The sequence below is a fragment of the Gossypium raimondii genome, chromosome 12 (assembly GCF_025698545.1).
Source record: "Gossypium raimondii isolate GPD5lz chromosome 12, ASM2569854v1, whole genome shotgun sequence".
Lineage (NCBI taxonomy): Eukaryota > Viridiplantae > Streptophyta > Magnoliopsida > Malvales > Malvaceae > Gossypium > Gossypium raimondii.
In genome coordinates, this window is record NC_068576.1 from 51,995,168 (window position 1) to 52,134,726 (window position 139,559).

At 32.4% G+C, this 139,559-nt stretch overlaps 17 protein-coding genes, 5 long non-coding RNA genes, 4 other non-coding genes and 2 pseudogenes across 35 annotated transcripts in view; 13 read left to right on the plus strand and 15 right to left on the minus strand.

Moving 5' to 3' along the window:
• Window positions 1–3,341: 3,341 nt before the first annotated feature.
• On the minus strand, window positions 3,342–6,591 carry LOC105765023 (uncharacterized). Its single transcript, XM_052624758.1, has 7 exons — window positions 6,278–6,591; window positions 5,349–5,481; window positions 4,986–5,056; window positions 4,808–4,886; window positions 4,613–4,722; window positions 4,007–4,071; window positions 3,342–3,618 (listed from the first exon to the last, which is right to left on the minus strand). The coding sequence occupies exons 1-7, from the start codon at window positions 6,395–6,397 to the stop codon at window positions 3,525–3,527; spliced, it is 672 nt and encodes a 223-aa protein (XP_052480718.1). The 5' UTR covers window positions 6,398–6,591; the 3' UTR covers window positions 3,342–3,524.
• Window positions 6,592–25,590: 18,999 nt separating this feature from the next.
• Window positions 25,591–30,125, plus strand: LOC105765025 (ribose-phosphate pyrophosphokinase 1). The gene is made up of 8 exons (XM_012583908.2): window positions 25,591–25,944; window positions 26,401–26,574; window positions 27,158–27,406; window positions 27,717–27,860; window positions 27,949–28,116; window positions 28,705–28,774; window positions 29,060–29,141; window positions 29,236–30,125. Exons 1-8 carry the CDS (start codon window positions 25,795–25,797, stop codon window positions 29,414–29,416), a joined length of 1,218 nt encoding a protein of 405 aa, XP_012439362.1. The 5' UTR covers window positions 25,591–25,794; the 3' UTR covers window positions 29,417–30,125.
• Window positions 30,126–32,709: 2,584 nt separating this feature from the next.
• LOC105765030 (uncharacterized) lies at window positions 32,710–34,249 on the plus strand. Its single transcript, XR_008191941.1, has 2 exons — window positions 32,710–33,350; window positions 33,973–34,249. It is a non-coding gene; the product is annotated as an uncharacterized LOC105765030 (long non-coding RNA).
• Window positions 32,803–32,882, plus strand: LOC128035788 (small nucleolar RNA U61). The gene has a single exon (XR_008192337.1). It is a non-coding gene; the product is annotated as a small nucleolar RNA U61 (small nucleolar RNA).
• LOC128035790 (small nucleolar RNA snoR14) lies at window positions 32,971–33,055 on the plus strand. The gene has a single exon (XR_008192339.1). It is a non-coding gene; the product is annotated as a small nucleolar RNA snoR14 (small nucleolar RNA).
• Window positions 33,132–33,225, plus strand: LOC128035785 (small nucleolar RNA Z101). Its single transcript, XR_008192334.1, has one exon. It is a non-coding gene; the product is annotated as a small nucleolar RNA Z101 (small nucleolar RNA).
• LOC128035787 (small nucleolar RNA Z101) lies at window positions 33,466–33,556 on the plus strand. Its single transcript, XR_008192336.1, has one exon. It is a non-coding gene; the product is annotated as a small nucleolar RNA Z101 (small nucleolar RNA).
• Window positions 34,236–36,102, minus strand: LOC105765026 (S-norcoclaurine synthase 1). The gene is made up of 4 exons (XM_012583909.2): window positions 35,640–36,102; window positions 35,315–35,562; window positions 34,714–35,038; window positions 34,236–34,622 (listed from the first exon to the last, which is right to left on the minus strand). Exons 1-4 carry the CDS (start codon window positions 35,877–35,879, stop codon window positions 34,383–34,385), a joined length of 1,053 nt encoding a protein of 350 aa, XP_012439363.1. The 5' UTR covers window positions 35,880–36,102; the 3' UTR covers window positions 34,236–34,382.
• On the plus strand, window positions 35,791–37,378 carry LOC105765029 (uncharacterized). Its single transcript, XR_001124776.2, has 2 exons — window positions 35,791–35,937; window positions 36,970–37,378. It is a non-coding gene; the product is annotated as an uncharacterized LOC105765029 (long non-coding RNA).
• A 383-nt stretch (window positions 37,379–37,761) lies between these two features.
• Window positions 37,762–39,367, plus strand: LOC128035542 (uncharacterized). Its single transcript, XR_008191942.1, has 3 exons — window positions 37,762–37,924; window positions 38,392–38,478; window positions 39,219–39,367. It is a non-coding gene; the product is annotated as an uncharacterized LOC128035542 (long non-coding RNA).
• A 2,929-nt stretch (window positions 39,368–42,296) lies between these two features.
• LOC128035527 (codeine O-demethylase-like) lies at window positions 42,297–42,875 on the minus strand (annotated as a pseudogene).
• A 99-nt stretch (window positions 42,876–42,974) lies between these two features.
• On the minus strand, window positions 42,975–43,558 carry LOC128035528 (S-norcoclaurine synthase 1-like). Its single transcript, XM_052625313.1, has 2 exons — window positions 43,410–43,558; window positions 42,975–43,254 (listed from the first exon to the last, which is right to left on the minus strand). Exons 1-2 carry the CDS (start codon window positions 43,556–43,558, stop codon window positions 42,975–42,977), a joined length of 429 nt encoding a protein of 142 aa, XP_052481273.1.
• Window positions 43,559–44,623: 1,065 nt separating this feature from the next.
• LOC105765028 (S-norcoclaurine synthase 1) lies at window positions 44,624–46,215 on the minus strand. The gene is made up of 4 exons (XM_012583910.2): window positions 45,843–46,215; window positions 45,506–45,753; window positions 45,111–45,435; window positions 44,624–45,016 (listed from the first exon to the last, which is right to left on the minus strand). Exons 1-4 carry the CDS (start codon window positions 46,077–46,079, stop codon window positions 44,777–44,779), a joined length of 1,050 nt encoding a protein of 349 aa, XP_012439364.1. The 5' UTR covers window positions 46,080–46,215; the 3' UTR covers window positions 44,624–44,776.
• Window positions 46,216–46,823: 608 nt separating this feature from the next.
• On the minus strand, window positions 46,824–52,496 carry LOC105762263 (S-norcoclaurine synthase 1-like; annotated as a pseudogene).
• Window positions 52,497–52,814: 318 nt separating this feature from the next.
• LOC105765032 (peroxidase 20) lies at window positions 52,815–54,453 on the minus strand. Its single transcript, XM_012583914.2, has 4 exons — window positions 53,963–54,453; window positions 53,687–53,878; window positions 53,401–53,566; window positions 52,815–53,337 (listed from the first exon to the last, which is right to left on the minus strand). The coding sequence occupies exons 1-4, from the start codon at window positions 54,182–54,184 to the stop codon at window positions 52,916–52,918; spliced, it is 1,002 nt and encodes a 333-aa protein (XP_012439368.1). The 5' UTR covers window positions 54,185–54,453; the 3' UTR covers window positions 52,815–52,915.
• Window positions 54,454–54,697: 244 nt separating this feature from the next.
• Window positions 54,698–59,509, minus strand: LOC105765031 (type I inositol polyphosphate 5-phosphatase 2). 2 transcript variants are annotated; one of them, XM_052625471.1, is made up of 11 exons: window positions 58,607–59,496; window positions 58,397–58,502; window positions 58,221–58,313; window positions 57,775–57,862; window positions 57,581–57,685; window positions 56,553–57,366; window positions 56,158–56,342; window positions 55,850–55,958; window positions 55,623–55,771; window positions 55,242–55,467; window positions 54,698–55,055 (listed from the first exon to the last, which is right to left on the minus strand). In XM_052625471.1, exons 1-10 carry the CDS (start codon window positions 58,634–58,636, stop codon window positions 55,254–55,256), a joined length of 1,893 nt encoding a protein of 630 aa, XP_052481431.1. In that variant the 5' UTR covers window positions 58,637–59,496; the 3' UTR covers window positions 54,698–55,055; window positions 55,242–55,253. The 2 variants fall into 2 exon arrangements, with proteins under 2 accessions (XP_052481431.1, XP_012439367.1); XM_012583913.2 differs by lacking the exons at window positions 54,698–55,055; window positions 55,623–55,771 and having other exon boundaries at window positions 55,261–55,467; window positions 58,607–59,509.
• Window positions 59,510–67,306: 7,797 nt separating this feature from the next.
• On the minus strand, window positions 67,307–71,724 carry LOC105765033 (tobamovirus multiplication protein 2A). 2 transcript variants are annotated; one of them, XM_012583916.2, is made up of 7 exons: window positions 71,639–71,724; window positions 70,461–70,773; window positions 69,708–69,807; window positions 69,449–69,529; window positions 69,251–69,355; window positions 68,190–68,399; window positions 67,307–67,701 (listed from the first exon to the last, which is right to left on the minus strand). In XM_012583916.2, the coding sequence occupies exons 2-7, from the start codon at window positions 70,697–70,699 to the stop codon at window positions 67,594–67,596; spliced, it is 843 nt and encodes a 280-aa protein (XP_012439370.1). In that variant the 5' UTR covers window positions 70,700–70,773; window positions 71,639–71,724; the 3' UTR covers window positions 67,307–67,593. The 2 variants fall into 2 exon arrangements, with proteins under 2 accessions (XP_012439370.1, XP_012439369.1); XM_012583915.2 differs by lacking the exon at window positions 71,639–71,724 and adding an exon at window positions 71,295–71,465.
• A 12,257-nt stretch (window positions 71,725–83,981) lies between these two features.
• On the minus strand, window positions 83,982–89,669 carry LOC105765034 (two-component response regulator-like APRR2). Of its 6 annotated transcripts, none has more exons than XM_052624692.1 (12): window positions 89,473–89,669; window positions 88,562–88,763; window positions 87,889–87,968; window positions 87,440–87,506; window positions 87,220–87,266; window positions 86,837–86,914; window positions 86,185–86,739; window positions 85,399–85,539; window positions 84,859–85,125; window positions 84,655–84,723; window positions 84,471–84,548; window positions 83,982–84,376 (listed from the first exon to the last, which is right to left on the minus strand). In XM_052624692.1, exons 2-12 carry the CDS (start codon window positions 88,689–88,691, stop codon window positions 84,197–84,199), a joined length of 1,692 nt encoding a protein of 563 aa, XP_052480652.1. In that variant the 5' UTR covers window positions 88,692–88,763; window positions 89,473–89,669; the 3' UTR covers window positions 83,982–84,196. The 6 variants fall into 6 exon arrangements, with proteins under 6 accessions (XP_052480652.1, XP_012439374.1, XP_052480651.1 ...); XM_012583920.2 differs by having other exon boundaries at window positions 84,859–85,122; window positions 89,473–89,666; XM_052624691.1 differs by having other exon boundaries at window positions 84,640–84,723; window positions 89,473–89,666.
• A 3,526-nt stretch (window positions 89,670–93,195) lies between these two features.
• LOC105765036 (probable methyltransferase PMT14) lies at window positions 93,196–98,344 on the minus strand. The gene is made up of 7 exons (XM_012583922.2): window positions 98,172–98,344; window positions 96,633–97,299; window positions 95,797–96,007; window positions 95,344–95,626; window positions 94,684–95,070; window positions 94,032–94,109; window positions 93,196–93,751 (listed from the first exon to the last, which is right to left on the minus strand). Exons 2-7 carry the CDS (start codon window positions 97,272–97,274, stop codon window positions 93,511–93,513), a joined length of 1,842 nt encoding a protein of 613 aa, XP_012439376.1. The 5' UTR covers window positions 97,275–97,299; window positions 98,172–98,344; the 3' UTR covers window positions 93,196–93,510.
• Window positions 98,345–99,487: 1,143 nt separating this feature from the next.
• On the minus strand, window positions 99,488–99,962 carry LOC105765037 (uncharacterized). Its single transcript, XM_012583925.2, has one exon. The coding sequence runs from the start codon at window positions 99,864–99,866 to the stop codon at window positions 99,588–99,590; it is 279 nt and encodes a 92-aa protein (XP_012439379.1). The 5' UTR covers window positions 99,867–99,962; the 3' UTR covers window positions 99,488–99,587.
• A 1,536-nt stretch (window positions 99,963–101,498) lies between these two features.
• LOC105762531 (uncharacterized) lies at window positions 101,499–102,064 on the plus strand. The gene is made up of 2 exons (XR_001123952.2): window positions 101,499–101,708; window positions 101,801–102,064. It is a non-coding gene; the product is annotated as an uncharacterized LOC105762531 (long non-coding RNA).
• A 369-nt stretch (window positions 102,065–102,433) lies between these two features.
• LOC105765042 (non-specific lipid-transfer protein 8) lies at window positions 102,434–103,140 on the minus strand. Its single transcript, XM_012583932.2, has 2 exons — window positions 102,729–103,140; window positions 102,434–102,643 (listed from the first exon to the last, which is right to left on the minus strand). The coding sequence occupies exons 1-2, from the start codon at window positions 103,073–103,075 to the stop codon at window positions 102,634–102,636; spliced, it is 357 nt and encodes a 118-aa protein (XP_012439386.1). The 5' UTR covers window positions 103,076–103,140; the 3' UTR covers window positions 102,434–102,633.
• A 2,301-nt stretch (window positions 103,141–105,441) lies between these two features.
• On the plus strand, window positions 105,442–109,705 carry LOC105765038 (pentatricopeptide repeat-containing protein At1g32415, mitochondrial). Its single transcript, XM_012583926.2, has 3 exons — window positions 105,442–107,828; window positions 108,172–108,331; window positions 109,155–109,705. Exon 1 carries the CDS (start codon window positions 105,453–105,455, stop codon window positions 107,730–107,732), a length of 2,280 nt encoding a protein of 759 aa, XP_012439380.1. The 5' UTR covers window positions 105,442–105,452; the 3' UTR covers window positions 107,733–107,828; window positions 108,172–108,331; window positions 109,155–109,705.
• LOC105765041 (expansin-like B1) lies at window positions 107,869–109,276 on the minus strand. The gene is made up of 5 exons (XM_012583931.2): window positions 109,134–109,276; window positions 108,939–109,045; window positions 108,653–108,834; window positions 108,389–108,521; window positions 107,869–108,304 (listed from the first exon to the last, which is right to left on the minus strand). The coding sequence occupies exons 1-5, from the start codon at window positions 109,255–109,257 to the stop codon at window positions 108,101–108,103; spliced, it is 750 nt and encodes a 249-aa protein (XP_012439385.1). The 5' UTR covers window positions 109,258–109,276; the 3' UTR covers window positions 107,869–108,100.
• Window positions 109,706–112,710: 3,005 nt separating the features above from the next.
• On the plus strand, window positions 112,711–114,509 carry LOC105765040 (haloacid dehalogenase-like hydrolase domain-containing protein Sgpp). Its single transcript, XM_012583928.2, has 5 exons — window positions 112,711–113,003; window positions 113,350–113,464; window positions 113,593–113,744; window positions 113,838–114,099; window positions 114,198–114,509. The coding sequence occupies exons 1-5, from the start codon at window positions 112,975–112,977 to the stop codon at window positions 114,387–114,389; spliced, it is 750 nt and encodes a 249-aa protein (XP_012439382.1). The 5' UTR covers window positions 112,711–112,974; the 3' UTR covers window positions 114,390–114,509.
• A 53-nt stretch (window positions 114,510–114,562) lies between these two features.
• Window positions 114,563–119,246, minus strand: LOC105765039 (phragmoplastin DRP1E). Of its 2 annotated transcripts, XM_012583927.2 has the most exons (15): window positions 118,881–119,246; window positions 118,726–118,789; window positions 118,205–118,312; window positions 117,803–117,904; window positions 117,619–117,669; window positions 117,464–117,525; window positions 117,134–117,224; window positions 116,981–117,045; window positions 116,580–116,774; window positions 116,384–116,503; window positions 116,219–116,289; window positions 115,873–116,098; window positions 115,577–115,627; window positions 115,114–115,482; window positions 114,563–114,970 (listed from the first exon to the last, which is right to left on the minus strand). In XM_012583927.2, exons 1-15 carry the CDS (start codon window positions 119,016–119,018, stop codon window positions 114,842–114,844), a joined length of 1,842 nt encoding a protein of 613 aa, XP_012439381.1. In that variant the 5' UTR covers window positions 119,019–119,246; the 3' UTR covers window positions 114,563–114,841. The 2 variants fall into 2 exon arrangements, 1 of the variants encoding a protein (XP_012439381.1); XR_008191949.1 differs by lacking the exon at window positions 114,563–114,970 and having other exon boundaries at window positions 115,386–115,482; window positions 115,753–116,098; window positions 118,881–119,152.
• Window positions 119,247–122,414: 3,168 nt separating this feature from the next.
• Window positions 122,415–126,309, plus strand: LOC105765044 (uncharacterized). Its single transcript, XR_008192089.1, has 5 exons — window positions 122,415–122,935; window positions 124,016–124,066; window positions 124,273–124,344; window positions 124,435–125,590; window positions 125,702–126,309. It is a non-coding gene; the product is annotated as an uncharacterized LOC105765044 (long non-coding RNA).
• A 10,031-nt stretch (window positions 126,310–136,340) lies between these two features.
• Window positions 136,341–139,559, plus strand: part of LOC105765045 (uncharacterized) — a 13,277-nt gene continuing 10,058 nt past the window's right edge. The window contains exons 1-3 of one of the 2 annotated variants that reach the window (XM_012583937.2): window positions 136,341–136,563; window positions 137,448–138,488; window positions 139,432–139,547. In XM_012583937.2, coding sequence (XP_012439391.1) covers window positions 137,614–138,488; window positions 139,432–139,547 — 991 coding nt within the window. In that variant the 5' untranslated portion in view covers window positions 136,341–136,563; window positions 137,448–137,613. The remainder of the gene's footprint in view (window positions 136,564–137,447; window positions 138,489–139,431; window positions 139,548–139,559) is intronic. The other variant, XM_012583935.2, reaches the window with a different exon arrangement.

Below are 139,559 nucleotides of genomic sequence, written 5' to 3' on the forward strand. Positions count from 1 at the left end.
AGTAGAATTAATATCGTCGCTGCTGCTGTTATTTTCATTTAAATAAAATAAAATAAAATAATTTGTGTGGAAAAAAGTGAAGCGTTGGCTGGCTCTCTTTGGTGTAGTCTCTTTCTGGCATTTGAATATTTTGACGCAGCCATAACACCAGCTCTACTGTTCTGTTTCATGTGGAAAATTCAATTTATTGATTCACAAATACACTTAGTAATTAAAGAAACAAATCTATTATTTACATCAAATTAGACTTGATAATGGAAAAAAAGTCTTCTCCTGTAATAAATTATACCCCGTCAACTTCAAATTTAAATATCAAACGGTCAGACTTCATCTTAATCTTAAAAAGAATTGTCAAATACTTGGAAATATATATAAATATAAGAAACCAAAGTTTTCAAATGGGTTGATTTTGAAACAAAATTTTTTTATTTTAAACTTTAATATCAAGTAATTGACTCAAGTCCAAAATTAATTTTTTATTTAAAAAATAAATGTATAACTTTCAAAATTACAAAGCTAATTGGCTGTTTATATTTGGTTTGTCTTTGATTTGAAGTGTAGCAAAAGGAAATATTGTTATTCTATTTCTACATTAGTTTAATTAATTCAACAAATGCTTGTTTTTGTGCGACCATTTAAAATCTTATATTATATGATTATTAAATGATTAAAACTATTGAAAGTTTCAAGGGTTGTTGTTTAGTTCACATTCAAAATATAAAACAAAGACGTGCTAATATTATTAGATTTGATTAACATGAGTATTATTGTTAATATAGGAAGGCGTGAGTTCGAATGCGTTGAAGACCTATTTATAGGTTGGAGAGAGAGTATGAGTAGTTATAAATATTGTGTCAAGAGAGTAAATATTATTAAAATTTATAATAAAAGACCCGCCTAAGCCTTGCTTTACCAAACACCTCTGTCATTGGTAAGCTCTTAGATGGCTTCAGAATCATAATTCATCCTTATATTTCAAAATGGAGCAAATATTTAGAGGGAGGTACAAGTTTCCCTTATTCTTTTATAAATTGATTTTTTTAAATATATATATAGGCAAACACATACACATTGAAACCTTCTTACTTATAATATTCACCAACTTTTTTTCCTTTTTAAATTCAATTATAAACCTAGAACTTTTTCCCTAAATATATATTTCAAACATTGATGATTGATTTGTTCTTTTACTTGATTAAGTTGTTGGGAGGTTTTTTTCTTAACTATAATTATACATCTAAATAACTGTTAATGGGATTCAACTTTTTTTTAGAAGAAGTTTTTAAAGTATTGCCTTTCGAGTAATTGGTTGGACCCCAACAACAATGGAAGTAATTGTACTTGGACGGGATTTTGTTACTCAAATTTGTAGAGAGTCCAAATGCTTTTAAGAGGCTTGTCATGGGTGTGAATTTACAGAGCAGAGAGCACTTTGGTTAGTAAAAATATGACTTACAAGATTTATGAGAGAGATTGATATACAATGTGATATTTAAAAATAACCCGATGTGCACAAAAATAAAAAAAATTAATTCAAAATAAATTGGGAAAATCACAATAAAACATGAAAAGAATGAAATTATAGAGTGATAGTAAAGAATAGTTTTAAAGTAAGATTTGTAAAAAAAAATAGAAATAGGAAGGGGGATGGGAAGAAGAAGAAGAAAAAAGAAAGAGCCATTGACTTTGTCTCTGTTATCGGTTTGGGAGTGCAATTACCACAAATACAATGTGAATTAATTTTAGTTCCTTGCCTTACTTTTATTCTTTTATGCATTGCAAAATCAGTGTCATTTCAATTTGAAAAAGAGAGAGGAAATGAGGAATTTGAGAAGGATACTGAAACTGAAAATTCCACCTAAAAAATGCAAGATTTGCTTAATTGTCAAATTGCCTACCATGTGTTTGGTTTGACCTAGTGGTTTTCTTAAAAAGAAGAAAAGCATTAAGTTGGGTTTCAAAGTATAAGGTGAAAACCATTTCATAATAGAGAAACCAATGATAATACATTTTGGGTTATTTCTAATTCAAACCTTTGGAAGTGAGATTTAGTGTAAAAAACGAGAGGGTAGCCACCTAACCAACACCCCCCCTCTCAATAGTCAATTTCTGTGTTTGTTGGTTGAATTAGGAAAGACCTTCCCAACCTCATGGTTTAGACTTTTTTCAGACTTTGCTTGCTGTAGGCCTTTTATATATATATATAATAAAAACCTTCTTGATATGATCTTTTGACCTAAATTAATTACTTATATTTTATAAACTTTTAGGTCTAATTATAAATTTCATCCATTTATTTTATGATAATTAAGAAATTAGTCTCTCTATTTTAATTTCTCATGTTTTGATCATTGGGCTTTATAGAAACAAAGAAAAATCATTTGCTCAGCAGTTCAAAAATTTATAGGTAACAAATTAGCAACAGATTATGATAAATCAAAGTAGGACTAATTTTTTAGTTTTCGCAAAGTAAAAGGGATGAAAGTAAAAATTAAACAACTTTTTTTTTCATCCGCAAATTAGATAAAGAAAATTGAGAGACAAGGACCTCCAAAGCAAGGAGTCCATGGACCATTTTCAAACTTTAATTTAAGGCCCCTACAAAAGCAGAATCCAACATGTTTTTCACACTAATGAAGAAAATTTTGACTGGACGGTAACTGCTCTATGCTAGAAACCCAAAGCTTTACGAATAAGTACAAAAATTTGTCAATAAAATCAAACACATCGGCTCTTTATTCCAGAATCCAGAAGAAACAAAAGTCAAAGATCGTGCACCAATGGATAGATAATGTGATCGCCGAATCCACATGCCTTTGACAAAGTGAAATCTAGTATTAGTATTGGCATCTTAAGCAAAAATATCCGCCTTTGCATCTTCTAATTTTCCCATCCTTTTTTCACCATATCAGCAGTGAGTCCCAGGGTATCTTAGTTTTGCATATTTTTTTGGAACCATTTGTTAGGGTATCTTATTCATGTGAGCATTTAGGTAGTATGTCAAGTTGAGTAACTAATGGCATCACATCATTTGAGCATATCTTATACACCCCAAACTCTAGTAGACTAGATTATTCCTGGAAACTACACAAACCATTTACATTTGAAGAGAATCTTGTTTTTGAAACTTGTCTTTTTGAAAGTAGCATGTAGTTTTCAAGGGTGCATCATCCATGTTTGAGCACCCTCTGAAGGAACAAATATGCAATCAATACGGCCACACATGTGCATCACAACTGGAGAACTCATTGGCAACTATTGAGTATAATTTACATTTGAGCTGTATTCAGATTCCATCAGTATTGCTGTGAGATAGATTATTGTTCTTACCGATGCCTCGATTTATGAAGATGAACATAGAAAGTACTAATTTTCTATTAAGGAGACAAGCAATGCTTGAAAGAAGTCTTTACAATTTTGTTTCAATCATTTTGATAATCCCACATGGTGGGATAGTGGCTCAAAACTGACCTTTACAATTTTGTTTCAATCATTTTGATAATCCCACATGGTGGGATAGTGGCTCAAAACTGACCTGTCCTTATATCTCTATCAATGGCATCTGCATTCAGGGTCCCAGGAAGCTCTCTAAAATCTTCATTGAAGATGGAATATGCACTGTAAATATTGGAATGGAAAAGATAAGTCAGTCGTGGAAAGAAATGAGCAGTTCATGTTAAAAAAACTCACGTTATATAGGGTTTAGAAACTAAACAAAGACCCGAAAACAACCCCTATGTCCTATGATAATCTACAAGAGGTTCCTGCGCATGAACTTCGTTAGTATTTGGTCATTGGTTCATATGCTTAAGAAATTCTCCACAACTACCTTTGAGAAAAAGTCAGAAGAAAACATAATTCAAACAAAATTTTCATTTTGTTTGGAAGTATCAGGGGAATCAGCAACATGTATCAGAGTCATGTAACAGTTTATTTGTTATTATCTTATACATATATCATGAACTTTGGCTACCTTAGGAATTGGAGTTTAGAAGCAAGAGGATACCTGACATCACCAGGTTGCCGCCGTCCAAGGTTCAGGAAAATTGTACAAAAACCAGTTCCAAGTATCTGAGCAAATGGGGGGCAAAGAAAATATGAACATATTTCATAATGGAAATGCTCTGGATAATCTAAATAAATATTTCGTGCAAAAGTGTGATAGATTGTCCATGTCTTTAAATAATCTTTCTCCTCATCTCTGATTTTGCATTGTTATATGTTTTATATAAAGTACATAAGATACAAAACACAACGGTATGGATGATATAACATCAGAAATTATGTCTTGAATCCTTCCAAAAAATCTTGAAGGTAACACCACAATTTTTTTTACATGTAGGCACACACTCTAATACACTGAAAATTATCTAATCTATTATAATAAGACAACCAAAGATACCGACTCTCTAAAAGAAAGTGACATCAATAACCATCTGTTTTTCTATGTCATCAAGGAAGACACTACAAGTTCCAGTATTCCTCAATGTTGTGGAGATACAAAGAAATTGGTTAAGTGAACTCATCCATATAGCCCTACTTCCCAACAAGTGAAAAGAGGATACATCCAACACACATAAACAGCAGTACAGAGGAGACAAATCCAACTTACATATAATGGTCCAAGATCCCATTTATGGGCAACATGTGCCAGTATAAACCATAAGATAACAAGAATCCATGCCTTAAGACTTAGAGAAAAAATTGCCATCAAAAGGATATCTACAAAAAGACATACAAGGAAAGGTCAACAAGTGAACTCTTAATAGGAAAAATAACAACAGCTCAATTCAAAGTTGATTCTCACCAGGAAGCTTCAATCTATTTAGTAAAAACGAGTAAAGCTTCTTTTTCCACCAACTTGTTGACTGTGGAAGCTGAAATTTCTGTTGGAAGAAATGAGGGGAAAAAAATTAACAACGAAAATTCTTGGTTTACCAAAGTGGCATCCAAGCTCAGTTTAGTGACTGTTAATTCAGTCATACCAAATCTTCCTCATCATCGTCAATATCGAGTCCACTTGGTGCCTTTGGTTTGACAGCAACAATAAGTGAATCTAGAAAATTGGAACACAGTCAGTGCCTGCATCTTAATAGCTAAACATTAACCGGGACCACAAAAATGAAATTTACAGAGCCCCTGGATGTTAAGAGCAAAACCAAAGGGTAGCAATAGTCAAGACATGAGGAAGTTATTTTAAACCTAAACAACAGAAAATAATAAAACTTTAAAGATTATAAAAGTGAGGGAACTGGGAAAGGAGCTAGTTCCTTCCCCCACAAACTTCATGATAATTGCATGCAGTGAAAGCAAACTAATTATAAAAGAATAAAAGCCAAGATATATACCACCATCATTGAGTTGTATGTAAATGTCATCTTCATCTTCACGGTCATGCAATACCTTCCCTTGTGAGATTAGTTTCAAATTCTCTACTGGTAAACGATTCTTTCCAGCTATCAATTTTCTCAAATCATGAACCTAGTTTTGATAAAAATACAAGCACCTAATAAATATGTGTAATGGTACTAAAAGTTTTCTACCAAGTTTGTTCTCATCATTAGGATACATGATTTTTTTCGATACCAAGAAACAAGGAAAGTTCCTATGCTAAAGAAAAAAAAAAAGAGAAGAAGAGATAACAACCGAAATTTTAAGTGCTTAAGAAAACTGCATTAGCCACTGTACATGATATACTACGAGAAGGCAAATGTGACATAAAATTCACATAATGTTTTTTCTTTTCAATGCATAGGAAATGGCAATTTTTCATTGTAAAATGAATCAGAGAAATATCTTTAGACTCAATACTGGAAAGTAAAAAAATGATCAAATATTATTAGGCTCTATGGACCTTAATGTTCAAGGTCGACCAACAACAACCCAGAAACAATAAAAAGATAATTGAAAATTTGACGTCCATTCTACAAGTATATGCATCTTAGTGTGCATGTCAATCTTTCAGCTAGCAAGCATTCTAAGATTCTCTCCTTTCCATTATGAGAACTGCAGTGTAAGGTAATGCTTAATTTGACCCAGCACCTACATGGCTATATAATTGAATCAACCAATTCTGTTTAAGATACACTGGAAATCAAATATCAAAGGCTTCAATGCTTCTACGATAGAAATTAGACATAAAAGTCAGATTTGCAAACAAATTCAATGCCCTCAATCTTATCTCAGCCATTGTGCTCTACATTGACTCATAATTGTTGTTAACAAAAAGACAATTGATAACATAAAAATACATAGAAATCAACAGATTGGAACATACTCTGAGGGAACAAGGGACGTGAAGGCGAGAAGGGCGAGCAGGGCCAATGATTTTGAGAGTAATTTCCACCATCTTTTCGTGTTTTCCATTGGTTTCCTCTACAATCTCTTCCATTCTCATATCATTATCTGATCTGTGATGGGTGTCGAAGAATTTACTCTCTTTTGTCTTGAATTTTTTTTTTCAAAGACCCAAATCTTGTCTCAAGGCTCTAAGCTTTAAATTTTGCCGTTTAATGGCTTCCTCAAAGTCCTCATCTTGGGAGACTTCTCGGCTGAAAGCTGAAACTTCCCAAAATAACAAAACTGCCCCAAGAGATTAGACTCATCCGACCCTCTTCAAATAGACCGGGTTTTACCCTAAAAGTACAGACCGGGTTTGCGAACCTAACTCGCAAAAAACACTTTTTTTATCAACTACAAAGTTGGTAATTATATTTGGGAGTTTACATTATCAATTTATTACATTATGATTATTTAATTATTATTTCTTATTAAAATTGTAATCACAAGCTAATGTGGCACGTTAATTCAATCGTTTTTATATACATGAATTTTATATAGATTAAACTTACATTTTTTTTAGTTCATTCTCAACAACCACCTCAAAAATTCTTTATTTTCTCTCAATCTAACCTAAAACCCTAACCTCTTAATCTCTACCAACAGTCACCTCCTTCTCTTGTGGATTCTTACAGCACGTTTGGTTCGCTGTATTGAAATAGAGGCGTAATGGAATAGAGGTGTAATGGAATAGAGGCGTAATAGTAAATCAATTGTTTGGTTGAATGTAATGGAATAGAGACGTAATAGTAATCTTGTGTTTGGTTGAATGGAATATAGGAGTAATAGCATAATAGAAAAAACTAAAATAACTAGAATACCCTTAGCATAAATTTGTTTGGGTAAATGATTATTGTTATTGTGATTTAATTTTTAATAAGATTATTAATATCAATAATAAATAATTTAATCATATTTAAACATAATTATTATTAAATATAATATAATTGAAATATATAATTTAATAAAATTCTTAATAATTAATATTCTTATATGAATTTACTCAAATCATAATATATGATACTATAAAATATAAATTAACATAATTATTATTAAATATATTATAATTAAAATATATAATTTAATAAAATTATCAATAATTAATATTCTTATATGAATTTACTCAAATCATAATATATGATACTATAAAAGATAAATTAACATAATTATTATTAAATATATTTTAATTAAAATATATAATTTAACAAAATTCTTAATAATTAATATTCTTATATGAATTTACTCAAATCATAATATATGATACTATAAAAGATAATTTGAAATAATTAATATTAAATATATTTTAATTAAAATATATGATTTAATAAAATTCTTAATAATTAATATTCTTATATGAATTTACTCAAATCATAATATATGATACTATAAAAGATAATTTGAAATAATTAATATTAAATATATTTTAATTAAAATATATGATTTAATAAAATTTAAAATAATTATAACTAATAAATTTTCTTATATGAATTTGTATAATTTAAAATAATTATTATTACATATAATTTAATAATAATATATAATTTCATAAAATTCTTGATAATAAATTTTCTTATATGAATTTATACAATTTAAAATAATTAATATTAAATATAATTTAATAATGATATATAATTTCATAAAATTCTTAATAATAAAATGTTCTTATATGAATTTACTAAAATCAAAATATAACTTGAGAATTATATTCTGCACAAACATAATTAACTTATATTAAGAAAATGTTAGATGAAAATGAAATTCTACATCATAATTCATATGTTATATAGTTTTACAACATCAAAAAGTTTGAACATTGATTTTTAATGGTGAGAAAGAAATCTTCTGACCCATTCCAATCGCGCAACAGAATGTAAACTAAAGAAAACGATCATTTGAGTTGGATGATCTGGAATTTTACTCAAAGCTTCATACCGCTGATCGTCGGTTAAACCTTCAATTTCCCATAAGGTTGAATATAAATTTGAAGCTTTCTCTTCCATCTTTTGATATTCTTCTAACTTCTGTTGAACTACCACATCGGAGGCAATACTCCTACTGATTTGATCGCCAACGGCCTTGATGTTTTTGGCCAATAAAGTGGTAGCCTCATCAAATGAAGAATACATATTATCACGAGCATCAGATTTCTTCTTTTTCTTGTTTGAAGATGAGGAACCCCCTTGGTCTCTATCTCCTCGTAGCTCCGAACCAGAAACATCAATGTCGTCCAAAGAGACGTCAGCTTCGCAGTCATAGAATGTGTTTCTCTCTTCATTCATATCTGTAGTAGGTACATCCTCAGCATATATTTCTTCAAGAACATCAGCAGCTGTTTGAGCATCTTTCCCAATCGCTCGATCTCTTGCGTATATGGCAGTAAGCTGGTCGTAGTAAGGGAAAGTACGATGTCTGAATTGAGCGGCTTCTCTGTGACTCTAAAAAAAATGAAGAAATCATATTAGTTATAAGTTTGGTAAAAAAAAAACAAATAAAGACTTGAAATACATTTTACCTTTAAATAGGAGTCCCAAACTGCATCTTCAGCAACAACGAGCTGCCTATGCTCGTCCCAACCAAAACTGCTATTGTTTTGGCCATTAAGCATGTCATAGACGATTGACCATTCCCTTTTCAGTAACCTAATTCTCGATTCAATATTTGGTTTCGCCTTCAACATTGCATTTGGTAAAGCCTTTTCTAGCATTTTCTTCAACTTGTTTAAATAACCGGCTTTGAACCCGGTATCAGCATTAAATGTTCCAACGTTGTGCAAGTCCACCATACAAGAAACTAATGCTACATCTTCTTCTGGAACCCATTTTCTTTTGGTTCCTCGAGAAGCTTGAGAAGAAGCATTTGATTGTGGAACACCTGACATTTTAATCTTAAGGAAAAAAATAAATTATATTAATTACTATTTTTAATATCATGAATCAAAAGGTGCATACTTTATAAAATTATATCAGTAGTTCAATATCAACAAGTTTAGTACAATACATAAATCAATTCAAACACCACCAAAGTTTCACAATTATTTATACATAAAATAACATCAACAAATTAAGTCAAACTCATTTTAGCTCTAAACCTAACTAATTTCTAGATGCTTGCCATTCATTGAACATTTGGTTGGCTAGTTCCATCCTCCAAGTAGCCCAAGCATCCGATGGATGAATATTTGCGATATTCGGTTCATTTTCATCCACCACATTACTAGGTAATCCTTCTCACACATCTGCTTCAATAGGATCAATACTCATATGGGTTCGAATAAAATTATGGTGCAAACAACATGCAATAATAATTCTATTGTGCGCCCTTACAGGATAGAATGATGGACTCCTAAGTATTCCCCATCTAACTTTTAATAACCCAAAGCATCTTTCAATAACATTACGTGCTGAGGCATGTTTCATATTAAAAAACTCTTGCGGAGAACTTGGCTGATAACCCTGACGCCACTCTTTCAAATGATATCGTTGTCCTCTAAAAGGTACAAGAAATCCCTCACAATTTGTGTATCCAGCATCAACTAGATAATAACAACCTAAAAAATATATTTTTTTAAATGATTAATTCAGCACAAAAAAATTTGATCTTAATGAATAATTCAAAGTCCTCTAACTATTTACTTTACCATGAGGAACTTTTAGTCCATGTGTCCTACTAATGGCATCTCGAAGAACCCGTCCATCAGCAACTGAACCTTCCCAACCAGGAAGAACGTAAACAAATTGCATATCAAGTGTACAAACACCTGGCATATTTGTTGCTATGTCACCTTTTCGCGTTTGATATCTAGGTTTATCAACTGTTGGAACACTAATCTTGATGTGGGTTCCACAAGAGCACCTAAGCAATTCTATATCAGATGATATAAAACCTTGAGTTAGAATACTAATTTAAATCTAAATCAACTAAATGTTGTACAAACTATATATAAAACTCACAGTTCAATACCTTAAACCATTTTCACCTTGTGTCAGAAGAATCAGCTGTAATTGGATCCGCCTTTTTAAATAACACATCTTGTAAGTGTATGACAGCATTTAAAACACTATGAAATGCTCTGCTAATAGTTTCCCCGGACCTTCTAAAGTGATGCTTGATAACTCGATTTTTCAGGTGATGGGAGATGATATGTAAAAACATTGCCACTTGCTCATCAACAAGCATGTTTCTGGACGACTTCAATCCCCCTAACGATTCTAACATCTCACATAGTTTAAAAAAGGCAATTCTATTCATCCTAACTTGTTCAATACAGGTCTCGTCACTAGCATATACAAGCATTTTCACATAATCCCGTTTTGCATAAAAATCTAAAGTGTAAGACCTAATCATTGGTCTATAAGTATGTAGGCTAAGGCTGGCACCCATTCTAAATAAGAACCAAATCGCAATTCTACAGATTTCCAACCATATTGTCAATGCAGCATCAATTCTTTTACGCCTCACACTTTGTGCAATTAAAGGCAGACGAGCCATTACTGCAACATATTAAAATTAGAACTCAGTATCAATCCCCTGAAGTTGCAATTACACATTATCAATATATTTATAAATTATAATTTTTTTTTGTCTATAGCAACTTGCATAAATTTTTCGTCTTCGGAATTAAAATTTGTAGGTATATGTATAATTGAACTAAAATTAATTGTTGGTATTTGTTAGATTATAACTAAACTCATTATGATTTAATAAATTATAAAGCATGTTCAAATTTGTAGCTTTTGCTTTTGAGTTCAAAAATAATTTTCAAAAATAATTCGATTTAGAAAGTTGTTTGTTTGGTATTACATACTGGCGCTAACACTTTTGAGAAACAATTTAAGAAGTAATACTATACTAGGCTTAATAATTATTAGTCAAATTTTTTATCAAATTTATTACTAATCATTAAATTTAAGGTAAATTGCACCTAAGGTAATTAAATTGTTAATATATTTAGCTAATGTGTCTCAACATTTCTAAAAACTTAAAAGAGAAACGTAAAAATAGACCTTCAAATTAGTTAACTAACTATTAAATCAACATTATAAATGTTTATTTAAATTTTATTTTTAGACTTTAGAGATGCAAAATTATTAAAATAAATCTCGTATAAGATATCTTTTCAATTAATAAAATAGCTAATTCATTCAATTTTGTTGAGATATTGTTAATCTTCATGAGATTTTATCAATTTTAATTTTGAGAACATTTTGTCCGTTCTTGTAACAAAAACATGAGTAATTAACATTATACGCATTTGAAAAGAAATGAACTCTTTATGAATAATTATGTCAATTGAGTGTCATTTTATAATTTGATAATTTATTTGAAAATAATATTATAATCAATTCAATTAAATAAGAAATTTGAATATTATTATCAAGTATAAAAATTTATGTTAGCATTTTAATCGTTGATGTACGAATTATATTTTAATTAAAATATGAGGATTTAATCTTAAATTTGGACATTATATAAGAATCGAAATTGGAACTTGATTGATTGTTTGAGTCTTTAATAATTAATTCAATAATTAAAATAGAGAGCTTGTTATATAAAAAAAGCCTTGTAAATTACTTCAATAATTATTTGACTCTTTAATAATAACAACATAATTAACCCTTAATCGAATATCTACCTCTACCTCAAGTAACTCTTTTACAACATTTCATTTCAAAATCTAAAGAATAACAGAACTATATCATGCCAAACTTGCAATTAATAATCCCCAAAACAAGCAGGAACCAGAACCTATAAAATAATATCAAAACAGACGCAACAATTTCCAGTTTCATCTTCTAGTCACTAACAACAACTAAACAATTTCTGAATTGAAAAAACAGCACTAACAACATTTTCCACTGTAAACTCCTTCAAACAACAGCAGAGTATCACAAAACTGTCTGAATTTAAATGGCAATTCACAAGTTTGGATCAGTCATTAAGCTAACTTAGAAAATGAAGCCGTAATTACTCACTGCCTCAAGTCTGCAGTTAAGCTTATTAACTTTGATTGCAACCAAAATGAACCTAATGGTTCTGTACTACTACCTATGAAATAATAAACATAGCTTAAACAACTTCAATTAACATACTTGCATGCCTTAAAAGTCTTTGGATTACATAACAAAGGAAAAGAGACAACAATCTTCCATGTATCAGATGTAAGATATCTATCAAACCCAACACCATTCCACCTAAGCTAAGCAAACTGGAACAAAATCTAGCCAAAAGAGTAGAGCATTACTAACAACAAAATATAAACAGACCAAGACGCAACAACAACTAAAATTACGCAAATTCTCCATTGTTTGGAATTTGAGCAGATTAAGTATGCCAAACAACAACTAAACAATCATAAAGCTCATTAGCATGCCAAAGAACAAAAACAACAGATCGAAAGCAGTTAAGTAGGAATAGCAAGGGAGAGCAGATTCGTCCCCTCAAGTTTCTCTTCACAAATCGCAGAGGAGTTTTACTTGGGGAGGAAAACTAACCTGTAACCAGGGAAATCGGGGAAGAATTCGATGAACAACAACCTGTAATGAGAAAAGGGAAATCGATTAACTCAAACAAATAATGCAATATAGGCAAGAACCGAAACAAATAATGCAATACAGGCAAGAACCGAAACAAACTATTTAGCCCTAAAATTATGTCTTTCAATCGAACATGCAAAACAAACTTTGGAAAAACCTCTGGAAAACTAACTGGGTGAATGCAAAATTGGGTAAGATTGCAATGAAGAAGGTGTCTGAAATAAGAAAAGGGAAATCGATTTGGGTTAGTGAACAGTTAAAATAAAACAGCAAATCGGTTCCTCCTTCTTGATAAAATGAAGAAAATCAAAGAAACAAACTCAAATCAATGACGGATTGAGTGGAAGGGAAAAGAAATTACCTGTACAAGGAGGCGTCGGAGAATCTAAAGGCTGAGGACGAGGGCAAAAAATGGAAAAGCAGAGAAGGGGAAAACACGGATTAGGAAATGGGGATGAGGGAGCGTAATAGTTATTAGCGCAATAACTACATAGGGGGTAACCGATTACACGTGGATTGGGATTACAGCGAACCAAACGACCGTTTAGTAGTGGGCCCGTTGCATAGGGGGGAATACGCATGCATTCCCCCCAACCAAACGCGCTATTACTGTTAGGAAACTGTTTAGAAAAATATATGGATAGCGAAATTTTAAAATTTTCTGAAATGGATATTTGATATGATATCTAAAATAATAAATTTGATTAAACAATTACCTATATGTAGAAGACACGGGTAGGATTTCTTGTTACAAACCCTTTATAAAGGTGCTCAGAGTTTCTGATAGACTCGAATTGAGGTTTAAACTCTTCAAATTTTCAACCAATTGATATTATATAATATTTTCAAACACACGATTGTTTAGAGAGTGAACTCTAACTTAAAGAAGAGAAAATAAGACAAAAACAAGACTTTTCTTAGAAAGAATCCTTATGCAAGCCTCTATAGACAAATCGAAAATTTTTTATTATTTAGATTCAAATTATAATGGTTAGATCATCGCAATTATAATTACTCCTAATCTAAAATATAAAGTTAGAAGAATTATTTATATAAAATGCCACTAAATTTTACACACAAGAATTTAATTCTCATTCGGAATTTTAAACTAATTACATTAGAGGACTTGCCAAGGGTATATGATTGGCGACTTCAATGGCAAATGAGCCATCTCTTGATTTAAATAGAAAAATAAACTCAGATATTTAATTAATTAAATAATTATTAGTTTTCATTAAATCATTTATAAAATCCAATTCTAATTCCATTAAATTCTTGATTGAGTTATTGTACTAGAATTTATGTGCAAACTTATTAAGTTATGCAGATGAATTTAAACTGTAAGGACTACATATAATTTCACTTTGGACTCAATTATTTAATTTATTCATCCAATTAAATATAATCCAAAGAAATTAAATTAATTCTAAGTGATCTCTTGCATTCTCAAGATCCATGCAATTTATTTCTTATTTATCGTTTTATCCATTCATTCAAAGTTTTTCCTCAAATTAGATATCTTTACCGGTGTTTCTCCAATAACCCCACTATATCCCAATATTTGCGGCGTCTTTTACAATGCGCCACTAAAGAAATAAAATGAAGCAATAAAACGGTAGCGTTTTGTCTAAATTTTTTCCTCAAATTAGTTATCTTTACCGGCGTTTCCCTGAAAACGTCGCTAATTCAATCTTTTCCGGCGTTTTTTACAATGCGCCGCTAAAGAAATAAAATGAAACAACAAAACGGTACTGTTTTGCTCAGATTTTTTCCTCAAATTCGTTATCTTTACCGGCGTTTCTAAGAAAACGCCGCTATATTCCAATTGTTTGCGGCGTTTTTGTGGAAGCGCCACTAAATTCATAAAGTAACCAAAAAACGGAGCCATTTTGCAAACAAGTTTTGTGGCGTTGAGGTAAAAACGCCGCTATTGCAGGTCAATTACAACGTTCCTATTTCTTGCGCCACTAATAATCATTTATTGCGGCGTTTGTCTCTGGACGCCGCTAAAACTCTATTTTTTGTGGTGTTTTTTGTTTAAACGCCGCTAAGACCGCCGCTAAAGACCTGTTTTGGTGTAGTGAGCACACTGGTTCGGATACTGTAACACCCCTTACCCGAGACCATGGCCGGAGTCGAGCATGAGGCGTTACTTGACTTAACTTAAAAGTTCGGGGCATAAAAATTTACTTTCAAATTTAATTTCATCATTCATAATACAGCTGTCCTCCTGTACAGCAGTCACTAAAATAATTATAATTCAAGCTACGAAACTCGAAATTTAGATCCGTAAATTTTCCATAAAACTAGACTCATATATCTATTCACCATAAATTTTTCAGAATTTTTGCTTTAGCCAATTAGTACAGTTTATTAGTTGAAGTCTCCCCTATTTCACTAATCGACTATCCTAACCACTCATCACTAAAATTTAATTATCTCTTATTAAAGGCTTCATATGGTGATTAAACTTATTTCTACTGAAAATAGACTCATTAAGGAGTCTATACATATAAATTATAACTCAAAATTCCTTCTGTACAATTTTTAATGAATTTCTAAAGTCAGAACAGGGGACTTCAAAACATTCTTGCCCTGTTTCACTAAAATTCAAATATCTAAAAGTATATAATTCTTTTGCTTACTCCACTTCTTTCCTATGAAAGTAGACTCTTTCAGCTTTAATTTCATATCTCACTCAACTTATAATTCTATTTCCACTATTTTTGGTGATTTTTAAAAGTTACATCAATGCTGCTGTCCAAGAACTGCTCCATTGCAATTTTTAAAAAAAATTCAATATAACCCCTTTATAATTGTCTAACCTTCCCTGCAAATTTCAAATCACAACCAATTCCAGTATTTCATCTACTTCATTTAAATACTAATGAATTTCAACCAATCAACCATTTCAAACTAAAACATGTATATATTTCGATATCTAACGCAACCATAACATTCAAATTTACTTTTACTTCAATTCCTATACATGCCATATAAATCCAAAAGTTGCTTAACATAAACTACGGAGTATATCTGGGTAGTGTGATTTTTGATGTAGATCCGATCCTCCGAATGTATAAATACGTTAATCTACAAAAACAATAAACACACACATGTAAGCTTATAGAAAAGCTTAGTAAGTTTATAGGCATAAAACATAAATCTTACCAAACACTTGTACACTTATACAATATACACCATTACTAAATTTACTCATCAACCACAATCTTTGGTGAGTTCCTTGGTATAAACTCACTACTACTTATTCTTTTACCATAATTCCTTTGGGCCCATTTGTCACTTACCATCCTTGATCAAAATTAAGGAACAGTTATGGAAATTTGAGTACTTCACTTTCACTTTGCCATATGACCTCTTATCACTTGTCCTTGATCGATAAGTGTAGCTAGGCTACCACTTATCACTTTACCATTTGATCGATAAGTGTAGTGAAGCTTCCACTTATCACTTTATCACTTGATCGATAAGTGTAGCCACTTATCACTTTGTTTCTTGATCGATAAGTGTAACCACTTATCACTTTGTTTCTTGATCGATAAGTGTAACCACTTATCACTTTGTTTCTTGATCAGATAAGTGTAGCTAAAACTACCACTTATCACTTTGTCACTTGATCGAAGTACTCAAATCCGACGCTCCACTTAATTTGATCATTTATTCGATTTTCACATTTTATTTTATTCTCATTTCAACAATAAATACATTTCACCATACATTGTATAATTCATGAAATTAACATTTAATCATTAAATTTCAGCCATATGAACTTACTCGGATCGATTTGCGAATTTGTAAAAGTTCGTGGACTAATCGGCTACTTTTTCTTTTCCTCGACTTGTTTCGTGTTCTCGATCTAAAATGCAAATTTATTCATTCATCAGCATTTAATTCAATTCTAATTCATTTCACAATTTATGCCCTTTAATTTTCGAAGTTACACTTTTACCCCAAACTTTACAGTTTTTACAATTTGATCCCTACTCAATTAACCCTCAATTGATCTAATTTTTCTCAATTAACACCTTTTCCAACTATTTCAGACTACTACATAGCCTTTCATACTCAAAACCGCAACACCAAACCTTAATTCCCAACTTTTTCACAATTAGGTCCCTAAAATCAATTTCTATCAAAATTACTTAATAAAATCATCATATAACAAAATTAAAGCTTCAATTTCATGTTTATTCATCATAAAAATCCAACACTAATCAATGGTAACTTTCAAAATCAGCCATGGAATCAAAAACTAATGAAATAATTAGTTGGACCTAATTGTAAAAGTATCAAAATCACAAAAATTAGAAGAAATAATCAAGAATTAAACTTACATGATTCAAAAATATGAAAAACCAGCTTATTCCAGACCTCCTATGGCGTTTTTGCTGATAAATTGTGAAGAGATCTCTAGATTTTTCACTTTTGTCTTTGTTTTAAATGTTTAATTTGTTAAGTTTCCAATTTTGCCCCTGTTTCTCCTTACATTCTGCTGATTTTTCTTACCCAACCGTCCAGCCCATATAATTTGGGCCTAATAGCCTTTTAAATCCCTCCACTTTAGTCACTTAAGCTATTTAATCACAATTTAACAAATTTTACACTATTCCCAATTTAGTCCTTTTAGTTAATTAACTATCCAAACGTTAAAATTTTCTAACGAAACTTTAATACCAACTCAATGACACTCTATAAATATTTCTAAAATATTTATGGCTCGGTTTAAAATCTTCGAGGTCTCGATACCTCATTTTTTTATTTTAATTATTTTAATATTTATTCCTAGTACACTATTCACTATTTCAAAAATTTTCCTAACTTCACATTTAACTTATACTTACTAAATTTATAATATTTTCTACTCGTTTGTCAGATTTAGTGATCTCGAATCACCATTCCGACACCACTAAAAATTCAGGCTATTACAGATACAATACTTGAAATCAATGAAACCAAAGATGTGATGAAGAAGGCAATCGGGTAGGTCACTCAATCTATCCTCCAATTCCAGCGTTGTTTAATTCTTGCCATCATCACCAAAATCATTAATTCTCTAAGAAATACATATATAATTTGAAAGTGATGAATACCAAAGATCAGACTTAACTCGTTTTAATAAGACTCTAACTCTGATAACAATATATATATTAATTCTACTCTAACTTGGAGTTAAATATAAATTATATTTGAACCCTATGTGATGGCTTGATGGTTAAGGGTGTTCTTTCAGGTGTGGTTTGAGATTAACTTTCGAAGATTTTATTATTATTATTATTATTATTATTATTATTATTATTATTATTATTTTGAATGTATGCCCATCCACGTGATGGGACTTAACTATTAACTTTTTATTTTATTAAATTTGTTGGTGTGATATTTTAAAATAAAAAATTCACTTGGTAGCTATACAATTAAAAAAATGATTTTATTTGAACTTGAGTTTAACAATATAATTTCAACAGTGTTAATAGTTAGACTTAAATTTTAAAGTCTAAGAAATAAAGAGACTAAATTCCTAGAAATAGAGCATAAATTAAATTCCATATTTATGAATAATACAGGACTTATGTCATATTTTGACATTATAAAACTAAATTCCATATTTATGATTAATATAGGGACTTATGTCATATTTTAACATTATAAATATATTAGTTGGCATATAAGTGTGTATACATGATAGTTGCATCTATTAATTAAATTACTTTTAATTATTTTTTTATAAAATTTAACATTATATAAATAAGATGATTAAGAAATTAAAACTAAATAATATATGTGTTTAATTTTAAATAAATATATGTATCAAGTGTTTTAATTTATTAAACTGATTATAGTTTAATTTATTTTAATCATATTTTCCATTATTTTAAATTAATTATAATTTATTAAATTTTGTTATTTTTATAAATTAAATGAGCAATATTAAATTATTTAAAATTTAGTTTATTTGATTTTAAATTACTATATGTTTAAATAATATATTAAAATAAGTTTTAACTTCTTTAAAAATTACGGAAGTTTTAGTATATTAGTAACATAGTTACTCAAATATGTTTTAAAATTTCAAAACAAAACTTATTGATTTTAATTAAATTTTAATTCGTAAATAAATGATGAAAATACAACCAACTTGCATCATGAAAAACGTGGACTAAGTTCCATGTAATAAAATTTTTGAAGTTGTACCGAATCGATTTTCAATAGTATTGTAAAATTTGATTTTTGATTAAATTAAATTAATTAAATTAGTAAATAATTAAGAAAGAAAGAAAAAGAAATGGCATGAAGCCTGGGTAAAAGTTAGATCATACCGATCAAACAAGGCCGAGTCCTGCACTAAATGTCAGTAGCATCAAAATACAAACAAATGCAATCATGTAACTGAAAATTTTGTATTTTATGTACATCGAATCTCTCGTTTCTTTTTTGAGATACATCGAATATCTTAGTACTAATGTTGTTGTTTTTTCTTTTGTCTAAACACATTTTTTTTTTACATCAATTATCTTTCCAATACATGTTTTAATCAATTTAAATTAAGATAATTATTTGATACACCAACAAATTAAAGATTTATATTGAAAGAGTTACATTCTGTTTTAGTATTTTTTTATTGCTTATGAAATATATTATAAAAGTTAATTTGATGAATATAAGAACATCCATAAATTTAGGGTCCGTTTGATTGCCAAGAAAATGTTTTCCGTAAAATAATTTCGGAAAATGTTTTACTTTTCTATAAAATGATTTACTAGAAAATATTTTTGGTGTTTGATTGAATTTGTGTAAAATATTTTCATTGTTTGGCGATTTCAAAATATTTTCCGGAAAAGTTGTTTTACATATATTAATATATATTAATAAATTTTATATTTTAAATTGTTTTTACATATATTGCAATGATTTATTTATAAATAAATAAATCAAATTAAATATATAATAATACTCAATTATTAAAATATAAAAGCATTGTAAACTACTTCTGAAATTTACTAATTAGTAGTGAATCAATTGTAGTGATCTCCTGATGAAATTACGCTCAGCATAAAAACAATTACGAGAAATGAATTCAATGCCAAAGTACAAGATAAATGGAACCAATCATTACTTGGTATGAGGTTAATGCTTGCAATAGAGGGATCAACACAATCAGTTGATAACTTTAAGAAATTGATTCGAGGTAAATTATTCTTCTGAATCATAAAATGGGAAAAAGAACAATAAAATTAATGATACTGAGACAATAAAAATTATAACAGATGATCGTTTATCTTGGTCTTCCAGATGTCGATGTTTGCACTAAAGATGTGGCAACTCTCATTAACAGCCCATTACCACACAATTATACACAAAAGTACACTTGCGTGCCTTGACAAAGAAGCACATTCCACTCTTGTCCATCCTGTTTCCCTCATCCGGATTCCAAGAATGCGAACAATTACTCCATCATCATGCCTCCATGATCTCCAGCTCCTATTACTAGTAAACTGTTTCCGCATGCTTTAAATGCCAGCCCCCAATCATAGGAAGAGTCCGCCCTCACAGGTAGTCTCTTCACAACACTCCATGAGTTATTAACCTTATCATATTTCTTAACCTTATCACAACACTTCATTATTTCTGCTCTCCTGGTCCAAGCTTCTAAATCTGGAGGTGTGGCAATGCTGAAACAGAACTTTATAGCTCTTAGTAAAACTGATCAAAACTTCCTGCAATTAGTACCTCAATCCAAATTGATTGCCTAGGCCAGCCGCATTGTGCAGTAAAGAGTTAAGCCATAACAAAGTAAAATTTATAACAAACTTAGTTATCTGATGATACTTAGAGAAAGAGGGATGATGAAATGTTGAACCAAAAACTAAATTAAGCAAATTGAGCTGTTTCAGAATTGAATGATGCGCATTTTAGTTTTGAAGCAATATACAGTATGTAACATCATCAAAAAGAAAATAAAAGAATGAGATTAGGAATCTTTAAGTTCCAGACAAATGGAAGAACTGCTATAGAACATACTCTAAGTAAGAGAGGAATATGCCAAATGTTGGGAACATAATGAATATTTAGGATGTTCGCAGCCTGTGAAGAACCAGAAGGATAAACACAATCCTTAGTAAAGATGACCAAACTAACTCAAAAGAATACAAACCAAATTTGCAATCAAATTTACCTCAACGTGACAAAATTGTGAAAGCTTCATCTTCGTATTATCCAATAATGGCTATAAGTCACCAACCAAAAGGGTGTATTTACCATCAATTTAGGACAAAGCTTAGATCAAGAAAACAAAGAAATCAAAAGGATATCCAGTAAGATAGGAGAAAACACAAGCAAACCCAAGGGCTAAAGCTGAGAAAATGCAGTTGTTCACAAAATATTTCTATGATATGAATGCTACAGATACAATGCCAAGTTTTATACGACAAGTTCAACAGTAGTTTGCAGCAAAACTTATGCAAGTAAAGCGCCAACATAATGCCACACCCCTCAAAGATGATAATGATTACATAGGTTCATGCCAACACATTTAAAAACTAATAAAAATGCCTAAAAGTGCTACAATGAGCCAACACAATAATACTACAGAAAGATAAAATGCAATGATGCAATTCCCCAAACGATTCTAATGAAAAATCACCTACCACAAGAAGTACACAGGAGGCAGTGTACCTGAGCTAAGCGACATGTAAGCAGATAAGGAATTAGGCTGACATGAATGAGGCAGAAGTTATCTTTCCCTGAGGAAGAAAATGAAAATTATTGTGACACATGAGGATTAATATCCAAATATACCAAATAGATTGATATAGTCTCTTTGAACCACTCCATAGATGCAGAATCAAATGTTCTAGATTGAGGTTTAACAGAATGGGAACGGCTACAAGACATTCCCACTAATCCTATTTGAACAAATAATGTGTGAACTTAAAGACTTTGAATTTTTGCTCATTAGTTGTGTCTCGGCCACCACCACCATTACCATATCTGAATTATTTCATTACCACCAACAAAAATCCAACTTGCACAGTTCAAGGAAGATGAAACGGTAAATAACAAAAACCATAAAAAATTAAAAAGAGGGATTAACCAGCAACCAATTGGGCCAAAACAACATGTTGCTTCTAAAAAACAACCACATATTTCTTCCTTTTCATTCATACCTTCGAGAGAGGAAGATGAACTCCATCGTCGATTGGTGCAGTGTAGATTTCGACAACGAAAGGCGGAAATGAGGAAAATCAAAGATGAATGCCGGTGGTTGGTGTTGGGAACCATTGCTGGCTGGCGGCAAGCACTAAATCAGGGTGGGAAGGAAGGGGGAAGGGGAAGAGGCTTTGGGTTACATTTACTGCTGAAGAGAAAAACTTTGGAAAATGTCTTACCAAATGATAAACGGTAAGACATTTTCCTAAAATGAAGAGTTCTTTTCCCGTGTTTTGGAAAAACTTTTACAATGGGAGTTCATTTTCCACCAAACAAACAGTGGAAAATGAGGAAAATATTTCCCGTAAAATGTTTTACAGGTAAACAAACACAGCCTTAGTTTTTTTTTTGTATTACTGAAGTAAAAATAAAAAAATTGACCTGATTGATTATTTATTTGGCACAAGTATAAATAATTTTCATTTATCCATTTAAACAATGATGATGATAAACTTAATTTAATTTAAACAACAATTGCAGTGATAAGATTTCTACTTTTGAACTTTAAATTAAATTAATCTTTATCTACAATAAATAGATAAAATTTTAGGTTTATTTGATAGGTTTGGGTTTGGTTGGATCCGAAAATATGTCTAAAATTTTGCTCAAATTTGGCTTGCTTATATTGACTTTTTATATAAAAATAAAATTTAAAAATATAACACATTAAATACACTAAAAACATTAAAATAAATATTTCTCAACAAATTAAAAATAATTAAAAAATCTTTACATAGATGTAACTTAACAAGCAAATGCCTAAAATAGTAACAAAAGTAACAATAAAATAAGAGATATACAATATTCAAATAATAGTAATATAATAATAAAATGATGGCGTAACAATGAAAACGACAACAATAAAACAACAACATTTTTTTTTTTGCAAATTCAGGTTGGGTTGGGCCTATACCAAAAAAGTTTACTCGAGACGCTACCCGTTTTTTAAACGGGTCTTATTTTTTTTCCTAAGCTTATTTTTCGAATCTATATTTTTACTTAAATTCTTTTATTTTTCGAACGAATCGTTTTACACCTGACACAATATAAAATTTTACTTTAAAACTTATTTTTTAAAGTAATGGGCAAAGAAAAAAAGGATCAAATATGAGAGATAACATGAATAATGCTATTTATTTTATTTAAAATCAATATTAAACTGTGACAGAATAATTTATTATAATTCAAGACCAAGTAAAATCTTATTTATTCTGAAACTGTTGCATGGATGACTTTTTATATTGTGTTGTGTTGGCTGTATATCCAATCGTAATCGAACAAAATGCATGGAAAATGAAATTCTTGAGCATAGCCATAGGCATCAGTCATCTCATAAACGAATAAATTAGCCGAAATATTGGAATGGAAATTTCTTGTCCACTGAATCTTTGACTCTAACAAATAAAAGTCTAATTCTTGTTTCAGTCCTTCTACTATTTCTTTTACCTTTTAATTCCTGGAATTAAATTCCGTTATTTGTTTGATTTAATGATTAACACTGTCAAATTACTTTCGTTGAATTGAATAATGAGACATTATTTTTATAAAAAAATACTCATGGGGCCAATTTTACATCACTTGGAAGCTATTGCTTCTCTGAAATAATATTGGAGAATTTTACAACTTGAATTCAAAACCTAAAGAAAATTACATATAACCTAATTAAATAAATTTTAATTTAATAGTGTTATCAATTGGAATTTAATTACTGAATCTAAAAGGAAAAAGTAGAGGAGAAAAAAATGGAATTAAAAGCAAAAGGACTAAATTTTAAATGTGTGAAAAGTACAAAGACTGAAAGCATAATTAAATTAGGTAAGTGTGAAAGCAAGAGGCTTGCCTTGCATGTTTCAGTCCATGCCCACCGCCCAGTACTTTTACTTTTTGGACGTGGCATAAACCCAATAAAAGGACGTACCCGGCTGTTCAACTTATTTATTCTCGTTTACTTTTGACTCCCAAACCCCTCGTCCAATCCCTCTCTTTTTAGTATTCTCAAATCCGGTCTGTCACCATAAATAATGATAATAGAAAATTTTAAATAAAAATACGACATCAAAGTTTTTAATCAGAAATTTCGTTTCCGAAATAAAAAAAAGTTCATGCAAAACAAAAATATATATAATGATTGCATTCAATGTCCATTTTCAAATTTTAAAATAATATTATTAAAATAAATTATTATAAATATTAAACACGAATGATAAAATGTACAACAAAAATGTAATGATAGAGAAACTATATTTTTACTCAACAATTAGTTAGGTGCATGATATTAGAATATATATTAATTTAAGTTTATAATTATTTAATGATTAAAATAAGTTTTGAGTTAATGTATTTTTCGTAGATTTTAAAATTTAGTTTTTTACTTTTATTTTTAAAATCAAGTCTATTTATTAACGCCATTAGCATTCTAAAATTCATCAATATGATATTTTGAAATTAAAAATAATAACTTTTACACATAGAATAAAAATGACATTATAATAAATATAAATTTAATAAAAAATTAATAGCGTTAATAATTAAATTTAACTTTTAAATATAAAAGATAAAAATACTAAATCTAGATTTTAAAGGTATGAAAAGTAAAATAAACTGAAGCATATTAACCTTAATTTTTTTTTATAATTTTACTAAATGACACTGATGTTAACCAATTAGTCATTCTATATATAGGATAAGTTAGTATTTAAGGAAATAAAATCTACAATTAATGAAGTTACTTTATTAAGCATGAAAATATTTAATTTATTCACTAAATCAGTAAAATAAAACCTACTTGCATTATAAATATTAAGACTCAATCCACTGCATCTTAAATATTTTGAATATTTTAAAGGAAAAATTATGTGTATTCTCTATACTTCTCAAATATGGTTCTAAGAAATATATAATAACGTTTAATATCTAATTTTAGTAATTTTTTCAATTTAGTTATTAAATTTATTTATTCGGTTTTAAAATTTGATAATTTTCTTAATTTGGTCTTCCAATTTAAATTTCATTAGATTGTAATGATGTGGCACTAATAAATTATGCCTTAATCACTTGAAAAAAATATAAAATCTAAAAATTAAAAAAATATTCAAAATATAAAAAATATAAAAATATAAGTGATGATGTGACACTTTTAAATTGTGTCATGTCATTATATTTTAACGAGATCTAAATTTAGAGACTAAACTAAAAAGTAACTAAATTTCAGAACTAATGTTGACTAAAAATTTTAAAAATAAATATTATTTTATCCTTTTTAAAAACAATATTTTATACTAAAATAAAAATTTTGAAATGTTATAACTACTATCAAAGTATAAATATAAATACACGAATAATTATTCCAATAATAATATTTTATAGTAAAAATAAAAACTTAAGAATTAACAAAACATATATGCTAAATACTAACTATATTTTTTTTCGAGTAAAATACGCTAAGTTCAGTGTCGTCATAAGTAGGATAGAGACAAAGCGTGTGGCTCGTAGCGTAGGAATCCAAAAGTGGGGAGTAAAAGAAAAAAGAACAGGGGCCGCTGCACTTTCTGGACCATCTATATTATAAAATGCCACCGCATCTTTACTCCTTCATCATCTCCTTCGCCGCCGCTTATTTTTCTTAACCGCCGCGAACCCAGCCCTAATTGCCAGAAGAAGAATATATATACATAAATTAACAACCAAAGGAAGAATGGCTTCGTTGACGATTATTTCTCCGTGTAACTCCTCGTCGTCGTCTTTGTCGTCCTCTTCGTCTTCACTCTTCGCCGGTTCCTCTCTCAGCCATAAAACCGTCGGTTACAATCAGTCTCGCTCTCGTACCTGTGCTTCTAACAGCTTCGTAAGCCAAATTTATTTTATTATATATGAACTTTGATTTCGTTTACAGAATTTTTGGATGTCTTTAAGAATCTCAAGTGAGTTTTTTTTTTATAACTTTTTTTCCGATGTTAGCTTTCTTTTTCTTATTATATAATTCGGTTTTAATTTCTGTTTTTAAAGCTGAATATTTTATTTTTATTAGTATTATTTTTTATGTATTGCGCCGCACGTGTTGGTATATGATGAAATCGACAGTGTAACGTTTTTTTTCCTTGAAAAATTTGGCTTCGTTTTGATTCGTCCGCAACTATTTTCCAGTTAATGGAAGTTCTTTCAACAAAAGGCAAGTTCTTGGGTAACTGGGAAAGAGAAGAAAACAAAACAAAACAAAATTATAGAACCCTCGTTTGTTTAGTAGCGTTAAAGTTGGACTGATATGGTTGCTTGCTTTTCTTTTTTCTTTTGAAAATACTAGAAATGTAACCTGCCTCAACCAGTGGATATTGGAAATGGGAAGCCAACGGTTCCAATCGTTAATGAAAGGACACTGCCCAAGTTCTTGGAATCGGCTCGAATGGAAACAAGTGTTAACAGAAATGGTGCCAAGCTCAAAGTGTTTTCTGGGACTGCCAATCCTGCGCTTTCTCAGGTTAATGGATTACATTTTGGTTACCTTATTGCCTTCTGTTGTAGAGAGAAGAGGCCTTTTTAAATGTATCGCTTTCAATAACCTTGTCGTAAATGCTAAGATTAGTAAGTTGTAGACCTTAAGGGACTGTTGCCAATGCAGCTTTCGGGTAATTGACTGAAGGTTTGAAGGATGCTTCTAACACCGTCTCAATTCTGAAAAATATACATGTGTATATATATACGTTTGACAATTTGCTATAAGATTTTTGGAAAATGTCATTTGACCCAAAATAAGAGCCTTCCTGAAATAAGAAAATGTTGCTGGGCAGGTTCCCATAGTCTCTCATGATCCCTTCTAGCTTGAACCAGTCAATATGTTGCCGCCTGCTTGCATGACATTTCGACAATTTCTCCTACAAAGATGGATCTGCACCGCTATAACAAGATTTTGCAAATTCTTTTTAGAGCTATTGTACCTAGTCAAGCTTCATGTGTTTTTCATGCTTTTAAGTATTAGGAGTACTCTTCGTCTCTTAACTTATGCAATTATGCTTTCTTATTTCTTGCAACTTGCGTTTGCTTGCTATGTTATTTTATTGCAGGAAATTGCATGGTACATGGGCCTGGAGCTGGGGAAGATTAACATTAAGCGATTTGCTGATGGGGAAATTTATGTTCAGCTCCAAGAGAGTGTTAGAGGATGTGATGTATATTTAGTGCAATCAACATGCCCTCCTGCAAATGAGAATCTCATGGAGCTTCTTATAATGGTAGATGCTTGTCGGAGAGCATCGGCCAAAAATATCACTGTGGTGATTCCTTATTTTGGTTATGCCAGAGCTGATAGAAAGGCAAGTTCAAGTGTCTCTATTTGGTAATGAATTGTAGGGTATGAAATTGGATTATCAACTAAGATACCTGCTGCAAATTAAATTGATTAAAATCTGACCACCTGATGTAGCCTGGTCTAGTGATATTTTGTTATTCATATTGTCATAATCAAAACAAAATATGACATGTTGTGTTTATGTTGATTGAATCAATGTCCTTGCTTTGCAGTTTTTATTTCCACAAGATATGAACTTCTGAAGCTTTTGAAACATATTATATTTTCCATGGGATACTAAATTATATTCTCTCTGTCTGTATACTTATTTTCAGACTCAAGGGCGTGAATCCATTGCAGCCAAACTTGTTGCAAATCTGATCACTGAAGCTGGTGCAAACCGTGTTCTTGCTTGTGACCTTCATTCTGGGCAGTCCATGGGTTACTTTGATATTCCAGTGGACCATGTCCACTGCCAGGTAATCAACTTCTAATTTATAGCTGTTGACTGTCAATGGATAAGTGATTACTGATTCTTATATGTTTTTACTGTGCTGTGGATTGTAGTCTGTGATTCTTGATTATCTTGCCAGCAAGACAATTTCTTCTGATGACATGGTGGTGGTTTCACCTGATGTTGGAGGAGTAGCAAGAGCACGATCTTTTGCAAAAAAACTATCAGATGCACCTTTAGCCATTGTGGATAAAAGACGTCATGGACACAATGTTGCAGAGGTAATGCTTTCTCTTCATCACTGCTCTCAGTATCTTTCTTCCACATTGATTGTGCTTTTATATTTACTGTTATTTAAGGCAGTTTTTAGTGTTCAAGACAGGATGATGTTGTCCAGGGATGTAGTAGGATATTTGTTAGCTATTATAGAGACAATCAGTTAGGAAAGTGTTGTGCCTTTTTCCCATATTTAGTTGACATTTTTGTCTACCATAAGTCAAGGTTTTCATAAGCGGACCGATGTTCTAACTGGTCAGGCCATAGTCCAGACAGTTCGATTAGATAAATCATTAAAAAATTCATAAAAATAAAAAATTAAACCTGTTTTTTAGTCCGGTTCAATGGGTCTGTTCCGGTTTGCGGCTCAACCGATCTAGAGCCTTTCTCCAGACTGGTTCCTGGTCTGGTTCAGATAGCCATGCCGTAAGTGTTTAAATAATTGCTGCAGTTAGTAATCAATATCAAGACATTTCAGGCTTGGCATTAAGCTGATATCTGCGGCCAATAAGTCTTCAGAATTCACAGTTTTTATTTCTATGTCTATCATGTTATTATTGTCTCAAGGTCTATGGTTAATTTTTATGTTGCAGGTAATGAACCTTATTGGTGACGTAAAAGGAAAAGTTGCAGTTATGGTGGATGATATGATTGACACTGCTGGTGAGTGAAAGCAATTTGAACTGTGCAAACATAAACCTGTTCTCAATCACAAATACACGTGTAACTTTTGCTTATCATTATGTATTCAATGGTCAAATGGTGGCAAAAAACTCGTTTCTTGCACCTTTTTGTTTTCTCTTTAAAGTTCTGTTCTCGTCATCTTTTGTAAAGTACTTTTCTTATCCTTTTGGAGAAAATACTTCCATCTGGATTTTCCATGGTTGCCTTGAAAATTGTCTTTTTTGTCCATCAGCTGTGTTATAAATTCAATTTATGTTTTACTAGGAACGATTGCAAAGGGGGCAGCACTGCTACACCAAGAGGGGGCGAGGGAAGTTTATGCGTGCTGTAGTCATGCAGTTTTCAGGTTTAAAATTAATTTTGTTTGGATTAGTGTGTCAGATGTATCAAACTTTTCATGGATATCATTTTGCTAAAATATATATTGTTTTTCATGGCAGCCCACCTGCAATAGATAGGCTGTCAAGTGGCCTTTTCCAAGAAGTGATCATTACCAATACTCTTCCAGTGGCAGAGAAGAACTACTTCCCCCAGCTCACAGTTCTCTCTGTGGCTAATCTGTTGGGTGAAACCATTTGGCGTGTTCACGATGATTGTTCTGTGAGTAGTATTTTTCAGTGAAATCAGATAGGGAAGGAACTCCCAAAGGTGTTTTCTCCTTCAAAATTTTGCATGTGCAACCTAATGACGCCTTGGCTGCCTCCACTGAAACTAGATATGGATGGGATAGGAATAGGTTTTAGATTCAAATCTGGCTTTAGTCCAAATACGAGGGAGAATCAACGCGATGTTGCTCATTTCTCTCTCCATCTATCTTCATTGGAGATCTTAGTCTTTTCTTAGTTTCACTTTTTACTTTTTGCCAAGTATCTTCCTTTTTATTCTTCATTAAATCAACAACTTAGTTATAACTTTTCCAATTACCTTCCATCAGTTGGATGTTCTCTACTAAAACATCAAAAAACCTGATTGGTTCTTGTAACATAAAAGCTCACCCATTTGTGTCTGGCTGGTTCAGAACTTTCAAATATAAGTTTCTGGTTCTGGGAGTGTTCATTTATACAACAACGCGAATTGTTATCATCGTGGACAAACCAGAGTGTTCATCTAAGATATTTATTTCCCAGTATACAAGTAAATCAGAATTTTTAATTTGAAGTCTCATATGTCATACGTTTGAACAGAATCAGATTTTTTGTAAATATGAATGAAACATCTCCCATTTGATGTGGTTGAGAGTTTTTTTTTGTGTGTGTGTGTGTGTGTGTGATAGTGTATAATTGTATTCATGGAACATTAATCTTGGTCTACAGTCCTCTCTTTTTTTTCCTGTCTCTCTCTTTTTCTTCTTCCGCTTTATGTAATTGAGCCTCGCTGCTCTGAGTTTATTAATTTATGCAATTTTGTATTATCTTAGCTTTAGTTTGCCGCTTAATGCAAATTGTAATTTAAGAAAATGGGAGTGATCTACTGTGTAAAATTGAAGAAGTTTTACATCTTTAGCATATTATTTTTGACTGAGTTTCCCTTTCCTATGAATATATATATATAGTTTTAAAATTCAATTAAATAAAAGCTAAGTTTGTATGTAGGTGGTATATCTATATGTAAGTATTTTATAAAGTTGATGTTGAGTTTATTTGACGGTAAAAGAAATCGAATATTAATGTAACGATATTTTTGTCTTTTTTAATTTTTATATGAAACATTTAAATGAAGGTCTAAGAAGTCTAAAAATTCTTGAATTTCAAGCAATTTATTATGTTACTTATAACTCAATTATTGAGTCTTTTACGTCTATTGTGAGTGTGATACTAATTCAATAATAAAGTTCAGAAAAACAAACAAAAAAATCATATATTTATTAAATAAAGATAAAACATGTAATTTATTTTACTCTTTAAAAAAAAACTACACTTTAAAAAAGCCCAATACATTAATATGACTATCCACTCTTAAAAACCAACCCCTAAAATATATATATATTTTCTTTTTATCTTAGGAATTTTAGTATAATTTTATTTGATTTATTAGGGGAAATGGTTTTTTTTGGTAGATTGTAAGGTTATTTCAGAAAGCATTTTATAAGATTGATGGTATAAGTTATTTCTATTGTTTAAAACACAAATGTTGGTATTTTATTTAATTGATAAATAAATACATTTTTCATTTAATAAATCAAAATGGAAATTTATATTATATTATTTAATTGATAGATAAAATATTTTTATTCAATAAATTAATTTTATATATGAAATTAGGGAGGAACAACAAAACATTAAGGTTTTTCTCTTTATCTAAGTGATAGAAAAAAAAAATACATATTTTTATAAAAATGTTATTTGCTATAATTAAGGGAAAAATTGATTAAAATAATAAAAATGATGATTTTTGAAAATAATAGACAAAATGTAATGTAGTAAACGATAAATGTTAATTTCGTCATCTAATAATAATAACAGCTATATATGTTGAATTTTCGAAAAGAAAAAGAATTGGAGAAGTATATTTCTTGGGTAAATTGCATGAGTAATATCTAATTATTTGTAAGTTTTTTTGTCACCAAACTATGAAAATAACTATTTAACTATTTAATTTTGATATTTTTAATACATTTTCGTTTACACATTGCATTAATTTGGTCTGATTCTAAAAAAGTAGTCCTCAACATTCAAGCATTTTATAATTGGGTCCTAATTATAAAAAATATAAAATTAATTTTAATTATAAAAATAAATATAATTTTAAAATTCAAACAATTCAAAAAATTCTACTTTTTTTTTTTTTGGTCTTACTCACAAACCTAGCTATCATCTTCTCTCTTCTTACTCAACATATAATTTTCGCCTAATTTATTTAGAACTCTTAAATTCTTTTTATTTTCCTTAAAACTCAAACGTTCTATATTGTTTTTAATTCTTTGACTTCAACCCTTCATCACCATCCTTAAGTTCTCCATTGCCATTCTTCAACTCATCACCACCTTCACAATTGCAACAATCTTCATCACCAATATCTTTACCCTCACTGCACAAGCTCTCCTCACCTCCCTGCCTTGACCCTTAAACACCATTCACTGGCCACCATAAGGTTGAAACTTTATTGGGTTTTAGCAACTCTTTTTTTTTTTTTTTGGTTAGTTGTTTTTCAAATGACTATACTTGAAATTCCATTTTTTTGTTAAGTAAATCTATGCGAGCAGATGACATAGCCTCTTATTAATATGAACTTGAGCATAGATCCTTAATTAACGATTATGAAATATTTATACAACCATTTTCTGCCGTTTTATCCTTTTGATTATATTTTTCATTGGTTTCCTTTGTTTGATCATTGAGGGTTGATCAGTATAGGATTTTGGTGTTGTAAGTTGATTAATACTGGCATAAAAGTCTTTGTGTCTAAGGCTGAGTTTAGATGAGCGGTGAGTTTAGCTGCAATTACTGTAAAAATTAGGTGATAGAGAGATTAAATACTGTAGCGTGAAACAAAAAATAAGTTAAATGCACTGCACAGTAACCCACCGCCCTAAGTGCCAAAAATTTATATTTGAAAAAAACATACTATACCTTTTAATCCCTAAATTTGGAATTTAAGTCCACTTTGATACCTATATTTGTTATCCTTTTAGTAATTGAACTTGATAATTAAATTCATTTTTATTCCTGAACTTGGCAAAAGCAAAAGTGACCTGGCACTATCATCAAAATTAGATGGAATTTAAGTTCAAGGATTAAAACGGATCTAGTTGTTTAATCCAAATACTTAAGTGGACCAAAACAAAAGTCTAGGTATCAAAATGGACTAATTGCCAATTTCAGAGACTAAAAGTTATATTAACCCAAAAATTAGGGCATTTACCTTATTTATTTATTTATTTTTAATTCAAGTTGCTACTAGGGTTTTACCCTGCATTATAAATATCCTTTTCGCTGCCCAGCTTCAGCAACTACTTGAGCTTCGTTAAGCTGCCGTCTCTCTAATGTTCCTTTATTTTCTTCTAAAAATAGCGTTGATGAACATCATTTTGTGTACCAGAGGAGTTTCTGGTGATGGTCACACAATCCCTCTAAGAAGTTCTGAGCTTACTCATTCCTATTTTTGTTTTAATTTTTTTAATGTTTAAAATAAATTTTCTTTGATTTCTTGTAAAAGAAGGGAGAAAGGAATAAAAAGCGATGTGATGATAGAAATTCAATGGTCTGTCAATCCACTGATCTAATTTGATGTTACATTGAAGTTCCGACAGGTTCTGATCGCTTTTTATTCCCCCTTTCTTCTAGATTTCTTTAAAAAATGATTTTAGGTTTGAACTTGGTTCTACTGAGTTAATGTTCTGGGCATATGATGAATCTCATGTTGTAATGGGTAATTTGCGTCTGAACTAGTATTTCTTGATGCTAAAACACCTTGGAGACCTGATGCCACTTTTTTCAATGTATTTGGAAACATTATTTTCTTTAGTGATTGAAGCCAGATCTTATGCTTATTTCGTTGGATTCCTTTTTTACTTAGGTTATGATGGTTTTGCTTATTAGATAGCATATCGCTAAAGGTTTGCTTACATCCTTAAATTAATGTTTCACTTTTTGTACGCTAATTCATTCAAAGCTTTGCTTTTTTATTTTGTTCGTTTATCAATTCAACAATTGTCCCCTCATGTTTATGTTTTTGGGCAACTGATGAATTCCTTTATGCAATGGGTAATTTGCGTCTGATAATCTTTACTGATGCTATCACCTTGGATACCTGATGCCCTTTTCTTGCATTACTTTTAAAGCATTATGTGCTTTGTCTTTTCTAATTTGAATTGCCTTTTGGATCCATAATTAGCTTGTCAAGTTGGGTTCAGGTTTTATATCTTATATTTGAGTTATGATTAAGTGTATATCTGTATATTGACTGTATATTGATTCAAAGTGTCATTGTACTGCATGTGACATCTCCTAATAACTATTTAGCCCCAGTTTTGTTTAAGGGGACCTGTAATACTGAATGGATCCTTAAATGAGTTTGCTGATTTTTTTTTCTTGAGTTCTAGTCTTCTCCAATGGATTATTAACGGTGTATAATATAATGTCACCTCTTCAGAATTGTGTGCGTTACTTTTTTAATAAACCTTAGTTTTGATTTATGCTTCTCATGCCTTCTTCAAGACGATCTCTGATTTTGGTCAGATATGCTGTAAATGCTTAATGGATGAGCAACCTTGGCAAGGGGACTCGGAAGACTTTTTCTCTCGCTTGTAATACGCAATGGCTTGATTATGATATATATTTTTGTTTATTTGCCGAGAAGATCAAGTGTGTAATGTTTTGAGAAACACACCAAATTGTATTTGTTCTTTTTATTGCATAGCAATTGGATTTGGTGGTTCTTTACATGTAACTTTTGCAATGAATCACATCCGACCAATTTGCAGGATAACGTGCTATAAAACTATATTGAACTTCACTGCTGCCTCTAGTTTCTAATATATCACTGTCAAAAGATAACTTATTTTGAGAAACATAAGCGATTAATTTCCCTTGGACCAAGATGAATCCATTAAAGCGAAAGAGTTGATACAGTCAACTAAGAATTTAAACTAGAGCTTCAATTTCTTCACCATAAATTTCCCATCAAGCTTGCTGCTCATCTTCAGTTCCATGAACTCCTGAAATGATACAGTCTTATAAAGTGCCTTGTTGGTCTTCGTAAGATCTGGCAAAGGACCAATCTGGGTACATCTTTTTGGATTGTGAAATGCTGCAATTGACAGCCGCTCTTTTTCCGGATTAACCACAGCTCTGTGTTCTATGCTTTTATATTCTCCATTGCTCATAATCTGCATGTATAACATCTTTTCGTTTAGTGGCACTTTACGTATTCAATCAGTCAAGTGTATGGAGTTTCAAGTATTGTTATGCTTGTGTTACCTCCATCATGTCTCCAATATTGATGATAAATGAGGCAGGGATGGGTTTAACAGGCACCCATTTCTCATTTCTCTTGATTTGTAATCCTTCAACTTCATTCACTTGAAGCAAGAGCGTTAAGCCTGTAGCGTCTGAGTGTGGTGCTAGACCATATACCTTGCTTGCCTCTGCACAGGGTGGATAATAGTTCATCCTTATTCCTTGTATTCCATCCTCAAAAAAGCTTGCAAGCATCTCGGGATCAGTCCCCAGGTTATTGGCCATCAGCTTCATTAGATGAATCATAACCTTATGCAACTCCATTGAGTACTTATCAAAACTTGCTCTGAGAACAGAAAAAGTCGCAGACAATTAATGCTAAACCTAGTGGCGAATCTAGGGGTTGGGGGTTAAAAATTTTAAATTAATAAAAATAAAATTATATTTTTACCCCTAAAATTATAAAAAATTAATTTAATTCTTTAAAAATTATAAAAATATAAACTATAAAAACTTAAAATTTCATTCCCCTAAAAATTTGTTCTAACTTCTCCTTGGCTATACGCCTATACCCTATTACGGTCATGAAGTTGAAGGGTCAAGAGGGGGTTTATTGATTTACCCGAATGAAGGGGGGTTGGTCGGCCGGAATCTCGGATCTCTTGTGGACACAGGCAGGCCAAAAAGGAAGAGCATGTCACCCCAATCAAGCTTCTGGTCTTCTGAAAGAACGAAAGCTTGACCGTACCCTTCAAGGTAATTTGGTATCTTTGCATAAGCCATTTTCTCCTCCAAGGGCAAGTTGAAGAACTCCTGTGTATCGGTCTTCATTTTCTCAATCACTTCATCTGCTACCCCATGGTTGATTAACTGTTGCACCCAACAGTAAGAATGAACTACTGAATCCATAGACGTAAAAAAAGTATAATTGTGTTTCAATTAGGTACCTGGAAGAAACCCCAGTCTTTGCAAGCCTGGTGGAGTTTTTTCTGTTCATCATGATGGTCTAGTTTGCTCATGTCAATTACAGGAATCTGCTGGGATTCATCTATGGAAACTACATCGAATTCGACCTCTGGTCTGATGTATCTGGATGGGATTCTGTTGAGGTTCTTGGATGCAAGAGCTTGGACATTCTCAACTGGTAAAGAATATAACATATCTGTGCTCTGCACTTTTGTTTCCATTGCTGTAAAGCTGTCTCAAGTTAAACACTACCCTCAAATTATGGTGTTAATGCGCTAGGTAATTTATGCTTTGCTCCTTTTCCATCATTTTCTGTTTTCTAAAATACAGAACACTACCAAATCGTTTTTGTCCTTTGCATGAATTATTGAAAAATATATCCTTTTTTAATTATTATTTTCGAAGCTTTTTGTCGCCTTCACTTTGGATCAAATCTTTGGCCATCTGAAACGATCCTGCTCCGACAGGCTATAAGCACTGAGAAATTAGAATTGCACACCAATTGTTTAATCAGAACTATTTAATACAATCAATTTTACATAAACTGTTTCTTTGTAGTTCCTTGAAGACCCTACTTTGTCATTTTCTCGATGAAAATCCTACCATTATGTTAGGAGCTAAACTAAAATTTCTCAGTAATTAGAATAACAGACAGAAAACAATGAAAAAGAAGATGAAGAGATTTTAAGAATATAAAAATATATATAAAGAAGAGAATGTTTTAAAGGAAAGTTACCTAAAACACGGAATGAAAACAGGAACAAAAATCTCTAAGTGTTTGGATTCTAATTCAATAAGAGTAGTTTTTCGGAATGAAATAGAATTTTTCTTTTCTTTTAATAAGAATGAAATACGATTTATTAGAATAGAATATAATTTTTTATAATTTATAATATATAATTTAATTTAATAAAGATACTTCGGTTACAATAGTAAAATTAATTATTTAATATGTTTTATAATAAATATATTTATAAAAAATTTCATTAAAAATTTATTTGGGTCAAATGAGTTTTTAACTTTTATCAAGATTTTTGTCAATGTAGGGGAATATGTGTTCGAGTGCTTATATCAGGGGTGGGGAAGTTGAGGTTGAACTGATATGTGACAATATAGATAGAAACACTTAAAGCATGTAATTTCTTCAACAATTCCGGTGAATACATTTATATTTCTCTGTCTTAACAATTGATTTTGCAAATGAACTGAAGAAAGCTTCTTCATTAGATGCAAAAGTTCATGTTGTTGGAAACATGTCAAATAAGCTTAATCGATTTTTAATATGATTTTCACAAATTGTTGCATTTCCAGATACAACAATCCTGTTATTTCAAACATTGGAAACAAGTTGCAAAAGAAGAGATTTAACATGGACGAAGAGCTAGTAAAGCCAATAAGATTTTTAACTAGAGCTTCATTTGATTCAACATCCCTGGACCTTTCCCGCTAAGCCTCAGTATCAGGAACTCCTCAAGTGACATAGTCTTGTACTGTGCTTTCTTTGTCTTAACAAGGTGATGAACTTTGGCCTGTAATGCAACAACAGACCAACATTGAAGCTGAACCAGTGCAGCAACAACATTTTGTCCATATGTAACTTGACTTAGTTCTTTTGTAATTTGTATTTAAAGTTGGTAGGATTAGTTGTTGATTTGTGTTTGATGTAATAGTTGATATGTAAGCTACATTTTGTGTGTAATTCAAGCTTTGTTTTAGTCAATATATTAGTGGGAGCAGTTATGTATTAGGAATCTATCAATGCAACTTATTTGTTCCTGTTATTCTTAATGAAAACATATAAGAAAATCACTTTTCAGATTTCAATCTTTGCTCAATTCTCTTTGAATTCGATTTTATCTTCTTCTTCTTTTGCTGCCAAAACCTCAACAAATGGTCTACGATTTCACAAAATGATTTCGTGAAAATTTCGTTCGAAAATTTCGACGTTTGAGCACTCAATTTAGTCAAAAGGACTAAATTGTAAAAAGTGCAAAAGTTGAGTTCTACATGTTAGAGGTGTCCAATTGTTATGAAACTTTAAATTGGAGGTACTTATATGGAATTAGACATTGGTTAAGTTGGTAGAAAAAAATGGACATGAGATAAGTGAAATAGAAAATTTTTAAGTTAGGGGCAATTTGGTAATCTAGTAATTAAAATGAATTAAAAGGGAAAAAGATGGCAAATTATGCTCATCTTCTTCATTAGGACGAAATCAGCAAGGGGGGAAGCCATAGTTAGGGTTTTCAAGCTTCCAAGCTCCATAGTAAGTGATCCCAAGCCCCGTTTTTAATGTTCTTTATGTTTTTGAGATCCCGGTAGCTTAATTTAGCTTATTTTAGCAATAATTTAACCTAGGGTTTTTATTTGGAAAAATACCCATAGGTGAAAAGTGTTTATTTTGATGTTTTATGATAGAATATGAAGCTATAAATTATGTTAAACAACTTTTGCTAGCCGATTTTAAGTGAAAACGAGTAAAACGACAAAATCGGTAAAAATACCTAATGTTCATAAGTACATGTTAGAGTGGGAATTGATGTTTCCATAGAAGGGAAAAATGTTCAGCATGTCATAAAACATAAGAATAAGGGATGAATTTTAATTTCCGAGCCTTGGGGAAAAAATGTAATTATGTAAAAGTTTAGGGGCAAATCGTAATTTTGAAAAAATTAGAGTCGAGGGCTGTTTTGATGAATGTGAGTATTAAATAAGTTAAATTTGCTATTTTAGATCAAGAAGAACGAAACTCGAGGTTAGACAAAGGGAAGAATAAAGTTGAAGACTAAGTTGGTGAATTGGACTATATTTGATACCGAGGTAAGTTTACGGTAAATAAATACAATATTTTAATAATTATTATTAATGTTGTTATTTTCCAGCAATTATATATTTATTTCATGAATTTATTTGATGATGACCCAAGCATAAAATGGTAGAGAATAAAAATTAAAAAGTCCCGTTGATACATAAGGATAGTATTGGATACAAATGTCATGACATTTGGGTAAAGAGGTCCCATGTAAGACCATGTCTGGGACATAGCATTGGCACCGAGATGAGAGGTCCCATGTAAGACCATGTCTGGGACATGGCGTTAACACGAGATGAGAGGTCCCTATAAGACCATGTCAGGACATGGCATGGGCACCGAGATGAGAACATCCCATGTAAGACCATGTCTGGGACATGGCTTTGGCATGTTATTATCAGAAGAGACCCGAGTATCCTTATTGTTCCAATGTAGCTCTACGGGCTTGTAAACGAATCATGTTCATGAAAGTTCAGTTTAAAGCATAAGTGGCAAGCTCAGGTAAGTTATAAGAGTTAAGAACTTATTATACTATCAATTGATGTTCAACGATGCAACAAGAGATGAGTAAGTTATGCACACAAGTATTCTAAGTAAATAAGCAAGAGAACTAAAATGAGATTAGCTAAAGAGTAAACTAGAGATATAGACACTTGAATTTAATTAATTGTGTTTAATGTTGTTATTTATTTGCTAGTAAACTTACTAAGCTTTATGCTTACTTCTTTTATTTCTTTTTCTCTTATAGTATTGCAAAGCTACTTCAAGGATCCTAAAGAAGTCGGAGATCGTCCACACTATCAACCACAACTGCTCGGTATTTTATGTCAAAACACGTTTGAGTTATGGCATGTATAGGGATTTAGTTATTTTGTATGTTTGTAATGATGATTTTGCTAATGAATGATGTGTAAGCATTTGATGATGTATGGTCATTAAAATGGTTAAGTATGAAGGTGTTTGTTGTTATGAAAGATTAGGTGATAAATTATGCATGGAAGTCATGAAAGGATAAAATTTTGCAAAGAAACAGAATTCAGGCAGCACAGTGACGTGAATTTGAAAAATCACCTAGGATGGTATAAAATGAATTAGTGGGTGAATGATATATGGAATCAAAGCTTGTTGAGTCTATTTTCATGTAAAAATAACTGTGTAACAAAAAGAAATTTATATTTTAAGATATGTGAATTTTAGTGAGACAAAGTCAGAACTTTTTTTGGAGTCCCCTGTTCTGAGTTTAGAAAATAATTAAAAATTGTATAAAATGGTTATGAGTTATAGTTTATATTTCTAGATTCCTTATTGAGTCTATTTTCTGTAGAAACAAGTAAGAACTTCATATGAAAATCCTATAGTGAGAAAATTTATTTTTAGTAACAAGAGGTCAGAACAGTCAAACAGAGAAACAGGGGAGACTTTAACTAATAAACTGTACTAATTTGCTGAACCAAAAATTATAAAAATTTTATGGTATGTAGATATGAGTCTAGTTTTAGGGAAAATTTACGGAATTAAATTTTGAGTCCTGTAGCTCGAGTTATAATTAATTTAGTAACTGCTGCGCAATTGGACAGGTTTGCTGTAAATAGTGAAATTAATTTTCAAAGTAAATTTTTAAGCTCCGAATTAGTAAGATAAGCTAAGTAATACCTCGTGCTTGACTCCGGAAACGGTCTCGAGTAAGGGGTGTTACATTTTGGTGTGAAAATGCTGTCTAATTTGGTATATAAATGCTGTCCAAAATTAATGTATATGAGCTGTCCAAACAGAGTAGATTACCTATGTTGTAATATGTAGTATAGTTAGTAAATTGAAATGAAATAAATGTTTGGATATATGCTTGATTTATGATATTAAATTTTGATTAGGTAAATGATAATGATATGGTTGAGTTGTTGAAACATGATTAGTATATGAAATTTGATTAATGATGCATGTTTGATTTTAATTGGTTATGTGATAATATATATATGGAATGAAATTTCACGGTTGAGTTAGTATAATTTAAAAAAAAATAAAAAAATTTCTGAGTTGGGTTTTGATCGGTAATGCCTCGTAACTCTAATCCGATGACAGACACGGGTCGGGGTGTTACAGAAGTGGGTGTTTAGGGTCAAATACAATGCTGATGAGACTCTAAACAAACACAAGAAAAGACTTGTGGTGAAGGGATACAACCAATAATATGGGATCAAATTCATTGAAACCTTTGCTCCTGTTGCAAGGTTAGATACAATAAGACTTCTGTTTGCCTTGGCTGCTCAGAAGCAATGGAGAGTGCATCAGCTAGATGTCAAGTCTGCTTTTCTGAATGGCTTCCTCAAGGAAGAAATCTTCATTGAACAACCAGAAGGGTTCAAGGTTTCTGATGAAGAGGACAAGGTCTACAAGCTTAAAAAGGCCTTGTATGGTCTGAAGCAGGCCCCCAGGGCTTGGTATGATAGGGTTAATGCATAGTTTAGGCTCGGGTTCGAGAAGAGTGTGAGTGAGCATACTCTTTATATGAAGAAATTAAAGAGTGAAACCCTGCTGATTGTGTCACTTTATGTGGATGACTTGCTCGTAACTGGAAGCAAGAAGGAGCTGATTAATGAGTTTAAAATGCAGGTGCAAGATGTTTTTGAAATGACTGACTTGGGGGAAATGACATATTTTCTTGGTATGGAAGTAATTCAGACTGATCAAGCTATCTTGATAAGTCAGCAGACTTTTGCTTTGAAGATCCTAAACAAATTTTGCATGTCAAATTGCAAAATTGTTAGCACACCAGTGGTTCAAGGTGAAAAATTAACCAGCAATGGCAACCATGAAAGAGTTTATGAAAATGAGTATAAAAGCCTTGTAGGATGTCTGCTCTACTTGACAACTACAAGACCTGATATCATGTTTGCTGTTAGCCTTCTATCCAGATTCATGCATTGCTACGATGTTGTTCATTTTAAAGCAACCAAAAGAGTTCTTAGATATGTGAAAGGGATTTTGGATTATGGAGTGAAGTTTGAAAAGGCAAAAGAGCTCAAGCTGATAAGGTATTCTGATAGCGATTAGGCAGGTTCCATCGATGACATGAAGAGCACTTCTGGTTATTTCTTCACTCTTGGGTCAGGGGTCTTTTGTTGGAGTTCAAAGAAGCAACAAACTGTTACTCAATCAACAGTTGAAGCATAGTAAATTGCAGCTGCAACAACTGTTAATCAAGCCATTTGGCTTAGGAAGCTCTTGTGTGATTTGAATGAAGATCAAGTTGAAGCTACTGAAATTAGAGTTGACAATCAGTCAGCTGTTGCCATAGCAAAAAATCCAGTATTTCATGGCAAGACCAAGCATTTTAAGATTAAATTTCATTTTGTTAGAGAGGCTGAACAATCAAATGAGGTTAATCTAACTCATTGCAGCTTAGAAAATCAGTCTACTGATATTCTAACTAAGTCTCTTGGTGCTAAAGATTTGAGAAGTTAAGAAGAAATATTGGTGTTTGTTGCATACAGTCCAATGAGGAGTGATGAATTTTGGCCTGCAATGCAACAGCAGACCAGCATTGAAGCTGAACCAGTGCAGCAACAACATTTTGTTCATACGTAACTTGACTTAGTTCTTTTGTAATTTGTATTTAAAGTTGGTAGGATTAGTTACTGATTTGTGTTTGATGTAATAGTTAATATGTCAGCTACATTTTGTCTGTAATTCAAGCTTTGTTTTAGTCAATACATCAGTGGGAGCAGTTATGTATTAGGAATCTGTCAATGTAACTTATTTGTTCCTTTTATTCTTAATGAAAACATACAAAAAAAATCAATTTTCAGATTTTAATCTTTGCTCAATGCTATTTGAATTCGATTTTATCTTCTTTTCTTTTTTGTTTTTGCTGCCAAAACCCCAACACAAGGTCTGCCAATGGTCCAATCTTAGTACCTACTTTCGAATTGTGAAATGCTGCCATTGACAGTCGCTCTTTCTCCTGATTCACCACAACTCTATGTTCTATGCTTCTCTATTCTCCATTGCTCATAATCTGTATTCATAGAATCTCTTCACTTCGAGGCACATTACATATACAATCCATCAAGTCTAAAGTCTGTATGTAGCTTCAAATATTGTTATGTTACCTCTATTATGTCTCCAATATCGACGATCAATGCACCAGGGATGGGTTTAACAGACACCCATTTTTCATCTGTCTTGATTTTTAATCCTTCATCTTCATTCACTTGAAGCAATAGTGTTAAGCCTGTGGCGTCAAAGTGTGGAGATGCACCCAATACCTTGCTTGCCTCTACACAATGTGGATAATAGTTCATTCTTATAACTTGTGCTCCATCCTCAGAAAAGCTTGGAAGCATCTTAGGATCAATCCCCAAGTTCTTGGCAATCCGTTTAATGAGATAAATTGTAACCTTATGCAACTCCGTCGAGTACTTGTCAAAGGTTTTTCTGAAAACAATTCAAGTTACAGACATCCTAATACGGTCATGAAGTTGAAGGATCATTATTGTCTATTGATTTACCTAAAGGAAGGGGGATTGGTCGGCCATAATCTTATATTTCTTAATGGCACAGGCAGGGGAAAAAGACAGAGCATGTCATTCCAATCTAGCTTCTGATCTACCGACCTTACCAAGGTTTGACCGTAACCTTCAATCTCATTTGGTAGCTGTGCATAAGCCATCTTCTCCTCCAATGGAAACTTAAAGAACTCTTGAGTGTCAATCTTCATTTTCTCAATCAGTTCATCTGCTATCCCATGATTGATTAACTGTTTCAACGTCAATAAAGATGAACCACTAAGTCCATTGATGTAAAAAAAAAAAGTTATTGTTCTTTAAGAATTCTGTTTCAATTAGGTACCTAGAAGAAACCCTAGTCTTTGCAAGCCTGGTGGAGTTTTTTCTGTTCATCACCATGATCTAGTTTGCTTATGTCAATTACAGGAATCTACTGGGATTCATCTATGGGAACTACTTCAAATTCGATCTCAGGTCTGATATATCTGGATGGGATGTTCTTTAGGTTCTTGGATGCAAGCGCTTGGACACTATCAACAGGTAAAGAACCAGCAAATGCTCTGCTCACCACCTTTGTTTCCATTTCTGTGAAGCTGTTGTTGGAGAATATGGATAATTACATGGGTTAGCCCAAATTAAAATGATCTAATTTGGTTAAAGTTTTATTAGGTTTTAATTATTAAATAAAGTATGAGTCAAATATGTGTAAATACTCTAATCTTTTTGCTTGTTATCCATCATTTCTAATTTCTATAATACAGACGCCTCCTAACCACTTTTGTTTCCATTGCCGTAAAGCTGTCTCAAGTTAAACAGTACGCTCAAATTATAATGTTAATGCATTACTTATTGAAAGGATATAAAACCACCAAACCGTTTTTGTCCTTTGCATGAATTATTGAAAAATATGTCCTTTTTTAATTTTTATTTTCGAAGCTTTTTGACTTTCACTTTGGGATCAAATCTTTGGAAATCTGAAACGACCCTGCACTAATGCCGACAGGCTATAAACACTGAGAAATTAAAATTGCACACCAATTGTTTAATCAGAACTACTTAATATAATCATTTTTACATCAACTGCTTCTTTGTAGTTTCTTGAAGACCCTGCTTTGTCATTTTCTCGAACAAAACCCTACCATTCTATTACGAGCTAATCTAAAATTACTTAGTAATCAGAATAACAGACAGAAAACAATGAAAAAGAAAAAGAAGATGAAGAGATTTTAGAGAAGACAAAAAAAAAAAAGAAAGAAAAGAGAATGTGTTTAAAGCAATGTTAGAATGAAATACAATTTTCTATTCTTTTAATAGGAACAGAATATGATTTTTATAATTTATAATTTAATTTAATACAGATACAAATACTTATTTGCAGCAACAAATTCTTTCTAATTTCTCTAACAATTTCGGTAAATAAATTTATATTCCCGTCTTAACAATTGATTTTGCAAATGAACTGAAGAAAACTTCTTCATTAGATGCAAAAGCCCAAACCAACTTTATTATCTCCCCTTCATGGTCTAACACCATTAACAGATCATAAAAATCCATTTCCTTCAAAAGTGTTAATGTTAGCTTAGATTTTAGGAGTTCATTTGGGAGTATGGGTCAAACGCTATTTAGGAGTTCCATGCAGTTGGAAACATGTCAAATAAGCTCAATCGATTTTAAATATAGTTTTCACAAATTGTTGCATTTCCAGATACAATAATCCTGTTATTTCAAACATTGAAATCAAGTCGCAAAAGAAGAGATTTAACATTGGACGAAGAGCTGATAAAGTCAATAAGATTTTGAACTAGAGCTTCATTTGATTCAACAAATGTTTCCCTTGAACTTTCCTGCTAAGCCTCAGTCTCAGAAACTCCTCAAGTGACATAGTCTTGTACTGTGCTTTGTTTGTCCGAACAAGATCTGCCAATGGTCCAATCTCGGTACCTGCTTTCGGACTGTGAAATGCTGCCAACGACAGCCGCTCTTTCGCCTGATTCACCACAACTCTATGTTCTATGCTTTTGTATTCTCCATTGCTCATAATCTGCATTCATAGCATCTCTTCACTTCGAGGCACATTACATATACAATCCATCAAGTCTAATGTCTGTATGTAGCTACAAATATTGTCATGTTACCTCTATTATGTCTCCAATGTTGACGATCAATGCTCCAGGGATGGGTTTAACAGGCACCCATTTCTCATCTTTCTTGATTTGTAATCCTTCAACTTCATTCACTTGAAGCAACAGTGTTAAGCCTGTGGCGTCAGAGTGTGGAGATGCACCCAATACCTTGCTTGCCTCTGCACATGGTGGATAATAGTTCGTTCTTATAGCTTGTGCTCCATCCTCGAAAAAGCTTGAAAGCATCTCAGGATCAGTTCCCAAGTTCTTGGCAATCCGATTAATGAGATAAATCGTAACCTTATGCAACTCCGTCGAGTACTTGTCAAAGGTTTCTCTGAAAACAACTCAAGTTACAGACATCCTAATACGGCCATGAAGTTGAAGGATCATTATTGTCAAGTTACCTGAAGGAAGGGGGATTGGTCGGCCAGAATCTTATATTTCTTAACGGTACAGGCAGGGGAAAAAGAAAGAGCATGTCATTCCAATCTAGCTTCTGATCTGCCGACCTTACCAAGGTTTGACCGTAACCTTCAATCTCATTTGGTAGCTGTGCATAAGCCATCTTCTCCTCCAATGGCAACTTAAAGAACTCTTGAGTGTCAATCTTCATTTTCTCAATCAGTTCATCTGCTATCCCATGATTGATTAACTGTTTCAACGTCAGTAAAGATGAACTACTAAGTCCACTGATGTAAAAAAAAGTTATGGTTCTTTAAGAATTCTGTTTAAATTAGGTACCTGGAAGAAACCCCAGTCTTTGCAAGCCTGATGGAGTTTTTTCTGTTCATCATCATGATCTAGTTTGCTCATGTCAATTACAGGAAACTGCTGGGATTCATCTATGGAAACTATAAATTCGACCTCAGGTCTGATATATCTGGATGGGATGTTCTTCAGGTTCTTGGATGCAAGTGCTTGGACACTATCAACAGGTAAAGAACCAGCAAATCCTCTGCTCACCACCTTTGTGTCCATTTCTATCTGAGAAATTTTTTTATCTGTTTATATGCTAAATGCTACTCTAATATGATACATCATTTTATTATCCATCATTTCTAATTTCTATAATGCACCTTGCACAAATTCCACTTGATAAAAAGGAAAGGCCATAAAGATTAATTGCACAGCAATTGGCTAATCACAAAGATATAATACAATTAACTTTTTCATTAAACAATTTCTTAGTAGGTCTCTTGATGGCCCTAGTTTGTCATTTCTTGAGCAAACCTAAGGTCTAAGGGTTAAGAAACCTACCATTCTTTCTGATTTCTCCTTCAATTTCATTGAGTACACTATTTCACCATTGTAACACTTGATTTGTGAAATGAACAAAATGAAAGTTCTTGATTAGATGCAAAAGCCCAAACCAGCTTTTATTATCTCCCCTAAGGGGCGTAGCTAGGGCCATAGTTAGGGGAGTGATAGGTGCCTCAACCCGGAAAAAAAAATTACTTTGACCTTTTAAAACTTTAAAAATAAAATTATACTTTGGTCCTTCCTAAAAATGATCAAAGTTTAATTTAATCCTTAAAAGATATAGACAATTAAAATATTCGTAAAAATTACAATTTAATTTCAGTCCTCTTAACAAATTTTCTAGCTTCGCCCTGCTCGCCTTCATGGTCTATTGTAACTTTAACACTATTGGATCATAACAATCCATTTCCTTAAAAATGTTAACAAGGACAAAGAGCTGATAAAGTGAACTAAGATTTTGAACTAGATCTTCATTTGATTCAACAGATGTTTCCCATCAAGCTTGCTGCTCAGCTTCAAGTTCAGGAACTCCTCAGCTGGTATAGTATTATATAGTGCTTTGTTGGTCTTAAGAAGATCTGGCAAAGGGCCAATCTGGGCATTCTTGTTTCCATAGTGAAGTGCTGCAATTGACAGCCGCTCTTTCTCCGGATTAACCACAGCTCTATGTTCTAAGCTTTTATATTCTCCATTGCTCATAAGTCATAATATGCATGTACAACATCTTTTCGATTAGTGGGCACTTCACATATTCAATCAGTCAAGTGTATGGAGTTTCAAGTATTGTTATGCTTATGTTAACTCCACCATGTCTCCAATATTGATGATAAATGCGGTAGGGATGGGTTTAATAGGCACCCATTTCTCATTTCTCTTGATTTGTAATCCTTCAACTTCATTCACTTGAAGCAAGAGCGTTAAGCCTGTAGAGTCTGAGTGTGTTGGTGTTTTTTGTACCGAGAGATCAGAACAAAGATAAGCAAAGAGAACACTTAGCAGATAGAATGAACTGCTTGTATATTCATCATCTTTTTCATTCCAAAAATTTACAATATATAAGTGAAATGGTTACAAGTTATCAACTAATCCTACCAAAACATTTTGGAAAAGTAAAAATAAAACTTGTACACGAACTAATTTGTCAAATCAGTATCTAAAAACATCATTTTAATACTAATTCTGCTTGTTTCAACAAGTCAATTTTAAGTAACAGATTTAACAAAAACATCAATTCCAGCATGTGCAAACCTTGCTCGCACTTCATTTGGGGGTTTGCCAAAACCCTTGACAGCTCACACTTTGATGAGCTCGTAGCTTTGTTTGAGCTCGTAACTTCAAATAAGCTCGCATATTTGTGACTTGAGTTCGTCATTGCATGAATGACCACTTCGCAACAGAGTATAGTAATGTACCATATACCTTGTTTGTCGGCTATTTTACCCATTTGACCTAAAAAAATAATATTTACTCAAATGACCTGAAATGAACAGTAAAATTAGATTATGGGAACTAGATGGCCGACACCACTATTTTTTTCTATTAAAAAAATAATTTTTGAGGTTTTGAACACTAGATGGCCGACACCCATATATTTAAAAATAAAAATAAAAATTGGGGTGCTGACACACTGATGGCCGGCACCCCTTTATCTAATTAAAAAATAATTTTTTAGGGGTGTGGTGCCGGCCAACAAATGGCCAAAATCACCCAACAAAAAAAGATTAGGAATATTGCAACATAACCCCTCCTTGTTTTTCCATCTTTTTTATTTCCCAAGTGTAATTACATATTTTATATTTTAAAACAATATTGAACTACTTGTCATGTTTTTTAATTATTATTGCATTACTCACATTATTATTAAATTTAAAAATTAATTTAAAATATATTGAACTATATATTTTATAAATATATTACTCGTTAGTTTTTAAAATAAAAAAACAATAATTTAGCAATGTTTATTTGAATTATTATAAAAGATGAAAATCATTAAAGAATATTCAAAATTTATCAAAAAACATATAATTTAATTGTGCATATTAAATTTAAATTAAATTTAAATTAACTACTTTTGATTTGAAAATTAACTAATTTAGTATCAATTACTGTCATTTTGGATACTGTATTTAGCATTTTAATATATTTTCACAATTATAAAATTCAATATTAAAATTAATAAATAGTTTTAAAATACTTTAGTTTGAAGTTCTTAAATAATATATTAAAATAAGATAACTTTAATAACTTTTATCAAAACCACCTCCAAACAATTATCATTACATTTAAAAATAAATATAATTTTTAGACTTAATTTATTATTTATACTTGAGTTTAACAACAATCAAGTTGCATTTAACAAAATAAAACAAAAATTAAAAAAATCATGAAAATTCAAATATGATGAGGAAATTCAATCATGAAAATTTTAAATTTAATAATAATGTGAGTGATGCAATAATAATTAAAAAACATTATAAGTAGTTCAATATTGTTTTAAAATAAAAAATATGTAATTAAACTTGGGAAATAAAAAAGATGAGAAAACAAAGAGGGGTTATGTTGCAATATTGTAACACCCCTAACCTTTATCCATCGCTAGTACAGAGTTACAGAGCATTACTAGACTTTTCAGATCAAATACAAACATTTCATATCATTTAACATACATAACATACTTTCAAGGCTCAGAATACACATTAGAAATAAATCGAGACTAAACCGAGTACTCAGAAAATTTTTCAAAAAATATAAAAAAATTTCAAAAGAGTAGGGGACACACGCCCGTGTGGCCAGACCGACGCCTGTGTCTCAGGCCGTGTGGGCTGTCGAAATAGGGGTACACGGTTGTGTCCCAACCCGTGTCCAATTTAGGGTGCTTATTGACTTGGGTCACACAACCAAGCTACACGCCTGTGTTCTAGGCAGTGTGAGTATACTGACTTGTAATATTAAAGTCCAGGGGTCACACGGCCAAGCCACACGCCCGTGTGCTAGGCCGTGTCAAAAATCCTAGGTATTCTGTTTTACAATTTAATAGATGCAGGGGATATAAGGCCAAACCACACACCCGTGTGTTAGGCTGTGTGTCACACACGACTAAGACACACGCTAGTGTCTCTGCTCGTGTGGATGAAAATATGCTCTTTTCAAGTCACATTTCTCACCCATTTTTTATTTCAACCTAAACACTTAAATTTGCACACTCATATGCCATAACAAAACCTTCAATACAACCAAATCAAGTTTTAAACATATCATATTATCAAATTTATTCAACATTCAAATCTACCATATTGATCAAAGCATATATTTGCATATTTATACCAAACATACTATACTATCTCATTCACCAACATGCCTATAAACTATTCATCACTTAACCACATCAAACATATATCAAGCATGATAAGACCACATATACATATATAAGTTGATTGTAAATATAAACAAAATGTAATTTCATAATATTTAAACAAACCAACTTTAATCAAATCCACACCAATCCTATACATGCCATATAAACCATAGTGTACGTTTCAAAAACTACCGGAATAAGCTGGATAGTGTGACTTGATGTGCTGATCCGATCTTCCAACCTCTCGAAAATCTACAAAGACATTAACCAACATGAGTAAGCTTAATGAAACTTAGTAAGTTCGATGGATTAAACATAAATCTTACCGAACCTACTATAACAGATCAATTAAATAAATTCATTCAATGTAAACTCCCTGCCAATCGCAACTTCACTCGATGAATACACTTATTTCAGATCAATATCAATAACAAACAATATGTCTTTCAATTTTAATTATATATTCACTTACCAAATCTTCCCAAATCGGAGAACGGCTTACAGATAAGAGTACATCTTTTTCAGAAGCCCGAAAGCTGAATAGAAGCTCATGGGAGCTAAACAGAAACCCATAAGGGTTGAACGGAAGCTCGTAAGAGCTGAATGGAAACTCATAAGGGTTAAATAGAAGCTCGTGAGAGCTAAACGAAAAGTAAACACGAAAGTTTGCAACAAATGCTGAACCTCGGTTTACTTGGGTAAATTGGCTGTCATTTTCCCCTAACGCTGTCAATTCGCCAAATGCCGAATATACTCAAATCCTGCGTTCCATTCAATCCAAATATCAAATTCAAATTTATAACTTTAACAATATTTCATTTTCAACAATAGAATAAATACATAATACCATTCATCAATTCAATATAAATATTAAAGTTTAACCATACGAACTTACCTGGGTTAAATTGTAATATTTGCAGGATTTTGGAGACTATTCTGCTAATTTTTTTTCATGAGTATCTATGGGATATTGATCTAAAATATAAAATTATTCATTCATTAGCATATATTTCAGTTCTAATTCAATTCAAAATTAATACCCTTCTATTTTTTAATTTACACAATTACCCCAAACTTTCTCGACTTTTACAATTTAGTCCTTAACTAATTAATCTTATCAAATTAACTAATTTTTTTCTCAATTAATAATTTATCTAAATATTCTAGGCTATCATACAGCTCTTGATAAAATAAAAATTTAATACCAAACCCTAATTCTTTAATTTTTCACAATTTGATCCTAAAACAATATTTAACAAAATCACTTTATTCATCTAAAACATCTAATACTTATCAATGGAAACTTTCAAAATTTTTAATAAAATTTTCACAAATGGGCTTTATTAACTCTTTAAATCCTCCCATATTTACCATTTAAGTCATTTAATCACTATTTATTATAATTCACAAGTTTTGTACCTTTTTAATTTAGTCCTTTTTAATTAATTAACTATCAAAACGTTAAAATTTTCTATCAAAACTTTAATACTACCTTAATGACACTCCGTAAATACTTAGAAAAATATTTACGGCTCGATTTATAGAAACGAGGTCTCGATACCTCATTTTCTAAAACCACTTGACCTAGAATTTTACTACTCGAACCTAATAATTCATTATAAAACTTAAATTGCGAGTTCAAAAATATTTCTAAAACCACATTTGACTCATAAATACTAAATAATAAAATTTACGACCTTATTCGTAGAATTTAGTGGCCTCGAACCACTGTTTTCGACACTACTGAAAATCAGATTGTTACAACTATTCCCAATCTTTTTTGTTCGGTGATTTTGGCCATTTGTTGGCCGGCACTCCACCCCCCAAAAAAATTATTTTTTTAATCAGATAAAGGGGTGCCGACCACCAAAATTTTATTAAAAAAATACATGGGTGCCGGACATCTAGTGTCCAAAACCCCAAAAATTATTTTTTTAATAAAAAAATAGTGGTGCCGGCCATCTATTTCCCATAACTTAATTTTACTGTTCATTTCAAGTCATTTGGGTGAATACTTTTGAACCAGAGTAATTTTTGTAAATATTAATTTTTTTTAGATTAGATGAATAAAATAGCCTTGTTTGCCTCTGGACAAGGTGGAGTTCATCCTTATTCCTTGTGTTCCATCCTCAAAAAATCTTGCAAGCATCTCGGGAACAGTCCCCAAGTTGTTGGCAATCAACTTCATGAGATGAATCATATCCTTATACAACTCCATTGAGTACCTATCAAAACTTGCTCTGAAAACAGCATAAGTTGCAGACGATTAATGCTATACCCTATCACGGTCATGAAGTTGAAGGATGATTACTGATTACCTGAATGAAGGGGTATTGGTCGGCCAGAATCTCATATTTTGCAAGGGCACAGGCAAGGGAAGAAGGAAGAGCATGTCGCGGCAATCAAGCTTCTGGTCTTCTGAAAGCACGAAGGCTTGACCATAGCCTTCAAGGTTGTTTGATGTAAAAATTATAAATTTATCATTCAACTATTTGAATTAAGTTCCTAACTGACATTGTGGAGATGAGTAAATTTATAATTTGATTACTCAACTATTAATAAATTTACAATTTAATCTTTTTCAACGATATTTAATAATTCTTACATTGAAACAATAAGTTAATTTATGTTGTCTCAAGATCTTAGGTTTTTCTTTTCTTTTAATATTTCACCTTTCAAAAATAATCAATTAATCAAATAAAACGTATGCGCGAAAAGAAGAATTGATGAATTATATAAAGAAATAAGAAGTCCTTAATTACAAGACAATCTAGTAGCATGTTTCTTTAGTTATTAATTGGATACAATAATGATGATAAAAGTGATATAGATAATTAATTGCTAAACAAGAAGGAAATTAGTCACTATGAAGAAGGGTGTTTTTTTCATATTAATGGTGAGAATGAAATCAACGAAACAAGATAAAACTTCAAATTGTAAATTGCAAAATAAAAGCCGAAAAGGTTAGTCAGCCCCTGTTTTTTGAATTGCAGCATCCAACTTTTGCTGAAGGAGGTGTTTAAGAGGCTAATGATCAGTTTTGATGGTGAATATGGGGCATATATTGTTTCTCATAGATTGAGAGATCACAAGTGCTGTGGTCCAAAACTACTGGTTAATCATAACACTACTTGATACAAATACTTTTACATCAAACTGTTTCTTTGAAGGAGCTACTTGGTCATTTTCTTGCTAAGGCCTAAGGGTTAACAAACCTACAATTCTTTCTAATTTCTCCTTCAAGTCCAGTGAGTACATTAATATTGCCCATCTTAACAATTGATTTCGCAAATGAACTGAAGAAAAGCTCTTCATTAGCTGCGAAAACCCAAACCAGCTTTATTATCTCTCCTTCATGGTCTTCTGTGACCAACACATTATCAGATCCTAATAATCCATTCCCTTCAAGTATGTTAATGTAATAATGATTGTCAAACTTTGCAGGAGTTGAAAAATCGAGCGGTGCAATCGCATCATCCCTTCCTGAATCCGGGCATATGGACCGTAGGATTCTTCGAAATGTCCGGTATCTTTTGTACTTGTCACGCTTTTCTTCCATGTTTATGTCATAAACCCTTTGTCTGAAACTCACACATCTTGCCTTCCCAAGTGTATGGCCACCTGTTAACCACAGAATTTAGCTTTACATACATACATACATACATACAAGATTGAGACAGTTACCTGACAAAGCAACCAAATCTTCTATATCGAGACCTTGTTCGTTGAAGTTGGAAATAAGAGTCTCCAGAGAGGAATTTGGGGCAGGGATGAACTGGTTTGCACCATCAAGGCTTGCTTTCATGGAGTCTCTCCTCCCTAACCAAACCTTCCATCTTGGGCCTCCTCTCTGATCAAATACACAACACTAGGTTAACTAGGATGGTGTTATCATGGTTGCCTCGCATCATACATTATTAGATCATTCATATATATATATACACACACTATTTGAGAGATTTAAAAGTACCAAAGCGACAGCATCGCGAGCAACCATGGCTAGAATATCAGCACAGGAGACAGTTAGGGGACAAGCCTCTTCCAAAATGTACTTTATCTCATCAATGACTTTGAATCCACGTACAGAATTGAGGTTAGGCCCTGCTTGCTTTTCACTAATGATGTCTCCATGGTTGTCCAAAAGAATTGATGCATCACATCCCTAACACCCCAAATCACATTCATCAATTAAACCCAAAAATTAATGAAAGGTAACCAAATATGATACTGAGAAAAGAGATCTAACCATAACAAAGCAATCATGAAAATGCAAGCGAAGGAGCGAGGCTGCCATTCGAGGATCTTTGAGCACTGCAATCTCAACATTTCTGCTAACAATCTCTTCTGCCAAGGGACATGTTTCTTTGTAGTAATCAAGATACAGAACTTCATTTTCAACACTTAATGTAATTCTAACCATATTTAAAACAAAAACCACTAATGTGAAGGATGCTCTAATAATCTCCATTCAAGCAAATTGGAAAATTAAAAAATCGCTTGTAGAATTAAGGTGGCTCAAGTTGATAGATATTGCATGGCTATATCAATATATATATGGGCACACATTTTGACAGCTACGTTTTTCTTGTATCATTAATGCCTCTTCTGTGTTTTTCAAGCCAACTTATCTTTAAAAAAAATCCTTCGAGCTGTTTAATCAAAGTAGATACAACCAACACCTAATCTAACTGTTCTTTGTCTTTATTGTCATTTGTCACTACTAATCTTGCCACTGCTACAGTCTGAATGATCTGATTCGAAACCAAAAACAAACTTTCAACACATATATTATAATTTAAGCTCCTGTTGGTGTTATTAAAATAAATTCATAGTCAAATTATGGTTCTGTCTAACTCTTGAATCTTTCTCATCAGTCTGAATTTTCAATGAACTTCGGGAAATGCCAATTTTAGTTTATAATATCACCAAAATTTGGCTCAAACTTCAAAAATTAAAGGGGAAAAAATAAAGAAGAGAAAAGTTACAAGACATGCTGAAATTACTGCAAAATTTCTGTGGGCTGTAAGAGGAGTTTGTAGAAATATAAACTTAAAAGGTGACTATAATATACAGAAGACAAAAAGAAGAAAAGAATTTTTAGTTTCTATACTTCCAGCTCCACTAAAACGACAAGTTCTAAAGCTGTAGTTAACTCTATATCATAATAGTTTGACTCCCACTGCAAACTACTCAATATCCTACTGTCATCTCTTGAACATAAAGTAGCTTGCTCATTTCCTGTAGTGCTATGTTATTGAATCCTCCTGTGGCATCTCGGAACATGTCCCCCAAAAAAAAGACCCTGCTTTCATCTCGTCGTGTTATTTGGTATCCTGCTTCTGTAATAATACATGTAATCAGACATTGAAAGAGCAATTATTATTGTATATCATTGAATATCAAATCGAGATGAGCTTTTTTTTTTTTTTTTATAATAACTACTTTGTTCAGATTCTTAGCACAGAGGGAACGGTCATCAAGACACTGGTATGTTTGGTAACTTGTTAATTGTTAAGTTTTATTACCTGGTTTTTCTGCTAAAGCTCAAAGTCTTCATTTTCATTAAAGAATATGTCAGGATGAACAGCAGCAGTGCTAACATTGAGAACCCTTTGCAACTTCCGATGGTCCAAGACTTCAACTTCAAGTAAAAACGTTGAACTGATGGGTCGATGATCAGAGAATCGTATTTCAGCTTGCTGGTAACAAAGTTGTTTTATGCCTTTTCCTAACCAGAGTATACGATCACACCTACCAAGCGAATTAATACACATTATAAGCAATCGAATAATGTGGCAGTTTATGAATAATCAGTGACATTGTGCCAGAAATGTTGGATTTCCAGAAATCTTTTCTAACTTTTAAATCACATTTTTGTTCGTTACTTTACAAAAGCTATTGCATACCATGCCGGAGATCTCTTCTTCTCTCCTTCTCTAGGGATCTCACCAACATATCTATCTGAGTCCATTTCATACTTATAGGTGGGAGGAAAGTCTATTACCCCTTCTTTCCATCCATCAAATACATGGCCACTACACAGTTCATTATGAAGCTGTGGAACAGAATTGAAGCCATTTGTTATTAAAAAAGTCTGTACACTAAGGTAAAACTAGATCACTCTGATACTCACCTGATCATAGTTGATTAGTTTGTCCCAGCGCTTTAAAGCAACAAGCTTTCGAACCTCGGCATCCAACAAATTGAGACGATAATTCAAATCCCCGAACCAAAATATCTGACTGTCAAGAGAATAGCCATTTACAAATTAATGTCTCATGTAGAATTCACTAAGAATATAGGTGACATTGATTGACATTAGCTGTTTGTTTGCTTCAAATTAATGCAAACTGCTCCACAAAAATTGGCAAACTGACTAGTTCTTGCGTACATGAAGTGTGAACAGAATTAATAAAAATTAGATGCTGAAATTTTACTTACTCATGAGATGGAATTGTTAGGGGCTGATCTGTATCAAGGGCAGATGAGAAATGGGTACGTCGTATAATTTCATACACATCGGAGTTACGTTTTTGCTCAGCTCCAACCTTATGACCTGAAGTCAGATGAGAACACACAAAGCACAGCCTGGACTGAAAAAGTGTCATGCTAACAGAAACTGATCCCTGCAAAAGCAAAACCCATTTAAGAAATCAATAATAATAATAAAGCATGAATGTTCAGTGTTTGATCAGTGCTAATGGTAAATGTCATCCACTTTGCAGCCGAAATAATTCACTAGAAAAGTATTTGTGGTAGCTATGAACCGTAGTTTTGGTGTCAAAGACATCTGTAAAATGCCTAATCCGTTCCTAGAATAGAAGAATAGTCAATACCTTGTTTCCCATGTAGCCCATAAGACCAATTCCAACGGGAGAGACTTCCAAATTGTTTATATGTCTCCTCAGCCTCTTTCGTACCCATATCGATATGTATATTCCAACCATCTGTTTGCTAACTATCCTTACGTACTTTGGACGTGACGTTGCCCCATCATTGTCTTGTTGCTCCACTGGTACTTCTAAGAAAGTATCATCCTCCTCTTCAGGAAACTCGTCAGATATCTCGGAGAAAGAATCACCAACCTCTAGCTTTGGTTCCTCATGCACGATTGACTCTAGGTTTCCGGAGCTAAAGTGTGATCTTTTCAATCTTCTTCCTGTTAACAACGCATGATGCGGACTACAAAGGATGGAGTTATCTGCCAGAGTAAAGCCAATTCTAGCTGAGCTGCTTAGTACTCTCCGCAATTTCGAATGTGAAGAGACAACTTGTGGGGTTGCATCTAACGAGTGTTCTGGCCAGTCTAACCTAGTGTCAAAATCGACTCCATATATTCTCTTCATATTTAAATTTTGTCCAATGTCAGAAACTTTCTTCAACTCTTTTTCTTCTAATTCATAGCCATTAGCAGTCTCCAGATCACGCATAATTCCCAACGGTGTGGCATCTATTTCATCTGCTAATACATCTGCAACCGAAGAAGTCCTTAACACAGGAGAAGGTGGGGCACTATAGCATTTGTGCTTGCTTTCAGGTTCCGAAGATTTGTTCAGAGTCCTTCGAATGATTGCCTCCCATTTAGGAATCGGTCTGTTATCCTCGGCTCCGAATACATTTCCGGCATTCAAAGGGACTACCTCTTGGAAGCTGTCCAAAGCAGATCTAGTATTAAAATATTGGATGAAAAAAAAACAGAAGCATCTAAAAACAAAACCAATAGTCAAGCAACAACCAGCAATTGAGAGAGAAAAATATAAGTAAATTGCATATGCACATGGTGCTTACTCATCCACAGCAGGCAAAGATGTGGAAGATTAAACCTCAAATGGTATAAGGTCCAGCAGAGAAAGGAAATACTCACCCAATAATGTAAATATCTGCTAGCTCTTCGGTGCAAAGCCAATCATCAATCTTGAGATCCTCGAATGGAAGTCGTCCAGCAACATTCCAAGTGCATATTCTCAACCTACATATGCAACCACAATATGTTTCAATAAGAATTAATACACAACACCTTAAGGCATTCACTTTAAGCATAAGCAATTTGCGGCCAACCTCACATCCTTTATATTGATGTATTGTGCACGCAGAGTTTCTGATTTCCCCCGCCTGTGTCTGAATCGATAACCCTTACTAGGTGAATCTGAACAATGAGACATCAAACCATACAAAACAACTTCAGACAAACAAATTATTAGATAACAACAATTTACTTAAGACCTTAGTTAGGCTCATATTTTGATCTCTATAATACAGGGGTGTGGACATTGCATATATATTTTAACAGTTTTACATATAGGTCACATGCACGGTTAAGAACCAAGGCCATCAGGGCGACATCAATAGAAATCAATGTTTACCGCATAGCAAAAAACAGGCATGGCAGAAGGGAACAAGAAGAATCAACACAGATAAGTTTGAATATGCTCTTAAGCTGAAAGAAATATTGAAGAACTTTTATTCTAACAAGGCAAAGCACAGATGTAGAAAACAAATATTGCCTGAAATTCGGCTTCTGCAGTCAGATTGCTTTCCTGGTGTCCTATGGGTATGATCCTCATCATCGTCCAATCTCGAGTCTTTAATAGAGCAAGCTGGATGAAAATTGAAGAAAAACATCATCAAAAGAAGGAAAGTATAAGGAAAAGATAGATTGATCAATGTGACATGACATTACCATCATCTTCACTCTCGGTTTCGGTGTCGACCTCATCTTCACTAAAATCATACACTTTTGGCTTTATATTCAACCATTTCTTCATCACAATGGATGGCCAAAAGGCCTAAAATCAAAACAATTTGACCAAAGTTAAGCAATTCAATCATCATTTTTTACATTAATTCCAAATTTGGATAAAAGCAAAAACCAGTAAGCACCGAAGCATACCTCAGAACGCCTTCCCCTCCTAGTTTTCATAATCTTTTATCAAAAAAAGAAAAAAAAAACTGAGAGTAGATATAAGCAGCTTCCAAGGAACAGGTTGTGGACCTTGAAAATGGAAGCAAGAACAGGAGGCTAAATTGTCTGATATTCACAGTTCTGTAAGATTAATATATAGAGTTATAACAGACAATTACAACAAAGGACTAAAGTCGGCTTATTTGATGCCAAGCACAAGGAAGATTCATGCTAGGCACCAAACAGAGAAAAACATGTTTCTCAGACATATAAATTAAACCTCAACTTGCAAAAAATAGATAAAAAGGAAAAAGAAAATTCTCTATGGTCCTCTTCTCAGACGTCCAAAATTCCTCTGCTAGAAAATTGGCAAAAGCATTTTTTTATATATATTATAAAATATTCAATTATAACCAGAAAAACAGACCCAGAAAAATCAAAAAAGTCACTTTCAATATAACATAACTACAGTCATAATTCAATTGATAATGCAACACGCTTTCATGTCAAGCAATTCACTGGCTATGTAAAGAAAAAAAAAACGTTATTTTTAACTCTAATGAAAACCCAACAAGATTAAAACTTTAACAAATGCAAACCCAAACAAAATAGCAAACTTCACCTTAAGGTGGTAAACAATTAGAACCCAGATCATCAAGCTAACCCCTTAAACTAACAAAAAAATTTTCCGACCACAAATAATAACTTAGAATGATGACACTATAAAAGCAAAGAAAAACACTGATTAAGACAAGAACCAATAAATTTGAGGAGGGAAAAAAAAGACAAGAAATCATAAATGGGGAAGGGGGAAAAAAAACCGATGATCATACTATTCAGCAGCCAGGATTTGGTTATACCCCACCATTACAATAAATATATACAAAAAATGAAGCAATCCAAATAAACAAAAAGGAAAGTTGACACTACTGGGGCACTTTAAAAATATATAAAAGTTTTTAAGTCAAATGGGTAATCAACATTCAACACAAAGTAAACCAACAACAGCTGTAGAGCCCCATTGGCTGGACGGTTTTCATGCAAAAACGTATCTTCTATAAATATATTGTAAATACAATAAAATACTATAATAATAAAGTAAACCATATTTATTAATCATGAAAAAGAAAAGATAATAAGGTTAGATGTTTGAAAATTTGACGCATGAACTGTAACACAAAATGGACCACATAAGCTGGATCATCCGCACTATATGTGAAGGTAAATAGCTTTCTGGGTATCAACTGAAAAATCCACGTCAGTTTTCTTTTACTTTTCTTTTGTCCATTAAAAAAAAAAAACTTTATGGTTTTTCTTCTACTTTTTTTTTTCCTTGGAGGGCTAATTATGGGAATGCTGACTTTAAGGTTGTGGATTATGAGGAGATTTGGGAATTGGGATTATAGCCATGTAAAAAGGAATAAGAATTAACTAAGCATAACGGCATTTCCTTTTTATCCTCTAGTTCTCCTATCTAAGTAGGGGACAGGTGAAGTTGTGAACATGCGTACGGCAAGTTGTACTTAAGGTTGTCTTTGAGACGAGAGGTATATAGGTTGAAATAGTGAATGTAAACTCAACTATTAGGCTGTAGTACTACTGTTCTTTTTCTTTTCTTTTTTTTTTTTGGTGTCTAAAACTTTAGGGGATTATAATGTTAAAAAAAATTAGGTGATTACAACTTGTCTCCAATTTCAACTTCTATTTGTGGCTGGGCTTCCATTATTTTTTGTATTGAATCAGTCAAATAGTCCATTTTTTTCTTACTTTGTATTTGATGCATTAAAATTGCTATAATTTTGTGTATTATTAATAAATCATATGATATTATTTTATTAATAAATACATATTTTTTTAAATATTGGTGATGTATAATTTTATAAACCAATAATGTAAATTTATAATAATAAAAAAAGAAAAAGAAAAATAGGTTTCACTGTCAAGGGAATCTATTATTATCCAAACAAGTGTACAAAATTGTTAATCCTATAATAGCTGGAAAACATGTCAAGCCAGCTCAGCTCCTTCTTTCTTAAAAAGTCAAAGACTATGGTCTATATGCATTGCCAAAAATAATGAGAAATTTAATTTACATTGGCAACTTTTTAAGTAGTATCTTGGTTAAGGTTTTGCAAAGGTAATGATTGGAATAAGACTATGCCTTTTTCTTTTCTTTTTTTTTTTTCCAGTTGTTTCCTTTTTCTCTTATAGATCGTTTGCCATATAGCACTCGGATTTTATTAGTCCTTCATTTTTTTATAAAAAAAAATCCTTAAATTAGTTTTTTAATAATTTTGTCTATTTTATGATTCATAATAGGAGTTCATGCTTACCCTTTAATAATGTGTCTTACTATTACACTCAACACTTGTTGGTTAAATTAATATATTTTTAATTTAAGCGTATAACCAAATTTAACTTTTAACATTTACCTATTTTATTAATTTGACCATTAACCTTTAAAAAAAGTTGAACGGTTGTTTTTCTACTTACAATATTGACTAAAGGTAAATTTTAAACATGATAACACGCACATGTACTTCATGCTAATTTTTATTTTTTTAAAATAAATTTTATTTTTGAATATTTTTATAATTTTAAATTTTTTGTTGACGTAACATATAAGACAAATATTTTAGCCTTCAACGCCAACATCACTAAAAAATTAATATTTTAGTCAAGATTTTATTAAGAACACAATTTGACTTTTTGAAAGATTAATGACCAAATTGACAAAAAAAGTAATTGATATCTAAATTTGACATTATACCTTTTATTTAAGCTTTAGGCTATTTTTGGCATAATAATAAATTTAATCCCCAACATTCGCTTATTTTATCATTTTGATTCGATTCTTTTTCGATCACTTTGGTCCTAATTTTTTAATCACTTAACCCTCAATCTTAAAAATTTAGTTAAATTGCTTTTGGGGATGTAAAAGTTGATTGAACTACTAAAATTTTAACGACATTAACATGGTAACCCATGTAGTAATCTAAATATACATAAAAAAACATAAACTTATATGAAAATTAAAAAAATGTCAACAATGGAACACATGTGAACTATCACACAGGCTATCATGTTAGTGTCGTCAAAATTTTAACATTTCAATCAACTTTTTCTATTCAAAAGAAAGTAACTTGACTACAATTTAAAAGATAAAAGTCAAAAATTATAATAAAAAAGGCTAAATTCATAAAAAAATGTAAATATTAAAGCTAACTCATTATTTCTCTCTTTTTAAAAAAAAATCGAATAGGTCTTATTCTTAGATTTTTAGTCATGAAAACAATTGATTTTAACTAAAATACAAATTCTTTTAGAGAAACCAAATACCTCAATTACAAACAATTCTTGAGATATCAATTTGGAAAATTTATTTCGATCATTTTGTTACTTTTGATAAATTAAATAGTTTTAATAATATATTAGAAATTTAGATAAATTCTTTTGTAATAAAAAATAGTGACACATATCAAATTATAAGGTTTAGAAAAAAAAGAAAATAAAAGATATTTTTGTGTATATGTCAAATGAGCAAAATTTAACTTAAAAAGGGTCTTACAAGCCTCTAAACTTTTCCAAAAAATTAACTAAGTTGATATATATTTTACTTAATTAAACTTTTGAATGTTAAAATTACAATTAGTTAATTTTTTATCATTAAAGTTAACGGTAAACTATTATAGAATAACAACATTCATTTTTGGGGAAGGGTTTAGTCATGTGACATGATAAGATTGTGTAACGTGGTGGAAACGGGTATTTTACCTTTAAAATTTATAAAAAAATTATAAAAATCATAATTTTTAATAAAATTATAAAAATATTTTTAAAGATCATAAAAAACATTAATGTGCAAAATTATAAAATATAGAAAATTATAAAATTATTATAAATGATAAAAAATATAAATTATGAAAAATGTTTAAGATATAGAAAATTAATTAAAGTATTATAAAATAAAAATAAAAAATGTATTATTAAAAATTATTCAAAAAGAATATAAAATATTGAAAAAATAAAAATAATATAAAACTCCAAAAACGTAAAAATATAAAAATATTTACAATTTTATATATAGGTTCATTCTCATTTGCCTTCTCAACCTCTTATCTCACTTTAGTTTACAACTTAAAACACTCCCTTGTCATCGATAATGGACGAAGAGGATGTAAGCTTTCGGGAGGTCTGTGGTAAACGAGCATAGCAAATGACTTCAAGGATCAAATAAATATTTTATAATTTTTAATAGTTATTGAAGTATTAACGTTGGTTAGTATGCAAATGAAAAAAAAAATTAGTTTTTTTATATTTTTCATATATTTTTATTTTATTTTGTAGTTTTTATGCTTCATATAATTTTTTATAATTTTTAATGTTTAAAAGTCATTTTTATATTTTTATAATGCATATAATATTTTTTCAATTTTAATTATTTTTATAATTATATAAAAATTGTCATTTATAATAATTTTTATAAATTTCTATATTAATTTGTCATCAAATGACAATTAAATCACACTTAAAAAAGGAAAATAATACCTCAAAAAAGAACAGGAAAAAAAGTTGGTCCCCAAGGAAGAAATGTGTAGAAACAGGCCAACTTCAAAGTATATTTGCAAAGCTTTCTCTTTTCTTTTTCCCCCTTAAAAGGTCCAGCAATGCCTTGCCTTTAGTCGATGTCATTTGGTAGAAACACAGCATAGATCGATCTTATTTTCAACCCTTCTTTTACGCAAGCTTAAGCCTTACTTTATCTTTTCTCCACGGTGTCCACAAATCAAAAAATGCCATTGAAATCTCAAAAAGAAAAAGATAAAAAGGATAAGAATGCATGGAAATGGAATTAGCGCCAACTATTCTATGTACATGCGTTCATCAAAATCCACTATTGTAAAGTTTCTCTATCACTCGACAGAAAGTATGTATATCTTTACAGCCTTCACTTGGAAGCAGCATCCATGTACACTTTATTGGCTTTATACCCTCAAGTTCATATCTCATGACATGACAGTTCAATGTTTAAGCAACTGGCAAAGACAAGTCTGATGTTGCCAATTTGGATGTTATGAATTACTTAGTTATTAATCAGACACAGATTCTCAACTGTGAAAAGAGACGAAAGAACCTTAGAACGTGAAGAGATAACTTTTAAGTGTAAAGAACTGTTAAAAAGGTGTATATGTCGAATGCTATTTCAATTTTATTTAGCTATGTGTCTGCTGTTTGCTTGGCTAAGAGGTTTTGAGCACATATATGTATTGGATGGTCTGATACTTTTAAATTATAAATTTTTTTCTGGAGCAAATTCAATAACGCTGAAAATTCCATAGTCAGAACGATGATTAAAGCGGCAGTCAGATCCATCATGTGGGTCGGAAAGCTGACATTTGTACGGCTTGAATATGGCCTCTTCTATAATGCGAGCTAACATATCCTCTAAACTTCTATATATCAACTTTCCTCTCATATTTATAGAGTATTAAATGTTCATATTACTGAATAAATTAATTAATATCGAGTAATGAACAACTTTAAAAATATTTGATTAGTGTAACCATAGTTGAATTAGTGATTAATGTTAGGTGAAAAAATGATTTAGAAATATGTAAAATAAAATTACATTACATATACTAAAAATAAGTAAAACATCATTCTAATCTCTTTCAATTTTTATTTTGAATAAATTATTTTTAAATCAAAGCAAATTTAATTCATAATAATTTCAAAAGTGAATAGAATTAATATTTTCTATCAATTGTACATAAATTTGATAGATATAACAACAAATTAAACATTCAATATTTACAAAATACTTTAGCTTATATATGGAAAATGTATAAACCTTGAGAGCTAATTTTGTTATTATATAAATTGAATTATGTAAAATTGATCAAAAACATTAATGTTTTGGTTAATTGTTCTTAGATGCTCACTTTCCAAAATTGACAAATATTAGTGAGGCCAATTTGCTCAACATCGAAATAGAGAGGGATTAAAAAGATCTTTTTACCTTTTATAACTCTTCTCTTACACAGCCTCAAAAAAAAACTGTGTCAAGTATCACCAAGTGAAAGCTAGTAAATGGCTCTAATTTAATTTCTTTTAGTTTTTATTTTTTATTGTGTCCTAACACATCTTACCAAGTGTTGTTAGAAATTATTACCTGAGAGTTTTATCAAGATAGAGTAATGTGATGGTAAAAGCAATATTAGAGTTTAAAATGAAGATAAAGAGGAGATGAATAGATAATGTAGCACGCAATAGAATTTTTAAGAATGATATTTTATCATCAAAGTGATCTAAAAGTGATAAGAATTAAGATGCAATTATTAACCATTGATTAATGTCACATATCTCTTTAATATCGCAATATTGTTAGTTTGTTTCTTTCTCCATTAATATTTGGGTAAGAGTTTATAGTATTTTTAACCATGTTATGTGATTTATGATGGTTATTAAAAAAAAAGAAAGTTTTAATAAGAAAAATTAAGAGTTGTTGGGAAATGGGTTTCGCGTCACAGTCGCACAAGAGCCTTGTTGAAATTATACACCAAAAGTGTCAGCATCCAAACACTTAAAAAGAAAAAAGAAACCGAAATGGAGTTCACCTGATTCACGCCCCCCCAGATGGACAATTCTTTCAAGATCAAAATATAGTATTACTTTCACCAATTTTCCATCTACTTATCAAGACACATATTTTTACCATAAAGCATGGCGATGCCGATTAGTTAAGTATTTGAGAAGGTTGTATCACACTAATTTGTTAAATATAAATTTTATTTAGTCCATCAATAACATTACCATAAATCGATTAAAAGTTCAAAACCAGAGGCAAATTACCAAAACCTCCCCCTCTTTTTAAAATTCTTTCTTTGGATCCGTTGATTGTTTCAAGTCATGGACCACCACAAAGCAGAAGGTACAAAAATATTGATTAGTAGTTGTAATTAGTCATTTTCTTGTAAAATTACCCACCATCACTGCATATACAATTCAGAACCCTTCAATTTTAATTTTAAAAGCAGACAAACTTTCCCATCATTATCCTGATTATTTGAGGAATTGGATCAAGAATAAAGCTTTTGTTGAGGTTTGTCATCACTTAATTAGCGAATCATCAAAAGACAAAAATGGGAAGCTGTATGCTTTGAGCAAAATTTGATTTAATTCGAAAATTAAAAAAATTAAATTAAATTTCGAATTATTCAAATTATTTGAGTCAACTTGAATATATAATTTAAGTTTTGAGTTTTGAGTTTGAATCGAGTTTAATTTTATAATTCGAATAACTCGAATAATTCGAATAATAGATTTGTATAAATACCCTTTTATCACCGTCAAGTTTGAAAATGAATAAATTGATCTCTCTCGACAAAAAAAATTACAAAATAATTCAAAATAATTTTCAAAATTCAAAATATTTATAAAAATTTCAAAATTTATATTTTTAAAAAATTATAAAAATTTCAACAAAAATTATAAAAAATATATAAAGAAAGTTAAAAATTTAAAATTGTCTAGAATAATTTTGGGAATTGAATAAGAATTAATGATTCAAGTTTATTATACTAAAATATTTTTTATTTTGCTTTGAAAAAGTTTTTAAATATATATGGTTTCAAATTTATATGCTTTAACATGAAATTAGTTATACTGTAATACGATTTTAATTTGATAAGTTTAATTTTTTTAATTTAACTCAAATAATTTCACTCGATTCGACTCGACTCGATTCGAAAAAATTTTAAATCGAGTTAATATGATAAAATAAAGCTCGTTAACTCGATTAACCCCAAAATTTTCACTCGAATCCATCGAACACTCACCTTTATGCATTACACATAATCCTTTATCGTCAACTTTCATCACTACCAACTACTCAAAAAATATATTAACCCAAATGGAAACTGGAGCCGGGGGGGGGTCATCATTGATTTGTTTTGTTGTGTTGTGTTTATGAAATGGGGAATTTGAGGGTTTGGACCACAGAGTGGAGAAGGGTTTACCTTGGGGGCGTTTAAATGAATGCTGCGATGGGGACGCTATAAAAAAGAACAGTGAAACTGACTTCCACTTAACAATGCTACTAAATTACTGTCTTTTATTTAACCAACTACTGTGTTCGTGCGTTGGGAAATCAATTTCGAGGGAATAGAAGATGATGGTACGTTTGTTGACTTCTATTTTGGGGCGCTCTCCTTTCAACTACTTTTTACCATCGGTTCAGACTTCAACTTCACACCCATAGGTTGAAACCTACAAGGCTATGCCACGAGTTTGAAAAATTATTGGTATTATTCAAAGAGAAAAAAACATGGTTTATGTAAATTGATAATAAAAAAATACAACATTCTAATCTTACCATAATTGTCATGTATATAATTATATTCCGATCATTCATTTATTTATATTTTATATTGATTTAATTTGAATTTGTTAACTTTTTTTTCCTTTAATTCTTAACATATGCAATCCCTAACTCTTTTTTTTTTTTTTGTAAAATACTATGGAGCTTGTGGACGTCCATTATAAGCTTACTTTCTTTATCATTTTATGGCGTATTACCCTTTTACTGCATGGGAAAGAAGAGATAAGTGAAAAGGCAGAGTTGTATTTGCCTCCTCACTATATCTAATTGATGGGTAGCTACGACCCTCCTTGATGGCTGCAAAAGAATTTATAAGCCTAAACAGTTAAGCTCAGCTGCAACTTATTGTGAAACCCAACTGTAGCAGTCCAAATTTTACACACAAAAATGGTTTAAGCATTTGGAAAATGTTTGATCTCTAAAAGAGATCAAATGGAGCGGGAGTGGGAATACATATAAAGTAACTGAATTTGTGTATCCTACATAAGATCAACCAAAAGAAAAGAAAAAAAAAAAACCCTTAAGTTCTCATGCTATCTTTTAGGAAGCCAACCAAATCAAGATTTCTGCCAAAAACCCAGAATATCATTCTTCATCACATAATTGTGCAACGGCTTCTTTCTTCGGCTGGTGGTGGCACCACCTGCTGGTACCTGTTTGACTCTGCGGGGTTGTATGTGAACTCAGATGTATCCAGCCCATACTGATTCAATACATAACCAGTGAAAAACAATGTTAGAGCTACAAATTAAGCAAAAGGTTAAGAGAACAATAAGGAGAGCTAAACATTGGGGGTTAGAGGGAGGGGTTCTCCATTCTGATAATCTAAATATGCATTTTGGCCCACCGGCAACCAAAATATGATCTGTCCTAAATATATACGGAGAATTGCAGAATATTTTAGAATTTTACCAAAAGTAGTAGTTTGAGATTTTCTTATTGCTATTTACTGTCAGGTAGGATGTGTTGGCCAGAGAAAGAACATTCATTTAACACAAGCATTTGATTCAAGATTTTAGTATTCAAATTTACATAATAATCTTAAACCCTTAATGTTAGCACTTATCAGATTATTAATTCAACAGAAGGACCCCAGTCTCCAGAAAATCAAGTTATGATGTGAGAATTGGTGCAAGCAACGTTACAAGAGAAGACAATTATATGTCAATCTATCAAAGAGAAAGAAAGCACCTTTTCTCTCATACGTGCACTCCAAGCATCATTTCTACTGGGCCGTTGATCAAGGCTGACAGAAACAGGTACACCTGAAGCTGGAACTGAGGGTGGCCTGCTAATTAAAGGCTGTCTTTGTTCCCTTGGTGCAATGAACTCATCATCACTGTCATAATCAGCAGGAATATTGGCAGCCCTGACCATAAGTGCTAACAAGAAAATGAAAGCCTGCAAGTTCAAGTGGTTATCACACCCAATCTGTAATATTAGTGCCCACAGAAATTAAAGCAGCCTGGATGTTATTCTAGGAGACATCAGTGGCAGTTTTCAATTGATTCACGGCTTCATTTTGATGCAAAAACAGCACCAAAGCAATAAATATTCATTTTTCTGTGCCATTATCATCCAGCACGGGAAAAAAAAGGTCATAAAGCACAACTCCATCTGGTTTCTATGCATACAGAACATACAAGGCAACTTATCAACTTACTTTTGCTTTTGATAAATATAACACAGATTTCTCCAAGTGACAGTCTCTTATAACTGAAATAATTTCGTTTACAATCAGCTTATAATCCACACAGAAAAGAACAGAACAGAAAATGTCCCCATTAATGATAGATGATGAAGTTTTCAACTTCCCTTCATTATGATAAAATTAAATGCATTTGACTTTAATCTTTGATTACAGCCTTTAAATATGATCATATCTATTTGTGTATGCAGGATATATTCGCCACAGATAGACATCCAAGGCCAAACCCTAACTACTTAGTAAGAACAAGGAATCGTAGGCTATTCTGGGAATTGTCATCCCAAAGCATCCTGCCATATTTCCAAAAGCTAACTTAAAGTACAAAGAAACAAACTGCAAATGCCATGAATAAAAAATGAAGTTTGCATGTTTTAAATTAATAGGAAGTCCAAGGGGAATCCTTGTGCTAGAATTAACTTCCTTCAACGACTCTCAATCTATCAACTGAAGCTCAGTATTGAGCAGTAGAATGAACATGAGGGTACTTGCATGTGAAGTAATCTATAAGTCCTAGGGATTAGCGGCACAGTCACATTACTCTTACCTCTAGGACAACAATTCCGAGAGCAACCCATTTGAGAATAGTCCAGTTTTCTTCCAGAAATTCATATATCATGTCAAAATCTCCTGTCTTATCCGTAGGAATCTCCTAAAGAAATTAGCACAGATTAGATAAACAAGCAGACCATCTTCAATTGGATAAGGGTGCAGGAAGGGACCAAAAAGTTAACACAAAACTTACATCTTTCCAGCTTTTGTCAAAAAAAATGAAAGCTGCACATCCCAGTTCCACCAAGATCAACAAGATTACGAGCAGCGAATACTATGTTGCCTTAAGGAAACCAATCATCGTGAAAGAGAACAAAAATGATTGGAGAAGGAGGATTAACCAATTAGCTATCCGTGAACAACTAGATTATAACTTTGCTATGATGCTACATGATATCCACGTGACATCATTATTGCCACTTTGGAAAACATCAAATGAGTAATTAGGATACACAAGTCAAGCAACATAAATTCCTTGTCGCAGTGCCAATACAACCAAAACAGGATATAATGAAGAGAACCACACCTACTCCAATAAATAAATATAAAAACCTGCAAAATTAGAAATTGGACGGTCAAAACTCGAGAGAACATGCAGACAATTCTACTCAAATGAGCACTTGAAAACAAGCATATAAATAAATAAATTAGCACTATATCCTTCAATAATACACATGACCATGAGAAATCAGAGAACAAATAGTTGACTAGTCATGAACCAGAATGGTGGATACAAATTGCAGCTGCTCAAACTCAGCCTAGCTAGCCTCGGACGTTAAATCAAGATCAACACAATCTGAGCCCAAAATGATGACAGCATGATTGAGTTCTTCTCTTTCTTGCGTGAATCATAGATAACCAAGGGGGGAAAAGGAAGAATAGTTAGCACTCTCACTGCCTTGGAACTACCCTAGCTATTACCTATTTTGCAGGAATCATCAAGAGTCAAGACTAGCAAGCCTACGAGGTAACACCAAATCGCATTCCAAATATTAACTGCCACCAAGCCAACGGTAACATTGTATAACAAGTAAAATGACCCCACCACCAAGCATCAGGGGGATCTCGGAAGAAGAAACCATTAAAGCTAGTATGATTGGAATTCAAGGGCAGCGAATGAAGGGCAATTTTACATATTCTACATAGCCATATTTTGAAATAAGACAAAAAATATCTAATTATAAGCAAATATTGTGAACTCATACCATGCTTTTGGTAGATTATCAAATATACTAGACGAAAGAGACACAGCCATGAGCATTGGCCGACCAAGCTGTATCAAGTCTTGATCACTGCCCACAGGTGACAAAAGCATGACTGTATCAGCAGCATCTTTGTACTTAACAAACAAGTAGATTCCATATCCAACCATTGCCAAACCAGCAACAGTCATCAAAAAGTTCAAGAGCTTCAGCAAGCATTCTAAGCATCCTCTACAAGCCATCCTCAATAATGATCTTCGTTGATTTTATTGAAGTTCTAATAAGCATCTCCTATTTCACCAACTTGTAAAATTACCTTAAAAAAAAAAAAACTCACATTTACACATTACATCTATAATTGAATCATCAAAATGGGTATCTCAAATTGTAGAAGAAAATAGAATAATGTGAACTATTACAAACTCTTTTCATTATTTTAGAACTTTTTGCAAATAAAAAAGAAAGCAGCAAAAAACCTAGCTTCTTTCACATACAAAAGAAAAAGCATAACATTCTTTAAGAGCGTAAATTTCTGAAGATACAGATTTTTTAACTTACAATGTTATATACACACGCACACATACATAAATATCATGTTTTTCTCCTGATTTTTCCGAGGAATCAAATTGGGTTTTCAGAATTCTTGGTTCCAATGAGATCCCAGAAAAAAACGCTTTAATAAAATCATCTTATTTATGCAATGTAAAAAAGACATTAATCAATAATAAACAAAATTTCTACCTAACTTCACAAGTAAAATCAAAACCAATACAATGCTTGATATATAATTTCTAGTTTAAATCGCACGAAAAAAGATAAATTGATTCGAGCACTTACAGTTTTCGAGTGAGGAATTCGATTACGAAAAGTATTCAAAGGTTAGGAAAAAATAACGACAGTTTTTTTCTCAAAATTTTAGCTTATTTCTGGCATATTGATTTTTGTTTGCTCTTGTCAAAATCAAAATGCCATTATTGCCCCCTCTTGTAAGGATGCCGGATATTTAAATATTAGATATCAAACTATTACAGACTTCAGTATTGAGTAATCACAATGCAAAATCAAATAATTATATCATAAACAGATTAAGAATTAATGGAAACAAAAACAACAAATTGACTGCACCTATTAGACTAAAACCCATTCATTGCAACTACATATGAGAGAATTCGAAATCCTACTCATAAAATTGTAGATGATAAATCTCGAACTTGAAGCCTTCACCTTTGCCATTAAATATATATTAAATGGATTATATAGGTCTATCAAATATATGTATATATATCATTACATGGATGGTATTTTTATTTAAGGAAAAATAGTTTTAAAGATATGATTTTAAAAGAGTGAGTTAAGTTATTTTATTTTAAAATGTCATAAAAATCTAAAAATAAAAATCCACTTATTTTCTGATTTATGAAATGAGATTTTATCAGAATTTTATATAAATATAGCTAATATTTTATAGGGCAAATGAGACTAGAGATCCAAACCATTAGCAAAGAAATTGCAATAACTAGTTCAATAAATAGATTGATTTACATCTCATTCTTAATGATTTAATATACTTCGATCTTTTCATTAATACTTTGTTTTTCATTTATAATATGATTTATCACAAAAATTGTTTTCTTTCAAGAAATGTAATTTTATCTACATTCACTAATTAATAATTAAAATTAAATTAAAACTAAAAAATAGAATTTCACAACATTTACTATTATAATATTTATATTTTAAAAATAATTTCAAAAGATTATTTATTTAAATTTAGTCTAATATCAATTATCATGTTTCTAAAATTGAATTTATATATTATTATGTTTTAATTTTGTCATCATATAACTCAATTGGCATGGATATTGTTGCTAACGCAGGGGAACGTGAGTTCAAGTATGTTTAAGCGCATTATCCTCCTATTTATAAGTTGGGAAGGAATTATGAGTAGTTTTAAGCCTTGTGTCAAAAAGAGAAATACTTTACAATATTTTTTAATGATAGAATGAACCAAATTATAAAGAGACACGCGTCATAATTTAGAATGAATTTGTTGAAATGAATGACTGTAATATAAGAACAAGAATTTGGGCGGTGAGAAATTAGAATAGAAAATAGCAATGTTGTGGTGGAATAGCAATTTTAATAAAACCTTTATTGAATCGAGTTACAAATACGATAAAAAGATGTGCGAATAAAATACTTTAATGACTGTTTTCGTTGATATTATTTTATAATAATTATCATTTTTATATATTAGAAAGGAAAGTAGGGGCGGGAGAATAATAGAATACGTTTGGAATTTGGAGGGATGTAACCGTCGTTCAAAACAGAAAACACCAACTAACGGTCCAAATTTTATTCCCAACTAACCTTCTTATAGGCAAAAGTATCATTAAAATCCTATACTAGAAGTTCGAATTGTATTTTGCTCATTTTATTTAAAAATAGGTAAATTATTTATTTATATTAAATTAAAGAGTAAATTAGTTATTTCGTTAAAAATTTCATCTATTTTTACTATTAAGTGATGATGTGATTAACGAAGTAAGTAGGTAGCGACATGTGGAGTGACATGTATACCTCATGTACGACGTCAGCAAATATTAAAAAAAATTTAAAAACTTAAAATAAATATTTTTTTAATTATCATTTGAAAAACCAAGTTCAGGATGAACCCGAACAAATAATGATTAAAAATATAGAGAATTATTTTTTAATCATTTATTATAATTTTCATAATTTTAAATCATTTTAAAATAATTTTCTATATTAGAGTGTAGGTTGGAGTTAGACTCCAACACTCAAAATTCTAAAGAGTTCTACACATTTATCACATGTCATTCGCATGGAAGAAACGAAAATAAGAGAAAAAGTCCTATTAAGTTAAACAATTCTTTTATGAATCGTCTGGTGACTCAATCGGTAACTCAAGAGTGTAACATAAATTTTTTTATTGTGCCAATAGGTTGGATCGTATTCACCTTTGACCTTTTTTTCCTTATATGGCATGATGTTAGCAACAACTTAAAAAGTATCTTATGAGTGACACCATTCGAACCCATATCAATGAATTACTCTGTTACTTCAACTTGACTTCATCGAAAAAAAGAACCCTATAAATCAAGTGCACTGTGTGTATCTGTAAATTTTTTTTCCCTACTTGATAAAAATGATGGAATGGGAGTATGAAATAGTTAAATGTGCAACAAAGAAGGGTGGTCCAAAACTATTGGAATAAATTCAATCTATTGGAATAAAATTTTGTTGTAACTTAAAATAAAGAAAGATAAACGCTAGGAGAAAAGAAATATGGAAATAATTGTTGGTTGATTCACATTTTTATTGAGTTGAAGTGCTATTTAAATACATAAAAAATAACAACCACATCCTAGAGTTACGAGATTAGACCTTTAGTCTCGCAATCCGTGCAGCCTTAAGCAATTTCTTCGACTCAAATGTACCTAAGTCAGCCTAATTCTCATAAAGTAAGGATTCTCCCAGAATTCTTTCAAGGCACCAATTTATATAACGTAAGCAACACAAGCCAAAAAAAAATGCTCAAAAGAATAGAATAACCGTAGAAAAACAATGCACGAAAGGTGTTTAAGTAAATGCTCTCAATTTAGTATTCACAATTAAAGAATGAAATACAATGGGTGATTTATAACTGAGGGGCAGGCTCCCTATTTATAGTTAAGCTCCCCAAAATTCAACGGTCTAGCTAATTTTATATCGACAAACGAGATGAAGCTTATCCTTACAATTAAGGTATTTACAAGATTTACGCAATCAAATCAAATCAAATCAAATCTTATCATATATTATTCATTTTCCTATTTAACAAGGTAACCTAATTTTTCATATCTGCTTCATTGGGTTACCTAGGCTTCAAATAAACAGGCTTCTCCATCAGTTCTTTAAATCGGACCAATTTTTGTGGGTCAAATGATCCCCATCCAATTGATAGACCTCCATGGGATGAATTTTGTGCGATGGTCACAGGCTTTGCATTGCGGCCCATGAACTAGAATCAAACAATTACCAGATTTTATTATCAACAATCCCCTAAATTAGCAACAATAATGAAACAGAAAATCATCAAGGTTGTTTTGACTAAATCTTAAGCAGTTGAAGCACAACTTGAACACTCCTTCTTGCTTTAGTTGCTGCAAACTCCAAGTTTCTCTAAGAAACTCAAACTTGCTTATTGGTAAGAGCTTTGTAAATATATCAGCTATTTGAAATTTAGATTTGTAGTACTTTAAACCAATTAAACCTTTCTTCAGCACTTCTTTAAGAGAAAATAATTTGATATTGAAATGTTTCATTTTCCCATGAAAAATAGGATTGTTAGAGATAGAAATTGCAGCTTGATTATCAATGAACACTTTTGTGCATCCTTTTTGCTTCAAATCCGTTAAAAAAATTAACCAAAAAGGTTGATTGATAGCAGCACTAGTTGCAATAAATTCAACTTCTACTGTAATTTAAACCAAACTTGAAACAGTAACTTGAAATGCTTTTCAAATCATCAAGCGAACCTCCCCAATCACTATCTAAATAACCTTGCAAAACATAATCCTAATTTGCACAAAATCTGATTCCATAATCCAGTGTTCCTCTCACATATCTAAGGACTCTTTTAGCAGTTGTAAGATGTGTTTCAGTTGCACAATTCATAAATCTAGATAATAGACTTACAGAATGTAAGATATCAAGTCTTGTAGTCGTTAGATACATCAGGCAACCAACTTGATTTTTGTAAAAGGTTTTATCAACTTTTTCAGCTTCATTTTTTGCTTAGTTTCTCCTTTTGGCACATTGGAGTATCTACACTCTTACATTCATCCATTCTGAATTTTTTCAAAATTTTCTTAGCATACTTCTTCTGACAAATAAACACTTCTTCATTTTCCTACTTTATTTCCATTCCTAGACAGCAAGTCATTTCTCTCAAATCCGTCATCTCAAAAGTTTGCTTCATATCTTCTTTGGACTTTTTCACAAGTTCTTCATTGCTTCATGTGACCAGCAAATCATCCACATATAAAGAAGCAACAACAAAATTGATTTCATCACCTTTGATGTAGAGGGTAGCTTCATTGAGACTACTTTTGAAATCCAATTGCATTAAGTGCTCATCAATTTTGTTGTATCATACTCTTGACGCATGTTTCAGGCCATACAATCCTTCTTGAGCAAGTACATATCATCTCCTTGTCCTTTCATAGTAAAACCTTTAAGTTGCTTAAAAAAAATTCTTCCTCCAAGAAGCCATTCAAGAATTTTGATTTAACATCAAATTGATAGACTTTCCAGCTCTTTTGTGCAACTGCCACAGGCAACAACCTGATTGTATCTAGCTTAGCGACAAGAGCAAAAGCCTCAGAAAAATTAACACAAAAAATCTAAGCATACCCTTTTACAACAAGTCTAACTTTATGTTTGTTGATCGAGCTATCGAGATTCAGTTGGTTCTAAATGTAATGGCCCAAATTCAAAATTATTGGAATAGTGGTTTCGTAACCACAAATCCAATTTAAAGAGAAATTTATTTTAAATATTTTTACATGAATATTGATATGATAGGAAAAATCGTATGAAAATATCGATAGAAAAATTTTACTGATTAAGCGGTTAGTTAGAAAAAGAAATTATTGAAGAAATTAGGTAAAAATAAGATATCGAGACTTCGATCTCGTAAAACCGAGTCAAAAATATTTTTATAAATCTTTATGAAGTGTTAATAATATGGTATTAAAATTTCGTTAGAAAATTTTAATGTTTGGGTAGTCAATTAAGTAAAAAGGACTAAATTGAAAAAGGTGTAAAAGTTACTAGAGGGATTAAATAGCTCAATTGTGAAATGAGGAGGGACATAAATTGCAAATAACCCCAAAAGGAGATATTTTGGGCGGCATACGCTGAGAAAAATCAGGAGAATTGAAGAAATAAGGGTAAAATTGGAATATTACAAAATTTGCTTTAAAAGTTAGGACTAAAGTGGAATTATCTAGATTCCTCTTTATTTTTCTGCATTCCCATCAGCCAAAAACGTCCTAAGGGTTTCTTCAAGCTGGTTTTTCATAATTTTTGCCCCAAATGAGTTAATTCTTGCCTTTTTCTTGTAATTTTTGTGTTTCTAAGACTTTTACAACTAGGTCCTATTACTAAATTCATTAGTTTTTGATTTTATGAATGATATTGAAAGTTGATATGAATATGTGCTGGAAGTTTATGAGTAAATAGGATGAAATTGATGCTTTAATTTGTTTATTAGATTATTTTATTAGGTAATTCCAATAGAAATTGATTTGTAGGACCTAATTGTGAAAAATTTTGGAATTAAAATTTAGTGCTGAAATTCTGATTTCCAAAGGTTATAAGGTAGTTTAAAGTGATATAATAAAGTGTTGATTGAGAAAAATCAGCTCAATTGAGAGGTTAATTGAGCAGGGACGAAATTATCATTGTTGAAAGTTTAAGGGAAAAATGGTAATTAACACCATACACTAAAACAGTTTTGGACAGCAGCAGTACTCTGACTTTGAAAAATCACCAAAAATTGTAGAGATCAAATTAAAGGATGAATAAAATATGAAATTAAATCTTATTGAGTCTAGTTTCTTATAAAAGAAACGGTGTAAGCAATGGAATTGTAAATCATGAGATATAATAGATTTTGTGAGACAAGGTCAGAATGAATTCGGATTCCCCTGTTTTGACTTTGGAAAATCATTAAAAATTGTAAAAAAATTATTATGAGTTATAATTTATATGGTTAGAATCCTTAATGAGTCTATTTTCTGAAGAAATAAAGGGAAGCATCATCCTAATTCTGTACTGTGAGATAATTAATTTTTAGTGAAGAGGGGTCAGAACTGTCATACAGTGAAACAGGGGAAAATTTAAAGAATAAACTGTACTTATTGGCTAAACCAAAAATTCTGAAATTTTTATGGTAAGAAGATATGTGAGTCTAGTTTCAGGGAAAATTAACGTATCTTAATTTTGAGTTCTGTATCTCAAGATATAAATAATTTAGTAACTGTGACTCAGTGAGGCAGCTTTGAATGCACTATAAATAATAATGGAATTGTAGAGAAAGTTACATATGAACATGAAATGTATTAGATTAATGATTAAATTGACTTATTTAGATCCGGAAATTTCAAATACGAAGCAAGATCGAGGAAAATAAAAAGTTCGGGATTAGTAGATTTTTGGTTACGAACAAGTGTCGAGGTAAGTTCGTGTAACTTGAATTATATTCTTAAATTCTTGAAATGTTTGTTATTGTTGTGAAAATGAGTTGTATGTTTATTGTATGATAATGGATGAAGTATTGATATACTTGATGAAAAGAGAAAATAAATCCCGATTGAATGAAAGGAAAAATTCGATGGATCTCTGAAAAGGAATTGACGGTAAAAAGGATCTAGCCCGGACGGGTGATCCTATCCTGATATAGCCCTCCCGAAGAATATGTGGAAAATGGATTTAGCCCGGACGGGTAATCCGAATTAGGGTCTGAATTTAGCCTGGACTGGTAATTCAGATCCAAGCTCATTAGAGTAATTGTCGTTGCAGGGGATTTAGCCTGGACTGGTAATCCCGACAATACTCGTGAGTTTATATTACAGGATTTAGCTCGACCGGTAATCCCATTGTAAGGATGAGGTTCATGGAGTGTGCTCTCTGAAATGGAAATGTGCGCACATGAATATGAATTGACGGACCCGGATTTGTACACTTAGGTGTACCCCTGAAAATCCATCGAAATTCCAAGTAGTTCAACGGGATAAATATGGAAAAATAACAAGGAAATGGAAATCATGGAATTGATGAGCTCATCAATCATTTATCTTTGTAATGAATTTGTATGAGGTTGAGTTTGTATGTGATAGGTATATGTTTAAGTGAATTGGATCTGTGCTTGTGTTATTAAATGATGGATGTATAAGTATGGCAAGTATAATTCCTGTTGCATGAACTTACTAAGCACAAAGTGCTTACCCTGTTTCTTTTTCCCCTGTTTGTAGAGTTAAGAGCTCAGAGGTCGGATTTGGTCGGAGACACATCACACTATCAATCTCGAGATCTCGGTACATAAAGGAACTTTATTTTGGAAATCAATGGCATGTATAAGCTAGTAAATTAGATGTTAATGTGAAATGAATGTATGGTTAGCAATTGGTATGGCTAACAAATTTTGGTTTTGGTATGTGATGAAATTATCTTATGAATATGATAAATCTATCATGAAAAAAAAAATTTCGGTAAAATCTGGTAATGCCTCATACTCTATTTCGACGACGAATACGGGTAGGGGGTATTACACTAAATACCTATTTCACTCCAATCACTTTTCTATTTGTAGGTTTTTTACCAACTTTCATGGATCATTTTCTTCGATCATCATGAGTTCCTCCTTCGTTGCTTAAATCCATTTTGGATCCTTCTCAGCTTCCTAGAAATTTGTTGGTTTAAGTACAACCACGTTGCATCATTAGTAAATATCAGAAAGTGATCTCATGCCTTTAACGGGCATATCATCAACCGACTCATCTTCTTTGAATTGTAATTTTGAAACTTGATCAAGTACCACAGCTATTTGTTTTCCTACTCAATTCCACTCATCATTCTTCATGAAATGGACATCTCTTCTTGTCAAAATTTTATTAGTGCTTGGTTGGAAAATTTTATAAGCTTTTGAGATTGTACCATAGCCAACAAAGATCTTTGCTTCCGTCTTTTTAGCCAATTTGTCCCTTTTAATTTGAGGAATATAAACAAAATACAAACATTCGAATACTTTGAGATTTTTCGAAGAAGGTCTAAAACCATACCAGGCTTCATAATGAGTTGTTATTGCAACAACTTTTGTAGGAAACTTGTTGAGAAGGAAAATTACAGTGTGTGCCGTTTCTGCCCAATATTTTTTTGGAAATTCTTTTCAAACATCAAACATCTAGCCATCTCCATTATGGTACGATTTTTTCTCTCGTTGACTCCATTTTATTGTGGAGTGTATAGAGGCATAGAGCAGTGAGTTTATGTTCAATCTTCGTTTCTTCATAGAAAAGATTAAATTAATTATAGGTGTACTCCTCGTCATTATCATATCTCAAGCTTGAATTTTGTGTCCACTTTGCATTTCAATCCATTGCTTGAATTGCCAAAATACACCAGCTACACGATTGCTTGAATGGAAGTCTCAATTTGCTTTCTTTGTTGGCAAGCTTTACAATTTGGAATTGCAAATTCAAGACAAAGGAGACCTTGAACCAATTCTTTTCTTTGTAAATTTACAACAACTACATGATTGAAATGTCCAGGCCTCTTGTAACAAACTTCAGCATGGACATTTGTTGTAGAAAATATGACTTTCTCCTTCTCCAATAAATCAACTGCAAAGCTCTTCTCTTTCATTTTTACTTTGAATACATCGTTGTCATTTGTATCTTTAATTAAACACTGATTTGTTTCAAAGATAACTTTGAGACCCTTTTGAATTTGACTGATGTTAGGTACAAATATCTTTGATAAATTTTGTACATAAATGCTTTCAATTGCAACTGTGCATTTTCCCTTGACCGCAATGTAGTCTCCATTGCCAATCTTTACTTGGAAAACTACCGAAGTATCCAACTCTTTGATCACGATCAAAAGTTATATGTTGGTGCAACCACTATCAATGAGTCATTTCTCACTTGAATGAGAGATTGCGAAGCAAGTGGCCACAAAAAAAATACTCCTCCTTTTCTCCATCAGCAACTTGAGTAACATTCTTTTGCTACAAATTCACTTGTGCAACCGTCTTTTCCTGAGTATTGCTTTTTCAAATTCTTTGATGACGTCCCATCTTCTAACATTTTTCAGATTTTTAGTCTGACTTTCTCCAGCATTTGAAAGGTGGATGACCCTTTCTTCCACAGTGTTTAGGAAGGAAATCAGATTTTGTTCCTGTATTTGTAACACCCCTAACCCTTATCCGTCGTCGGAATAGGATTACGGAGCATTACCAGACTTTATGGATTAAATACGAACATTTCACAACATTTAATATATATTAAGAACCATTTACAAAACACTCATATTTGTCCCTTGTATGATTTGTCCCTTGTCACAAAATACAAGTTAAAAATAAATTAAGACTAAACCGGAAACTCAGAGAAATTTTCACAAAATTTTAAAAATTTCCTTAGGTGCAGGGGACACACGCCCGTGTGGCCAAGCCGTGTCACGCTCATGTCTTAAGCCATGTGGGCATTCGATGTGAGGCACACGGCCATGTCCCAACTCGTGCCCATGCCCGTGTAACTCTCTAACTTGGGTCACACGGCCAAGCCATACGTCCGTGTGATAAGTCATGTGCAAAAACTTAGGCATTCTGTTTCTCAATTTTAAGATGCAGGGGACACACGACCGAACCACATGCCCATGTGCTAGGCCGTGTGTCACACGCCCATGTCTCTGCCCGTGTGGACGAAAATAGGTTATTTTAAGGCCACTTTTCTCACCCATTTTAACATCAACCTATACACAACATTTTAATACCTCAATACACCCCAAACAAGCAATCCACATAAACCAAAATCATGTTTTAAGTATGATATAACATCACAAATACTCAATTACTTAAACTTACCTTTTCAACCTATTTCATTGAATTATCAAAATCCACTACTAATCACATTCAAACATTTATCATTCACAACCACATTTCAAAATATTTCATTGTTAATTCAACCCTATACATGCCATATAAACCAAAATATACGTTGCAAAAGCCACCGGATTAAGTTGGATAGTGTGGCTTGATATATTGATCCAATCTTCAGACCTCGAGTTAATCTACAAGGACATTAAACAACACAAGTAAGCTTAAGGAAGCTTAGTAAGTTCGATGGCTTTAAATATAAATCTTACCAAACCTACTTTAATACATCAACTAAAAATAAATTCATTTATTGTACTTTCCCTGTCAATCAAAACTTCAACCAATGAATCCACTTAGTTCAGATCAATACCAACAATAACAATAATTCTTCCAATATTAATTTCACAATTTCACTTACCAACACTTACCAAATCGGAGAACGGCTTACAGATATGAGTATCTCGTATTCAGAAGCTCGAAGGCTGCACAGAAGCACATAAGTGCTAAACAGAAACCCGTAAGGGTTGAACGGAAGCTCATAAGAGCTGAACGAAAACCTATAAGGGTTAAACTGAAGCTCAAAAGAGCTGAACGGAAACCCATTAGGGTTGAACAGAAACTCATATGAGTTAATAGAAGCTTGTGTGAGCTAAACGGAAAGTAAACACGAATGTTTGCAACAAATGCTAAACCTCGGTTTACTTAGGTACTTTTCCATCAATTCATCCTTTGCCACAGAATGATAGTACTCAATCCCGCGTTCCACTTTAACCGGATATTCATTTCAATTCATAATTTAACAATATTTCATTTTTCAACAATATACTAAATACATAATAAATTTAACAACACTCTATTTTTCAATAATATATTAAATACGTAACATCATTCATCAACTCAATATAATCATTAAACTTTAACCATACGAACTTACCTAGGTTAAATTGTAAAATTTGTAATAGTTGAGGACTATTCGCTAATTTCCTTTTTTCACGATTGTCTACGGGCTCTTGATCTAAAATATAAAATTATTCATTCATTAGCACATATTTTATTTTTAATTCACTTCACAATTAATACCCTTCAATTTTCAAATTTACACAATTACCCAAAATTTTATAACTTTTGTAATTTAGTCCCTTACTAATTAGTCCATCAAATGAACTAATTTTTCTCAATTGAAAATTTATCTAAATTTTATAAGCTATAATACAGTCCTTGATCAACAGAATTTAATACCAAACCCTAATATTTAATCTTTTCACAGTTTGATCCTAAAATCAATATCTATCAAAATCACTTGATAAAATCATCATACAACAAAATTAAAGCTCTAAATCCATATTAATTCATCAAAACATCCAATATTCATCAATGGTAACTTTCAAGATTACCCATAAAATCAAAAACTAATAAAATAGATAATTGGACCTAATTATAAAAGTCACAAAAACATAAAATTTACAAGAAATAAGCAAGAATTGAACTCACTTGAAGTAAAAATATGAAAAACCAGCTTAAGAAGCTCTCTTATGGCTGTTTTTGGCTGAAAATTGAAGAAGAATTGCCTAGAAACCTTTAGATTTTTCTGTTTAATATTTTAAATTTCCTTATTTCCAATTTTGCCCTTTTAATCACATCATTTTGTCATTTTTTGTGCTTATGCCGTTTCAGCTTCTTCACTTAGGCCTAATTACTCTTTAAGTCCTCCCTATTAACATGTAATCCATTTAATCACTATTTTTTAATTAACAAGTTTTGCACATTTATAAATATTTACGGCTAGGTCTCAATACCTCATTTTCTAAATCAGTTAACTTAATAATTTCTTATAAGATACTAATTACTATTTCAAAAATTCTCCTAAAATCACATTTAGCTCGTAAGTACTAAATAATAAAATTCACAAGTTTACTCGTCGGATTTGGTGGTCTCGAACCACTGTTTCCGACACCAATAAAAACCGAGCTGTTACAATATTTATAATGGATGAATCAAAACCTGAATTTCCCTTCTTGTTCTTCTCATGTTTCCTTCCCTTCCCTCTTTGATTGTATTGAGCTTAATGTACTTTCAACAGACCCTTCAAATCTCATGAGCCTTCTTTGCTCTTATGGTTGCAAAACATTCATCAAATCTACCAAACTAACTTTTAACAGATCTTTAGTATTTTCCAACGAGGAAATGATTACTTTAAATTTTTCTGAAACAGTTAGAAGAAATTTTTGAACTAATCTAGAACAAGGAAATTCAAATCAAAATAATATTTGTTTACGATTCTAAACAATTTTTCAAAGTACTCCAAATCAAAATAATCTTTGTTTGCGATTCCAAACAATTTGTCAAAGTACTCCTTCACCGTCTCAGAGTCATTCATTTCTTTAATCCTTACATCTCCTTCATACTCCTTCAAGAAATTCCAAACTTCAAAAGCTAACTTCATTGTCATGATTTTGAGAAAAAATTCATATGAGACTACAGAAAATAACATAACTCTTGCCTTTAATTTTCTTTATTTCTTCTCCTAATTTTCTTTATTTTTTTCTCGTAATTCTTGATTTGCGCCATAGTTGGATTGACAGCCATAGTTGGATTGGCAGGTAATGAAAGAACTCCGTAATCTTCCTCCACAACTTCCTAGAGATCATTTGCTTCTAAAACTTCCTAGAGATCATTTGCTTCTAAATGAGCCTCATTCTTGCTTTCTTTACCATGTGCAAGTGCAAAATAAATTTCTGAATCCATAGAAGACAAATTTTTTCATAGCTCTTGATGCCAATTTGTTGGAATAAATTCAATCTTTTAGAATAAAATTTTGCTGTAACTTGAAGAAAGAAAGATAAAAGCTAGGAGAAAAGAAAGATGGAAATAGTTGCTAGTTGATTCACACTTTTATTGAGCTGAAGTGCTGTTTAAATACATGAAAAAATAACCACATCCTAGAATCAAGCAACTACCAGATTTTATGATCAACAATCTCCTAAAATTAGCAACAATAATGAAACAAAATACCAGCAAGGTTATTTTGACTAAATATTGCAGCAGCTGAAGCACAACTTCAACAAAAACAAACCAGTCACGTGGTGCCATGGCATGATGAATTAAGGCCATTGATGTGAGGAGGGAAGGTGGAGATGCCTTGTTTAGAGAGCTCAGCTAGCACAGTATCAGTGGAAGGAGGCTTGAGGCCCAAAGGCAAAGGTAACCATGGCTTGTTTATTGCTTCTTTCACAACCTTGTCGATTACCTCCTCTGCCTGCAGTGCGTTCAAACACAAATTAATCACAGGGTTAAAACACAATTAGTGAAAATAAAAGTGCAATATCAGATGAAGGCACATTGTAGCATACCGGCTGATGTTCAACAGAATTTTGAGGCATGCCACTTCTGTTATCCATGGTGCCAGAACAATGAAATACAGATGCATTCTGCAGATTCACAAAATATTAAAATTCATTCATATACTTATTTGCTTTTCTTTTCTTTTTTTAATTCTAAAAAGGTTCATCGTATGTATACCTGATAACTACTCACTTGAGTGAATGCAGAACTATATCCATGAGGTGGGGGCATAACAGGGCAGCCCCATGCATCGGCATGCACCTGAATAAAAAAAAATGATCATATATCAAATACGTAGCTGCATTTCATATCTCTGTCTATGCACAGTAATATACCGGTTAATTGAGTCAGCCAAGTAGTTAAAAAAGATGAAATTGCAGACCCTAATAAACTCACCCCTGGATATGGCTTCCACTGCCAACTTTCAGTTGGTTGCCACAAGGGGTAACCCTGTGAACCCCACATTTGGATGCTGGATGGATAAGGAGGTGCTCCCCACATGGGATAGAGTGGACCAACTGGGACAACATGATTTGAGTAATGGGATGGGAAGGCTATGATCGGTTTATGTGGATAACAACTCTTTTGGGTTTGATCTCTTTGTGGCCACCTTCGATCATCCTCCTTGGGCAAAATATGTTTTCTATGCATTCTATATTTCTGCTTCTCAAACAAAAGGCGAATCATTTTATCCACCAGTGCTCAAGGCAAAGAGAAAAAAAAGAAAAGGGAAAAATCTAATTGTACTGTTATTTAAACAAGGTAAATTTCATGTATATTGCAATGTCTAATGATTACTATCTAAGCTTAGCTAGCATAACAAAGGAGATCATTCTTTTGAAGCAAAACTGTAACCAGAACTAAATTTTCAACAGGAACAAGGCACTTTTATTATAGAATCAGATTGTGTATCAGGAAGGCAAAACTGCTACCAACCTGTAGATGACTAGCAACATTATGCCTAGTCAAGCCTTCTATTTTCATCAGCTCTAGTATTCGAGAAGGGATGGCTTGATCTATACCTAGTTGGTCCACCGCTTGTACAAATTTCTTGTGGAGTGCCGGTGTCCAGTCTACCTGAAAATTCAGACCAAAAAGAATGTATATAATATCTACACCCATATACAATTGTATGACAAAATTACTTAACCATAAATATTCAAAGGAAAGTAGTAATCAAGAAAAGTTTGATGGGAGCTCTTTATCCAAGTCTATGTATGCTATAACCCATCCAACCTTTTCCTTGTTTCAACTTTTTCCTTGTTTACAAGAAAGTGTTAGCCCGAGGACTTGATCTTAGGCCTTCTATAACAAAGGAGTAAAGAAGAAAAAGACAACATAAGTGAATGCTATACTTCTTCCAAAACTTTGTGGTGTAATCTGAAGAAGTGGATAATGATAGCAAATAGTGAGATGACAAAGCTGGAAGTAATGTCTTGAAATCTCAAAAGTAATCGCCTAAAACTTCAGTTTTGAACAGAAACAAGATGGATTTTGGAATCAGGTGATGATAGAATAGTGATTATCAAATACTCTCAGTAAGCATGTTTCCTTTGCTGGTATCTGATGAAAGATAATGGCTGGACTACTGGAAAAGTGCAAGATATGCTTCAAGCTGAAGGGAATGTTACCATAAGTTTGAGTAAGGTTCTATGCATTTTAGAAACTTGTTAAATGTTGCCTATAAAAGATGACAGGGAATGACTTTTTAAGCTAGATTACCTTTGACTTTTTTCGATTAGCTTTGTTCAGACAAGAACTATGAATACCAGAAACCGTACTGGGTTTTTCAGCAACAGCTTGAGAATTTTTGCTATTTACTCCGTTTTCTGTTTGAGAATACGTGGTACTCTTACCCTTGGTACCATCAACTAAGTCAGCCTCCTCCGTCACCATGGTATCCCTTGGTCCCTGAGGTTGGCCAACTGGTATAGTTACTTCAGCAATTGTATTGTCACTGGTAGTTTCGACAGATTTGGATTCTCCATCCTCCTCACTGCTCTCTTTTTCTATCGAGCAGTTAGCATGATCTTGGCAATCTCCATTGGCTGACAACCTCCCTCCCTGTTCTATTTGTGGTGTTGATGGAGCTGGGTACTTATCACTTCCTGTTGATGGCTCAGGGTCATTTTCATGAATCACAGATGCATCTTGGGTTTTATCCAAGTCTTTATTCTTAGGTTCTCCGTTTTCCAATTGTAAGTACAACATTGAAACCAAGGATTCTTTAACAGGCTTTACTGATTCAGACAGGTCTGTCCCCACAGCATTGAATGCCTGTACATGACTAATAAAATGAGAATTTCTATAACAAAGTACTTAATGGACATTTACATGTAAATTCCATTGTCATTCAAGCAGTATCCAGATCTACCTTACGAACCACGTGTTGCCATATATTCCTTAGTTTTTCCTCAGACAGCGGTTTCTTAAGAAACTCAACTGCGCCCAGCTGAAAATAAGTTGTCAAAACATGAGTTAGAGATTATGGCATGTGGCAAAGATTCAAAGAACCTAGGCACCACTATATGACTTCAGTCAAGAAGACTTGTACATGAAGGTTTAAAGTTTCTGAAAGCACTGAACTTCAACCAAAAAATCCATTGTTTCTCAACGGAGAGTAGAGTAAGAAGAAGAAAAGATTACGACAATTAAGAGTCTAAAATTCTTTTGAATTGACAACTTGGACGAACATATATGTGCAGGAGAAAATGCATGTAAACTGCTCAGTGTATGGTAGGATGGAGTAAATCTTACCGCTATGCACTTCATCATGGTGCTGATGCAATGAATGTTTGAAGTCACTGAAATAAAAATGATTTACAACATTATTAGGAACTAGAAAATATGCCCAACAACCATAATTACGATCACAGATGCCAATAAAAGTTTATGTCCAGGGTGATTAAACAGAGTTTCATATGCTATAATTTGAAGATCTACAGCAAAACTAGGTAGGTGTAGTTTCTGAACTTACTAATGGTAGGCAAGTCCTTTGCAGTTTCAAGAAACTTAAAACTCCCATTCTTTTTGTTTGTATTAATCTGCATCATACATGCTGTTAGTATAAAGTTGCATGCAAATGACCAAAGCAGCGAAGGATTACACTATTTATCTTGATAATGAAAGGACTGAATAGATATTTATATTAAAGCTTTGGATGAAACAATTAGTACCATGTTGATAGTAATGTGGTGGCTTGCTATAATTGAATTTTTATATATAACAAAGCAAGAATAGCATATAATATAAAATTTCTAGTAAGCAACTAGTACTAGTGCCAATACAACAATCAGATAAAGACAAAGATCTACCGTGTGCTTACTACAAATCATCAACATTTGAAATATGCATTTTAACTGCTTCTCCACCCCACCCCCCAAAAAAGAAACTTTTTGTAAAAAACCGTCAAAGTCCATTCATTACCTCTACAATGGCTACATGGAAGCTTTCAGGTCTACTTGAAACCGCAGAAAGAGCTTCATTTTCGTTGCAGAAGGTATAAACTGAAAAAGGCACAATAATTTTTATTATACATTCAATGAGACATATATAGGGAGAAACAGAGAAAAAAGGAGATAGAACTAAAGGCCCCAATTAAAGAAACTATGAGATTACTATGAAGATAGAGTAAAAACATAACATTTAACCACCATTTACAAAAAAGGAAACTACAAAGAATATACTTGCATTTTCTTTTTATAATTTTATTTCACTGAAAACAGGAGATCTTAAAGGGGGAGAAGATAACTGAACTGAAAAGGGCATCCAGAACAACTTAAATCTGAAAACTGATATACCATTAAAAGAAAATTTTCTATTATTTATGGGAGAGTGAAACTAATTCAACAAATTGATTCCTTGTTATAGAGCTCATGACCACAAAGTTTCCAATGTTTATTTATGGTTTCAATCCAAAGCCAAACTTCCAGAAAAAAAATTACTAATTTAAAGCAAAGGAGCAATAACAGTTAGAATATATGCTTTGAGGACAAAGATGGGGACCAACATAGTTAAGAGAAAAAGAAGAATAATGTGAAGTGGATACCCCAAATTAACTAAAAACTTCTAATTCAAGTAAAAAAGGGTGGATTCTAACCAATATAGTCCATTGCCTCAAGCTTTGATTTTAACTCAGAAGCAGAATTACTGTCCTCATCAAGAAGAAGGACCTTGAGACCCTTTGGAAAATCCTTCCATGCTGATAAATCATTTGTAGTGCAAATCATAGCTGGCTTGGCATCCTTTCTTAGGCAACCGACAAGTAATGCAAATTGCTTCTTGTCAAAATCAGATTATTTCTGCATAACCACAACAAATTTCCCATAAACAAAAGTCTTATCTTGATCTAATCATCAAAACTGGTTTTCATCAAAGAAAAATACAAATCCCTTCTTTTTTCTGTGAAGCAAGATTAAAGCAGACTATACTATAATAAACTTTAAGACAAAATTTAGCCAAATTAAACAAGTTTATCGTGTAATATAGTTAATGAGAACGTATTTTCAAGACCCTATTGCAAATGCAAAGGTTTTTAACTGAAGATTGACTCATAAAAAGGGGTGTAGCGAACAGAAATACCTTATTTAAATTCTAATGCATGATCGGTTTACAGTTTACTATGCATGCAGTATTATATATTATTGATCATTTACCAAATCAAAACACTTCCTTGAACAGATAATTATCTGTATAGTGGCTATGAAACGAGAATTAAGAAAGATCCTATCTTTTGTGCAATTACTAGTACTAGTATTTGAAGACAAGAAGTAGACAAAATAACCCATTTAAGATATCCTTAAATGCAGCAGAACATAGCAAAAACAACGGCCGAATTGGGAAAAGATAAACAATTTGTTAATAGAAAAAAAGGAATGGGAAGCATTTGAAAGTGAAAATACCCGAAAAATAGATGAACACAACAATGTTAAAAGACCATTTCATGCATGCAAGAAGAAACATCAAATAAGCCCAATATTATTGCAAAAAGAAAAAGAAAGAAAGACCCACCTCTCTTAGTCTCTGAAAACGAAGTGGCATGCAACAAAAGAAGAATATTACCAAAAAGAGAGGGAAGGAAAAAAAAACCCAGAAAGAAGCTACTGGAGAACGACTAAGTAGTTTAGGGGATAAACAAGATTTATGGAAGATAGATAACTTTCCATTTCTCCTCTCAAGTCTTGGTTTTTTCAACTATTACAAGCTCTTTCCTTTGGCTCCATATAATTTTTGTTTGGCCCTACCGTTAAATTTGGCACCAACTTTTTATCGGTGAAAATCAAATCTTTTAAAATAGTGAAATAAGTATCAAATTTTAGGAAAACTTTTAGGAAAATAATCAAATAAGGTTAATCTTTTAAAATAATAAGTGTTTAAATAAATTTTTTATATATTATGTTTTAAACACATATATGGAATGGAAAACTCTGATTTGAATTATTTCACGAAGGTTTATCTTTTATAATTTTTCTTCTCTGTAAATCTTTAAAATGTATTTTAAAATTTTAATATTACGCGAGTAATTTTTAAAAAGATGTTTTAACTTTTTTCGAAATTTTAGTGGAAAGTTGGAAATAATTTCGGTGAATAAAATCTGATTTAATTCAAAAAGTGATAAAAATTTTGAATTATGAGTTATTTAATTTTTTTCGAGTCAACTCGAATAAGTTATTTGAGTTTCGAGTTTGAATTGGGTTAAGTTTTAGGATTCGAATAATTCAAAGAATAGATGGGTGTAAATGCATCTTTGGTCCCTATCAATTTTGAAAATGAGCAAATTAGTCTCTCACACACAAAAAATTACAAAAAAATCAAAATAATTTTAAAAATTCAAAGTAAATTTTAAAATTCAAAATATTTATAAAAATTCCAAAATTTATATTTTTAAAAATTATAAAAATTTTAAAATTTTCTAAAATAATAATTGTGAGACCTAAATTCAAGTTTATTATACTAAAGTATTTTTTCTTATTTTGCTTTGAAAAATTTTGTTTCAAATTTGTGCTTTAACATAAAATTAATTATTAGTTATATTGTAACAATATTTTAATTTGGCATGTTTAATTTTTAATTTCACTTGATTTGCCTCAGCTTGAATTTTATTTCACTCAACTAAATTCAAAAATTTTAAATCAATTAGAATAATAAAATAAGACTCGTGAACTCAATTAACTCAAATTTTTTCATTCAATTCAATCCAACACTCACCCTTAATTAAATATTGGTCTCCAATCTATTTATTTCTCATAATTACATCCAAACTTCAAAATGGGAGGTTTATTTTTCTAAAGCCTTTTTTTTACAATAAAAGATTATTTGTATTAATATTTATATGTTTTAATAATTAAATTTATGTATTTTTATTGAATATTTATTCGAGCTTTCAAATTACAAAACTCTTTATTCAACAGTTGACAATAAGCGCAGTCATTAGTATTATTTTTTCTTTAGCAGTTTTCTTGTGACCACCTCAAATTTAAAAAATAAAAAAAAAAAAAAAAAGAACCTTCAATCTTCTCCACTTTATCTAATGAACCACCAAATGTTACCACATGTTGTGTTTCTTCTTGTCTTTTCTTATTGGAATTTTTGTTGGGTGCATGTAATCTAAAATGATATTATTACAAAGTTTCATGTATTCTCATGTTTGCACCAAATTAAAGTGAATATTAATGTTTACGGGCGTTTTAAAGCGAGAATGAAATTTCAAATATTAATTCAATCAATCTATTTTTTATATGTAATTATGATTTAACATGCAAAAATCTTGTCATTTAAAGGATTTGCCTCATCTTCTAGTTACCTCTTCAATCCAAATTTATGTAATAAAAAAATGAGTTATATTACACCATTAGTTATTATATTATGGATAAATTTTTATTCGGTCACTTAATTAATAAAGTTACTGTTTAGTTATTGAAACTATTCAAAAATTTTCATTTAACTCACTGAACTTTTTAAAAAATTTTATTTAAATAACTGAGTTGTTAAGTTTATTTTTTTTAAAAATTCTGCTAGTGAGCTCCAAGCGATAGTTCGATGACCGGTACTCATCGACGAGTAGAAAAATATACCTTAGATCCAAGTTGGTCTGACGATCAATATTGGAGATAGAAGAAAAAAACTGTTTGAATTTTGGTCCGTAAATTTGTAACGTTCAAAACTGTTTTATGAAAAAAAATCTGAACTGTAAAAAGTAATGGAAAAAAGAGCTTTTAATTGGTGTAGGTAATATGAACAGAGAAAATCATATAAGATCGATTTTAATAATTCAGTGACTTAAATAAAAACTTTCAAATAATTTAGTGATCAAATTATAACTTTAAATACAAAATATTGTGGGTAATTCAGCCAAGGGTTTCATTTGATGAAAATTTTCGAATTATGGAACTGAATAATATGAGAAAACCTAATTTTTCTTAAAAGATCAGCTAGTATCCATCATTAAATTGGTGAATTGCATTGTCTCTAGGTGTGTCGATTCAAGCTAGGAAAGGTCACCAAAGTTCGTAACATATGTAGGAGAGAGATGGGGCGAATGGGAAACAATATATATTTCCCAAATCCTTTGCCTACTTAATTGTTCACCACACGATCGTCATTTTTCTCTTGCTATATGGGTCATTGGACACTGTTGAAGCTCGGGTGGCCGGCAAAGAGGAGCAAACTTGTGAAGGAGCCCACAGATTTAGAGGAGATGATGATGATAAAGTCTGGGTTTTAATCAAGACCACAGATTTGATCCAAATGTCAAAGTGGAATTCATGTAAATATTGTTTACATGGTTTGTGTTTCAACACTGTTGTAGTTGTTGGGGATACTTTTTTCCTCGATGAAAGGACAGAACAAAGAGTGACTTGTTAAAGTTTGTCTTAACATTAAACTTTTCTCTCTACTTTCCCACTTTATGTCTTGTTCTAATTGGTAGCTAAATCTTTTCGGGAAGAAAAATGCAGTTTAACTGCTTTAAATCTGTTTCTTAAATACAGATAAAACTTATTTACTCATCAATCATTCACTTACCATGAAAGGGGGCGCAACGTGTACTGGTGCAGAGAGATGGATGGTCAAAATCAGAGGTTGATTACCAGTAAAATCATGTGATTGCTTGCATTGATCATACATAGCTGAAACAGACTTCTTTAGATGAACATGAAGTGGCCTACCATTAGCCAATTGAGCAACAGCAGACAGTAAAAAGTGACCACCATTCACCAGCTCACACTGAGATCAAAGATGGGTTATCCATTTTATGCTCGTGGAGTGGTCGGTGTAGCTGTTGGCTACCGGAAACTAATAGGTTGGGCCCAATGACATAGACCAATCGGGTTATATGACTTATCTCTAATCAGTGTTCAGGCAAAGTGGGATGTTGATTGTTCAGTACTTAGCCAAGGTCAGTAGGAAAACTTCATTTCGCTTTGCCTAGCACCATTATGAAAGTCTCTTTCAGCATCATTAAAGACGACATTTTATCAACAATTGTTAAGTGTTGTTGGATGTAATAGTAACATTACATTTTCAAAAAGAAAATTCAAATTTAAATCTTTATTAAAAAGGACAACTACACTAAAACGACAAAGAATGCCTTGTTCCATAAAATAACAGAAGTATGTGCAGTACTTGCAATCGTGAAGTTACTAGAAGCAGAAGCTGAGATCAACTAATTGATTCATACAATTATCTTTAAATCGAGTATCAAATTCAAATGAAAGCATGTGCTGAGAAGTAAAATGATGATAAATAGAATTGTTTATTGTCATTCATCACTATGCTTTCTTGTATCTTGACATAATTATTTGGGCAGCTACACAAATAATGTAAAAAAACACTATTTCCTCCCAAAATCACACTCAGGATTACAAGCTAACATAATTGTGTATATTCTCTACATAGTGAATAACACAATGTAGCAACTTAAGTATCTTTTTGAGGGTTGTTGATCGGAACTCTTCAGTCCCTCTGTCTGAACCAACTTCACCATCAGTTCGAGATTTTAACCTTTGCTTTTTAGTTTTACCTTGAAATACTTGACCTGTTGATGTTGGTTTATTCAGCACTGGATGTACTGTTTCCTTTGATAACACCAACCCAGTACTGTTTAACTGCAACTAGAATTTTCTCTGGCACAAGGGGACCATCCTCGTGATCATTCATCTTGGTGTCCCATCTCATGCCTCCAGCAATTTTCCTAACCTTGTTTAGGACATCGACATCATCCCGGAATATCACAGCCCCTTCAGGCCGTAAAATGCGATCCATTTCCAGAAGGATGTCTTCAAAGCTACACCTGTATAATCATTTACACATACCATACAATTGATTAGAAACTATAGATAATGGCATCCCAAGAACGAATTCAGCATACAAAGACTTCCCTATTCCACATAATGCCATTGAAATATAACTCTTCACTTCATAAAACCTACCATTTATTATTTTTTAATTTTAAAAGGCTTAAATGATGCAGCATGGCTGCTGTGGATGTGTGTATTGAATTATATGCTGAATGACAAGTTTGCTTCCTAATGAAACATGGCACACTGGAAAAATATGGATAAGAGACTTACTTATCTTGATACAAGCTAAAGACACCATTAGCATGAATAAGGTCATATGTTCTTGGATACGTAGAGAAACCTTCGCACCTGTCACAAATAAGAAATGAAAATGTCACAAACAGTGCCAGTGGGGTTCGTTTCTGAAGTTTCTAAAGTTATATTCAGTGGAAACAGGAGTAACTAAGAAATATGATATGACCAATTATTTCCAATGCCTGAAACTGTCACTAGCTCTGCACGTGCAAAGTGTTCGAGAGTGTCTTACCTAAGCTACTTTCAAGCTTCTCCTTTTGTGATAACAGTATCAATTTGAGAAAGGCCTTAATTGATGTGCATTGAGTTAAACTCTATAGTAATTTATTTAACAACTAACATCACATGTCCAATATCAGGATGGTACCAGTTGTTAATAAATTATGATAGGAGTAGATACAAAACAAGTCCTAAAATATATGTCCCCGAAAAAGTGTATAGACTTTCTAAGAGAAGTCTCATAATCAGGCTGTCTACTTTCCATTGGTTTCCATACCACAAGAAATAAAATATTTGAGGTAAACCTCCTTAATCTACTTCCCTACGATAACGGCATTGCATTTAGGATGACAAAAAAGAAAAGGAAATCCAATAACTACAGATCATAAGAAGAATGATTGAGACATACCAGTCATGATATATTCCAATTAGACCTCTCTCATAGATCACACCTAAGGTGTCCTTGCCAATTGTGGGCACAACATTCATCACCCAAGACTTGGGTGATTCGAGAGCTGCTGCAAATCCTCCAAGACCGGCATTCATGTCCATCACGTTTCTGTATCTTGCAGTACCAATCAATCTATTTATCCTTTTGTAAGCATTTACATGCTTCTTCCAAAGCTTATTGTCCTCTTGGTAAGATTCAACAGAGACCCCCTCAACAAGTCCTTTGGATATATGAGGAGGGACAGCAAAAAGCCTAGCTGGGAACTTCTTCAGTTCCCCTCCTGCCACTTCACTTGCACTACTTACCTTAGGGAAAGGGGTTATGCATGTTTCCATTTTCTTGTACCTAAAACATGCCAAATAAAAGAGAGTTAAAGTGACAATACAAAAAGAAAATAAGAATAAGTTTAGAGATAGATGAGTCAGTGGAAATGAAATGAAACATAATGGTGCGCATGCAGTCCATATACACCCATAACACATTTAACCCAATACAATTTTCTAAGAGATGATAATTTGAAGCAATGAAGAAATAGCAAAACTCTTATTGACTAGCAAATCAATATTAAATAGGAAATGCAAATATAAATAAATGAAACTATCACACAAGTTAACTCACCAAACATCATCTGAACCCCTAGGTTTACACATATTGGCAGAATTCCTGCGGCAGGATTTGTCATTAACTTTTTTCCTAAAAATAGCAATATCTCCCTTCTCATATTTTTTCTCCCAGCAAAGTTGCTCAGCTAACTCTTCAATCTTTTTTTGCTCAGCCTTAAGATCTTCCTTAGTTCGCTTCCAAACTTGGTAGTAGGTCTTCCAATTAATTGGAGGGCCAGACAACACCCAGTATCCACCAGGCCTCAGGACTCTATCAACTTCCATTAAGTACATTCCATCTGAGTAAACAGGTACACATGTAGAAAGGTTATCAATTTCCTGGTAGTGTTGAAGTTCAACGTTGGTTTTAGAGCATTTAATTCCAACCTCTAAACATACTTGATTAATTAATTAATTAATTACGTGTAAGCAAATTTCAACGGCTAACACGTTCATTACTACCACTTACCATTTGCAGTCCATGGTATTAGGCATCGAGAACACTGAGCCATATCAAATGCTCTTGATGGATATGGAAGATTAATGGATCCAAGAACACCAATTACAGCAGGCACACCTCGCTCCAGTGCAAACTGAACCTGTGCTTCATGATTGTCCCGAGGTGCAAAAGACATAGCCAGAACATTTCTCTTCAGCATGTAGGCACCCCAACTTGCAACCTACATTAAGATTTGTTGTATTAGTGCAGGTGGCTTATATTGAATCAAAATGCCAAAATGGATGCCCTGATGATGATTGTTAGCATAAAGACATAAAAGAGTTTTGATACAGGCAGGCCGTTTTGAACAAGATACCACTCCAATAGGATAAACATCATATGTGATGACTAAAACATAATGAAAGATGAAAGAATAAATTATAAGAGAAATGGAGATTCATTAGAAAAAACTTACATGATCCTAAACAACAATTCTGCTCCTATGGGGCATAACATCTATGGGGAGGTTTTATTAAGTGAGGAATAAGCCTTTTTTTTTTCTTTTTTAGGTGATGAGAGTACTAAGCCAAGCTGGTTGAATATTCCATGCCTCACTATGGTATATCCAATGACTAAAAACAATGCTCATAAAAACTATTTTAGGGGATTCAAATAATTAATAAGCTCACAGTTCTAAAATCAGTAACAAAAAATAAACTACATTGTAAATTACTAAACACCTTCTAACCATCAATCCTAGAATATCCCCCCCTCCTGGCACGTGGCACAGAAGTAAACACACGCGTAATGGCATCATTAATTCTGAAAAGGAAAGCTGTTTAACAGATTCTTGAAAATCAACTTACTCCACAACCAGTATCCAATGCTGTTCTGACAGAACCGTCTGCTATCGGGATGACAGAGGCAAGCTCATCAATATACGCATCTGCACCTTGAGGGAACATTGTTCCTCCTCCTGGAAATTTGAACACATTTCCTTTGAACTGTACCCAGTTCTGGACAGCCTTCTCAACTGTTAGGCTTTTGTGAGGAACATTAGCATAATGGACATAGTCACGACTCTTTGGCCATTCAAATGGTGTCATATACCCTTTGGGTGCTGGAATGAGACAGTGTAGTTTTTCTTCTTCGGGGGGACAGTGTCTTTCCCGGTAAATCATGTTATCCCTGGGAAACTTCATGGCTCGGTCTTGCTCTTGGCAAGGGGTGTAATCAGTGTATTTTACATCACACGGCTTAAACACCTGAGCTTTTGGTTTGGAAGGCTCAACAATCTCTACATCGTTGTGATGTGTTTCAAAGTTCAAATTTGTGAAGATACTGCAGTCTGCCTGCTTTGTTACTTCCAATGCTATGCTATCTCCTTTGCCAAAACCACTTCGCTGCCATGCTCCCAGAATGTAGAAGAAACAACACAAACCAATAACAGCAAATATAGATAGTGGGCTCCGTTTTTTGTTGCCCGATGGATTGTGCTTGGATACCATGATTAGAGTGGGAACCCAAAGTACGCTGTAATAGAAAGTAAGTACAAGTAATGCAAAGTTAAACGTGTAAGAGAAACTAATTATAGAGTTCCAATTGTGCAAGTATCATTATTAGACACAGTACACTTGCTTCAACCAACAACGACCAAAAAAATGTAGAGCCAAATATGAAAAGGTGGCAGGAGATCAAATATTTTCAAAACCCTATGAGTTCAGATAAATTCTAATCTCAAGCAATGACAGATATAAGCAAAAGTAGTAAATAAAGTAATCAGAATTTCAACTTTGCCACTGATAACTTTTCAAAATAACTAAAGCCAACTGAAACAAAGGGTTTCATGTGAAGCTCATCAGCAGCAGTTAGGTATATTCAGAATTGAATGGCCTTAATATATGATCTTTGATATATGTAAAGCCAATATATAAGTATGATTCTAATCATTTAGTAACTTTAACAAAGAGATCAGTGAAACCTAATCTCAAGAACTTAACTATACAACCAAAGGGTTTTTTTTTTTCTTTTAAAGCTCTTAGACTTACCTACTGTGCTTCCAACAAGCTAAAAGTTCTCTTACACTTACCGATCTACTAATGAACAGTAAAAAAGTTCAGTTGTTTATAAATTTCCAAAACATAGACCCTTAGAAATCAACTAAACAACAGGCATTTTCATCTAACCGATCTTAACAAATTCACCTTTATCTTTCAGCTGAAAACACAGACAGAAAAAATAAAACAGAAGATAGACTTAAGACACAGATCCATTCATTAAAAGAAACAACATTTGATAGGTCTACGCAGAACAAACAATGAAAAAGGCAATAAAAGTGGAACAAAAACTTAAAAAGCTTGGAACTTTGAAGTAAAAAAGAAGAAATTTGGATCAAAGAAAAATACCCAGAAGAAAGGAAGAAAGAAAGAACTCCAAAGCAGAGCCCTTTTGGCTGAGTATGTGAATCTAGATCTCTGAAATACAAAATGAGTGGAGACTATTATAGTGAGAGAGAGTGTAAAGATTAATAGAAGACGTTGGCTTTACAGTGAAGGGAGTCTTTCCTTTCCGTACCCCCTAAAAAAACAAATGTCAAATTAAGATCTAAATTATGACTTAATTTAAATATCGTATAATAATCATATTTTAACCCTAACATATTCAATTACATTGGCAAATATGAAGAAAAATTAGATAAACAGTTTGGATCATAATAGTTGTAAATCTTTCCTTATGCCTTGACCATATAAGTTAAGTTAGTATAAGCACACAAGTCGGTGGAGACCAGTACATCATGTATTTATATCTATTTATTATGATACTATATTTTTATTTTACCAAATTTAAGTCTGATATGCATATATTTATTCCTTGCCGACACTAAAAGAGTACAAGATGTATGCATACACAAAAAGTACAGAATTTGTGATTTATAATCTGTGGATTGAGATCTAGATTGGAACATGAATACACAAACATTTTCCTCAGATTTTTGTTCAACTAAAAAATTAATCAGGCAGCTTTGGATCGGACCCACTTTTGTCACTATGACCGACAGCTGATAATCATTAAAAATGGAAACGGTGCTTGGTGCACATGGCCGCATTGGTGACCACTTTGTCTTGGGAATCTCTACTGAAAGTAAGAAACTTTACTTAGTTTGCTTCTTCTCTTTTAGTTGAAACTGAAATATAGATGACTGTTTTTTAAATTTAAAAATAGTGAATAGGATAAATTAAGTTAATTATTTAATTTAGATAGATTTTATTTCAGTTAAATTTTTTAAGTTAATGATTAGGATAAACTCTAAGAATTTTTTAGATAAATTTTATTCCAGGTTAATTAAAATTAAACTCTAGTGATAAGAACAGAAAGATAGTTACTCTTTTACTGATTAGGTTTCTTTGATGGAGTTTTAACTCTAATCAATTTTCTAATGGAAGAAATAATTTGAAATTTCTAAAAGATAGGCATTTTCTTGATCAAGGATGGTTGAAGATAAGCTTTAAGCTATTTTGCGTCTGTTCAATTTTTACAGTTTGTTACCTGTTTGATCTCAGGCCCGTGCAATGAGTGCCAGTATGGTGTTCGATGATTTGTCACGCCGAGAAATGAGAAAACCGAGTTTATGAGATTCTGATCTTTGCATTTGAAGATGACGGGTGGAATGAAACATTCGCCGAGATTCTTACATTAAAAATATAAAAAAAGGCAACGCGCATAAGAATAATGACGTCTTTTCTCATTAGTTAAAATTGCAATAATCACTAAAGAAGAGTCTAATGTGAACATTCGACATGCTTGCAATCGATTTTTCATCGTCAAAAGACGACACGAAACTGGGGAGCGTCGGATCCCTTGGCGGACAGAATCTCCCAGCGGCAAGGCTCGAGCTCGTCGGACACGGGGCAGAATCCGGCTAACGTAACCTTATCTGCAGTAGCGGCTACGGACCCGAACTCGAATACCGTAACACTCTCGGACCGGGGAATTTCAACAGCGCCGTTCATTCCCGGAACGGGCTTCGGGGTCTCATCGGACTTGGGTGCTGTTTGGGTTTGAGGTTTGGAGTCACCTCTGAACCAAGAAAGAAGACCCATGACTATGTTGTGCGTGCTTTTCGATGGCCTGTAGGGAATTTTGGAGGACGCGAGGATTTTATTCCAAGATGAAATTGGAAACTCCGTAAAACGCAGCGTTCATCTTCTTATTTATTTTCATTATTTTTTTGTGCATCATAAAACAGCAAACATGCTTTTTATTAAATTTGTGTGATTAAATATTTATTTCCATGTTTTATATGGATGACATAATAATAAATTTTAAAAAATTGTCATTAAATTTTATTTTGATGGTTTTATATGCATCGCATAATAATAATATTAAATTTAAAGTGGTAATTATAATGAGTATTTTTATAATGACCTTGTCAACTCAAGATAATGGAAATATAATAGGTTACAATGAGAAGTCACCACCACTCGCTATAAATTGGGTGGTTTAGAAGATCGTCTCTTGGATTAACTCTTTGATCAAGTAGGATGTATCTTATCCAAAAAGGTAGTCATTCGTTTCTTGGAAGGTACTATTATTCGTTCTTTAGGTATTCAATTTAGAGGAGGACATTTTAAGTAATTAAATTCCACGCAGGCTCAATTGTTTTGTACCTTGATTCATAATGAATGATAATGTTATCACAGGCATCATTTACATGCACCCCATAATGACGAACTATGGTAGATTCACCACATTAATACCTCCTGATATGAAATTTCGCATATAAATAATCCTTAAAACAATGAAAGAAGAGTCAACTCTCCAATATTATAGCCCACATTCTGCCACATTGCTCTCAGCCTATCTCTACCACCACTACCTCCGTGCTCAATATCCTTCGACTTTTTGTCCAGATAGAGTGAATCGACCTCCATCAACTCCACCACTCCCCTCCTTACATCTCTTGTAAGATTTTAACCCAATTATGTGATTAAAAGTTTATCATTATAAATTGAAAATCTATTAGGTTACAGACATAAAAGTTACACATAACATTATAGCCGTCATCACTTAAAGTTTGCGTAATTAAAGAAAAATGTCCAACTAGAAAAACCAAATTATTGAATTTTCTTTTTTGTCAAGTCTAATAGCTAACTTCAATTCCGCACCAAGTATGTAGTAAACTTACGAAAATCATGTTATCCTAAAAATCTTGAAATCAACTTTTATGAAATGTTAAAGATTTAATTTGTATAATATCTAAATTTTAAAGATTTTACATCTTCCTGTGTTCATGCCACACAAAAAATATGGTAATCAATTCATTTCCATAAAAAGAAATTATATTTTTAGAGGTTTTTTTGTCTTTAGAAGCAAACATTTGGATGTAGGAATGTTTGTTTTTTCTTTTTTAACTTCGGATGTATAAATGTTGTAACTGAATTAGAAAAAACGCCTCAATTAGACATGCATGTATGAATTTCAATATCAATTAGTTAAAATGTGAATACAATAACATTAGACATGCAATTTTCTTTTTTGCCATTATGAATTCATTCAATTACTTTTAAAACAGCACTTCTTACACCTAAGACAAAGCAAATACTTGTCACAATATCCATCGGACACCGAAAGACCAAAGCAGTCACCTCAACACCCACTCCAAATTAAACAGTATAAGGATGAATAGATGGTAGTCCATCACCTCTCAAAACCTTCATTAAAGAGAATGGAGGTGCACGCACCCAATCTCCCATTCTCATCTCCTTTTGAGCTTGACCAGCAGTCCAATCTGACGCTTTATTAGCTTCTCTCTTGACTTTTTCTAAACAAAATCTCTTCCAGCTTTCTACCATGATCCTCGATAGATTGAACAAAAGGCAGCAATTTCCAATTTGTACTCCCACCAGCCCCTTTAGCCCGAATTTGGGTGGGGATTAAGTATGGTGAGATTCGTTTAGCTTATTTTTTGTTTCACATTATAATATCGCTATCGTATTTAATTTTATCACCATCACTATTTTTATACTAATCGCAGGTAAACCCACCGCCCATCCAAACTCACCCTTAATCTCTTTACACATTATATCAGAGTCAGTTTCTGCAATAACTTTGTTCATCTGCTACTTAACTGCCCACTTTACCCCCCCCCGGGTCCATAACTGCAATTGCTTCAGCTTCCTCAGCCGAATCAACATCAATCTTCTTGGCCAAGCCTGCAATCAATTCTGCTCTATCATTTCTCTAGAGAAAGCACCATCATTATTCATTATTAAATGTTACTATATTCTTCTTTTTGGTACGTAAATGTTACTATATTCATTATTTACTTAGGTAGTGTTCTTTTTCTTCTTAAATAATTTTATTAGAAAAAAATTAATTAGTTACTTTCATTTATTAAATTAATAAGATTAATAAAATATTTGCTTCCAAAATAAGAAAGGAAATGAAATCTAGAATGTAAGTTATTATCTTTTTATGGAATTATTACTTTGACGTCTATTAATTTAGTTATGATGGTTGTCATTATGATTACCACCGATTTATTCCTATGATAGAATAGAATGCAAGAAATTTGTTATCTGTAGCTTAAAAATCCAAACATGACGTATTAAGGACAAACACAACATCATAAGCATAGACATTCAACAGAAGTGCAAAATAAGAAATATTTGAATACACAACATGATCATCTCATATATATGAACCCTGAAAAAGAGGAAAACAAATAGATGGTAGCATTAAACTTTTATTCACCCAAGGAATCCAAATTCCAAGACAGGAGGATTCCAGTTTATTGATAAGCAAAACAATTGAGCTTCTACAATGGAGTTTTTTAATTACTTCATCCCAGTTTCAGCTTCCAAGCTCTCAACCAACCCTGCAAAAGGAAAAGACAAATAAAAAAAAGGAATTGATGTATAAAAAAAGATAATTTTTCCACTTCATAAGAAGGTTTTACGTACTTGGAACAATCGACATTTGGTGAAATGGTGACGGGCAAAGTGATTCCACAATTAGAAGGAAGAGCCTGAGCTAGCTGGTTATTGGGTTTAATATTCTTAGACGCTGATTTGATGCATTCACAAGCAGCCTTCTTGTCGGCAGACGACGAGGTGGCGGATGCCAGAGCGGAGGCTCCCGCACAACAAGCGGACGGTGGTTTTCCGCTCCCCTTCGTAAGATAGTTCACGCAAGGCCTCAGGTCCTTTATCACAACACTGCACGAAATGGCAGCGTTGGAAGCTGGGGCAATCAACAGCAGAAGCATAGTAACACCCAGAGCTGAGATTTTGATTCTCGAACCCATCATTGTTCTTCTGTAAAAAAGAAACCTTTGGCTTGAATCAATGACTGCTACTTCTGATTTACCCGCATTTATAGGAAGCTTTGAAGGGCTATACCCATCGATCCAAGAAAATGAGGGAAAATATTTTAAGCTAATTGTTTCTTACACCCAAGTAAGTAGGTGTGTGCTTGATGAAAGTTTTAAGTAAACCAAAGAAGCCTCGCCATGTCGGTTCATGCAGTCCTATACGAAATGAGCAACCAGCATTATGATTTTAGCTTCTTCTTTTTCTTAACAAAAAGGGTTTCGTGAATTGATATAAAATTTATCAATTATTTACGATTTAATTAAGTAGAATTGATGTTTTAATAACCAAATCAATTGAAAGCATTGTGAAATTAGGTTTTATATAATTTATGGTGAAGTGAGTGCTTGGTTAAGATTTAAGAATTCAAAGCTGGTGGAATTTGTACATTAATTCAAAGACAGGAAGATTACTTCCATTACAAGACTACAAACATATTGAAAATCTATGGCTAAAGTTTTGCCATGAATGAACATCTTAACCAAACTCCATATTAAATATATATAATACTAAAACTACCACCATACAAGTTTACTTTGGTATACCAAATTAAGTAGAATAATAAGTATATGTATTTATATTAATGACTCTCTAACAATAAAAACAATTTATCATTATTCATAAATTTTGTGAATGAAAAATTATAAATTCAAAGAGTTTTCTCCATGTTTAGAATCTGATAGGGCACAAATTGAAATAGTCCCTTTAAAATATTTTTTAGAAAAGAAACAAAAACTCTTTATCAATTTTTTTATATATCTACATTTAAAATAAAATTTACATCTTTATTCTTAACTCATTTTGCGAAAAGTTCATTGAAAATATTCTCAAAGTTTTAAAATACTCAAAATTTGTTTAATAAAAATATTTGATATATTTCAAACATTTTAAGTATTTTAAAAATATATTTTAATAGCTAAGTATTGATACCTTAAATCAATAGCCGTAGTTATTTCTAGAGGTCAAAATATCGGTGCATGTACACTGTTCTAGACTATTTTAAATACAATTTTTCACAGTAACCACTAAATGAAGTGAAAATATATATTTTCTTTTTCATACCTATCTTATCGAGAGTTTTGTTGTAAATTTTTATACAAGCTTTCTTAAGAGCTTACACTTTATAAACAACCACTTATTTGTTCATTGTAATTTAAGAGTTTTAAGTCTTAAAAAATAATGTCTTGAATAGATAAGAATTATAAAGATTATACATTGGTAAAGGTAACAATCCAAAGTAGTGAAGAGAATTCTTTTTAAAAAGGGTGAACAGAAATCTTTTAATAAGTAAAGTTAATAATAAATTGCAGATAAAGTTGTAAAAATATGTCAAATTTTTTTTCTTCTTTAGAAATGAATTTTAAATTTTAATTCATATCCTTGTAGTTTTGAACTAACAAACAATATTTCATAAGTAGACATGGTATTTTGAGCTAACAAACAATATTTACTAAGTAATAAACAAAGGAAAGAAGAAAAAAATTGACTTTGCCAATAGAGTGTCCTTTGAACATTTTTAGCACAAAAATATTCTCAACAATATGTTCTAATAGTATTTTTAAATATGATAAATTAATTTTTGGATAAATTGTACCATTAGTCATTAAACTACGAGTAAGTATTTGTTTTGGTCACTTAATTTAAAAAGTTACAATTTGATCACTAAATTATTCGAAAGTTTTTATTCAGGTCACTGAAGTATGCAAAAGGTTTTATTTAAGTTACTAAGCTGTTAGTTTTTTTTTTTTAAGTTCTGCCAGCAAGCTCAAAGTGATGCTTCGATGATCGGTATAGTGGATCAGTACCTATTAACAAGTAAAAGAACATACCTCAGATCCAAGTCAATCTGACGATCAGTGTCGGAGTTCGGAGAAAAAAGTTGTTTGAATTTTGATTCGCAGATTCTTGATGTCCAAGGTTATTTCATGAAAAAAACTGAACTGTAGAAGAGAAGGGGAAAGAGAGCTTTCGATCGGTGCACGCAACGCAAACATGAAAAGCCATATAGCATTAACTTTAACAGTCCAGTGACTTAAATGAAAAGTTTTGAATAGTTTAATGATCAAATTGTAACTTTTTTAGTTAGATGACCAAAACAAAAACTTACTAATAATTTAGTGACTAATGTTGTAGTTTATCATAAACTTTTTAAAATGAATAAGTTTTTTTGTAAGTGAAAAATTATTACTTTTAGACTTAAAAAACTAAACAAGTTTTAGAAGTTTAAAAACTCCACCACGTGATAATGATGTTATATTTATAGTCTTAAAACTGTCATTTTAAGTCATTAACTGCTGCTTTTCAAAATAAAGGCTAATGCGCGCCATCACTTTGTCAAAAGCCTCACATTCTCTTCTTCGCTACTATCTCATCCATGTTCGTTCCCAACCCATTTTCTCAATCCATTTCCTCTATGTTCGTTCCTTTGAATCTCAATCCATTTTTTTAAATACTCATCACTCAAAACTCACGTTCAATGATTCACAACTCCTCCCTTTGCTATCCAATCACCGTCTCTGGGAAGCTCGTAACCTGCTCGACAGAATGCCCCAAAGAAGCAATAATGGCCGCGTTATTCACTTAACTTCTCTTATCTCGAAGTTCTCTAGAAATGGTTTTGTTAATGAAGCCAAAGCACTGTTTGAAATTATGCCTGAGAGGAATATTGTTAGTTATAATGCTATGTTGTCGAGTTTTATAAACTCTGGGAGGATTGGTGAAGCGAGAAGGTTTTTTGAGGAAATGCCCGAGAGGAATGTGGTTTCGTGGACTTCGATGTTATGTGGGTTGCTGGAAAGTGGTAGAGTTCTTGAGGGAAAGATATTTTTTGATAATATGCCTGAAAAGAATGTTGTATCGTGGAATTCTATGATAGGTGGGCTGATTAAGAACGGGGATTTGGACGAGGCAAGGTTGATTTTTGATGCAATGCCGGTCCGTAACATAATTTCATCAAACACTATGATTTATGGGTATGCTGAGAACTGTAGGATGAAAGAAGCTAGAGATTTGTTTGAGGTAATGGAGGATAGAAATGTGGTTACTTGGACTAGTATGATAGCAGGTTATTGCAGAGCTGGTGAAGTGAATGAAGGGTATTGTTTGTTTTGTAGAATGCCTGAGAGGAATATTGTTTCTTGGACTGCCATGATTGGAGGGTTTACTTGGAATGGTTTCTATGAAGAAGCCCTGTTGCTCTTTCTTGAAATGACTAACTATGAAATAAGACCAAATACTGAGACATTTGTATCACTTGCTTATGCTTGTGCTGGAATGGGATTTCCTTGTCTTGGAAAGCAGTTACATGCTCAAGTAATTGTTGCTGGATTGGAGTATGATGATTATGATGGCAGGTTATCTAGGAGCCTCATTCAGATGTATTCAGTTTTTGGTATCATGGACTTTGCATATTATATATTTAAGAAGATCTTAAATAACTCTTCAGTTCAATCTTATAATGCTATGATCACTGGCTATGTTCGCACTGGACAGTTGGAAAAGGCTCAATATGTGTTTGATATATCACCTATTAGAGATAAGATCTCGTGGACTTCAATGATTGATGGTTATTTAAGCATTGGACAAGTTTTTCAGGCAAGTCATTTATTTAACAACATGCCAGAAAAGGATGCAGTTGCATGGACAACAATGATTTCAGGCTATGTCCAAAATGAACATTTTATAGAAGCTACCGCTTTATTTTTGGAGATGCGGGCGCAAGGTGTTTTCCCTTTGAATGCTACATATTCTGTTCTTCTTGGAGCTTCTGGAGCAACCGCAAATCTTGATATGGGGAGACAAATCCATTGCATGCTTGAGAAAACACTATATGAATTTGATTTGATTCTTGAGAATTCCCTTATCTCCATGTATGCCAAATGTGGGTTAATAGATGATGCATATAACATATTCTCAACTATGGTGTCTAAGGATCTGATTTCATGGAATTCAATGATCATGGGATTTTCTCATCATGGGCTAGCAAATGAAACTCTAAAGGTTTTTGAAGCCATGCTGGAATCTGGATGTCGCCCAAATTCTATTACCTTTTTGGGTATTCTATCAGCATGTAGTCATGTAGGCCTTATCAGTAAAGCATTGGAATTATTTAAATCAATGAGTGATATTTATCGAATTGAACCTGGTTTAGAGCATTATGTTAGTATAGTCAATCTGTTGGGCAGAGCAGGGAGAGTAAAGGAAGCAGAAGAGTTTGTCAGGAGTCTACCTTTTGAACCAGATCGTGCTATTTGGGGGGCATTACTCGGCGTATGTGGGCTCAGTGAGACAGGTGCAGAGATCGCTAAACATGCTGCCAGGAAACTGCTTGAGCTGGATCCAATGAATGCACCTGCCCACGTGGTTCTCTGCAATATATATGCAGCAAGAGGTCTGCACATGGCAGAGCAGAAATTGAGAAAAGAAATGGGATTGAAAGGAGTAAGAAAAGCCCCTGGGTGTAGTTGGATACAGCTGAATGGGAGAGTTCATGTGTTCAAGTCAGGAGATAAACTTCATCAACAAGCAGATGAAGTTTTATCACTTTTATTTGGGATTTCTGACAAATCATGCAAACGTATTTCACTCAGGCTTTGATGTTGTCTGATAGGATGATGGAAAAAGGCGATATTAGACCTAACAATGCTTCTCTTGTTAGTACCTTCACAGCATGTGCAAAACATAAAATTAAAGGTCTTTTCCTTGACTATATGGATAGTGCTGTTTTCTACAATGACTGCTTCAAGAAAATTAAATCTTTATTAAGAAACATAAAATTTCATTAGTCAAAGATTACATAAGAATTTTACTTGCTCAAATTTGTCACTCCTTCCTTGACACAAAATAATAAAATATATATCCTAACCAATTAAACATAATGAAAGAACATATTTGAAGAAACCTAGAAACTTATTCTTTTAGGTGTGTTGCTAAAACAAAGAAATGAATGACTCTGGTGCAGATATCTAGATATCAATTTGTACTCCTGTGTCATATGTCTCTCCAGCTTTCCAATTTTCTGGTATGTTGTTAACAGGAACAATCCAAGATTCATCTCCGTCCTCTCCGCTCAATAACATCCTTAAAGACAATGGACCACTTGGTGGTGAAGTGGTTGTCCATACTGCTCCATAACTCCTATCCAAGAGCTTGCACACAAAGTTTTGGGTCTGCAGATATTAGGAGTACCCAATTTTGTAAGTATTTTATTCTCTCTATTAAACGGAAATTTATGGTCCGAAAGAGCATATTACCTCACATAGCTGCACAGCTGTGATATCCTTATCCCCTTGTTGATACCATAGGACAAATGCTAAATAGTAAGGGTAGTTGCTGTTCTCATCTATCTTGATGGTAATATTTTTGTTGGGGTAGCTGCATGAAACACTGAATAAACAGAGCGGAGGAACGAGTAAGAGATCCATGATTTTGTATATATGATACACTTCTAGATTATTGAGAGTAAGGTGGATTAAAAGGGGAAAAATGACATGCTCCTCAATATAGAGATGTCTTACCGCCTATATTCAATGTCAACAACTCCAAGGGCTAATAGAGATGCAGCTGCATCTTTTGTCTGAGCCATCCTACCAAAGGCTCGTCTGCTCAGGATAAAGTCAGTATTGGGGCCTGAGCCTTGATCGGTTATAACCACAGTCACACCTTTGTCTGAGCAATAGTGGCTGTTGGTGCACCTCACCTATTATAGCAATAATGGAAGAGCAGGTTAGGTACTATTTAAGCATGTGAAAGGATATCTATGTTATGTTTCATGACATATCAAGGCACGCCTTTCTTTAATACCTGGTAGCAATCACCACAGCCTACACCATTACGGTAGAGATCAGACGCTGCTGATACATCTCCACCGTTTATTGTTGCTCCAAAAGAACCAAAACCGCATGCACCCACTGCAATTCAGTAAAGAAAATAAATGAGCATGTATGTTTGTATTATGCATGAGCACAACACAAGTACACGTTCCTTGCATTCTCTTACCATCTGTTCCATGTTCATCAGAGTTTGGGTAGTAAGCTGCTCGCGAATGGATGAAAGTCGTTGCCTCTGTTGTGAGAAGCAAAGTTGTTAAAAGGATCAGAAGGGATGGAAGAGAGAGAGCCATAGAGGATTCAATTAACAAAGATTACACTAAAAGCAAAGAAGACAAGGTGGTAGTGCATGGATCAAAGGGGTCTGCAAGCTGGTATTTATAGTGAAGCAAGCAACCAAAATATCCTAGTTTGGCAAGCCTTGTCAACTTTGACATTCTTTAAATTATTATATTGAGTGGAATTCTGTTAGGATTTTATTTCATCTATCTTTGTACTTGTTATGTTATTATTTGAAAACATACCTCTGACTTTTCAAATTCTAAAGAACTTTTCCTTCCCTGGATGAAATTTCTTACAAGCATTTAGACAATAGTGTCATACAGGTAGACTTTATTATGGTGTGAAAGATACTAGCATATACATGTACATGTACATAGTCATAAACATATATCATATTAATTAAAGTTCTCCTGAACCATCATTTGTAATGAATATTTTGTTTAGCTTGTAATCGTCAAATGATACCCTAATATTCTCATTCACATCAAAGGAAATATTATATATAAAACCAATCTGCAAATTTTGTTTGATTCTCTAAACATTTTCTAATTTGTACATGCAAAGCTTATTTGACCATGACAGCAGGTTATTTATCTTATTGACCTATACTTACCTAACAAGAGAAAGAGGGGGCTGAAAGTTGAAAAGATGACTTCAATTACTTTGAATGAGAATATAGGATGGAGGAGAGTTTGGTGCTTTTCCATAGTTTAAGAACCGTAGCTATTTTAGCCATTATTTTATTTCATGGGATTCTCATTGGCTAATGACCACATGGTTTGTGATTTCTTGAAGGAGGGTGGAAGATGTAAAGCAAACACCCCCATCTCTCTACGTTTTGTCTCCCAGCGTGTTGCTAAAACTATGAAGGGTTGTCTTAAAAAGAATGTAAAAGAAATAATATATTGTTTATATAATACAAAAAGAACTATAGCATATATGTATATAATATGCTTGGAAAACACACCACTAAAGTTTATTCATGATTTTATATTAGTCTTTGTAAATCCTTTATCAAACCTTAATCTTGCAAGAGATTGTAAATATTTGGATTCGATTTAAGGATGATTACACTAACTAGTTAAATAGAGGTTAAGGTTTGGATTGGTAGCTGGACTGAAAATAAAAGGTATATTATAATATATAACTTGTTTTCATAGGAAGGAATGTAGGCCAAGCTGGAAATTGAAAGTGTGATGAGAGAAGGGAGGAAGAAATGATGCTGACACAGCACGCCAACATAGACCCAACGTGAAGATATCCATTGAACCCCCCACCCACATCAGCTGTGACATGTAATCCATTTTGTTAAAAAAAAAAAAAAATCCTTGGTATAAATCAGCAAGTTGTAATATGTATTGCAGTTGCCTGTCATACATCATTCAATTGAAAGCTAAAACCTTATAGGTCAGTCCAACAATCTTATGTAAGGGTTTCTTTAATCAATCCTAAATGTACTTTATGACTAATGTTTGTAAAACGACACTGCAATACGCTATGTTATGCTCAAATCAGTCCAACATTACATTATTTACCATAAAGTATATTATAAGCATTAATTTGGTGGAAAGTTTTTTAATGATCCCAAGCCTTGTTTATTTTATGTGTTGTGTGTAAATAATAGTAGCATGAAAAGTAAATAGAATATATATTATGTCCCATTTGCAGTTTCGAAAGTAGAGTATGATGTGATGCTGCCGAATACCGGTCTTTAATTAATATACTTTTCTCTTCTTTCTTTTTCTATTAAATTATTTGGATTTGGAAGGAAACAGATTTCAGCTTTTGCATATGGTGAAAAGAATAGAGTTAAAACCTTCTGCAAATAGTTCACTGCACAAATAGATAGATGTATACAGACATGATGTTGAGGTATGTTATTTCTTTGATTCTTCCACGTTAATTATTTGTATATTTATAAAAGAATACAATGATATAACTAAAAGACAAAAAAGTTTAGTAGAGGAAAAACTAAAGTAATTGTACTTGTATTTTATTTTATCGAAAGTTAAATTTATTTTATATGGAAAATGTACAAAAGTCTTGTACAGACAAAGGTTAAAAAATCACAGACTCAATTATAAAGAACAAAGAAAATGGTTGAGCACCTTAATTCTGTACCGGGCTAAGCACCAAAAGGCAGGAAATGTAAGCTTTATAACAGAAGAAAAGAGCTTCCATTGCTTGAATTAGTCCTACACCCCAACAATTAATCTAAGCTAAACATAACCCCCACAATTTTTTTGTCCTTTTCTCTCATTTAATCTAAAACTTACATTTCTCATCCCTTAAATTGCCAATGTGTTTAATTGCTAGTTTGTGGTTTTGTATGTAAGTTCCCAAAATGATCTAATGTGCATTTTCTAGGAAACCAAACATTAGAACAAAATGTTTTCCCCACAATATCAACCCAAGTTCTAAGACCAACGGCTGTCAGACGAAAATAGTCAAAATTTGTTAAAATTCAACTTAGCAAACAAGCATTATTTAAGGTCAATTACAAGGGATTTTCAGGAAAAAAGAGAAGATAAATTCAATTTTTTTATATATATATGTTTTCTTTTCCCTTCGAATTATATGAGAAATTAAGAACAGCCCATCCAAATCCAATCCGTACAAAACAAAAAATCAATTCAACTGTGCAGGGCCCGGTCTTAATGTTGGCTAAAGCCCAAACCAATGGACTTTTAAGCCTCACCTTGTCAAAATTATAAAAAGGAACTATTTAAAATTTTGCCAGACTGACTTAATTCACCTTCAACCCTTTTCTTCTTACAATTTTGTTGGTTTCTTAATAGAATAAAATGTGAGAGGACGTAACCATTTGTGATTCCTCTTACTTTTCCATCTTACTTCATCACAAGTAGTAGTATTCAATCATTTCTTATTCATAGAATATATTAATTCTAAAAGTTTTTAATTAACAACAAATCTCAAATTTATATATCAACCTTAATTTAATCTATAATTATATAAATAAAATTTTAATTGTGATTCAACTGCATACATCAATTTATTTTATATTAAATAAATATCATTATTTATGTATATAATATATAAACATAAAATAATATTTTATTAATATTTATTTTAAAATCTTATGAAAATTAGATAAATCAAAATTTAATGTATAAAATTATACATTAAACAAATGTTTATATGTAATTTTAAGATTTATCTCCCATTATTTTTATTAAACAAAATTATATGTTCATAAAATATAAAATATTTTTTTAATGGAGGCTAAAAAGAGTAGAATAAGCAGAAACGTGTTAAAAAGTGAAACAAAAAGTAATACTTATAAGTAAATAATAATAAATATACATATAATATTGATGTGTGGCACATGGCAAATATATATTCATGTGTGTGGTTGGCAGCCCTCAGCTAAGTGGCGAGCTGGTTGGTTTGATTTTGAGGATCCCAAATTTCTAGGAAAGTTCAAAACTAATAGGTGGTGCCGAGTTGCTCATTCAAATGTGACTTTTCCATCTATTCTAACTAAAAGTGAAGAACCCGAACCCGAACCTGAACCTGGTGCTCTTTCCAAATACCGAAAACACCTTCCCAATCCTTTATTTTATTCCCCTTGCCCATTTCTCGATTCCTTGGTACATTCCCTCTCTCAAATTTTCGTCTTTATATATTCATCACCACCTTCACTTCGATCTCCAATTCTAAACCCATCTCTTCCAAAAACCTGATTCCCCCCCCCCCCAACTATAACAATGACGGCTGGTGAAAATTCTCTTCAGAGGTATTCAAATTCTGTTTCCTTCTTTCTTCTCTTGTTTGTGTGCTTTTATTCGATATATATATTGGACTTGAGATGGGTTGTTTTCAGTTTTTCGTTTTAACATTGATCCAACGTAGCAATCTGGGTTCTTGTTGTTCTTTTTATTAGGCCGAAAATGATCTTTGTTTTTATTTGATTGTATGTTCTACTACTCTGGTCATTTTAAATCGTACGTTTTACTACCCTGAGGTCAAGATCTCTTTTCGCTCTATATATATTTTAATTTTTTTAATGTGTTTGTGATTGTTTACATATGCATGCATTTTCAATACGGTTGTCTTAATTTTGTTACTTTTTTGAAATGCAGCAATAAATCTATTCCTGATCTTGCTCCTTTGGAAGCAGTATTATTTGATGTTGATGGAACTTTATGTGACTCGGATCCTATCCACCACCAAGCCTTTCAAGAAATGCTCCTAGAGGTGTTTGTTTTTTTCTGTAAAGCATAGTTTTCTAAACAATTTCAAGCATGCTCTCTGCCTGAATTGGACTTTTACAAACCTGAGAATTGTTTGGGTTACTTTTAGTAATTCCTATTGTGTTATAACAGATTGGTTTCAACAATGGAGTTCCAATTGATGAAGAATTCTTTATCAAAAACATTGCTGGGAGGCACAATGATGATATTGCTGCTACTCTCTTCCCTGATGATTTACCGAGGGGCGAAAAGTTCTGTGAAGATAAGGAAGCCATGTTTCGGAGGTAAAAATGCATTTGCTTCTTCTGAGACTGTATTCAAGTTTTCCAGTTTGCCACGTAGCATTAGTTGTGTTAATCCTTTGTGTGGATGAACAGGTTGGCCTCAGACAAGTTGCCACCTATAAACGGATTATATAAACTAACGAAATGGATTGAAGATCATGGGTTGAAGAAAGCTGCTGTTACTAATGCTCCAAGACCTAATGCTGAACTCATGATCTCAAAACTTGGGCTCAAGGATTTCTTTGATGTTGTTATTGTAGGAAGCGAGTGCGAGCATGCCAAACCATACCCAGACCCTTACTTGAAGGCACTTGAACTACTCAAGGTGTCAAAGGATCACACATTTATATGTGAGGTATGCGTTCAGTTTCCCAACTATGTTTTCAGTATAAAAAAAACTAGCAAATACGAACTCAGAATTTGAAAACTTGCTCTGTTTTTTTCATCGTCCAGGACTCTGCATCAGGGATAAGAGCAGGAGTTGCAGCTGGAATGCCTGTTGTGGGGTTGACAACCAGAAATCCTGAAAATGTACTTATGGAAGCCAATCCTACTATGCTTGTAAAGGATTATGAGGATCCGAAGTTATGGTCGGCCTTAGAGGAGCTTGATAAGAAAGGAGATTCTTTGAAAACAGCAGCTTGAGCGTGAATTCGGAAGCAATTTAGGAGCAAGAACTTTATTTGGTTAATAATTTTGCCCCACATGTACCCAAATTAGATTTGATGAACTATATACATCGATTACTTCCGTTGCCTATGTTCATATCATTACTGCAATAGTGTGTATTTTTACTCGTTCATTCTTTAACACCGTACTTTCAGGAAAAGGACTAAAATTTCAGATTCACTATGGAGATACTATTTACTTAACATTTCTACAAAAGGATTTAGAACGATGACTCTGGTTTAAGAAAACAGTAACCAAGTATAGACCAATCTTTTAGAAATGTTTAGGTTTGGCTGGGTGAAACAGAAGCTGCACAAGAAAATGCAACAAATGAAAGCTGAAAATTCAAGAACTTAAACCTTCTCCAGAATCTCCCTTGTTTTTTAGCTGTGATGCAAACGGTTTCTTAGCAGGCAGTCGGGTGGGTTTCATCTGGCCCACAAGACTGAATCAATCTCATCCCTCGCAGATTTGTTTAACTCAAGCCTCTTGACACATTGTTGCCTCCTTTCCATCAATGCAGGATCTTCATCCAGTAACTGTGCCAGCTGCTTGCCCTTCAAGAAAATAATGAAAACTAATCAACAACAGTTTGAATAAAACCCGTTCCAATCAAATTACCGAGCGGATGACACATGGATGTGTCGAAATGAATGTATGTGCATGTGAGGGAAAATGCAGGAGTAAAGATTATTGGTACCTCCTTTTTGCCCAGTTGTATATAGAAGTGATCAAGCAATGACTGCTTGGCCTCCCTCACTTGGCAATAAACCACAGCCTTAGGAATGGTATTTCTAAGCGTATCAGACACCATACCCACATAAGAATAAACATTTGATCCTATTCTGCGGAAGTGACTTTCAGCATATCTATCAACAGATGAGGAAGTTGGGTTTCCACCTTTCTCCACTTCTTGGGGGAGCTTCCGAAAGAAATCCACTGTCAAGTATGATGACTCCATGTCCACCATCCGCAAAGTTGTCTTCTTACTCTCTTCACGAAACCTCTCCAATGCTTCACTTGCAGCCGCTGCAATTTCAGCTTGGAGAGTTGGAAAGCGTTTCAACTCCTGTTGAACTCCGAAAGATGAAATTATGTTCATCCATTATTCCTAAAGTATCAGTATTTCATCCAAGAAGCTGGTAAAGTTACAAACTCCTAACCTGAGTTTCTGCAATTGACCTTCTTACAAGCTCTTTTAAAAGAAAGTGAACCTGCAACGAAGATCACCAATCAATGCAGATGAATGATGTTTTAAAGAATGAAAATGAAAGAAACAATTAATTTTTATTTTAAATCCAGCAAACAGCATTCCATGAACCCTTGGTAAAGAAAGCACCTACAAGACTGCAACACCCTCTCCATTCTACACACCTTCAGGAAACAGTGGGCGCCCTATGCCAATTACAGAAAACTAGCTGAAATGGCAAGAAAATGGCACCTTGAAAAGGGAACTTACAGCATCTACAGAAGCCTCTGCTGGGCCTCTGAAGTAATTAAGTGCACCATCAATGAGACGTCGATAACCTTGCTCAGGAGCAATTAAATGAGGTTGGTACCCATCTGCCTCTGAGACCACTTTCCTTATGTTTTGCAGTGACAAATGACGGTCAAATGGAAGCTTCCTTAAAGCAGCTGGCAGCTGATGGTCAAAAACTCCATAAATGCGATCTCCACCTGGCCGCCTAGAGAAAGATTGGAAACAGGATGATAAAGAATCATGATTGTATCATTTTATATCTTTAATTTGTGCTGCAATTTCTTCACCAAATGAAAGTGAAAAGAAAGGAGCTAAAATATAGTACCCGCCATCCAAATGCTCCTTGAATATTCGATCAAATGCTCGACATAACTCTAAGATGGTGTATAATTGGGCCTGATATATGATAGGAATAAAATAAAAATTGAAAAACAGAACCTATGGATATCCCAATATCAAGAAATAAAACAGCAGTTTAGAGACTTGTCACCCCAGCATCAACAGCAACAGATCTACCAAGATGGGACAACTCTGCTTCAAGTTCTTCGATACTTTTGTTAATTAAAGAAGTAATGCCAGGAAGGCGAGCTCGAATTACAGATTCCAAATGCTGACACCAAAGAAATGTTCTAATAAGTAAACATACATGCTACCATACAGAAATGCAAATAGATAGAAAACAAAACCTTTGAGAGAACTTTTGCAAGATATTCTGAGCCCATTTTGCTAGCTAAATGTCCATAATCAGGACTAGAGGCAAAGAACTCGCGCTCCTTCCGCCTAGAAGCAATCATGTCGACATTTTTTTTAATATCAGCTTGTGAACGGTTTACAATTCCAACCCAAGGGTGTTGAAGTGGATAAGCTCTTCCCTCAAGAACCTGCGCTTAAAAAAAGAAATATATTTAGTTAAGTTCTTCCCTCAAGAACATGTGCATCGGGTAAGGGGAAATAAGTCATGTGTATGAATCCCTATTCAATGTTTAACAAACAAGAAATATATTTAGTTAGGTTTTATGCCACAGAAGATTCCCAATCAGGTCATGAACCCACTATTAGTGCATATTAAAAAAGGAAGAAAGCTTACATCTATTGCATTTGTTCCCTTGTCCATCAAATCAAGCTTGGTTAATACACCAAATGTCCTTTCACCTAGTACAGTTAACAATGACTTTGATAAATATATTCTTACAAGACTATCGAATTACACTGTAACCAGAGATGATAAGCAGAGAGATACCTGTTGGATCAACTTCTCTAGACAGCTTCATAGCATCAGATGTCGCTATATCTTGATTAGCTGGAGTTATGGCCAGGATGATGCAGTTTGGCTGCAATCATTGGAGAATAGAAACCAATCATTTGAACCCCCAAGGGTCTAATAAATTGTATCTTAGATAGTATAAACTGATTAGATGGATTATCAAAAAGATACTTCTAGCAATTGGGTTCTAGGGGCCCAGAAAACATCAAATACAGTCACGAGGATGATTTATAGTTATAAATAATATTGCATTACTCTTCTAGCTGCCATCCAGCACAAATTGTGAAAATGGAAGATTTCCATTACCTTCTCAACATATGAGCGAACCATGATTTCTATGTCTTGAACAATACTCTCAGGCTGTCCCTCTACCAAAAACAGAGACATCTATTACAGTATAATAAATGAAAAGAAAGAGGAATGGCTTTAGGACAAAACCAGGAGGAAAGCAGGAGGTATACCTACGGCAACCTTAGTTAAACCAGGCAGATCTATTAATGTTAAGTTGACAACTGCAAAACCATAAACCAGAGTTGTCAGATAACAGAAAGCAATATTACAAATGGTACAAGGACACCATAGAAAGAAACTAAGCATACTGCTTTGCAACTTCTGCAACAAAAATCAAATTCTAAATGCTGTTACCATTTGGTGAGTAGATACTGAGGTGAATCGGTACAGGAGAAATCTGTTTGGATTTCCCAGTCATTCTATCAGTTTCATCTTGGATTTCCTTCCGAACCATAGCTGCATTATGAAACAAGTAAACCAGACAAATCAACTCCAGCTGGATATTCTATTTTGAATCGCAACCAAGAAATGGATCATTAGTTCCTTACAAATACTTGCAAACAAGCACTGATAGCAAGCACATGAAGTTAAGAAATCATTGTAATAAAGTTTCTAACAATGATAACCTACAACTTAAAGAACAAATTAATAGGTTGCCTGATAATTTGCATAACAAGAAACTGGCATCAAATCCGGAGAAAGGTGAACAAAATACGAAAGTCAATAATAAATAGGTTTATAGAAGAAAGTACTTACAGAAGTCAGTGAATTTTTTCTTGGGCAAGTGAAGGAACTCTCCATATTCTTGTAGCCCTCGTTCTGTTTTATGTAGCTGCAAAACTAGTGGTCTCCTCGTCACAATGCCTGAAATTTCAAAGGCAGACGTAATAAATATAGACAGCATTTAGCTTTTTCTCTGCTTAGCAACAAAATCAAGGGAATTATACAAAAAAAATTATTTATCCATCTCCCAAATGAAAAAGAATGAAGCATGCCATACCAGTTTTGACTTAGTTTGACTTTTGTTTGAAGGATTAATTAGAAAAAAAAATTTAAATCAGTTTGACTTTAATTTGACTTTTAAAAAAATAAATTCCCGGTGTAGTAATCAATAACTTTAGAGACAAAATCGACGCACGTAACGTGGTTCGCCTTCCATTATTTTATCATTTAAGCTTTTCTTTTCGATTTTCTCAGCCGCCAAACAGAAGTCAAAACGGACTAACGGAGAATTCAACATACAAGAATAAAAAGAAAAAAAGAAAAAGAACCATAACCTGATCCCCTAGGAAGGAAGTCGCGTCCTACAATGCTCTCCAACACCGATGACTTTCCAGAACTCTACATTCACAGCAAATTAATACATCAACAAATAAGCACAGCAAAGCCACGACAAGTAATACGCAAGACACACTGAAAAGAAAGAGAGAACCTGGCCTCCGACGACGACAACAGAGGGAAGAGCTTCCCAAAGAGTAGGCAAATTAGTGTCGCCACCGTGATCACCGAGCACCGTACAAGCTCTCTGAATCCTGTTCACCGTCACAATCAAGCTCTCCATTGTCGCCATTTCACCTCCTTCCTCTTCTTCTTGTTTGAAAATACTAACAGATGAAGAATTAGTATTGGATTTCGTTTTCGAACGGATAGAAATTGCTATAACGAACGAGATTGAGAGGAAACAGCAGAGGAAGAAAACGAGGAAGTGAAGTAGAAAAGCTATTTTCGCTTCTTTTTTTTGGAAAATAATTAATTTGGTTATTTTGGAGTGTGGAGTTCTTTGTGGGCCTAAGATGGTATGATGGGATATCGGTTGGAGGGTATATAAATGCGCCACGTAAGCAGATATTTATCTAATATTTATTGGTTTTATTTCAAGTATTGTTACCGTTTCAGGAATTTGTTGGTTTCTTCGGTTGTGGGAAGACGCCACCACGCCATTTGGATGGGTAACTGAAAAGAAGAAAAACGGAAGGTGGGCCTGCATTGTAATTTGAATAATTTTGAATTTTGGCGGACTTCTTATCCATTCCACCCTAAACTCCTTAGTCCTTAGTCCTTAGTCGGTTTGTAAGAACCCAAATAAATGAATTTGAATATTTTACCATCACATTTTCAAGAATGATTAAGGTGGGTTTTTATTATAGTAAGATTTTTTAAAATTAACAGATGTGATTAATAAATAAATAAAAGAAATTGTAACTTTTCACCAAGTATTCAAGTCATATTAAAACTTAAGACATTATGTTGGTGATTTGAAATTTGTTAAAAGTTATTATATATGCTACTTTTCCTTGAAAGAAGTTCATTTTCTTTAATGTTGGAATTGATTAAGAGGTAAGCTCATGTTTCTCAATATAAATTTTACGTGACATGATCCTTGTTTAATTGATTTTTTTCTCTTCATTTTTTATCCCACGGGTTCTCATTATAATTAGATTTTTAAATAAATGACACCAACTTTCATACTAAAAAATATGAAAATTTATAATTTTATGTATAAATTTCATTATTTTTAGTGTGATCGAGCTTCTAATAGTTAGCGAAGTTGGTAATTTTATTACAAGGATCAAAATAAGATAATAAAATTTTAAAAGGTCAATGTTAAAATAAATTATTAAAAGATCTTAAATTGATTTTTTAGAGAAATAAAGCTATAACTTTTTAGAGAAAAAATTCCAAAACAAATTTAAAATGATATCAAGTGTTCTTTTCTAAAAATTTAATTATTATTTTATTATATCCTAAAATAAACGACATCAAACTAAACTCTCTTGATAATGTATAAGATAATTATTCTTGATCAAATGGTTAAAAAATTTAAATTGAATGTTTAATATTACAGAGAATTTGTTCAAATTATCCCATCTAATCAAAGGGTTAAGATCCCTATTTGCTCCATTTTGTTGTCAACCCACTTTGAATCCTCAACGTACGTGTACAAAAAGACCAACAAAATAGCTTTTGCAGTGCCTTGTTAACTAAGGCCAAAGAGATTAATCATTCCATCGCTTTCATCTACGTCTACAAATTAAAGATATTTTTTAAGAGTATCTCCATTTAAAAAATCCTTGACAATACTAATCTAACTTACGAGCCGAGTTACTCCACTTCTACACCAACTCTTTACCAAGACGTAAACAAAACTTTCATATCAAATATAGTGCCATATATATATACTTCCTCTCAAAATTTCAATCCTTAATTTAATTCATCCGAGCCATAGAGATAGAGGGCATTAGATTTCAACATAGAAGAGCTAGAGACTACTAAGAGTCTAAGAGTCTGGCGCAGTTTACATTAACTGGTGGCTGTGTTGCCAAAATGGTGACAAGTTATTATATTTAATTAATAATAACTCTAAATTTAAAGTTAATGTAAATATATAATCAAAGAATACTTGTTAAAAATTGAGATTAACAAGGGAAAGAAGTGGTGGTTTAGATTGTGATTCAAATTTTAAAAAGACAGAGAGTCACTAAAATAAATCTAGTATTCTGATAAAAATATCTTTAAAAAAGAATACGAGAAACAGAAAGGGACCTCACAACAGCTTCACTGGAGCATTTTTCTCTCTTGTCATTGTGAGTATATAAGAATTTTTTTATGAAACGTATGCAATGATACCCTATTATTAGTGCAAGGTTATGTGGATGAAGTGGAATTAATACACATGTGTAGCAATTGTCCCCTTTAATCAAAACCAAAGTTACAAAGTGACATTATATAAGACAAAAATATTCACAAGATCTGTTGATAGTTTAAACCGTAAAATAAAATTTATAATATAAGTGTAGATTTCAAATGTTGTATCTTTGTAAATATTTACAAATGTTTATGTAAATTTTTAATAATTTATTAGTATTATTTAAGAATTCATTCCCACGTCAACAACTTGTACTTACCATAAATGCTCCACCTCTCATCCACGACTAAGATGCATAGATTTACTATACTCGTATATATACATATACTGTATCACTAATGACAGCCAACGATATGAGCAAATTATAAGCACCAAGAGTATGTATACTGCCAAGCTTCAATGATATATACCAAAATAAAAAGAAAATGGCGAGGCATGCACATAATAAAATTGATAACAGCTGGCGAGGCTTGTCATGGAAGTGTAAAAGAAATATTTTTAATATAGAAAAATGGTGAGTTGCTTACCGGTTCACAATTATGAAGAGTGACTAATTTGTATTGGCGAAGTATGTATAGCTCGCCAAGTTGAGAAGAAATACATCTCTTGTCACACCGTGGTTAAAATTCTGAGAAGTGTTTTCCACCAAAATAAAAATAAAAATTTGAGAAGTGTTGAGGGTTTTCAAGAGTCATTTCAACTAATTTTAAAGATGGCAATTGGTCCACGTTTACCGTACTAATTATTAACTGAAGAAATTAAAGGAAAAAAAATGGTGATTTGGACTATAATTCAACTTTTAAGATGGTAGAGAGCCATTAACTGTAGATTTAGTATTATGATAAAAAGATCTTAGAAGAAAATAATGAGAAATGAAAAGATATATCATGGGGCTTACGAAAAAAGATTCTATGGCAAATAAACAATTTAATTAAATGTAAATTTTATTATTTGACCTAAAAAGGTCGTAATTATATTTTTAAAATTGATCATTGGAAGATTATATTATATCAAAATTATATGAATCAATTTCATAAGTTAATCTAAAATAAGTTAAATTAATGGAATTAAATTTACATATATAAATTTAAAATTATTTATATATTGTTTCTATAAAAACTATCGATTAATTGTTTTTTTATTCATAATGTTATTGATTTTATTTAATTAATCGAAATGGATCATAAAAACAAAAACAAAAAGTGTCGTCAGTTATATCGGCGTCGTTTTCTCCCAAGCGCGCCAACTCCGCGGCCCTTACATACACTCCCGAGTAAATTCCTTAGTCAATACAAAAAATCTTCAAATTAACGATTCAGCTCTGAAACTTTCCTTGTATGGAATCTTATTTCGAGACGGCCTCGCAACCTGATCCTACCACTGACGCTCACACCTTCCTCCAATTCAACACCCAAGCCGAGTCCAAGTTCGAGTATACGGTCATCCCACGCGACCCTATTTGTTCTTTGCCGACACCCTCCGGTGCCACCACAGCCGAGTGCCACTTAGACGCTGTTGCCTCCTCTTCTCCTTTTAGCGCTTTCAAAGGCGCTAGCCGTGGCGTAATGAGTAATAACAACAGTAATAGCAACGGTATTAGCAATAATGAGGCCATGGTTGCTGCTTTAGTGACGGGGATTAGTGGATTATTATTTTAGGAGACCGTTGGCGATGAGAATGGCGGTTATGAGTATGGAAATGGGGGGTTTTGTCGGGCATGCTGTCGGTATTGCCGAGTTTCAAACCCGGTTTGCGTGGTCCGCTGTAATGTTCCTTCGTGTAGAAACTGGTTTCGTAACTCTAGAGGGAATACATCAGGCTCACATATTGTTAATCATCTCGTGAGTTCTCTCCTCTGTATTCTTTAGTGATTTTTTTAAGATGTCGACTAAGTTAATAAACTTTACTTTGAGATGCATTTGTATGTTATAGATTTAAGTTGAAATATGGAATGCATGTATTAGACAGAGGGAGCGTTAGTTAGGAATGGTGCTTTTGTTTTAAGGGGTGAGACCTTGGGATTTTTGAACGGTTAGGTTTTCCTTCCAAGTTAGTCTATGCAGTATTGTAGGATTAAACTAGGTAATTGTGCTAGGAGTTTTGACTCAATAATGAATGCAAACTTCTTGATCAGATATTTCAGTTATGCTTGTACTGATTCATGAAAAGGTAGCATCATTGGGTGCTTCTACTTCATCTTATTCCGAGATTAAGATAACAGAGCTTCATTTGAATGAATCGAAGCCAACTTTTGTCCTTCATTTCTTTTGAGCTTGTTAGGAAGCTATTACAGTAAGTATTACCCCTTTCTGATATTGGTACTTAGAGAAAATCTTGCTCATAAATCTTAATGGAATTGGAAGTCAAACATTCCTCTAATATCTACTAGGTTGCATTTTTTAAGTGAACAGAAAAAAGTTGTTTGCTGGTTGGTTCAGTCTAGGGATAATAATTCTTCGAGAAAATTGGTTTAACAGAATTGGATCTAAATTGGATGTTTGCCACTAAGTTTTCACAATCAACAATCTCTTCTGAAAGTTTCTTTCTTGTTGCATGTAGACATGGTATTACTCTGTTTGAAAAGTTCCAATTTAGTTGCGTACTTGCCATGGTTCATTGCACATCTTTTTGTACGCTGAAACCACTACTGCATCTGAATTGATTATAGTATGGGGTTTGTCTTCGGATATTGTTAATTACTGAGTCCATTTTTTGTTTATTTTAGGTGCAAACTAAACACAAGGAAGAACCTTTCTTTTTCTTCCTTCCCCATTAAATGATGTCTCTCATTTGCATTCATTGCTAGTTGTAGTTTTCTAGCCTTATAAGTTGATTATGTAAGTTATCCTCTTCTCTAACCTAGTTTCAGCATCAACAAATTAATTTGATTTCCACAACTGGATGGCTGTTGTCTCCTTCAGGTTTCACATTTGTTGGAAAGGAGAATAATGGATTTGCAACATAATGCAATGGTATGAATGAAGTTAGAACAAATTATGTGTAACTGCTGCTAAAAGCTAACAACTGTTAGAAACATTGCACTCCTGTTCTTATTTCTTCGAAGGTGGTAGCTTATGATGCATTGGTTTATATGCTGGGAAACTATGAATAAATATTTTTGGGATTTTACTTGTATTTATCTGTAAATTGATGTATTTACTAATGTGTTTTTCTGAAGGTTGTAAAACTTTGTGCAAAATCAAAAGAAGCTGTTAGTTCTCCTATTGAACATTTGACCCTGTATTATCAGGTTTGCGGTGTCTTATTTTGCTATCTGCATCTATTGTTGTTCTGTATTTGTTGTTCATATTCACAAGAACTTCACAAAAACTAAATGCAGGTACGACATTTTGACACATTTGAGAAGAGTGAACTTCACAAGTTACAGCAATCGAAAGATGAACAAGGTTGGGATATGCCCTTTGTCAGCAATGACAACCAATTAATTAAATGGATTTTTTCCAATGAAAATCTTTAACAGATAGTGCTTACCGAGTGTAGAGGGTTCTTTTAGTAAGGTGAGGAGACGTTACAATCTAGCAAAACGAGATGTCATAGAGAGATGGTGAAGACGAAGATCGGAGTAGGCTTTGGAAAACAAGTGCAGTAGCAGGTGGTGGTGATGGACACAATAAAGGGCTGAGAAAGATAGAAAGCTACTGTGGTTCTTATGATTGTAGAAAGAGTTGCAGAGAGAATTTTAGGGCGTTAAGTTTGTCAGAAGATCAAAAAGTCCCCCTAAATGAGACATTCAAACCTCTCTTTTAGACCTTGGAAAAGGAAGTTAAAAGGGAAACGGTTATGGAAAGGAAGTGGGCTTGAATGTGCTAAAATGGTGGATAGTGGGATTGGAAGTGATTACTTGATTGTGAGAAAATGGAAGGTAACTTAAATAGATAAGGGGTATAACGAGGGTTAATGAGAGTTGCACTAACTTTTTAGCAACGATTGTTCATTAAAGAAATAAAGAGGAAGTACTTGCATTCCCAAAGAAAGGTTAAGAAGAGATTCTTCACAATTTCCACATATAAGCCTCCAAGCCGGACTTTCCAGGACATTTCAAAAGCGGAATAATCTAGCAATCCTACCAACCTTCTAAGGTTATTCCCAAAAAGTCTTTCCCAATATGATATTGTTCCCAACATAGAGTTGTTCATGAAGGTAGTCATTTCACAACATGGAGTTGTTCCCAAAAGGTGCTCTTGCAGTGAATGATATTTACGGAACTACTATTTATAGAACAGTTAGTAACAAAAAAACAAGCATCTACACTTAGACTTTACCTCTTGCCTGAAATTGAAAATTGTAACTTCCCCTCAAATTTATCAAATGATACAACAGCTTGTTATTGTGACCTTAAATTTACAGGTGAGTAATCAAGCAGTGATGAGAAAAAGTACAAAGCACTGAAACGTGCAACAGAGAGGGAAATATCTCAAAGTGCTGATGCCATTTGTTGCACCTGTGTCGGAGCTGGAGATCCTAGGTTCCACCAGGTTGAATACATTAGATACGTGATATTCTATGATCAGATCATTGAACAAATATAAGTACATTGTATTGCCCATCTTTTTTCCTTCTGGTAACTAATTGATGAGTCTACTCAGGTCTCAGGCAACGGAGCCTGTGTATATCATCCCTTTGGTTCTTGGAGCGAAGCAGGTAATGGACCGACAAATACCTGCTTGGTAGTTTATTGATTGGGGAGAGCATTACAAGATAAGGTATTGTCGAAGTAGGCCATTTATCTGACACACGGATGAATCCCATTATAGATATAGAGCAGCAGTTACAAGTGCAAACTTTTGTACAGCTGGGGAAAATGACTCCCACCCCTTCACCCCTTCCTCACATGTAATTAATACCCTTTCAGACTTGATACTAGATATAATCGAACGAGGTGTCTAATAATCTAGTCCTAGATTCAAATTAGCACTGCCAATGGCTCATATCAATCGAGTCACTGGGCATGTCAATGTCGTTTTTGTAAAAAGGAAAAGCTCTGCCCACTCTTCCCTGGCCCCAAGCAGGAACGACATTCATATTTCATCATATGCTTGGACATCTGGGACCCACCTACTCCACAAGGCAGCAGGCAGGGGATTAAAAAACGGTTTGAACTGTTTTTCAATGCCCCCCGACGTGTAAAACTAAAACACCCCGGCTTTTATCTTAAATTTCAGTTTTACCCTTGCATTTCTCTGCCGTTAGGCTTTATCACGGTGGCAGTGTCTTTTTGGCGGGGGATTTCATTCGTAACATCACAATCAATGAGGTAGAAAAGAGGTTGCAGTTCATGAGGTACAGTCAGAGGAACATGTCCTGTCCCTTGTTTCCTCCCCTAACAACAGCATTCATGAAATGATAACAAGTGCAACCATACAACAAATGAGAAAACAAACATCGTACACAAAAGCGACAACCTCCCATGCTGCCAGCTCAGCCCCGCAACTGATAAAATAAAAGACCCAAAATCAGGCATAATATAATAGTGGTGATTAGAGGTGTTCATGGGCCGGTGGCCCAGTCCGGCTTGACGGTCTGCTCAAAATGTAAAAAAATTTAGGTAAAAATATAGGCCCAAAATATAGATTTAGACAAAAAACAAGGCCTATTTAGAAAATGGGCCGGGCCTCGGGCATCACTTTTTTGGCTCAGGCCCGCCTGGCCCAGTCCGAATATAATAAATATATTTTTATTTTTTAATTTTAAAATATTTTTTATTTTTAAAATAAATTTTTGGTGTTTATTAAAAAATAGGTCAGGCTAGGCTCGGGCTTAGGAATTTTTTTCGGGGTCGGGCTTGGACAAAATTTTAGGCCCATATTTCGGGCCGGGCCCGAACCTAGAACGTGGGCTGAAATTTTTTCTGGGCCCGGCTCATGAACACCTCTGATGGTGATCCTCTCATCCACCAATCAAACAAGTTGATAATGATTAATTTAATGTTTATCCATTTATAAAATTTTTATGTTTTTTCTTTCATTACTTGAAATAAATTGAGTTGAATAGAATCTTTAAATGAGTACTTTTTTCGATATTATTTTTTATCCATAATATTTAAACCCAAGACTTCACCTCCTTACATTTTCCTTTTGGAACCTCAAATATCAAACTCCTTACTAATGTTGTCGAATTGTTGTTTATCCTAATAAATAATTATTAGTGTTTTCATTTCTTAAGGATCAATAGCTTATAAGCAAGTGTTTAATAAAATATTTATGATATATAAACTAGTGCCAATCATTTTCAAAATCAACATTCATATGTATGCTAATAATTTTTTTCCATGAATAATAGGAATGAGAATACATTACAAGCAAGATACAAGATAAGAGTCTCCTATTAAAAAAACAGTCACCACATTTTCATCTTTCGGATAGGTCAAGATAACGAATAAATGACAACATTTAAAATTTTATTAGCTTTATCTTCACTTAATGGTGTTAGGAAAAAAATGCATTATAATTTTTTTGTACTTTGGGTGTCAAGAAGTTATAAGGATGAAATTAAATTTGACGTTAAATCAGGTCAAATTTTATTTTAAAAATAATATTTTAGTGTTTTTATTCTATTTACAATATTGAACTCAAACTCTACCTAAAACAACTATTTATCACTCAATTTAAAATGAACTTAATATAATATTAGTTAACAAGTCAGGTAAACCCAAAGATTTTAAATATTCTTATCTAAATTTAGTCTAAATTACCTAATATTATTTTTAAAAACAATAAAATGTCAAATTTTTTATCTATATTATTCTAGCTAACTATGATGTGATTTTGGATGTTTGATAGATCAAAATATTAAGCATTAAAAATAAGTGAATGTATCTTAAAACCCTCTGTTATAGGAATTTGATCATATTAGTTCTTCTACTATTAAATGGATTAATTTAATATATATATTATTAAAAAGAATCAAATAATACTAAATTGGAATAGTGTTTACATTTGTTATTTAAAAAAATTATTTACTGTTTAATAAAGTTAATATTTTTTGTGGTCATGTAAATGGAATATTTTGTTTGGAATTGTACTTGTAACAGCCCGATTTTCAGTGGTGTCGGAAACAGTAGTTCAATGCCACCAAATCTGACGAGTAAGCTCGTAAATTTTATTATTTAGTATTTATGAGTCAAATGTGGTTTTAGAAAGATTTTTGAATAGGAAATTTAGGTTTTATAATGATTTGTTAGGTCAAGTGGTTTTAGAAAATGAGGTATCGAGACCTCGTTTCTATAAACCGAGCCCTAAATATTTTTATAAATATTTATGGAATGTCATTAAGGTAGTATTAAAGTTTCGTTAAAAAATTTAACGTTTCGATAGTTAATTAATTAAAAATGACTAAATTAGAAAAGGTGCAAAACGTGTTAATTATAATAAATAGTGATTAAATGGCTTAATTGATAAATAAGGGAGGACCTAAGGAGCAATTAAGCCTAAAGTAAATAGATGAGGCGGCATAATTAAGAAAAAAATAATAAAATAAGCCAATTATGGCAAACTTGTAAATTTGGTGAAATTAGAAAATTACAAATTGAATTCTAAAAGTTTCTACGCTATTCATCTTCTAAATTTCGGCCAAACAGCCATGGGAGAGAGTTTAAGCTGGTTTTTCATATTTTTGCTTCAACTAAGTTTAATTCTTGCATTTTCTTAAAATTTTTATATTTTTGAGATTGTTATAATTAGGTACAATTAAATTTTATCTTATTTTTGATTTTATTGAAAATTTTAGAAGTTTTATTGATGAATATTAGATGTTTTTATGAATAACATGGATTTAGAGCTTTAATTTTGTTGTATGATGATTTTATAAAGTGATTTTGTTAAATATTGATTTTAGGATCAAATTGTGAAAAGGTTAAAGTATTAGAGTTTGGTAGTAAATTTTTATTTTATTTAGGGCTGTATGATGGCCTAGCATATTTAGATAAGTGATTAATTGAGAAAAATTAGTTAATTTGATAGATTAACTAGTTAAGGGACTAAATTGCAAAAGTTGTAAAAGTTTGGGGTAATTGTGTAAATTTGAAATTTTGAAGGTATTAATTGTGAAATTAATTGGAACTGAAATATATGCTAATGAATGAGTAATTTTATATTTTAGATCAAGATCCCGTAGATACTCGTGAAAAAGGAAAAATAGTGAAATAGTCCTTGAACTTCTGCAAACATTACAATTCAATCCAGGTAAGTTCGTACAGTTAAACTTTAATATTTATATGGAATTGATGAATGTTATTTTTATTTATTCTATTGTTGAAAATGAATTATTGTTGAAGTTATAATTTTGAATTGAATATTTGGATTAAATGGAATGCAAGATTTGAGTACATTTGTTATGTGGCACATGACGACATTGGAGGAAATTGACGGCAAATTACCCAATTAAACCAAGTTTCAGCATTTGTTGCGAACTCTCGTGATTTACTTTCTGTTCAGCTCTTATGAGCTTCTGCTTAACTCTTATGAGTTTCCGTTCAGCTCTTTTGAGCTTCTGTTCAACCCTTAAGGGTTTCTGTTTAGCTCTCATGAGCTTCTGATAAGCTTTCGAGCTTCTACAAAACGATGTACTCTTATCCGTAAGTCGTTCTCCGATTTGGGAAGGATTTGGTAAGGTGATTTATATATTGAAATTGAAATACTTATTATTATTTTTTGTATTGACTTGAAACAAGTGTATTCATTGATTGAAGTTGTGATTGACTGTAATGGCCCAAATTTAAGGTTATCAGAACAGTGGTTTCGGGACCACAAATTCGATGAGGAAAAATTTATTTTTATTATATTTCTATGGCCTAAAATTTCACGGAAAGATTTCATGAAAATTTCGTTAAAAAATTTTGACGTTTGGGCACTCAATTTAGTCAAAAGAACTAAATTGTAAAAAGTGCAAAAGTTGGGTTCTATATGTTAGAGGTGTCCAATTGTTATGAAAATTTAAATTGGAGGTTTTTATATGGTAATTAGACCATTGGTTAAGTTGGTGGATAAAAATGGACATGGTTAGGCATGTTTCCAAAGTTTTTCATTAAGGGCATTTTAGTCATTTAGTTATTAAAATGAATTAAAAACAAAATTAAAAGCCAATTTTTTATCATCTTCTTCATTAGGCCGAATTTAGAAAGGGGAGAAGCCATATTTAGGGTTTTCAAGCTTCTAAGCTCCGTACTAAGTGATCCCAATCCCCGTTTTTAATGCTCTTTACGTTTTTGAGATCCCGGTAGCTTAATTTAGTTTATTCTAGCAATAATTTAACCTAGGGTTTATATTTGGAAAAATAACCATAGGTGAAAAATGTTTATTTTGATGTTTTATGATGGAATATGAAGCTAGAAATTATGTTAAACAACTTTTGCTAGCCGATTTTAAGCGAAAACGAGTAAGTTGACATAATCGGTAAAAATCCCTAATGTACATAAGTAAGTGTTAGAGTGAGAATTTGATGTTGTCATAGAAGAGAAAAATGTTCAGCATGTTATATAACATAAGAATATGAGATGAAGTTTAATTTCCGAACTTTGGGGTAAAAGCGTAATTATGTAAAAGTTTAGGGGCAAAATCGTAATTTTTCCAAAGTTAGAGTCGAGGGTGTTTTGATAAATGTGAGTATTAAATGAGATAAATTTGCTATTTTAGATCAAGAAGAACGAAACTCGAGGTTAGACAAAGGAAAGAATAAAGTTAAAGGCTAAGTTGGTGAATTTGGCTATATTTTGTACCGAGGTAAGTTTACGGTAAATAAATATAATATTTTAATAATTATTATTAATATTGTTATTTTCCAGCAATTATGCATTTATTTTATGAATTTATTTAATGTTGACTCAAGTATGAGATGACAGAGAATCAGTGTTAAAAAGCCCCGTTGAAACATGAGGAATGTATCGGATACAAATGTCATGACATTTGGGTAAAGAGGTCCCATGTAAGACCGTGTCTGGGACATGGTGTTGGCACTAAGATGAGAGGTCCCATATAAGACCATGTCTGGGACATGGCGTTGACACCAAGATGAGAGGTCCCATGTAAGACATGTAAGACCATGTCTGGGACATGGCGTTGGCACCGAGATGAGAGGTCCCATGTAAGACCATGTCTGGGACATGGCATGGGCACCGATATGAGAACATCCCATGTAAGACCATGTCTGGGACATGGCTTTGGCATGTTATTATCAGAAAAGACCCAAGTATCCTTATTATTCCAACGTGGCTCAACGGGCTAGTAAACGAATCATGTTAATGAAAGTTCATTTAAAAGCATAAATGGCAAGCTCAGATGAGTTATAAGAGTTAAGAACTTACTATATTATCAATTGATACTCAATGTTTCAACAAGAGAAGAATAAGTTACGATCATGAGTTAACTAAGTAAACCAGCAAGAGAATGAGAATGAGATTAAATAAAGACTAAACTAGAGATCTTGACATTTGAGTTTAATTATTTGTGTTAAATGTTGTTATTTATTTGCTAATAAACTTAATAAGATTATGCTTACTTCTTTTATTTTTCTTTCTCTTATAGTATTGTAAAGCTACTTTCGGGAACTTAAAGACGTCGGAGATCGTCCACACTATCAACGACAACAACTCGGTATTTTAGGATGAATCATGTTTGGGTTATGGCATGTATAGGGACTTAGTTATTTTGGATGTTTGTATTTATGATTTTGCTAAAGAATGATATGTAAGTATTTGATGATGAATGGTTGTTAAAATGGCTAAGTATGAAGGTGTTTGTTGTTACAAATGTTTAGGTGATAAATAATGCATAGAAATCATGAAAGAGTAAAATTTGCAAAGAAACAGATTTCAAGCAGCAACAGTGACGTGACTTTGAAAAATCACCTAGGATAGTACAAAATGAATTATAAGGTGAATGATATATAGAATTAAAGCTTATTAAGTCTAATTTCATAGAAAAATAATGGTGTAGCAAAATGAATTTTATATTTTAAGATATGTGAATTTTAGTGAGATAGGGTCAGAACTATTTTTGGAGTCCTCTATTCTGAGTTTAGAAAATCATTAAAAATTGTACAAAAATTTTTATTAGTTGTAGTTTATATGTCTAGATTCCTTATTGAGTCTATTTTTTTAGAAACAAGTAAGAACACCATATGAAAATCCTACAATGAGAAAGATTATTTTTAGTGACAAGAGGTCAGGATAGTCGAGTGGTGAAATAGGGGAGAGTTTAACTAATAAACTGTACTAATTGGCTAAACCAAAAATTCTGAAAAATTTATGGTAAGAAGACATATGAGCCTAGTTTCAGGGAAAGTTTACAGATTTAAATTTCAAATTTCGTAGCTTGAGTTATAACTAAATTAGTAACTGCTGCACAGGTGGACAGCTTTGTTGTAAATAGTAAAATTAATTTCAAAAGTAAAATTTTATACCCCGAATTTTTAAGTTAAGTAAAGTAATGCCTCGAGTTCGACTCTGAAAACGGTCTCGGGTAAGGGGTGTTACATTGACAGGGAAATTGCATGAAAAATTTTGTTTATTTGAGTTGTTATAATAGGTTCGGTAAGATTTATGTTTAACTCGTCGAACTTACTAAGCTTCATTAAGCTTACTGGTGTTGTTTAATGTTTTTTAGATTTTCGAGTGGTTGAAAGATCGGATCAACACTCAAGTCACACTATCCAGCCTATTTCAGTAGTTTTTGAAATGTTTTACATGGTTTATATGACATGTATAGGGTTTGTGTGGATTTAATCAAAGTTTGTTTTGTGAAAATGTTAATAATTATAGTATTGTTTATATATATGTTGGGTTGGAAATGAGACATATTGATGATGTTGGTGTGAATGATATATGTATTTGTGTATATTTCAATTATGGTGAACTTAGGTAGAATTGTTAGATGGATTAAATAGGTAATTTTGAGTATTTGGGTATATATGATGATACACTATGCTTAAAACATGATTTTGGCTTGCTATGATTGCTTTGTTGTGGTTCATTGATGTGTTAAAATGTTGTGTTTAGGTTGATATCAAAATGAGTGAGAAATGTGGCCTTGAAATGGCTTATTTCCATCCACACGGGCAGATACACGGGCGTGTGTCTCAGCTGTGTGTCACACACGGCTAAGTGACATAGCTGTATGTCCCCTGTAACTTAGAAATTGTACAAGTCAGTATACTCAAAATTGTCCACACAGCCTTTCACACGGGCATATGGTCTAGCAGTGTGACCCCTGCATCTCATGAATTGCAAAACAGAATGCTCGAAATTATTCACATGGCCTAACACACGGACGTGTGGCTTGGCCGTGTGACCCCTGTACTTTAATAATATAAGTCAGTATGCTCACACGGCCTAGCACACGGGCGTGTGGCTTGACCGTGTGACCTAAGTCAGAAAGCACTCAAGTTTTAACACAAGTTGAGACACGGTCGTGTGCCCTATTTCAAATGTCCACACGACCTGAGACATAGGCGTGTCTCTTGACCGTGTGAGCCACATGGCTTGGTCACACGAGCGTGTGTCCCCTGCACATTGAAAATTTTTTGATGATTTTCGAAAAATTTTCTAAGTACCCAGTTTAGTCCTTACTTATTTCTAATGTATATTTTGGGCCTTGAGGGCTCGTATAAGAGACTTTATGATGATTTCTAATATGAATGCTATATGATGTGAAATATTTGTTTATTTGATTCGTAAATTTTGGTAATACTCCGTTACCCTGTTCCAGTGACGGATACGGGTTAAGGGTGTTACAGTACTACAATTGAAAAAAATTCAAGACGTTTTTTGTACAGTAAATTTTAGCTTTCTTACAAACTGAACTTATTTGATTCTTTTAATAGTATAAGGACTAAATTGGTCCATGTAATAATAAAGAGATTAAATTGATCCAGTCCCTATAATATAAAGACTTCCCAAATAATGTTTTTTTTTTGAGTAAAAATGTCGACACTTCCCAAGTACATTAACCTAAAAAATATGTGTCGAATATAAATATATTATTTAATAAATATAATGTTATATTTTAAAATTTTATTTTATATTTTACCATTAATTTTGATTGAATATAAAGAAAATATATGTGGTAAAACTTAAAAGGGATAAATATAACAGTATCATAAAACTAAAAAATGATCTTTAACGATATCAAAACTTCTAATAAAAACAATTAATTTAAATTATTGTGGATTGATGCAATTTAAAGGATAATACATAATATAAAAAATAATAATAAAGTATAAATGGGGAAATGTATTTCTTTATTAAGATTATCTTTTCAATGGTTTTCATTGAAAAAATTATCAAACGGTTGTTGGGATTATCAAAACATGTTTAAAAAAAGTAAACGATTGAAAATATTTTGGTTAAATTCTGCTATTTGTCCTTGTATTTGTGAAAGTTATTGATTTAGTTCCTTTATTTTAATTTGGTCATTTTAATCTTTATACTTTTAAAATTTTAAATTTCAGTCCTACCAAATGATAATTATTAAATTCGTTAAGCTTTCTTTGTTTCCAAAACCCGATGCAACAAATATCTTATCATATGTGTAAGGTTATGTGAGGTTGTTATTTTCACATATTACTCAATAAAAATTCAATTAATTGATTAGTAATTGTCATTTACGTTAAAATTGAAATTTTAAAATTCAAAAATATAGTGACTTAGAATTTTAAATTGGAGAATGTAAACTAAATTTACAATTGTACACATAGTATAAGATTGATAAATGAATTTAAACAAACAGATTTAATCATTCTTGTTTGGGTCATGACTAAAATTTTAAAATTTGAAAAGTATAGAGACTAAAATTGATCAAATAAAAGTATAAGTACTAAAATTATAATTTTCACAAAATACAGGGACTACTTACAAAATATAACCAAATAATTCAACGGAATGACATTTTCAATTTGTTATCAAACACGACCTAAGTTAGAAATTGATAAAAATTTCGAAAGAAAACTTAAAATTAATGATATTAAATCTATTTATTTAAAAACCAATATAAGTTGTTTGTGGGTATGGCTATCCACAATATAGTTAACATTTATGGATTTTTTTTATAATTAAATTTTGTTATACTATATCACTCTTCAATCCTCATCAATTTGCTCAATGCGCACATTTAAGTGAAATTGAACTAAATTTGATTTTGTGGTGCGTCATATAAAATGGACTTGTGCAATCCTCGTAAGATATGTAAAAGAAATTTTTTTTTGCCAACACCTCTGAATCACTTGATATTGACTGCAACAATGCTTTTAGCTAACAGTTTACCGCTCTACCCTTGACGTTTTGTGTAGTAGAGTACTTGGTGGTCAATGAGCCTCCCTAAGTACTCCCTCTTCCTAAGATCAAGGGAGAACAGTAAGAGAATGATGGAATCCATTGTATATCTTTCACCATGTTGAAATACTATCTTTAAGCCTCCACTCTTGGTGACTATTTTTACTATTTACGGTGTAAATTATTACTGTCGAAAAGAATATTCATATTTAAAAAAATAACGACTTCATGTTTGATGTTTGATGTTTGATTTTCTAGATAATCCGATTTTATAATTTATATACTGCTAATCAAAATTAAAATTAAAATGTATAAAACATAAATAACAATTAATATGAAATTATGATATTTTTCTAATGCTGCCTTTGAAGTTCCTTTCTTGACATATAATTTATTTTATACGTTACAATAATAATAGAACACATTATCTAGAATTTATTTGAATAATTTTTGGAAAAAGAAACATTCAAATAATTAGAAAATGTTTTTCCTACTAATTTTATTAAAATTATATTTTATTGAAAATATATAATATTTATAAATATAAATATAAAATTTTAGAAGCCTGACCCCACATCACGAGTTGTAATCCTTAAATTAAAAATTTCAACTCCACAAATAATTTAAAAACTCATATTTTTAATTGATTTTATATTTAAATAAAAAAAAAAAAACACAACGTCCTTTAAAAAATCCAAAAAGAAAAAGAGAGAAATGCTACTCCATAATATTTTACATCAGTTGGATTCAAATTCACAAAATCAGGCTTTCAGTTACGATTTTCTTTTAAAAATAATAGAATTTTTAGTTATAAAACTGGTAATACCGAATTAAAAGAGTAAAAGTGAGGGCAAAATGGGAAGAAAGTCTGACGAAAGGCACACGCGTACATTTCCATCGGTATGGAGGAGTCCAGCTAAGCTTGAAACGTAGCTTGAAATCATATCAGAGTTTCGTCTTCCTTTTTCCATCTACTTCACTCTTTTCTTCATTTCCAAATTTATTTACGTAATTTAATTTTGAACCTTTGAAACAAAACAAAAAAGGAAACAGAGATCATTTCTGACCTAAAAAAAAGTTTCGTTAGAGAAGGAGAGAGAAATTGCGACTAACATCGAAGCTTTCTCTCAAGTTTTGACTGAGAAATCTCTCCACTGTATTTCTTCTCACTTTCTCCATTGCCAAACAGTACTCTTCCTGCTCTCACTCTCTGTTCCTCTTCTTGTTTTAAAAGAATTCGGAATTCAAGTCTGTAGTGTGTATGTGTGACCTGTTTTTATATAGTTTTAGTTCGATTGTTTGAGTTGTAGATGCCTGAAATGTGAAACTAGTGACTGAAACGACAGATCGCGCGAGGTTGACTTTGATAAGTAAAAGAAAAATGGATTGATAAATGTTTATTAGAAATGTTTTTATTTTATGATATTAAAAAAATGAGCTTGTGAACTGCATTGCATGATATTGTTGCATTGTTATTTTATTTTATTTTTGAATTTGTGGATAACTTAGTGGTTGATTTTATGGAATGGCATTGATCGTGAAAGTGAAAATTTGTTTGAACTAATCTGTCGTGAATTTGACATAATTAATAAGTAAATTTAACTGGGAAAAAGTAGTGATGCTGATCAGATTTATTGCTTATTTCTTGGAACCCGTTCAAAGAGATGCATTTCTCTACTTTTGCCCAGTTCAAAGTAGTGATGTTGAATTAGGAAAGAGTTCGGCATTATATTTTACCTAGAACGGACAAAGGGAAGGGCAGTAGACAAGTACTTATATAACTACATTACTTATAAAATACAATTAAATTTTTTTCTTATGAATAAGGTTCGCTGGTCTGTAAATCCTTGTATGCCAGGAAGGAAGATAGCAAGTTAAAAATTGTGTCAGTACAGGAAACATCTGCTTAACAGGATTTTGCTCTCTTTGTTTTCTAAGCTATCAAAGATCTTTTTAAGTTAATCTTATTTATTCTGGTCTAGATATGTATCTTATTCTTCGTGTTGTCTATGTAATCTTTCATTATTACGTCTTTTGTGAAATCATGTCTAAATGTGTGGTCTTTCTGGCAGGATACGTTGAGGCATTGTTGGCCATGCAAATTTGGTGCTAAGAAAAGGGGATATTCTATAAAGTTGGATGAGAAAATGCTTTCAAGTACATAATTTTCTACTGATAAGCATCAGATGATAAACATGTCTGGTAGAGTGAGAAGCTAAGACTTGCTTGCAGTATTACATGCATGCAACTTTATCTAATGGTCAGCTGCAGTGGATGGCAAAACTTACATTGCTAATACGGCAGTACCTCTGCTGGAGCATTCTGTTTGGGCATCTTTACACATCTGTCCTTTGTCTTGGTTTGAAACAGTCAGAGAATCTTCTCCAGAAACCTAGATTGGTTTTGAGTGATGAATCTGTTAGCGACACCTCTATCCACTTTGAAAATTCAGCTTCGCTACCACTAAATGATTCTCTATCTTGTGAGGACCTGGGAGGAGTTGGATCATTCAGCTCTACTTGCTTGTTAAACTCAAACTTGTATTTGAGTTCCAATCTTTACATACATGGTACGGGAAACTTGGAGATACTTCCCCATGTTTCAATCGAATGCCCTAAAGAAGGGTGTATGATTACCTTTAACATGTCTGGCAATGTAAATCTGGGTCAAAATGTTGCTGTTGTTGCTGGTTCAGTATTAATTTATGCTGCCAATTTGACTGTTGGTCAGAATTCTGCTATCAACACAACATCTTTGGCGGGTTCACCACCTCCACAAACTAGTGGTACGCCTGTTGGCTTTGATGGAGCTGGTGGAGGACATGGGGGTCGGGGAGCGTCATGTTTGAAAAATAATAAGACAAACTTTTGGGGAGGTGATGTTTATGCTTGGTCAACTTTGTCTGAACCATGGAGTTATGGGAGCAAAGGTGGTAGTAAGGTTGATAGTGCTTCTGGTGGACATAGGCTTGGAGGGGAAGGTGGAGGACGAGTTAAGCTTATTGCAGAGGACATGCTGTATTTGAATGGATCTATAACTGCTGAAGGTGGAGATGGAGGTCTAAATGGGGGAGGAGGTTCTGGTGGAAGTATCTATATAAGAGCTGTGAAGCTGTAAGTAATGCTCCTGAACAAACCAATTTCCATATTTCAAGTTTTCTGCATTGTAGGGTGTTTGTTAGCATTTGATGCTAATTCCTATTGCTTGAGCACTTGTACAAAAGTATGTTAACTGTACCTTCATTTCTGACATTCAATGCAAACTCAAATATGCTTTGCCCTTCATGCTTATGTACAAACATCATATAAAAGGGTTGTACTATAAAAGCTTTTATGTTACTTCTAGCAAATGCTTGTAGTAATGATTCGCTAGTGAATTACTGCATTCTAGCCATTCCCCATTGTCAGTGATTTAATGTTTCTGTTGCTGCATTTTATTGAATATAATAAATATATTGGAAAGGGCAGTTGATTCAGCGATAGTGACAATTTATACTGGAGTTATCTTTACAATGATAGAGTTGGTACATCAGTTGACTAAATCCTGAGTTAATTTTGTAACATTTTTCATCGATAATATTTAGGATTTTATCCAAAAAATTTTGTTCCTCTTTGTCAACTTCCATTTTGGCCAGTTTCTCACTGTGTACTATGGTTAGCATCTACAGTAGGCTTTTCTGTTTTAAATTCAAGAAGATGGGAGTCTATTATTTGTTAGAATGACATTCTATTTGCTTGATTAGTTTACAGAGAATACGGAAATATCTTATACTAAAAGCTCTAAAACCAATCACATGTAGTTTACTTCTGTTTTGACTTTTTTTTTCTTGGTTTGAAGAGACAGATGCTTTCTGATAGGTGCTTTTTATTTTACAATGACTCTTCAAGATGCTACAATTTTTTAGTACTGAAGAAGATGCTTATGAATGACCAAACAATGGTGTCTTAGTCTGTTGGCCACTTGGAGGCATTAATGTTGAACATCCTACAAATTTAAAAACAATGAATTAGATTTTAAATCTTGACTAAATGTTTGCATCCTGTTTTCTTTACATAGGAAGGGATATGGTATTATAAGTGCAGCTGGTGGGATGGGATGGGGTGGTGGTGGTGGTGGAAGAATATCTCTGCATTGTTACAGCATACAAGAAGATGTTAAGGTTTCTGTACATGGTTTGTACTTAC

Excerpts from the sequence above, each read along its gene's own strand:
- LOC105765028 (XM_012583910.2), bottom strand. The coding sequence starts at position 46,079 with ATGGACACAAAGGTGGTGAGCAGAGGATTTGCTGGTTCTTTACCTGTT. Across the intron at positions 45,754-45,842 it reads AAGACTGGGGTTTCTTCCAG|TTAATCAATCATGGGATAGC; the intron begins GTACCTAATTTA and ends ACGTTGAAACAG. Across the intron at positions 45,436-45,505 it reads ACCAATCCCCCTTCCTTCAG|AGAAACCTTTGACAAGTACT; the intron begins GTAACTTGACAA and ends AGTTGTTTTCAG.
- LOC105765039 (XM_012583927.2), bottom strand. The coding sequence starts at position 119,018 with ATGGCGACAATGGAGAGCTTGATTGTGACGGTGAACAGGATTCAGAGA. Across the intron at positions 116,290-116,383 it reads CTGTTGCTGTTGATGCTGGG|GCCCAATTATACACCATCTT; the intron begins GTGACAAGTCTC and ends ATCATATATCAG. Across the intron at positions 114,971-115,113 it reads TACAACTGGGCAAAAAGGAG|GGCAAGCAGCTGGCACAGTT; the intron begins GTACCAATAATC and ends ATTTTCTTGAAG.
- LOC128035528 (XM_052625313.1), bottom strand. The coding sequence starts at position 43,558 with ATGGAAACAAAGGTGGTGAGCAGAGCATTTGCTGGTTCTTTACCTGTT. Across the intron at positions 43,255-43,409 it reads GTTCCCATAGATGAATCCCA|TGGTTCATCTTTATTGACGT; the intron begins GTAGATTCCTGT and ends CAATGGACTTAG.
- LOC105765033 (XM_012583916.2), bottom strand. The coding sequence starts at position 70,699 with ATGGCTTGTAGAGGATGCTTAGAATGCTTGCTGAAGCTCTTGAACTTT. Across the intron at positions 69,808-70,460 it reads GATAATCTACCAAAAGCATG|GTTTTTATATTTATTTATTG; the intron begins GTATGAGTTCAC and ends CTAATTTTGCAG. Across the intron at positions 67,702-68,189 it reads GTGCACGTATGAGAGAAAAG|TATGGGCTGGATACATCTGA; the intron begins GTGCTTTCTTTC and ends GTATTGAATCAG.
- LOC105765026 (XM_012583909.2), bottom strand. The coding sequence starts at position 35,879 with ATGGAAACAAAAGTGCAGAGCACAGATATGTTATATTCTTTACCAGTT. Across the intron at positions 35,563-35,639 it reads AAGACTGGGGTTTCTTCCAG|TTAATCAACCATGGGGTAGC; the intron begins GTACCTAATTGA and ends TGGGTGCAACAG. Across the intron at positions 34,623-34,713 it reads ATATTGGAGACATGATGGAG|ATTATGAGCAATGGAGAATA; the intron begins GTAACACAAGCA and ends TTATACATGCAG.
- LOC105765032 (XM_012583914.2), bottom strand. The coding sequence starts at position 54,184 with ATGGAGATTATTAGAGCATCCTTCACATTAGTGGTTTTTGTTTTAAAT. Across the intron at positions 53,879-53,962 it reads TTCATGATTGCTTTGTTATG|GGATGTGATGCATCAATTCT; the intron begins GTTAGATCTCTT and ends TTGGGGTGTTAG. Across the intron at positions 53,567-53,686 it reads CTCGCGATGCTGTCGCTTTG|AGAGGAGGCCCAAGATGGAA; the intron begins GTACTTTTAAAT and ends GTATTTGATCAG.
- LOC105765036 (XM_012583922.2), bottom strand. The coding sequence starts at position 97,274 with ATGGTATCCAAGCACAATCCATCGGGCAACAAAAAACGGAGCCCACTA. Across the intron at positions 95,627-95,796 it reads AATACCATGGACTGCAAATG|ATGGAATGTACTTAATGGAA; the intron begins GTAAGTGGTAGT and ends CTGTTTACTCAG. Across the intron at positions 95,071-95,343 it reads AGGGGTTCAGATGATGTTTG|GTACAAGAAAATGGAAACAT; the intron begins GTGAGTTAACTT and ends GGCATGTTTTAG.
- LOC105765041 (XM_012583931.2), bottom strand. The coding sequence starts at position 109,257 with ATGGCTCTCTCTCTTCCATCCCTTCTGATCCTTTTAACAACTTTGCTT. Across the intron at positions 108,835-108,938 it reads GCTGTGGTGATTGCTACCAG|GTGAGGTGCACCAACAGCCA; the intron begins GTATTAAAGAAA and ends TTGCTATAATAG. Across the intron at positions 108,522-108,652 it reads GTTGACATTGAATATAGGCG|TGTTTCATGCAGCTACCCCA; the intron begins GTAAGACATCTC and ends CTGTTTATTCAG.
- LOC105765031 (XM_052625471.1), bottom strand. The coding sequence starts at position 58,636 with ATGAAAACTAGGAGGGGAAGGCGTTCTGAG. Across the intron at positions 58,314-58,396 it reads AACCGAGAGTGAAGATGATG|CTTGCTCTATTAAAGACTCG; the intron begins GTAATGTCATGT and ends ATTTTCATCCAG. Across the intron at positions 55,468-55,622 it reads AAGAAGAGATCTCCGGCATG|GTGTGATCGTATACTCTGGT; the intron begins GTATGCAATAGC and ends TTCGCTTGGTAG.
- LOC105765038 (XM_012583926.2), top strand. The coding sequence starts at position 105,453 with ATGCGCGCCATCACTTTGTCAAAAGCCTCACATTCTCTTCTTCGCTAC.
- LOC105765023 (XM_052624758.1), bottom strand. The coding sequence starts at position 6,397 with ATGAGAATGGAAGAGATTGTAGAGGAAACCAATGGAAAACACGAAAAG. Across the intron at positions 5,482-6,277 it reads ACGTCCCTTGTTCCCTCAGA|GTTCATGATTTGAGAAAATT; the intron begins GTATGTTCCAAT and ends TATCAAAACTAG. Across the intron at positions 5,057-5,348 it reads CATACAACTCAATGATGGTG|ATTCACTTATTGTTGCTGTC; the intron begins GTATATATCTTG and ends CCAATTTTCTAG.
- LOC105765034 (XM_052624691.1), bottom strand. The coding sequence starts at position 88,691 with ATGATTTGCACTACAAATGATTTATCAGCATGGAAGGATTTTCCAAAG. Across the intron at positions 85,540-86,184 it reads CTAATCGAAAAAAGTCAAAG|GTAGACTGGACACCGGCACT; the intron begins GTAATCTAGCTT and ends CTGAATTTTCAG. Across the intron at positions 84,549-84,639 it reads CTCAAGTGAGTAGTTATCAG|AATGCATCTGTATTTCATTG; the intron begins GTATACATACGA and ends GTGAATCTGCAG.
- LOC105765040 (XM_012583928.2), top strand. The coding sequence starts at position 112,975 with ATGACGGCTGGTGAAAATTCTCTTCAGAG. Across the intron at positions 113,465-113,592 it reads TTCAAGAAATGCTCCTAGAG|ATTGGTTTCAACAATGGAGT; the intron begins GTGTTTGTTTTT and ends GTGTTATAACAG. Across the intron at positions 114,100-114,197 it reads ATCACACATTTATATGTGAG|GACTCTGCATCAGGGATAAG; the intron begins GTATGCGTTCAG and ends TTCATCGTCCAG.
- LOC105765042 (XM_012583932.2), bottom strand. The coding sequence starts at position 103,075 with ATGATGGGTTCGAGAATCAAAATCTCAGCTCTGGGTGTTACTATGCTT.
- LOC105765025 (XM_012583908.2), top strand. The coding sequence starts at position 25,795 with ATGGCTTCGTTGACGATTATTTCTCCGTGTAACTCCTCGTCGTCGTCT. Across the intron at positions 27,407-27,716 it reads ATGCCAGAGCTGATAGAAAG|ACTCAAGGGCGTGAATCCAT; the intron begins GCAAGTTCAAGT and ends ACTTATTTTCAG. Across the intron at positions 29,142-29,235 it reads TGTAGTCATGCAGTTTTCAG|CCCACCTGCAATAGATAGGC; the intron begins GTTTAAAATTAA and ends TTTTCATGGCAG.
- LOC105765037 (XM_012583925.2), bottom strand. The coding sequence starts at position 99,866 with ATGGGTCTTCTTTCTTGGTTCAGAGGTGACTCCAAACCTCAAACCCAA.